Here is a 141,112-nt window from a genome sequence, read left to right on the forward strand (position 1 = left end):
TGCTTGATGTGATGTAATCCCCGCCTCCGCCCACCTGCTCTCCTCACCAGGCTGAAGCCAGTCAGACAGAGATGAAAGTGGAACACTGGTAATGACTGAGGCCTCAGTCTCTTTCATGATCAGACTCATCACCATTCCTCATTTGCATATCTCCACCCAGGGAGCCAGAATGATGACAGATTGCTAAGTGCCGGCATGCTGATGTGAAGATGGAAATTCTGAAGCGACCAAATTATATCTGAGGTAGAAAGTCTGTTTGTACGCTGAGATGTGCAGAATCTCCATGTTTTAGGAACAGTCTTGAAGATATTACATATCAGGAAAAGTACATACAGATGTGAGCAACATACATCCATTTTTCATCACACAGATGTCATAAAAATCATCCCTTTACCTGCACTCCAGATAATTTCCAGAAAAGTACATCATTAATGTAACCTATACAAATGCCTTTTTAATACCACAATAACAGCAAATGGGTGTGTGTGTGTGTGAGAGAGAGAGAGAGAGAGAGAGAGAGAGAAACATTCAACATGTGTGTTTTATGATCAGTTCTACATATCAGACTACCTCTAAATTTCTTTCAGGCTTCAACATCATGTAAAACCATTGACAGTGTCTGTGATTTGTTGCCAAGGTGAAATTTTGGCAGGGAACTTTTCAGCTCATGAAAGTACTATTTGTGTCAATACCCGCATCATAATCCAGTAGGATTTTTCAAGACACCCTGAAATGTATGAGCATACAAATATTCATAATGTACAGATATAAGAACAAATCAATGATAGTTTGATGAATGAGGCTCAAAGTGTGTTGCAAAAGAAGGCCTTCCAAAAGCATGTTTCATGTACATTGATAGTGAACTCCAAGAGGGACCGTTCAGTGAGGAATAGCCTATTCATCAGTGCATCATTCCACCCATTGGAGGTCCTGAGTAACAGGGTCCATGGGCCTCCATAGGATGAAATCCTGAAGTCCAAAGTGACTAACAAGAGCAGCACATGCACACTGTGGTACAGTAGCACAGTAGCAGTGGAAAGTATGCTAATCACATCACTGTATTCTTGATAGCATTGACATTGTTCATACCAATTGTTGAGATATTCTTACAAGGTTACCACAGAAAAATAAGTAAATGTACTGTAACTGAAATGGAAAAAATATAGAATATAGTTAAAACCACTTGTAGTATTGTGCATTGTATCAGAGGCTCACTCACACAGTCCATGCAGTGATGTAATTAGAATGGACATTAAAGGTCAAAAAAATAGTCTGTTCATCTGCAGAAGTGAACTTTTTCCTTGTGCTCTTCAGGTTAGCCAAGACTGTTTTATTTCTTTCAATATAACATTTTTTTTCCATTTCCAATGGCACATCCATTTTCTGCTACAGCCATCGGACCTGTTCCTCCTTGGGGCATGGGACTTTTTTTCCATCCCTTGTTCTCCCAGCTGAGTTCCAGATCCCTAACTACAACCATCACCTTGATGCGTGTTGGGAATTTATCAGTACAACACATCAATTTCCTCTACTAATGTTGCGCAAGGCAGTGCAGCCCTATGGTTGCTAAAGTCATCGCATCCCTTCTCATGGTAATGGTCTGAGCTCTCCATAGGTCTTGCTAATTTTTAGCTCTGTTGCCTTAATGTTTTCAGGACCCCTAGCAATCTTTGGCCAAAAATGATGGAGGCATCCTGTTTTTTTATTATTTTAAAAAATGTGATTTAATCAAATAATTGCATTTTGGATTTGCAGTACTGCCAAATTCATTTTTGTTTTCTGAGGACATGGTGTTCTTCATTCACTCTAACAAATACAGTCTCAAGAATTTTAAGAGGTTTTGTTTTTCATTTCTGTCTTGCTGGATGACATTATGATGAGAGGTTATGACATTTTTTTCTGAATCAACACAGTCCATTTTTATTATATTTAGTTTTCAAGGTTGAAGAACTATTGAGAAAATAATTCCAGTGAAATCTCTGGTGACAAAATTTTTTCACCAAATGACAAAACAGATTCCTTCAGCCATCTGCACATTCATCTGATTGTAAGCAATCAGTGCACATATGTTCACTGATTAATATAAGCCATAGTGTCAGACCAGGCTAATAACATTCCCAGCCAGGAGAGCATACTGTAGATCATCACTAAAGCACCAATGCAAGTTAACAATACTAGCCATGAACCAAAATAATGCATCTGTATATCCGAGTATCCTGCAATTGGCTACTTTGATCAGATGTTGTTATCGGCAGATACAGCTAAATGCCCAGCGGTGAGAATTATTGATTGTGGGACTGGAGCATTTGTAATGATGAAATCGGCAGGAAAAAAAGAGAAAATGCAAAATAACCCAAGTTTGGGGCTTTATTGTGTGGACATGTGAAGTTATGTGTGAATTCTTTGAGTTTTTATGAGGTCAGAACGTACAAAATGTAACGTTCTGAAGGGCTGAGAGTCCCTTCAGACTCCCTTTTTCCACAGGAAACCCTGAGCAGTGCCCAACTCTCATTGCTGTATAGGTATAGGGCATGCTCCACCAAACTATAACATAGCGGACAGTATACCTGCTATCCCAATATAAATTGGCCGAGGTTTAACTGTATAACTTGGCCATGTGGCATGTTATACTTGTGTCTTCTAAATGGGTCTGTCTGTTATTCAAGCCCAAATTTAGGAGTTGTGCTCAGACTAGTTTTAGGTCAAGGAAATACTCCTGTAGCCTGTTACATGTATTACAGTTGGTGTTTAACAAGATTTTGTAATAAAAAGAACTGAGTTGCAGTCTCCAGTACACTTTGCTGATGTAGGCCAAATTAACATTTATTGAACACTTCGATAGGCTGTCATACAGTAGTTCTTCAGAATTAATGATAATTTCAGCAGACCTAACCCCATTCCAAAGCAGTCAGCTATACAGCTATAGAATGTGGACTCATTGACTACTCAAAGTTAATCACATTCCATGATTCACAATTTGAAGGGTTTGGGGCTAATGACCTGCCTGGCTCATTTCAGGGTTATTACTACTGGACAGCAATTCAGAAATGTATTGAAGAAACAGGGCTGTGAGTCGACCGTGGTGCTTGACATCCACAATTAAAATGAGCATAATCACCTGTCAGAAATGTTTTGGGAGTGGGAATGCCAAACGTAATCTAATAAGTGGTCTTAAAAATAATTAAATTGAATAAAATCATGTGGCCATCTAATCATCTGACAGTGCAGCAGTTTTACCTAAATGGTGTCCAGGTGTTCATTCTGTCAACCAAATTTCAATTTTTTTCTTGTTAATTTATTTACGGGTAATCTGCTTACTGAAATTACCCCGCAGATTAAAACAAGGGATGTATTTTTCAATGCAGTCGTGCGGCCATCTAATCATCTGACAGTGCGGCAGTTTTGCCTAAATGGTGTCCGAGTGTTCATTATGTCGACCAAATTTCTATTTTTTTTCTTGTTAATTTATTCAAAGGTAATCTGTTTACTGAAATTGCCCCACAGATTAAAACAAGGGATGGATTTTTAAATACAGTCAGTTAGAGTGGTTAGAAATATGAAGATGGTCACAGCTGTGAAAACAGTGGGCTCTGTGTTTCTGGGCAGAGATCTGCATCCTCAGCTTCTCTTTCCCTGTAGTCCTGGAGGTCATATGGGAGAACTATCTGCCAGGCTAGATGTGGATATATTGTAGATTAGTCCCATTCCAAATGTATGCCAGTCTGCCCATGGAAAACCGATAATAGCATGGAAATTATAGCACTGATTGAAAGACATGGACACTGTACCATCTAATTCAATATAGTATATACTGACTTGGCACTGTGGTGCCTGAGATGTGAACAGTGTCTTGGGCTTGACCGTCTCCCTAATGTATACCTCTCACAAGTAATAGGAACTAAACTTACCTGGATACTGAGCCAGTTATGCTGACATAATCCCCCAGGTGGTGTATAGAAACTGCACTGCCTCGAGCGCAGCGGGAATTGATGTTTTGGCATTAGGGCTATGTCACTCACTCTGTCATGACAGATTTCCCAACAGGGCACAGATGGAGACCAAGTTCCATCCACTCTTGTTAAATGTGATTCAAGCACAAAATCCATTACCAAGCCCCCTGGCCACTAATTATTAATGAAAGCAGAAGTAATTACACTGGCTAGACTTAATCAACATCCTCCAGGTTTGGGCTCATGTGAAGTTGTGTCGAAACATTATTCAGAGCTACAGTTTGATAGAGTGACAATAAGAATTTTAAAAGGTTATTAAAGAACCTTCTTTTAAAGATCCCAACATACTATTTTGCTTTTGACCTTACTAATTATTCAATTGTCATTATGGCAGGTCAGTGTGAGCTTACATTGATCGATACCACTTAGCAAATTTAATTATTAAGGATGTATTAGAAGTTCCTTTCGTGGAGGACTAGTGCTGAGACAGTGCCTTACACACAAATTATGCAAGTGTTCCTGCCCTGAATTATTTGCCTGTCACATTTTGAAGGGCCTATTGCTTTTGTACTGTTATAAAACCACTCATGAATACAATGTTGCCTGTGAATTTAGTATGACCTATTAAATAGGCTGTAAATAGACAGTAAGCTGTTTTTCTTAGAAATAAGTGTTTAATAATGCTCCAATGTTGTATTTTGAAGACATGTGAGGTTTTACCATTGATATTTTAATGGTGGTTATCTGGGGAAGAGTTTGATTCAGCTATCACTACATTATGGAGCTGTCATTCCTGCCTTGAACGTTGCTCTTGGATTCACAGGAGCTTTTGTTTTGATACAAAGCCTTCTGTACAAGTCATAAGGTCTGGAGACACTGCGAGATGCACAGCACATCGCCCGGGATTTCATGGTTGTGTGATCTCATTTCATTGTTTTTTTTTTTTTTTTTTGCAGTTGGGTTTTTTTGCCCTTTTCTATTTCCCTTGCTCTCTTGCTTTGACAAAGCTGCCTCAGATGCCACATGCACGTCTGTGATCTTTCTGTCTTGTGTTTAAATCTAATTGAACAAATAACATTTTTTTAATTTTTTTATGAGAGGGCCTGACAAAAAAAATCATGATATAGGTTGTGTTGACATGTTCTTTGTTCATAAAAACTTAAATATATCTGTCTTTGGGAAGTCCCTTTGTCAGGTAGTGACAGTAATGGAGACAGTTAATGAAAAATCAGGTTAGATCCATCGTGCGGTGATAGCAATGAGTGTGATGTTGAAGCAACGAAGGGCATGCTCCACATAAATGATGGATACAGTCCATGAGAGTGAGACAGTGAGAGCACAAACCAATGTGTGTAAAGTGCAGACTGAACTGATATCTCTTCCCCTTTTCTGCAGAGAGGGGCCTCAAATGATTTACCTCACCACCCGCAAAGGGCATCTGCATGACAGCTACACATCAGTGAACAACTGCATCCTTCTTTGATCCCAGCAAAGATCAGATGGGTTAAAACGTTCCCCAGAGCTTATGAATAAAATCACAGCTAGCCATGTCCAGCTACTTAATCCCCTCTCTGGAAAAAAAAAACACTATCAGGCATTTGAGTGGATATTTCTCAAGGCATGACCTCCATTTGATTATTCAGCACTGAGAAATATGATTACATGTTTTAAAGTGGTGTTACAAGGATGATCAGGTTTTAAACCAAAAATACCACTGTACCCGGGCAAGGAGATCAACTAAAAAGCAAGCTCCATATTGCATAGTAAGGGAATCAATGTTGTGCAGGAACATTTCCATGTGATACCAAGCACACAGCTCATGAGCACATCTACAGTATAAAGCTGAATTTTTGTTTTTGACTGAACGCAGTCTCAGGGCTTATGAAGACGTGGCTTGACAAATATGTTCTATTTGCTTGTATTGTGCTTCCAGAGGGGAGTTCATCCTTGTGTACCAGAACTGTGCATGAGTATTCCACACAGTACCTGATGATCATTAACCATGATCACTATCTGCCCTCATGGTACACTTTGTCCCTTAAACCATTTTCTTTGCAGTATGCTATTGCTGCATTTTCTTGAATCCTCTTCCTGCCATATGAGTAATCAATTCAGGTGGCAAGTTTTTTTTTTTTTTTTTTTTTTTATACAATATAACACCCACATTGTGGAAGTGAATGCCCTTTCACTGAAATGTCCAGGTTTATCTCTTGCTAGAAACGTGAAATGAATGCTAGAAATGCATTCTCCAACCTTTTAGCAAAATGGTAGCACAGCTTTCCAGAAAACAGAAATTTGATGCAGGATAATATTAACATATATATATATATATATATATATTTTTTTACAATCCTTGGTCACGGTGTTGTGAACAAATTATAACTACAGTTTATGTTCAATGAAATAAAATGAACCTATTTACATTAATTATTTATTCTTTAATCTATTATTCTGTATAAAAAAATTTTAGTGTACAATTGCAGGTGTTTCCATTTCATGCGCTCATAGTTATTTAAAGAATACTATATTCTTTGAAATTGTTTTAACAAATGTCTTTTTAACATTTTTGAGGTTAAATCTCAAGGTCATCAGAGTGTGTTTCTCAACTTAATTTAGTGCAGCATTACCACAGAATGGAAAAATTACTTATAAATGTACAAATTATGACTGATGTGCAATCAGTGAAAGTAGTTTTCCTGTGTAGATGGCTACCCCAGCCATTGGCTTTAAGAACCCATGGTGGTGAAGCTTGGCAAGTGCAGTTTCACTGCTGGGGACCATTGACCACAGCAACAGAGAGGCTTGCCCCTGGACCTTCCATAATGATAGATTGAGGAACCTGGGGCTCTGCCTGTGACAGTTTGATGGTAGCAGCCTTTTGAGGGGTTGAGGGGGGATCTAATTGAAGCTTTAAATTCCTGGAAACAGATGAACATGGTGGTTAGTACTTCAAAGGCAGGTCCTTAAATAGCTCCTGTAGAAATCGTGGGCATAAATGGACGCTTACTAAAAGCAGATGCGGGATAAACGTAAGTTTTGTACTTTTTTTTCCTTCCTGGAAGAAGGGCAGCAAATGCTGTGTGTAATTGAAATGAAAGTGGCTGTGTGCAATCCCTGATTCTTCAGTCATTTGATACTTATTTTTGGTCTGCCTGTTGGAGAAATCGATACTCTGCTTTTGGAACCTGTAAGGCACTAGAGCCGTTTTTATAGTTTTCAGATAGGCCTACAACTAGAATTTCATTAACCGCTGAAATCACAGAACAGAACGCGACAAGCACCATATGTTTTTTTGTATATAGAAATTCTTTCCTGCTGTTGTTTAATAGTAGGTTTCATCTGTTTTGGAACCTGCTTCTTTGCCTGCTTGTGGTAGATCCATTTCTGAAGCTCTGACATTCCAGACAGGCAAGGAGACCAATTGCAATGAGGCACACCCTGAACATGTACAGGGGTATAAACAAAAGCATACACAAATGGATCATGTTGTGGTTACAAAGATGTTTAATGTCTCTTTGATCTGACAAGTCAACCCGTTAGAACTGATACTTTTCCCTCTGACAGCTAGGCACAGTCTTCGTGTAGTACATGGTTTGGGTCACAGAGGAATGCAGGGTGTGGTAGTATGTTCACTTTAATTTGCAACCATGCCTCTAATCTCATCCCCTCATGCTAATTACTCAATTAAAATGTCTGTATATTTTCTTTTCAGACTAGTCTGGGAGACCAGATACCTCTAAATCAGGCAGTTCTCCATCCAGACACTAAAAACAGCTTATGTTGAAATGTTTCTTTTTGTGATTACCAAACTGTAACCAAACTTATATTTAAAATGTCAAAAAATAACCAATTTGAACCTATTGTTTCAGAAATATTTTGAAATATTTTGTTTGCCACTGTCGTTACTTTTGATAAAATATGGTATATGTATATTTACACTCTTTATATGTAATCTTAAGGTAATCTGAATGGCAATTTGACTGACAGGCCAAAAGGGTTATTTTGTCATTTGAGATTTTTTTTTGTTCAGGCTGATATAGGCTATAATAGGAGGCTGCAGTGTCTTATTTAGATGAATGGAAGCATTTAAAGTAAAGCTGAATCTCACTGAAATGACAGAACTACCATGATGGCTGATAAAAAATTCCATTCAGGTAATCGAAGCACCCACTGTAGCATCTGCAAACTTAAATACATTTTTCAAAAATATATTTGTAATTTTTTTCCTTGTAAATCATTAAAATTGCTGCCTATGCAGTTTGTAGGTGATAACTGAATCATAATAGAACAAATTTTGTAACACCATACGTACACATGCATAAGCACTGAGCAGTAGTTGCTCTAATTAATTCATCTCATCTAATATTTTCAGTTCAGTTAAATCACTTATCTATCGCTATCTGTCATAAATTTTACATACAAATAAATATAATGATTTGTTTTTTTCGTCATAAAAACAATTTGGCAAGTTTAGAAATTATCAAAATGAACTTATGGTAGTGCTTATAAACAAAACTATTAAATGAATCCATGCCTAAGGCAGCAAAATGCACATTTCTAATCAAGAGAACATCAGATTATGATTTCATAAAATTATAAAATGCCACATTTACAATTATTCAGTATGATTAGAGTGGCTTAGCAATCAGAGGTCTAAATGGAGACAAAGTAGAATTTTAGTATTTTCTAAATTTCCTTTGATTGAACATGGCAAACTGGAACTGAGGATTTTAATATTCATGTTTTCCAGTGCTGGTGGTTGTTTTGAACCAGAGTTCCAGTACATCAAAACGATTATACAGTCTGAGGAAGGACGACTGTGAAGGGTGTATTGTTTGGGGCATTGTTTTTCCCACGGCGCGCAGAAACTGGCGCCGTGGACCATGGATGGCAAATTGTGGTCACTCACTCACTCACTCACTCATTCACGGACAATCTGAGAGGGACGTTTAGTAGGACCCATGTGCAGGTGGTGCTTCGTTTAGCAGGAGTAGGTGAAATGGGACGCATGCGCAGTTGATGCTTCGTTTAGTAGGAGTAGGCGATACACGAACATGTTAGGGTTATCTACAGTAACATTAGGCGATAAAGCTGTGCTTAAAAATGTTGTGCCGTTCGAAGTAGTGATTTCAGGAGATGCAGGCGGCTAAAGGTGTCGTGCTAACCTAGTTAGCGTGTACGGATCGCCTACTTTAGTTAACCTAGTTCACACGTACAGATGCTATCCTGCAGGCATGAGTGGGAGCTAAGGACACTCAGCTACAACCACCGATACAGATGTATGGTCACACGGAGGACAACAAATAATGTTACAGAGGTGATGACGTGCCATAGCTAGCTAGCTATATAGTACAGTAGCTAGTAGCTAGCTAGAACTTTAGAATGTCTCCAGCAGTGTATGCGCGTAAGCTCAACAACACATCTCTCATAGAAAAGGTAGTTTGTAGCCTTTTTTTAGTTAATTACAATGGTGGTACAAGTGACAAAAAGTAAGTGGTACTGTGCTGTTAGCCTTTATTGATCACCGTACAAGGTTAATGTGAAGTACCTAGCACAATCTGACAGCACTAACCCATAAAAATGTACTGTGAATGGTACTTTCTCAATCGAACGGTAAATATGAAAAACATTCCATTATAGTCAGCGGCACCGAAATTTTCTGTCATACCCACAATAAACGGCAAAAGTCCCAGTAGAAGAATTACATCTTTTAAACTTATATATTTTCTGAAACATTATCGATTCCACTTGGCCACAGTGAGTGAAACTAGGCGATCTGAGCTTATAGTTATGTAAATTACGTCTAAAGGATTCAGCCTTGTTGTTTGCTACCTAACTTTCACAGCACAGTCATATATAGTTCGCCAAGTTGTGCCGTGGGTCTGGACGGTTTCGTGCTTGTTTTGTGAAGAGCCTCACTCCTCTTCAAGGACTCTACAAGGAACTACAGACAGTGTTAGTGCAGTTAAGTGTATCACTTCAGTGTATTGGAAGTGTTTTGGTGGCCTGGATTCCTGACAGTTAGAAGTCATTCTTCCTTTCATTCAACAAGACAGAAAAGGTAAGCCAAAATGGTTTATTGTCTTCTCTCTCTCCCAGTTTACCAGTTGATAGCGATTCTAGATTGGGTGGTGATCCAGGTCAAGCCCTGAATGTAAGACAATGCAGTAATTACACTACGACCAAAGCAAACTGTGCTTCAGCAGCATTGAGTTGTTATTCTCCAGGGAAGTATTTCACTTTGTCCAGTGTTCTCTTCTGCAGCATTAGTCCCGCATAGGCAATCCTTCAGTGACAAGCCTGGACGAGAAGCAGCAGTCGATGACGGATAGCAAAAGACTGCATGGCTCATGGCCCATGTTGTACTTACTGTACTTGCACGGTGCCCTGATCTGCAGGAAAAAATGGCAGCAGTTTGTCTTGGCCACAAGTGCAGGTATTTAGAATTTTACATTCAATTCCTGTGCTTATCTTTGTTTATTTTGTTCAATATTTTTTCCTGCCCTGTAGACAGTGGGGTCACAATCTGCATCATCGGCTGTTTCCATGTTGATTTTCTTAAATTGTGAAATACATTTTTTTCTTCATTGTCTATGGCAGTTGCTGTGGCTGCATAATCATTGAAAATGTTGTTTGCCCGGTTTTGGGTGGCTTTTCCTGGGGGTGGTAGTTGACAATCACCTGTGGCATTTTCTGCCCAAATGTCAAAATTACTGTGTGTAGCATTCTGAAAAATGACAACTGTTATACATAATATTTCAGAATGTCAGCATTGTCTGCCAGCGGCAACACTGATTTGTTGGTCCTCATTTCACCCTTTTAGTTCGAACTGTCATGATGCAACACAGTGCAATACTTGTCAAATGGCAAGAGGAGAAACAAAATATCATGAATAAATCAATGTTTGATGAATCTATGTAAGCGTATGAACATATTGAAAGAACCGACCATATTCAAAAGGTCTGTTTGTGGAAAATGAAGATGTTGTTTTGAAAAGAAAACAAACAAACAAAAAACACATATGGCAGCTGCCTTGAAATGACCAAGGAAGAGAAAATAAGGTATTACTTTGGATATCAGCCTCTGTCAGAAAATCAATACAGCTCTGTCATGGCGGTGTCGCAGCCAGCTCCAGCCTCCTTGTTTTGTTTTGGTTAAGGGCATCAGCGAGACACAAATAGCCCCTCCTCATTTTCAGAAAGGCCAGTTCCTATTTCATCTACGCTCACCTGCTCTCCTGTCGGCTGATTGGGCATGGCATCTTTGATGTGAGGCAGTCCGGCGGTGCCCTGATAAAAGTTAAATACATGAAAGATAAGAGACAGCGCTGGCAGCTCTGAGCGCCCGGGCTGCTCGGTGCCAAGCGCGCTCCGCGGCTGCTCAGTCCTGACTGGAACACGCACTCTATGCTGATCGCCCAGGTTAGGCGTGAATCTACACTGATGTATAATCCCTGTCGATTATGTCTCCGGGCTACGTTTCTGTTTCTGTTAATCAAGATCGCCACCCCTCCCCTCCTCCCCCCACCCCTATTCCCAAATAGCACCGTAGAGGGCCTGTTTTGGAAAGGCTTTGGACATTAAAAACACATTTCTAGTTTCCTCTTGCTGCTTTACCTTCAACCATACTGTCCAAAAATGCCAAATATCAAAAGTACCAGATATATCCACCCACCAGATGCTTCCTGCTAAGCCATGAAACTCTTCAATTCTATAATTATTCTTACCCTTCTCTTATGGCTGTGTACTAAGGTTTACAATTTAAGTTCCTGATTTACTAAGACCTTTTGCTTGTGCAAAACCTTTTAGCACATTAGTTTTGTGTGTGCTAAAAGGTAAAAGAGTACTGCTGAGAATTTTCATCTTGAAAAAGAATCTCGAACCTATACTGTTGAACAGAGACTGTAATACTGAATCAGCACCAATGCACCAGTGCTTTGAATCTTAGACCTTGCACGTAGAAGTTTGCTTCTTTCTTTAGCCATTTTTTGTAATTATGAATAATTGTGCTATTTGTTGTACTTAAGGGCATTTGAATTGGTAATCCGTTTGTTAAATTGCACTTTTAATTGCACTGAAATGAGAAAATTTAAAGGAAAGAAGAACATGCTCAGCTGTATGGCTTTAATCCACTGCAGGAGCCCTTGATGCATACTTTCATGAGGCTGATGTTTTCACCATTAACACAAATCATAAATCTATTTGCAGATTCTCATCAATAATGCACATGGGTGGGAGCCTTGCAAAGTGGAAAAGACAGAAATGCAAAACTATAATATAAAGGAGAGTGGGTAAGGACATCCACTAAAACAAGAAAGATGGGTGGCATGACAAGTGTTTCTATGCAGCAACACTGTGTTGAAGAGTTATTGAATTATTGGAAAGGCTTGTTGTGAAGCTTACCAGCATGAATGTGGGCGGACATAATGTTCCCATTCCTTCAGCACTGAAATTTAAAGTTTTAACTGGTCTAAATGTCCTTTTCAACTTTGGTGAGTCATGAACATTGTGACATGGTGTATAAAGAGGAAAGCCAGATGTTATTCTAATAAACACTGGTTTACTCACAGTGATCACAAAATTCGCTTGATATCGGTTTGGTGGCCCTACAGTTTGATTTTGTGAGCCTTCTCGGCACTGTAGAATCACATTTTACTTTATAATGGCATCACCATATCAATCTCCTTCGCAAAGATCAAGTTCAATATCAATGGTGACACATTTTTACTTGAGGAATGCTGTTGCATTCTTATAATGGATTTGCTTGTTGAACTCAACAAGCTGATCATGCAATATTGGTACTAAGTTATGAATAAGAAAAGGCACTGAGTAGTTTGTAATAATTATGCTGTCATGTATTTTCCTGATTAAATACAACCAGGTATCAGTTAACATTGTCTCAATTGTGTTTCACAGTCAGAAGAGTTAATTGAAAGAGCTAATTACTCAGAAAATGTGAATGAAAATAGTTAGTAAAACCAATAGATAGTACCCTTAGTTGTTGTGCCACTGCACTGGCCCTCGTGAAAGCAAAGGTTAATAGACCTGCCTGGAAAGTGTTCAAACAGATTAAGGCCATTCAGGGCACTAAAGCACACCTGTGACAAACAGTTTATCATTCTTTCATGGAAGAGAGATGATACACGAATAGAGCCTTGTCACTCCATGCAATGTCTTACTTGGTTCACCTGAAGGTCGAAGACTAGAAATTATAGTGCTCCTAACATCCCATCATCTTGAGCTACATTTTAGTGCTTTCTCCTTAGCTGATCTTTTGGACCTCTTCTCAAGGTCTTGAATATTATTTTTTAACAATTCCCAAAGCTCTGTGCAGGCCAGTGACTAGGAGTCATAATTCTTCAGGCTTTGACTGAATAAGTGTTGCCACCGTGTCCTCGGTTGGGAGCAGGGCTGCAGTTGTTCAGTGTAATTTATTGTATACAGTAAAAGGAGGACAGTAAATTTAAAGGACAATACTACAGGTCATTCATCAAAGCATGTGTTCCAACACAGCAGACAGTCATGATTTAGCATTGCATGTATTACAGAATGGTTTATGATTTCAGAGCTTAACTTGCTTTGAAGGAATGAATTAAACTGTTAACTTGCATGGTTTGAAGATAAATACTGTATAATTAAGGATGAAGGCACTGCATGTATAGAAGGATTGGGAGCCTAGACCTCTAGTCATTAGGTGCAGGGAAAAATACTCAGGAGAAATGTGCTTGCTTCCAAAGCAAACTGGAAAGCTGTTTTTCATTTCTTATACAGTATTATGTCTTTGTGTCTTTGGTTGCTTCTTAAACAAAAATGCGCATTAAAAATGCAAAAATGACCTCTTTAGAATAGAAGTATGCATCTGATATCATGATGTTCAAAAATATTGGTCTTGTGGTTTTAAGTCAAAAGTCTGTTTCTAAATGGAAGTGTTATCAACAAAAAATAAATGAATTAAAAAATAAAATTATAAAAAGGGAGTTTATTACTTTGTTTTGTACAAAGAGGCAGCCAGTCAGAAATGGTATCACTGCATGAACTGGTACTCCTAGTAAGATTCAGTCATACAATGCAGCTCCTAGTTTCACATCACAATAACAAACTTTAGGAGATTTTTTTTTGACCCATGGTTTCTTTGTTAAAAATAACACAGTGAATTCTTTCTGGAAATAAAATCAAGTCTGTGAAGTCACATATGCATGCTGTTTTGACTCATGAAGCAGATGACAAACCATCCCTGCTGGACTATGCCTGCTCTGTAAAAGACACAAAACAAGATTTACTAGAATGATGCAAAGCTGGAGAGTGCTGCACCAGTTCCCCACTAAATGTATCCCAACCCACTATACTATTCCCACCACTTGTGATCTTCTGCTTTGATGGGGTGCACTTGGAAGTCCTCTGTGAGGACAATTCAGGGAAGCCTGCAAGTCCTGGGTTTTTTTTTTTTTTTTTTTCCATAATTGGGGAGGCCAGAAATATATTGTAAACGGAACACCTCAAAATCTCCCACGAACAAGCATTGTTATGACAGGCTGAAAAAAGAGATCAGACAGAAAAAGAAATTACTGATGTGGAAAATGGACTGATGTGGTCCTGTCTGCCTAACACCTATAATAAGGATATAGTTTGTCTTCATTTTGTGGTTTTCACTTCCAACTATGTGTAAAAAAAACCCATCTGATTTATTTAAAGGTTTATAATGTTTATTTCCCTCAAGGGTAAAATAATGGGTGTGTGCATTACTGTTTAATAACTGCACATCACATATGATTCATAGCAATGATACGTGATTGTTTTTCTCTTTTAACCCTATCACATTTTATTTAGGTATCAATATAATGTGTTGCTAGCTGTAAAGACTGACAGACTGAGGAGGTATAGCTCTGTGAAAGTATGTGCAATTTGTCTACAAGCCAATGAAAGGTAGCAGGGAATTAGACCTCACATAGTCTAGATACTCTATGTATAGCACTCTTTTCTGACTTAATATATGCAGTAATAACTACTTTTTCATTTTCGGGTTGACTTTTTTTCTGGATCAGTCTGACTTGATGAGCTTGAGTTGTCAGGTCAGAGATGTGCACTTGTGGCATGGTTTTATTTCAAATGGGATGTACGGTCTGTTTTACAGTTTTACGCACATTCTGACCTTGTCCTTGCATATGATTAATATTTGAACAGGCAGTGTACCTTGAAAGGTGGAGTAAGTAGTACGTAAAAATGGCAAAAACGGTACAGCTTCAGACTGGCACTCATGGCTGCAGAATTGTTAAAAGAAACGGGTTGCTCCCGCGTTCAATTTCTGAAAGTTATATTACCGTTGTTGAAATAATTAATATAGAGTGCATGTGCTCATTCATACCTAATTTAATATTCAGTCAGAAATGCATTCTAAAATTGTTCCTTTTGATACAGTTCTGTTCTCAAGATGGTTTTGTCCAAAAAGTGGTGTCTTAAACCTCACATGAATATGCATGAGAGAGCAGGTTAACTCACATTGCCTTGTTGCTTCTCTCCATTGGCTGGTAAGACCCACGGCTCTTGTTAGTCCACTAGCCACAGGTACTGATTCCAGTCAAAAGATCGAACAGAACAGCATTATTCTTACTGCACGAGAAACAAATAAGGAAGAAATCCGTTTCACATGCACTTCATTTGCTAGCTTGCTAGTGTTTTGTCCAGTTGGTTTTCTTGCTTGTTAGCTTGCTGGTTTGCTCAGTCTATCAGCCATCTACAAACTCCACCATTATAAACCTGGCTGACTTGACAATGGCCCAGTCTTATACACTGTACAAGATTAACTGTATATGCTATTCCAGATTAAGTGGTATGGCGTATACAATGAGCTCCATAATGCTGGGGACAAAAACATATTTTTCTTGATGTGGCTGTACTCCAAAATTTTAGATGCACCTGTGGTTAAAGTGCAGATTATTAAAGGGTGTTTTTATGTAAACTTTTCAAGCTGCAGAGGCTTTGCCTCCACTCACATCCACTCACAGTTTTGTGAAGCCACACTATTTGGCAAACACTGTATTGATTACACCATAGTCATTAGCAGACTCGCAGTTTCTGCCCTTTGAGAAATTAAGCATTGATTGTTGTTCTTTTCCTCCTTTGTCTCCTTTGTCAAACCGTCCAGACAAAAATCCAATTACCAGTTTGTACTCGCAAGGCTAAATAAATAGGGAGTAAATAATATAAGTATCTTTTTACATAAATAACTGAAAATGAATTCCTATACACCACATTCAAAGTATTTGCTTTTGTCATCTTTTTTACCTCATCTGTTAATATTTTGCATGCCATTCATGCATAAGTAGCAGGAGTTGTCTGTTTTCTGTTGAAGATCTTTCCCATTTTTGAGTGAAAATAAATAATTCATTTTTAAAAACACAGTTAGTATGTATGTTTCCAACCAGATGAGTTAACTGCGTCATCTAAATGGCAACCCAAAGTAAGCGGTACAGCAGTTCAGGCACCATTGAGGTTTTTTATCTGAATAAAATTACTGAACTTCCCGCAAATTCTATCACATCACTTCGACTAGTGCTACAGTTACACGTTTTTCCCTATAAGTGTTACTAGAAGTGCTAATGTATTGACATCCTCTTGATACCCAGCAGAAAAAAAAGTTTTAAGCATTTAAATTTTTTTACATAATGTCAAATGTCTTTTGACATGTTGCAGTGAAAATATTTTATTTTCTGCCATATCATTTTAAGGCCATTCTAACACTTAAATTGTGAATATGGATATTTTTATTTATTGAAAGTGTATAGAATGTGTTTGTGCTAAGTTTTGTTGTTCACAATAAATAAATAAACAAGTATTTAGTATCTTTGAAAGTGCTATTGAATTGAGTCCTGATATGTTCATGAATAGCAGAATTATTATAAATGACAAATATTTATGTGCACCACGTTTTATTTTTTGATAAATCGGATACATTCTTTTCTACTTATTTGCTGGCAAAGATGGCCTCATTGGGTATATCTGTCCAAAAAAAGTTATTAGATTACATTGCAGGCATTTACTGTAGCAGACATTCTTATCCAGAGTGACTTACACAACATTTTGACATAGCATTTACATAGCATCCATACAGCTGGATATATACTGAAGCAATGCAGGTTAAGTACCTTGCTCAAGGGTACAACAGCAGTTATAATATTAATGTATGTATGATATGTTTGCATGTATAGTTACATGTATAAAACACATTTATATTATTTATCTGAAGCTATCTGCATTGTAGTCCATGGACATTTTTTTTATTCCTGCTAATATGGTTAAATAGATCCAACCCATATTTGGCATATATCCCATTTTAAATGAATACATTCAGATTTTGTAACATTTCACCTAATTGCTTCATTTCCGCAAATCTATAACAATTATCAAAACTGAACCTTTAAATTTAGATTTCAAAACTCACTTGTAACAGCGTGACACAAAATGAGTACAGTAACCAAAGTAATTAATGAAACATTTGTTATTGTTCAAATTTCAGGAGTTTGAAATTGGTATGTAAAAACCATGATGTGGATGGACTATGTGATAGATCTTTGTGTTTCCCTGTGAAAAAAGTATTGGTTCGTAATTGCTGTTGCTGAATTGCTGTTGTGACTTATTTTGTATTCAAATCATGCAACATTTTACTATGTGAAAACCTGCAGTGCCAAATCAAAGAGAAAAAAACTGGGAAAAATCCCACTGGATTTAAAGCAATTTTTTAAAGTATAATCAGTAATGCACAAGAAATGTCCATGGCACTGCTTCAATCAGGTATAGTAGATTTACATTTACCAAGAATATTTGTCGAGATATTAGTATGCAAAACAAGATTCCCTGCATCCGAAATGAGTCAACAGTGTTCAGAAAAAAAACATTGTGTCCTGAATGCAAAATTGATAATAAAAAAAGAGCTTTCATTAAAAAAAATAATAAAATCACTATCAGTGAAGTCCATTTAATCAAATCCAGGAAAGCGCAGCAGATCAGACAATTTGCCTGAAACTAGATAATGACTGAATTAAAGTCATAGATCTCAAAGGAAGTAGCACGCCCTTAAAAATATCAGCTGTCTGCAAAGTACTGAACTCTTTTACCTGGGCACTGTCACGGCTCCAGTTCCGGACCACTAATTCCCTGTTTTGTTTTCACCCTGCATTCCATGTGTCATGTCTGCATTGGATTGTTAATTGGTTTATTGGCTTCCTACATTCCACGCTTGTCTGCTTGTTTCCTGTGATTGTCTGCACCTGTTCCACTGTGTATTTAAGTTCCGGGTTTTCCTGGTCTTTGTGTTTGCTTGTGTACTTCCTTTTTCAGTAAAGGTGTATTATTTGACTTACGTTTGTGTCCCTGTGTGATCTCTGCACTTGGGTCTTAATCTTCCTTGTGAGTCCTGGCAGGCACTTACCCTGAAAGCGTGAAACTTCCAGCCTCCATTATGGGTCCTATTTCAGTAGCATCTGGTAGACAAAATACACCCAAGTTTGTTACGTTTAACATAAGACAACTTTAAGTTCATGGTCCTGCCCACGGTGGTCCTGCCCACACAGCCACACCCGCATCTGACAGCCCACCAATAAGAATGTCAGTATGAGTGGCATCGGTATGCTGACCTGAATTTAGTCAACAAGAGACAAGAAGACGCCAATCCAGAAACTGAATTAATCAAGCCAGCCTGGCCCAGTTCTTGGAAACTAATAAGCGGGCTTGACTGCTAGTCCTGTGTGTGGAATGGTGAGAATAAAGGAGGTTTATTATGCTTCCAGGAGAGTGGAGATTGAAGTAGGGGAGCATTGGGAAACTGGGATCAATCCATTGTGTGGAGAGGAAAGCAGAGGAGAGCAATGGAATATCCACATTCCGCCGGTCGAGTGAGAGGATTAATTCGGATCCAGCGCAAATAGAAAGCACTTTGATGTCCCCATGTGGAATTCAGTTGATGCAGATCAGCTAAAAAAAAAAACTATTTATATTTAAATGTAATATCGCCATTTGGTTCTTATAGGAAATCCTTTTCTCTGAATTCTGGGAACTGTACCAAGAGAAAGACTATGTGGTTTAAAATAGTGAGTGGTAAAATAGTTTCTTTACTTCCTTCAGAATGGCAAAAACAACACTAAACAGAGATTAATTGTGTTAATATGCCAGTCCCCTATATAACCAAATTCAAATACCACATCTTCATTTAGAACAAAGCAACATTGGCCACAGTATAAATTAATGTAGGTTTTATTTGTTTTCATGGTCAGGTATAGCACTGACTAAATGACAAGGGCAAAGCCTAGCATTTGAACCCACATCTCTCTATTCACAACCCCAGTACCCCATCTTATAGGCCACACCACTGGAAAGACCAGTGTCCCTCAGACAACATTAACTGGCAGCTGCCTACTCAGAGTAAATGTCACCATGGTGATAATGAAGGACAGAGGGCACTCTGAATCCTTACTGCGGTGCCAGTAATCCTATTTTATTTGCTTGAAAAGCTCAAAGCTTTGATTTTGGATATAATAACATGTAATATATATATATATATATAATATTTAGAATTAGAATTTTAAAAGAAAAGTATCCTTACACTCTGAATTTATCATATTGGCAAATAAAGGGAAGAATGAGCTGAAAATTATCTTCTAGAGTCACGTATTTGAAATACCTAGGCAAATTTATTCTGATAAATTGGAAGCAGTGCCGTATTCTATTCTCTATTAATATGCTAATTGGATAATACTTGTTTAAAATAAATTATTGTAAAATAGAAGCAAGTCTCTCTACCAACACCCTGTGGAGGTGAAGTGCAGCTCTGCAATGCTGCACTGCATTCTATTTATTTATGTATCCATCCATCCATTATCTATACCCGTTTATTCTGGGAAGGGTCGTGGAGGGTTCTGTATTATTTATTTATTTATTTATTTATTTATTTATTTATTTAATTATTTACTTATTTGTCAGGGCTGCTAAACCCTGTTCCTCGAGATCTACTGTCATGTAGGTTTTCACTCCGACCTTTACAAAATACCCCTCTTTCAGTAGCTAGAGATGTTGTTGCGGGGCTAACTTGTAGAATCAGGTATACCTAATTAGGATTGAAATGAAAGCCAACAGGACAGTAGATCTCCAGGAACAGGACTGGGCAGCCCTGATTTAAGTATGCATTCATTTTTCTGCATTCTCTGCATTTCTCTATGTGGTGTGAAAGGTACAAAATGCATTACATTGTTATCCTTTTGCTGAGAAATACGTTCTGGAATAGTGTGTTTAAAATAATGTACCTTCATTAATTATAACACATAAGGCCCAATATTTACTCTGAATATTACTGCTGTAAGGCAACCAATAACTGAATAAAGGAAAAGCCAATTATTATGCAAATCTATATAAATATTCAATTTGATGGAGGTGCTGATTTTGTGCCATTTGTAATTTCAGCCTTTAATAAAACAAGAACAAACACCTCTACCTCATATTGGAAAGTTGCCTTTTCCAGAACAGGATTCCACCAATAAACAGCTATTCAGAGGATCATCCCTTCATTTTGACCTGCACTGTCTCGAGCACGTTTATGCGTGCGACGGAAGACAGTTATCTCGTGAACAAATCCGGCTCATGTGGGAAGCCCTTTACCCAATGCGCCACCGTGATTGATGTAACTTTTGATCTGCGGAGAGTTCGCGTGCTCCACCACTCCAGTGAAATTATGCATAAAATATCACGTTTTTTTTTTTTTTTTTCCATGGAGCGAGATGCAGGACCATGCAAGTGCCCGTCCTTTCCCAGGCAGCGTTACGCTGGCATTTAATCGCTAATCTACCAGGACAGCGCTGCTGTCCCAAAAAAAACCCTCGGGGATCTGAGGCCAGGGATTTATCATGATATTTCATAGAATATTATTGCAGACTGTCAACAATTAACCTTTCCAGTGAAGGTTTATTTCACTCATTATGTCTTGATTGAGTATTTGGGCACTAGTTACACAAACACCTGCTTTTTCAAGGTACGTCGTATGCATTGTGAGTTAGTCAGCAGCAACACAAACCCCCGTAACATAATGATAAAAAAACAGTCAATTAAAAGATGTTATGTTGAAATAATTTCAAATTGCATTCTTGACTTTCATTAGATCAAACATGTGTATAAATACCAAAACTGTAGACCAGCATTACAATAACTGGTAGGCTGATGAAGTCATAAACAACATTTAAATATTCCTGACATACAGTATAGCTTTTGGTCTGCAGGGCCACTTAGTATTTTCTCACAGCTTGACACCGACAAAGCCCTAATGTATAATCCCCATTGTTCGACGTCATTATGAGTCCTATTGAGTCTGCTGCCTCAGAAATCCTGCCATAGATTTATGGCAGAGCCCCAAGGTGTACCTGAAATGGTCAAGACTACAAAGGGAGACATGGAGCCACTGCAGAATTTTAAAACTGAAGTGCCAGTGGTAATAAAAATGGGATTCTGGCAGAGTCCTGTATGATGATGCGCTCATAAATAACATTGAAATAACATCTCAGGAAATTGAGAGCATAATAATCTGTACTGTATCTGTACTAGGACTGTATCTGTAAGCTAAGGCAGACTTGATGTAGTTTAGTTGAATATAATATAATCCTCTAATATATGCCCTTATCCTTTTAATCTGCTATATTTTCATCAGGTACATCATCAATTTGTGATAAGTCTGTTATAAACAGCTTCTCCAAAGGTATTATTATTAATATGCTTCCGAATTTAAAATCATTTTTAAGTTTAAATTCTGTGCCCTCCCCCGAGCTATTCCTTCCCAATGCCACCGAAATTACCACCAAAAGAAAGTGCAAGCTTATCATCCTTTTCTTTCGAATAGCTGATGACTCCATCCGTTCCCCCCAACCCCCATCTGCCAGGTCCAGGTGTAGGGCAGTGATAATAAATACAGAAGTAAAAAAAAAAAAAGAAGAGAAAGAAAAAAAGGCGCAAACACAATGTGTTCGGCTGCCATCCTCCCCGGGGTTTGAGGATTTATCGGAAATAAATAAATAAGTCCGAGTCTCGCACACACAGCCTCCCCCCGTGGGAATGTTATCAGCGCGACAAGGCTGGCTCTTGGCTCCCCCAGCACTGAAATGTCTGACACACTCATTGGTACGCCGGCCAGGTCTCCACGACGCCCAGCACCTATAAACCTCTTTCGTCGCATCCCAGCTATACCCCCTCTCTCTCTGCAAATTCGGCGCGCATTTGTATCGTCGCAAATTCTCGCAATTATATGTCACCGCGTCGCATGCGAAATACATGTGTGCTGTACGTTGGAGAAAAATTAAAGGAGTGAGTGATTCGTTTTCTTTCGCAATGGTTGGGGTGAAACCGTGGAGTGAAAAGCAAGTGATAAACTGAAGATTAATGGCTTGCAGGAAGACAATAGGGGATGGGTTTTGGTGTCTTGTTCTCATGCCACCGTAGCTGCAGGCGTACAGTGACATGGAATAGATTTGCAGATGTAAATGCTCATGGTCCCCTCCATATCAATTGCCACAGTACTATAGGTTCTCAGTCCTATGATAATTTTTACTTTACTTTCCTTCTGTAATACAATGTAGCACTTATTTTTCAGGTATACATGTTGCACACAAATGTGTGTTAGAACTGTTTGTCTTATTTTTTTTTGACAAAGTACTTGATGAACCTAGATGAACATCCCTTTGCTTCTAAGATCTGAACATAAGAATTCAGGGTGTAAAGTGGGACTGGCAATTTGGGTTCCTATAAAATATGGGATGAGGAAGCTGCCTGTTTGTTGAGATAGTAATGGTGGCCGCAGTCAAAGGAGGGAATCCACAAGACGGAAACGTAGGCCTTCCGGGTCTACAATTATTTCTTTTTGCCTTGAATGGAGGGCGGTCGTCTGTTCTTGCCTCTTCTGCATCGTCTTTAATCTCAGGCGATTGGACTGAGCGTCACTCATTTCATTTTACCAACTCAGAGACACCGTGACAGTTTGAGCTATTTAAAACAGCTGGACTACATTATGTCAGCGGTTCATTAAGGAAAGACCTGTAATTACAAAGTTAAGCAGGACCTTAGATCTGTAATGGGTTGTTGGGCTCTCTTGCATGTTCTTTTTTCTTTTTTTTTCTTCCTCCCCCATGCAATGTTAATGCGAATTCTCAGCTGGTGGCAGTGTAGCAGAACCGCTTCAGAAATAAACACTCCTCCCCTCCTTTTTGAAAAGCAGGGACCACAGGGATACAAAGTCTGGAGGCTGCGATTTGAGTGTACCTACACTGTGTGTGACTCGCTACATAAGATTTCACATGAAAAGGGTTACATAGCCGCATACAGTTTCAGCTCAAGTGCAGATTGCTGATTCTGCCACAGCAAATTCTGGCCTCCAGTCTGATATAAAAAATAAAAAATCTACTCCTGTCCTTGAGTCTGTGTCCAATAAAACTTGGCTGTGCAGGAAAGTAGAATCCTTTATCTGAGTATTGTCTCATTGCAATTTCGGGGAGAGAAGATGCACTTTTGTTTCAATTCAGGTTCAGCTTCCTATTGATAAGATCTAAATCCCATGCCACTGGCTACAACCCAACTAGAATGCAGGCCTACCAGCCTGTGTAAAGATTGTTTTTTAGCTTGACTAATTCTTTAGCTTCAAGCGGTAAAAAAAGTTGTGAACAATGGGCTCAATTACAACCTATGAACAACACAGAATGCGAACAAATGCTTTAAAGCCAGTGCTTCATACAGCTTCCCCAAACCAGATATATTCGACATAAATGCCGTTCTTCGTTCGCAATTTGTCTTCCTCACAAGGTGGTCTCCTGTAAAGCATGCGATTAGCTGTCTTGCGCTCACTGGCGAAGTGCGAACACAATTCCTCACCAACAGTGCTGGCTTTCCTGTGTCTAATGAGGCATCAAAATACCTCCAGAGATGTTGCACAACCCTTCCTTTCCGCTCTAACCTTTGTCTACTCTTCATTTTTCCCCCTTTCCTGTGTTATTGCTTTTGTGGCTTTGTGCCCTGTTTTCAAGTGAGGGGTAATCAACTCACTGTCATCCTTTCCACCCTTAACAAAGCCAAATACTTGTCTTCAGTTTTCCTACTTATTTTTTCCTTAAAAACACTGTTGTTTTGCTCCATCTTTCATTATAGTCAGATTAGAACATGCAAACTGGAAGCTAAATTATTCCGAGTTCAGCACCACCCCACCAAAAAAAAACATTGATGTGCTGCAAGGTCGTGTTACTTTATGTTAATCAGTTTCCATTTGATTATGATTCTCATTGGTCTGTCTCATTAGCATACAAACCATCTACTTTTGGGAACAAAACAGAAGAGGAAATGAACAGTTTGGATTAATTATACCCACACAGGGAATAATTTTCTCTTCAATATATTAGCCTCATTTTGACCTACAGTCTACAGATGAAAGGGGAACACAACATATTGACAGCTAATGCAATTTAAAGGACCGGAGAGTATAACATTTCCGAATAAAAACCATCTACGAGCATTGACGACACAGGCACGGCAGTTGACATCAGAAAAGAGGGAGCAGTTGACATGTAAAAAAAGAAAAAAGGGAAACTGAAAAATGGATGATAAAAGCAGAAATTGGGTTGTCAGTTAGCCCTGCTGTCTCTTCATCCTCCTCTTTAACGGCAGTGGTAATAAGATCTATGCGCCTCGTTAGGGGGAAACGGTGGGTTCTTTGGGCGGGAAAGAAAGGTGCTGTAGAGGCAACATGCATTGTTGTGCACACCCGGTTAAGAAAAGATATAAATAGGACTCCTTCTGCCGTCTTCAAGGAGCTCCGTTATCAGAGGACGATCCGATAAGGGAAGTTTTGTTTTCTGTTTCTTCTTTTTGCGTTTTGTGTTGTTGTTTTCATGCACACTGCTTTCTGGCTTCCGTTACACTCTTGACGTGAGTTCTCGGTGTGTTCAGGATGCTAATGAGACTCAGGAGTCTTCAAAGTGGGAACCGCTTCTGAATCCCTCTTCAGAACAGCGTGTTCCTCTGAAGACGGGCGGCATCGCGGGGTCAGACCAGTCTGTGGGACATGTGATCTGATTTGAATGAGAAGAAGCTCCCTGGTGGTTTACTGTGATGAGAGATGAGAGGTGCTGCGATGCTGCACTCTGGGTGGATATGAGAGCTGTCATCAAACACTAGCTCATAATCAAATTCCTGGTAATGGAGACTCTTCGGTTGCAGCCTGTGGTCCTGATCAAAGGTCAAAGTTCAGTGGTAGGGCCATTACCTATGCAGCGAGTGGGGGAAAACTCATGATCCATTTATCTTTTTGTTCATCAAAGCTTGTATTAGAAAGTCTGTGAACTTAATTCATTAATGCAGGTGCAGTACAAGGTCAGTGGTTGAGTAGATTTTAAATAGGGGGTTCAGTCCTTAGATGCATTTCATATTAACGTTCAGCCTTTTGCTTCTAAACTTTAGCCCACCTGATCATATATAAATACAACAAATTCACTAATGGTATGACTGTTCAAGTCCAATAAAAATTCCTTTATATTAGGGTACACCAATAACCTCACCAAAAATGTGAAAATGCATGTATCTTAACTTCAGAGCTTGTATGGTGGAAAGTCAGCATGTTCCAGTTTTAGCTGTCCTGCAATACATAAGACATTTATTTTTAGTGTTGAATTGGTTTATTTCCATTATAGCTGAAATCAAGCATTATCCTTGTACTGCTCCTGTCTGTCCCCAGAACTTCACTGCATATAACAAAAAAGCAAAAACGATAAACTAAAACATTTACAGATATGAAAATATGTGCTCATTATAATAATGAATACACTCACAATTGCAGAAGCTAGACTTACAGTTCAATTAGAAATAGCCACAGGAATTCACTGTGGTATGCAGGTAACGGTGCTTTCATAATGACAAAAACATGCTATTTAGAAGTCTGTACAACAAAAGTACAGTGCCACGCAGAGTGTCAGATAAAAGAAGAAAAAGAGAAAATCGACCGATTGTCCAAAGAGGCCCGCTCTCCACTCTTCCAAAAAGAAATCAATGGCCCTACATAGGCTTTTAGCTACAATTGCTTGGATCAGCATTCTGGTAAAAGGCCACAGCGCAGATCTTTTTTTAGTAAGTCTCAGGACATGCAATTGTGGCTTCCAATTAAGGTACTGGTATCATGTTTTCCATTACTGTGTAGGGGAAACACCTCTATGAATTGTAGAATAGTGAGGATAAATAATTAAAATGTGGTTTAACAATTCTCACAAGTAGGCAACAAGGAATGCAGGAGATCAAATGGTGCAAAAATATAATCAGTCCCGTTATTAATCAGTCTCATAGAATTACTTATTAGATCATGATTATAAATTTCAATATTAAATATTAAAATAATAACCAGTGATTTAACAACGCTCAGTTCTTTGAGGTAGTAGGGTCAAGCATTTATCCGAATAATAATCAGACCAATGAAAATAGAATTTATTAAAACAAACAAACATCTAAACTAAAATCTTTAAAGGCTAAATAAAGGAGGCTATGAAAGGGGGCTAGAGTGTTCTGTGTGTGTTCTGTGAAACGTATCAGCATATCAAATTATTTTAGCTTACGTAATGAGCATGTAACCATGCAATAAGCACTGTTGCAAATGCAGTATGATGCTTTGACATTGCTAAAGTAAGTCAGGAAGGATACACACATACATTTCAATGTATCGCAAAAGTGAGAAACCCCTCCAGAGAAAAGGACAGCAATGCATTGTGGTCTTTGTTTGGTGGTTAGGCACCCTTGAAATTGGTTATGAAACCACAGAAGGAATTATAAATAGCTTATGTTATTTGTCATTAAAATGTTTAAAAAGTATATGCACACCTTTCTAGCCTTTGGCAGGTGCAATGAAAAGAAAACAAACCATCATACAGAGAAAACCCCACAGTACTGGGGTATAACGAACAGTTGATTCCAATGGCAGGTGATTCCAACAATAAATTAAGGTATCAGCTAATGAGGCGTCATAAAAATAGACCAGTAACATTATACGGCTATGTTTACCCATTTTTATCATGAGGAGAATTTCAACACGAATCATAATCAATAGCAACTCCATTTGTCATTTATTTACATTACATTCAGCCAATGTTCACACTCTCTAGGATGATTTTTGTTGCTGTGATGAAGATCTAAACGCTTGCAGTGTTGCGTGGAGTTTCTCTATGTTCTTTCATTTGCCATGAAAATAAAATTGGCTCTCCTATATGGATACTGTCTATATAGTTAGGAAAGATATGTGAAAAGTGAAATTAATGGTGAAGTATTTCCTTAATAAAGGGATTTAAGTCACCTGGATTAATGACACATGTCATGTTAAATGGCCTACATATAAAAAATGAAATGCAAAATAAGGACACCAGACAAACAGAAGGTGTGCACGCTGTCAGCGATCACTGAAAACCTTGAAAAAGCAGACAGGGAAGAAGTGGGTGATGAACAACTATTTTTGGAAATAAATGTCGTGTACGGCACGTCTATTGCTTACATCTTCTGAGGTATCATCCCACTGCAGTATACCTAGTACTCCAAAGGATCGGTTTCAAAGGAAGAATAACCTGTCATGTTTTGAAGCACTTCAGGAAGGACTCGCAATCGAACACAAGAGAATGCTATTGCATATTGCATGAAGGAAAAAAACTGAAATTTATTCTGTTTTGCCTTTTAATAGAATATTGTGAGTTTTCTTTGTGGAAGTCATTGTTATGTTGGATTAAACCTGCACCCTCTATCTCTTTATTCTTGTGGAAAATGTGACGCTGAAATCTTTGACCTTGACTTTTTTTGAAAGAATTTTACATAGATTTCAGTCACAGTCATTAGGAAAAGGGTGATACACACTGATGGTAGAGTTGTAATGTTCAGAGTTTTTGTCTTACTTGAGATCATTGATGGAGCTACAAACATGTATAACAATTTAACTTTCCCTGTTCAAGTGGTCTTAGCTAAATTGTGATTCTGTAATCTGAGTACGTATCTCAGAGGTGAGATCAAGGGTTTCCTGTATCTGCTAAATAGGTCATGAATTGAAGATGGGGGTTGTTAGTTCTTCTCTTCCTTGTTCAATCTGAGAAATGTGCAATATTATGTACTGCATTATGAAATCTGGGTTGCATTTTTTTGCGTTTTGCTTCTTATGCAACCCACCTTGCATAGCTCTTCGCATTCATGTTTTACCACTGGCGAGGCATTTGTGTAGACTATTTATGAAGCTTCACTCTCCTGACTCACTTTCACTCTCTCACTCACTGATCTATTCTATGATTAACATACATTCATTACCATGTTCATCACAAGCATCCTTCAACCGATTTACTTGATTCATTGAATAAGTGTCCGTATAAAAATGTGTTCCTTCATTATATCACTGCTATGAATTCTCTCATATAATTGAGTCTCTGTACTTCACAAACTAGACATGGCCCATGACAAGTATGTTGACAGCTTCTCTCTAGCTGTGCTTTTCATGAACTTATCCACAACTGAAGCAGATTCCCTGGTGAGGAATCAGAGCATATCACTTCACATTCTTTCCCCCAAGTTATAGATAATTAGCTGAAATCAAAGTGTGGGAGAGACATCTGTTCTGCTCATCACTGAAGTTCGAGTATCAAGGGGAAGGTACTGGGCTCTGTTCAAAAGTTTCTAACCTCTCATCTCCCACATTTGCCCATACGCCACACTGTCTTCAGAGACTGTCAATATATTCTTCAGTAGACTCTCAGATTTGACATATGGGGATCAAAGTCAGATGCCACGAACTGAACAACAAGCTTGAACCCGACTTTAGGTCTCTGTTTTGATTGCTTCATATTTAGATTTATGGTGCTCTTTTGCTTTATTCAATCTCCGCAGTGAGCTCCTTGCTGGGAGCTGAAGTTACATTTAGAGGCCAGTTGGAAATCTGCCATGAGTTCCCGGCTGTCCTTCCATCCTACCAAGCTTACTGTAGCATTTTCTTTAGCGTCTAATAATGAAGCCGACCCATTGATTTGGTCTCACATCTGGGACCTGGTTTGTTATCAGTTCTTTGGGTCTCCCCCTAATGAGCCGATCAGTGTGAGATAAGCAGTGAAGAGACCTTACTCAATCCAGTGGTGCGGCAGGTACTTGTGATAATGACTATGAAACACAGCCAGAAAGCTGGGATTAATGTCATCACCACATATGGGAACTACAAAAGAGACCAGCATTGCTGACATTTTCACATTTGCAAATCTCAGGTACAATAGAGCACTGGTCGCCAAACTCAGTTCCAGGGGCCCACTGTAAGCAAGGTTTTGATACGACCAAATTCGTGAAAATGAAAACAATAAATTTTTTGGTTGTACTATACTTAATAATTTAACACAATGCAGGCTTGGTTTGTTGTTATTTGCTTTGTCTTTTAAATCTTAGTTTCAATTACCAGGGGGCCACACTTTCAACACTAATGACCTATATGATTTCTCTTGCCAGTCTTTTATGGACTCAGTTAAAAACATGATCTTTTTCTAAAGGGCACCATGTTCAGATGTTCAATTTCTGCCACCCACTGAGGAGAAGCAAGAGTGAGAGGGCGAAGTGCATGGTCAATGGGATTTGCATACAGTGGTCATGGGAGTTGTAGTATCATGTAGTATCACCACAAATAAACTGAATTGTTGCAGATGCTTTTTGTAAATTACAATATTTACTTTTTCATAGAAAATGCTGCCGAAAGGTCAACAGCCGAAGAGACTTGTAAGAGAGTTTAAAATCAAAACAAATTATTTATTGTCATCATTCCAAAAAGGCATAATAGTCACATTACTGTCTTCATCATCGTCATCAAAAAATTGGGCATTGACAAAGAATTTAGTCATAATTTCAGTTGACAAAAACAACACTGGTTTGTGCAAGTATGCAGCTGCAGTTGCAGATGATTGGCAATTCCAAATTCGGGTGGAAATTGGATATGCTCAGCCCCACATTGGACGACAAATAAAAAATATTTTAAAGAAAAAAAATTCCCTCATTTCATCAATCTTGTGTCCATATAGGACTTTCAATCACAGTTCCCACAGCCCTGAAAAACTGTTGAAATATTTAATTTCTGTAAAGCCGTCAAAGGCCCCACTGTCCTTGAGAAGTCAGGTAGAATTAATCAAATTAAACCTTTGAAATCAGCCTTTAACAAGTTTTTACAATGAGTGAAGTGCATCCATCTTTCTTGCTAACTCACTGGCTTGATGTCACTTGCAATCTAATCTCACAAGATCAATTGGACAGCTCATTGGTTTGTACATTTAATCAACTACCAAAGGTCACCAGAGAATGAAGAGTGATATTTTGAAAGTATTGTGCCTTGAATTTTACCTCAAAAGTATCCAGACAGCCCAAAATTGGCCCATTTAGTGGATCAAAAAAACACTCATCCTTACAATGTTATTGAAAAGTCATCTGAATTGAGTTGCAACCCTGGAAAATATGAATTCCATCAGTGATTATTTTCACATAGGCATATTATGGTAGCTGTGGCATGTTGTGGAAGCACAATTAAAATAATTATAATTAGTATGACATTGTAGCAGTACTAATTATCAAAATATCTCTATAAGGCTGTTAAGACTACAATGTATTACCCTCACCAGTGATTCATGCTATGGTAAAGTCAATGTACTTTATGAGACTAGCAGAAAATTTACACTGAGACACAGTCTAGATAAAAGTCAGGGATATTTTTGCATGTCATCCCCAAAGATAAAAGCTGTAGAAGCCGATTTTTTTTTATTTATTTTTTTTAAGATTGATGCAATCCAGATTGCTGTCAGCATGTTTGACTGCACAATGCATCTATCTTTCCCGGTCTGCTAAATGGCTCGGAAATTATGTGAACAGTAAAGATGTTTGTAGAACGAGAGCAGGAACCCGTGGCACTTCAGGTACTTAGCAGTCCAGGGTCTCCGAAGGTAGATGCTCTCTGATGGATAGCTGTCTTAAAGAGAGGGCAGGGAAGCGATCAGGCGAGCGTCTGTGGCTCCTCCGTGGCTTAAATTAAGCTTCAGCCCCTCTTATTATCGCTCGGCTTTTCCAGAGCCTGGGCCGGGGTTCTACCTCTCCACGGAGCCGACTCTAATGAGATTTCTCCGGTGGGTGATTCACCTGCTAGTCTCCTTCAATGAAGGTCCTGGAGTCAAGCACAGACAAATGCAAACAAATAGACAAACAGACTCTCACACACAGCTCTGGAGGTGGGCTGACATTTACAACTGTAAACCTGGGAGGTGATTCAAGTGAACTTGCCTTTACTTTTCCTTGTTACTTCACTCACCTCTGTTACTTCACCCACCCCTGTGATTATGCCTCACAATAGAGATAATTGAGACATTAACTTGTATCACTTTCAAGTTCTTCCATCCCAGTCACAGCAGTTATGAATAACAAGGTAGATGCATCCTTTATAGATAAAACATTTTCAGCGTAAAACAGCCAGGTATACACAAAGCATACGCTTTTACATAGATCTGTAAAAATGAATAAATACATTTTTAAAAACACTAAATTTTTAATAATCTGTCTACTTGAGATTGAATGTCTTCTAATTTTAATGCAACTTGAGATTTACAGATCCTGCTGCTGGCAGCTTCTCTCAGTGTGGTTTTGATCCAGTAGAAATGGCTGCTTCATGCCTACTGGGCCTACCAGCCCCAGGGTGATCTGGGTTGATAACAATGATAGGTTGTTGGGCTTTTGAGACGAAAATAAATGAAATGCGCATTTTAAGAGGCTATTTTAGGCTCTAGCCCAGGGGACTCAAACTACAGTCATGGAGGGTCTCTTCTGGCTTTTGGGGTTTCATTTCAATCAGTAGCCAATTTAGGCCAAGGTGTGAACACTTTACCCAATCAATGACTTAAGCACTTAAATACAGGACCACATAAAAAACCAGCAAACACAGCATCCCTCCAGAATTTGAATTTTGAATGTTCCTGCTTTGACCTATTCTAGCTTATATGTTGTTGTTTTTTATTTATTTTAATTTTTGTTTGTTTGTTTGTTTGTTTAATTTGTCAGTCAGAATGATCAGAGGTTTTACATTTCTTGGAATGTGATCATTTTGTGAAGCAAAAAACAAGATAACTGCCAATCAAGGCAAACTCTTGTAAAGATATTAGTGATGAAATAAGCCCACCAATCAAATTAGCACTTAAAATAAAATACCCAAGGCCCAAGCAGGAAACCCAGGTTGGCTTATTCTTTTCCAGCCCAAAATTGCTTACTTGTACCTTAAAAGCTGTGAACTAAGTTTTTAAAATTTTTGTTAAACCAGTTTACTGTTCTGGTCCTACTTTAATAAAAAGTACAATGCAATGTTGTATCCCAAGTATTTTTGGTCAAGGCTGTATTCTTCATACTGCATTTCCTATACGTGAAATTGCAGTCATTAAGTAGTAAACGTTCGTTAAGCTCAACCAATGTGTGCCTCACTTCAAAAAATCACAAGAGGATTTATTCTATTTCAAGGTATCCAGGTTTCAGTACTTTTGTAGGTTCATTTTTGCATAATCTGGTAAATACTCCTTACATTATAATTCTATTCCTACTTAGTTCCATACATGAATATCTTCACCTAGCATATTGTTATGGGTGGCCAGGGAAATCAAAATGAGACCAAAATCGGTGAGTGCTTTATTGTGTCTTCAGCTGAGGCTGGTGGGGTCGAGGTCACCTCCTTGTTAGTTGGAATCATTGGGCAGAGCCTGTTTGGGCCACCTGTAGATAAACAGACACAGGGTTTATAAGCTTGCTTTCTTTTCAGTCTCAGGAGGACTGAGAATGGTGTGAGGTGAGGAGCTTTGACTCCTGGGAATTTGTGATTCTCTGTCCCAAAAGTTGTTTAGTAGAAATAAAGTTTTTGGGGAAAGAACTGTGTGTTTCTGTTATGTGAGCAAAAGCCCTAAAATTGGTAATATCAATTAAAAGCTTATTAGTTATTTGTTATTTGAATTAATGAAACATTGAGGCTATGCTCATGTGAAAGAACAGCCCAAAATGACTTTTAAATGTGCCTTTGGAGGAGTAATGAGACTCCTGGGGGGTGTTTCAGCGAAGATACTCAAGTGTATCCTTTTGTTTTTTGGGTTTTTTTGGAACATGTGACATATAAATGATTGACCTATGATTCACCTCTGCTTTTCTCCCACATTTGTAATTGACATGGCTTAAAACTGAAGCTTGGCTGATATATATTGCCTTCATTCCACTGTCCTCGTATCTTTCCCTTGGGTCTTCTGTTGGGTGGAGCTAAGCAGCAAGGAAAGGACGCAAGGAAGAGATGCAAGGAAGCACTTGGAATGAGCTGGAACTCTTTGGTATTTGTTTTGTTTGTGTTAATTCCCAGTCAGGCAAACACAATGGTTAGGCGTGGGAACGTAGCATATATTATTAAACAGTTGATGCCTCTAACTCTGGCTCTGGTTCTGTTGGATTTTAATTATGCAGACACCTAAATATAGCAGGCATATTCCCAAGTGTTTATCACATTGTATTGTTTGCATAGTGTTTCAAGTCATAATTCCAAATAACCTCAGTGCTCATTATGAAACACAAGAGATGGTTGAATCTTAAATTACTAAACACTCAGCATTGTTTATTTGCTTTATTCAAGTGAAGTTAACCTTCAGAGAAATCTTGTGGCACATAATTTGGGAACAGCCATGAATGTGTCGGCTCTTTTTTCTTTTTATGTGACTATTTTAATTATAGTATATAAAAATATTAGTTGGTCAAAAGTTTTTTTTTTTCTCAATAAAAATGTACTCTTTAGAAAGTAACACCTTACTTTCACCATCTATTTTTATCAATTGTTTCCAACCCTGCTATTCTGCTATTTTTCTTTCTTCAGTTGTGTACCTCATTGGTGTATCTAAAGCTGTCCATTTTTGATGTTTGCTTGATGTTCAAACTCAAGAAATTGTATCACATGATGTGAAGAGCTAAGCTCAACCCACAAGGTCTATATAACAGAAATTCATTTTTTATTACCTGATGGGCAGCTCAGTTTGCAGATAAAAGGAAGATCGAAAACATAGCACTGCCTCCCACCTCATACTGCCATACTCGCCTGCCTCCAAGGACGAACATCCTCCACAGCTTCACTAAATGAACCCCCCCCCCCAGATGTCTTCAGGAAATCTCATTGTCCTCTCAACTGAAAAAAAAAGGAAAATAACAATACACACAACCAACACTGTCAGAAAATAATTACAGATTGTTGCATCCAATAGTGCCAAAAGTTGTCAGCAACAGATTCTTTGTCTGAGAGATAAGTGGCCTTGACCAAAAGAAACAGTGTCTCCCAAAGCATTCTGACTTTGGAACAGCCTTGTGTGCGTGTGGTTCTCCACTGTTTACAAAATAAATGTTCCCATTACCCACAAAGTTTTTAAAGAAATGGCTTTTGAATTGGCGTGGAGCACTTTTGCTCTCTCTGCCTCTTGTTCTGTCTTGTGGTAAAGCTACATGAGCACTTGTATTGGTAACAACAGCGCTGGTAAGATTGGAGGCTCAGAAAAAACACAGACTGAAAACTGGATATGATGGATTCGTATTACAGGTACAATACATACAGTAACTGTGTATTTTCACATTGAGAATGAAATCCAACCAGATGAGCAAATAGGTAAATGCAGTACGTGGGATGGAGGAGAAGGGTAACCATAGTTGAATGATGAGATGGGCATATGAAGAAAAATTGATTTTGCTCTGTTGCTTTTGAATGGAAATAGTTTAGACGTTGCTGTTATTAGTACTGCTGTTATTACAGTAGAGTTATTATGAATTCCCTTTAATAACCCTATACAGTGGAGGGGAAGAGACTCTCCTCAACCACCATAACTGTGTAACAACTGGGCGATGCACAGCTGTCATTTTCTGGTGTAAAGGGAGGTATATATTTGACTAATTCAATAGTCAGGCACAGAGAACCACATTGAGAATCTGGCCAGGACATTAATTACATTACATTACTGGCATTTAGCAGACGCTGTTATCCAGCAAACACAAGTCTAAAGATCAGGACCCCCGCTTCCATTAGCGATGTGCAATATGCTGTTCTGTATGTCATGACCACAGTCAGACATGATATTTAACACTTAACACCAGGATTTTAGCTGGGCCAGCAAAACTTCAGGATTATCCCAGTGACTGCCTTTCAATGACTGAAGAATTTTTACTTTCATTTCTTTTCTTTCTTTTTTGGTGGAAATATTGACTATTTCATAGGAGAGCACTGCATGTTCCATTACTGCATGTACACTCATTACATTTATTGTGGAACATTTCACATTCTGAGCTTCACTTTTCTGCTTCCAAACAAAATAATTGCATTTTTGCCATCCTCTGTGCTAGTTTATGACCCTCCTGGAACCATAAACCAGTCTCTGGTTTAGAGCTGTGAAACATGATACCATGTCTGCAATGAAATATAGGGAATCAACTGAATGGTAATTACTTTATTTTAAAGTCTATTGGGAAATTTTATATTTCATATGTCTTATCATGAAACATGTTACAATGCCCATTGCTGAGTCTGATGAATTTAGAATTTCTCCTGTCCCTTCTGTGACTTGCCAGTATATAAAATGTATACTTTTAGCGGTATAAACTATAATACACCCCCAAACTGCTAGATGAGAAGCCCACCCCTGTCAATATGTTACATGTGACAAGATTGTGTAACATTCAAGCAAAGTAAGACCACAATGAAATTTAAAAAAAAAAACAATAAAAAATTGATATGATTTGTAATAAATGCCTTTTATATATAACTTCAAAGCAAAGCTCTATGGACCCATCAAGCTGTCTGTTTTGGAAAGGGCGAGAGACCTGATTATTTTTGCATTATTTAGCAGTACTGTAGATCTGAGAGATGCTGAAGTAATTTCCTGACATGGGACCGATGTTTGTTTGCTTGTTTGTTTTTACTTTTTGCCATGGGTGCAACACCTGCCAAGTAAACCGGAACATTGTGCATATTCAGAGATACCTGAAAGATATAATGTGGAATGGCACCTGACGGCATAGCTGTGTGAAACCCAAAGCTAAACAAACAAAATATTTAAACAATCACAGCGTTTCACTGTGGAGAAAAAACATTGACTGGTTCATATCATACACACATGGTACATTTATGACTGTTCATGGTTTATAGCTTAAATGTCATGAAGGTTGTGGAGACCCTCACTTAACTGTTCCCGACAGAACAGTATTCTGTGAAACTATTACTTGCTCACCAGTGGAAACCTCTGAATGAATTAATAGCTCTTTCATCCTCTGCAAATTCATTATCGTATTTAAAATTTATAGCTCTGATCATTTTCCCACTTGCATTCCATTGTAGGCCTGCCATACAGTAGTTTTAATCCCACACAGACTGTAAATTACCAGTGCGCTGTTTCTCCTCAACTGACTGTGAATTTGATCTAATCCCTTCAAATCTTTACTTCTCTGTGTGTCATTTCTTCTCTCTGGCTTTTAGCTTAATAAGACTTTGAGAGGCTTAGTTATCCATGGACTATTATGGAACAATATATTATATGTTAAAAAGGTATCCTGCCCTCCTTGGGGGAGAAAAATAGTCTACTCTTGTCTCAAGGGCCTGTGTGAGCAGCAATTAAACACACTTGGAGGAGAGGCATTTTACTGCATGGTCCTAGCACTGTTTCTCTCATGGCCTCAATGTACAAGTTTATTTTCAGAACATTTTCACCAGAAAAAAATTAATGCATTTTTACAACTTTTAAAAAGCGCCGGGAACAAAAATAGCTCTTTGAGAAAGTGGCAGGCACATGCTCCTGCTGTTGCTGGCAGAAATGATGCCTATGTTTACAGGTTAATAAGAACAGCAGCACTTCAGCAAAGTATACCAACAAAAAAGAACTCATGGAGCCAGTGACAATTTAGCCTTCAAATCGGCAGTACTTGTTAGCAAAGTTAACTATCCTGTCAAACATATTCCAATAATGCATAGTTTAATATTAAATTAAAAGCAGATGTTTATGGAAAAGAGCCAGAATTATGAGAGCTTAGTGTCGGTTCTGCTGATTGTCTTATCTACTGTATATTTAATATAAAAATAATTTTTTTCAGAATTTTGCAGTGCCAGGTGTGATAGCCTATATGAGTTTACATGGGTGAGCTGAGTTCATCAGGTGAACAGGACCAAAAGCTTTCTGAAAATATGTTGATTTCAGCTTACATGAATGTAGACACACAGTTCTGAAAAGCTGGGGGGATTTTAAGGGAATATGCAGAAGTGAGACTGTTGGCTGTTTAATGCCAGGGGTTCACAGCACTGTCTTAGGCATCACACACCGAGTCTTTAGATGCATCAAGAAGCCACTGCATATTTTTAAATTCATTAGTCTTAATTCTAAAGTGAATCACGTTAGCAATGATGGTGGCAAGTGGAATCTGTATAAATCTTCGACATTTTCTACCATTCTGTTTCTTTACTTCCTTCTGACTTCCTTCTCACATCCTTGCATTTTTTTCTAGTTTCTTGAAAATAAAAAAATATTTTGAAATATTAACATTCACAGAGAGATGCTGTCCACGGAGGCAGTAATCCCCAGTAGCATTGAAGTCTGTTTTTATTCTGTTGACCACATTCTCTGAGACCAAAAGCAAAGCGCCAAAGGATTCAAAATTAAGTGCAAAAAATGCAAAACAAAATTATAATTCCATAATATTTTAACAAATCCAGTAATGGACGAACCAGGCACATCAATTCTTTGAGCCATTGCACTCACTTAGTAACATGCAGTGTCAGCAAAGTTTTGGAACAAGCACAGGATTTATAGGTTTGTTCCGAGGAGGGCCACCCCAATCCCCCCCCATCCTGACAGCTTCCAATTTAAAGCAGTAGGCCTTCTATTCTTGAGAACCAGTATTAAGACGTAACTGCCGTCTGATCATTGAAAAGGGGAGATTCTTAACTACATACAGTATGGTTATGCTTATATAATGTAGCAAATTGGTTCACGCATTATGTTAACTAACTTTACAATACTTTTCTAATACCCCCATGACAGCTTAATTATGTGTAGTATGACAATTTCATATTGGACGTACAAATTCACATGAACACAAGCTGCAGCCATCATTCTAGATCATGCCCTTTTATCATGCCAAGGTTTTATGTATGCTTTATGAAGTCATGCTTATTGTTTTGTGTATCGATAAACTGCAGTGTGTCTATGGTTGTAGAATTTTGCACTCAGTCACTCTGCTGTGTAGCACTACACGTGATGCTTCTGCCTCGGTGGTTGGGAGAGGGCGGTGGTTCAGGCGAACTGATACCCTGGATTTGATGTGTTCAGAAGTCACCCTGACTTTCGTGACCTTTGAAGTGGAAATTGGCCACTTGTTCCTACTCTCTTGCAACTTTCCCCCCGTGCATCTGACAAAGTGCTGAAGCACAAATGGCATTATACTTGCAGATGAGATGCCTGGGCTCGCTTGCTCACAGCCATGTGTTAAATGAAATGAAACGATGTACCTGCGCTTCTCTTCTAAAAGAGGCCTGCCCTCTGTCGCCATTGGGGAAGACATGCAAAGCTCACAAGAAGTGTGGATCATGTAGGTGATCATTCCAATCATAAGGATTTTATACTGCTGGTTATGGCAATATCAAAATATGCTGCTAGAAAAGTCTGCTAAATATCTGAAAAGCGTAGCCCTATATCTGTAGCGCAAATCTGCCTCCTGAGAGCATAAAACGGCATTGTTACGGTAGGGTCCCTTGCAAACATAGAGAGTATTGTCTGTGTTCACCTTTGTGTGTTGTCTGAATCTTTTATCCTTCTTTCACTGGCCTGTAACAGGGAGGAATTGACTGTTGGCCTGAAACAGAGAGCACACACTGCATCTGTCTATGTCCTCTAATGCACTGTTAACTCAGTGGCGAACGGCAGCACTGACCTACATTCTCTGGACATTGATTCCCCTCGGACCCGCTGGCCTTATTGAGCGTGCAGCTCTGACCCGCGTGAAGTCCTTATGGAGGCGCAGTGCCACCATGAGAGAGTTTTCTAATCGATCACCGCCTTCCCAAAAATAAGACGGGGAGCCCAGTGCTGAAACATAAACAACAAGAAGCAAGCCCTCGGATCAATTGTGACCTAGAAGGCTCTGTTCAGATCAATAAGCCAAACTTTCTTTCATGATCTAATGATCTGTGCAACACGTCTCATTTTTTTTCTTCCGGTCTCAGATGTAATGTGAGGAAAGATGGAAGACTGACACAAATCTCCATAAATAAATACACGTCCTTAGAGTGCGTCGTTGCCGGGTGACTTATTTTGGGGCGTACTTTATTGCGTGACTAAACCCTGGACAAACACATTAAGACATTTTGATGTGTTTGCTTGATCGTGAGTGACAGTGTTAATGGGTTAATGGCGATGAATGCTTGGAACAGAGGCATCAGCGAAACGTAAGGAGAGTTAAGGCTGTTGTACTAGCGGCACTGTGGACCGACTAGAGAACTCCCTGTTGATTCAACCAAAAAGAAAACACACATTTATTTGACACTTATTAACTGCAGAAACAAGAAAATAAGTTCTTCTATGCAAAAAACATTATTGCCCAATTTTTTGTCATCCTTTCACACTTATTGAAATTTCCCACCCAGCTTCATGTGCTGTGAATGTCTCATAAAACAACAAATAATAAAGCTGGTTCAAAACCCCCTTGTGAATTTCTGAAATATAAATGGATAAAATAAACTGTCTTTGTTCCTGAGAATTGCATTTTTTTTTTTTTTAAAGGAATGAGGCATTGGTGTAAATGCATGTGAGAACAGCATTAGCAAGGGTTGTGGCACAGAAGAGCAAGCAGCACATCAGGAAAAACAGCCTCAGGCAGAAAAGCAGTGCAGTCAAAACTGTTATAAAAAATATGCGTACGTAGCATGTGCTCTTCTTGCTAATTGCTGACAAGGAACAATCGATTACCTTGTTAAACTAGCTGAAAGGAGCCAAGTTTTATGGACAAGCAGCCGTGAGAAGAAAGGTCAACCATTTCAAGCGGAGTACGAAAACAGCCAAAAAAAGAGGAAGGGGTATTGTTGAAGGGGACCACAAGGGACCATGGGAGATATGCTTGTTGTTTTGATCCTCTCCTCTTTCCTCTACTTGAAGATAATGGCAGCATTACGCCTAGACAAAAAATAATGGTTTGAAAATAGATAATGGATAAAATTAATCTGAAATAAAGGAAACAATTTAACAGCACATATTGCATTGATATTTCAAAGATCCTCAGGTTTTTGACCTTCATTGCAGAACTGTTTCCAAAGAACAAGCAGCAACTATTTTTTTTATTTTTTAAAAACTCTGCTATTAGATATATTATTCTACACTTGGTTCAGAAGTTATCGGTGTTTAGTTTGGAACAAAGAATGTATCTTAAAAATACCAACATATATTTCACTTGATGCATCATATACATTAATTAGCACATTTAAGTGAATAAACATTGAACAGTGGCAGCTTGCTTATTTTATCACCCTACTATTTCAGTTAGCTTACTCAGTAAAATGTTTATTTGTTTATTTTTTTAATTTTTGTAAAATGTGTCGTTCTTTTATCTGCCTTTCTGTTTATTTATTGGGATATACTTTCCATTCCATAAAACGGCTGTCAAAATTTGGGATTTTCCTTTGTCAAAGCTAAGTAAAATGACTAGTGGGTATCTATGGAGCATATTTAAATCACAGAGTAAGTAGCCTCACTCACCATAGATGTCAGTCACCAGGGTGATGGACTGGGGCCATTTTCGTTCATAAGTTATGACATCCATTGCAATTGAGAGGCAAATTTAATTAGTTCTCTGGATGGCAAAAATTAGGGTCTCAATGGGAATATTACAGAGACAGGTTCCAAATGCTTAGTCTTTATGATGGGTGCCATGGGAAATTTATTGATCAAAAGGAGTCAGCACTTTGATTTAAAATTCATACAGCAGATCATGAACCATGAAAACAAATCAGGATTAAGCCATTTAAATATTGAATTCAATCTTGGCAGCAAAATCATTTAGTTGTTTACTACAAATGAGTACTTAAATATAGCTATCAAGCAACTACTGCATGCATGCAATTAAAGAGTTGTTAAAAAGGTTTTTTAATATAATTTCTACTTAAGTAAAATTGTAAGCACAGCATTTTTAAGTCTTCTTGTTAATCTGTTGTTGTTTGATACTGATATAATGTAGTTGCATTGTATTTTGATTACATTAATATACCTTCCCTTTTGGATTAAGAAAGTGTGCTGTAATCTATTTCCAGAAAAGGTATTATTAGACAGCACTGCCAGACATTATTTAATGGCGGATTAGGGTGTAAGGGTTGGTGGTTGGGGCTCTGAAATGGTTATCTTCTGTTTTGAGTGACACTGTCACTGTCACTCAAATACTGTAAATGTCTCCTTCAACACAGTGATGGTTACTGGGTTTAAATAATACAGGTTCAATTAATCGCCATTCAGCTTTTTCCTTTGGACAATCAATGTTTTTAAAACCTTAAAGTATGTATGACATATGGTGGTCACACCACAGATTGCATTCCAGGGTTCAAATGCAATCAAGGACTCAACTCCAGTCCCAAATACATTTAAATGCATGGCAAGTTGGATTAAGTTAAAGTGCAGGTTTTACTAACGATTGTTATTAAAGTATGCACAACGTGTCACTTCAACTCGAATAAAAATGGAGGAACCTAAAGTTTGCAAATGGGAATATGTGTTGTGTAAGCCATCTGTCTTATGCAGCAGAGTGCAAATTAAAATGTCAAAAATAAGGCATTTTTGTTCATCAAATTATCCATGTGATGTGTTTCCCACCATTGCTCATACAATTTATTTGTTTATAAACAGCTAATTCACTTAATATTTCAATCTTTCTTTATTGTACGAGCAATGTTCTTATGTGAACTGTGCCCTTTATCTGCAGCAAAGTAAAAGTTCGTAGAAGGGACTCTTCTTGCTTGGGGCTATAAGCAGTTTTCAGTCATTGTTTTTCCTTTTATCTTGCACTTCAAATGTATCATTATTGTATAGCAACATTGCCTAAGGCCTGCAGCCATTTTGCCCAGAGACCATACTTTTCTCTGTACAGGGTTTGTATTTAAAGAGATAATTGTGCCTGAGCAGATGTTCCAAGAAAGGTTTTGATCAGGATATGCAAATTGCACTTATTAACTCTTTATAAGAAGGAATTAACACAGGATTGAAGGAGGGTCATTATCCAGCAATGATGATGAGTAACCATATGCTTGCCCATTGGTTAATGCTAAGACTTGCAGATAGTCAGTATTGATGGATTGGTTAAATTATTTGTCATTGCACACTGAGTGAGTTTAATTTTTCAGCCAGACTATTGCTTTGCTCTTGAACAGTGACAAGACGCCATCCCTGGCTGCATGGGTGGTCCCAGTGACGGTGATTTGAGCTGACAGAAATTTCATGCCCGAGGACTCCTGTCCGTCCACCTCAGACGAGCCAGATTAGGGCATAAATATTAATCTCCTTGTTTGCATGCAGCTGACTTGATGCACTTTAGCTGTGTTTAGCAAATGATAGAAAATTTTGTCAATTTCAAAGGTTGCTGGCAACACAGGGTGTAATTGCCTGTTGAGAACAGGCTGAGAACAGTATTATGAAATAAATGGCAAATGGCTTCAAAGACAGCTCTCAGAGTGGTGCATAAATCAAAATTCACAAGCGCATTCTTGAACCAATCCATTTGTTTATTTGGAAATGTATAATTAGTTTGATGTATCCTCCATGAAATTACTTTCTGAGCACTATAAACCCAATGATAAACTTTCGAAGCCATGTGTTATTTCAGCTCTCCAGTGGGGGCATGACCACATCTCTTGAGATATCTGTCACATCTGTCCTTGTGCATGCATAATGTCAATCAAAACATTTTTCTCAAGGAAATCATGAGACTGAGGTCCTGAGGTATTTAAAAAGTAGTGTCAACACAAGATGGCAATTGGTGCCCTAGAACAGGTGCTTGAAGTTCAGATCCAAATCCGTTACATATAGCTAGGATTGCCAGAACTAGAATTTGTAAAAATCAGACAGCATGTACAACTGAAAGTGTAATCATTAAGTGGTGGAGCTTTGGAACCGATAGTGGAGGAGCTTTGGAACCGATGGAGGACACAGGAAGGGGGGGGGTGGTCACAACTGGAACCTTTTGTGGGCCAGTCAATAGTTTAGATGCAAATTCATTACAAACTAACACACTTTTTCAGGATGGAAGGATGTAACCGTGGCAGAATACTTATTTGGAATTTACGACTTCTAAAAAAAATTTAGTTTTTTACATTTTTGTTGCCATTTGGCAATTGAGTTCCAAAAAAAAAATTTTATTGACATTCTGAAATTGTGACTACAGAAAAGACTGACACTCTGACAGTTGTTGTATTATTGAATTGAGAGCCATAAAGAAATTTGACCATACTGGCATCTACCAGTTTTAATATTGCAGAATGAAATTACATGTTGTGTCACATTGCTGACACTAACACTGTGGTGAAGGCCTGCCCCAAACATTGTTCTGTGAAGTATTATACATAGGTATCTTCCAGTTCTGGTCTTGATAATCTGTTCCGTTACTATCACTATCTCTGGGAGTTTCAGCCTGGAACGAACTGATGCTGACAGCTCCTCTTGAGAACGTAAGGGGTTAGTGGCAGCTGGTTTCCCCAAAGATGGCTGTCTCATGACAGTCATCACACACTGATGGGGATGGGACGAGATTGTGGTGGTGGTGGGGGGAAGGGGGGGGGGGGTTAATCTTGAGATAGAGGTGGACACAGAGACTGATTCTGACAGGTAAGGTGGAGGTGGGGAGCAGCAAATATGAGAAAAGGAGGCGTAAAATTCAACAATGTTAGGTCAGTCCCAGGAGTGGGGGAAACTTCAGGCAAGGCAACTTCATGAAAGTCAAGTTTTTTGCTTTTGTAATAAAACATGACTTCTGCTACTACACAACGAAGTAAATAATAGAAGCGCTCACCATCAGGTTCAGCACCATTCCAGAAATAAAGATACCAGTGACCTGACAGTTTTCAGGTTGGGAAGTGAAGCAGCATCAGCTATAGTTTTTGATGAGCCTGGCAGCGCCACCTCAAGGCACAAATATGTGAGACCAGATGGTCTTGGGTACTGCTGTTGCTCCCAAACAATGTATTAATGAACAATCAGAAGGACAACACACAATGGTCTATCTCAAACCCTAGCCTCACAATAAGCTGTTACTCCCAGTTGCAGGTTAGTTAAGCTGTCAACCTGCAGTGTCACCCTTACTTGGACTAGTCCATTTAACTAAGTAGTTTTTCTTTCCAAGAAACTGAACAAAATATTACAGTTCAAATATCATTGAGACATTTCTTCAACAGCAATGTGAAAATAATATTATCCTTATGGCTAGCATGATAAAACAGTTGAAAAAACAAACATAATTCAAATTCTGTTTTAATGCTACACTACAAACTCCCTTTCAATATTCATATCAGGGTACAAATATGCTTCCTAATCAAATCTCACCTTGCAAAGAATGCATAACTTTTAAGCAGCAGAAAAGACCAGTTCCTTCTGCCCACTGGACCAGGAGCACGACTTACACTGGTGACAGTACTTGCTACTTTTCTAGTACAAATAACAAGTAGATTTGTACAGATTTTTTGTTTTGTTCTCGATTAAAAGTTTAAAATATTTTTTTTTTTTTATTACATTTCCATGTATAACTGTTGTAGCCATACAGGCCTACAGCAATCTACTTGAGCAAACCAGCATAATGTCCCGGGAATTCAGTTCAGGGGGTTCAAAAGTCCAAACCATACTGAAAAACTTATCATTGGACGAATGTTTCCGTCTCTGGTGCACTGTAAAGCAATACAGAGTATTCATTGGCAGAGGATTGTAACTTCATCTTTATTATTTCATAAAGGTAAAAAAAAGTAACATGCCTTACAACACATTATGGTATGGTAAAAGCACTGACATTTGTACTTGTTGATGTACCGATTGACTGTAGATACCCATAGTAGGGTAAAATAATAACTTCATGCAGTTACTTGTGTCTCTTTTGATAGGTCTTTCCTGGGGCACAATGGGATGGAATAATTATTGCTTCTTTCTGACAAAATTGCTTCACATCTGAGAAGGTCACTAGCTAGCGCTGATGGACTGCCATCCTTACATCTCACAAAGAAAATTTTCCTCTCACACAGGTTCTGTTTTGCACCATCCATGTTCCCTCCCCTCCATTAAAAATGGCCTCTGAAATTGTTACTATTATGGAAAAAAGACTGCATGGTGTATTCATGATTCTTCCCTCCATAAAACTAGAATCTTGCCGATTAACTTTTTTTCACTTGGATCAATCTGACAGACAATACTGCGTGATGTTGGAGAAAGTCTAACTTGCCCTCACATATAAATAACAGTGAATAGAGAAAAACCCTGGTGCAGCAAAGGAAAGTCAATAGTTAGATAGCTGATAGTCCAGCATTCAGCGAGCAGTATTTTCAGCCAATTATCATGTTCAGACAAGGATTGGGTACAATCCCAATATAAAACAGACTGCTTCACCTCAGTCAAAGAATGTAAATTTTCAGGGTGAATGACAGTCAATAGCACTCAGTCAGGAAGAAAGCAGCCATTCTTGTTGCCAGCTTGAAATGTAATGTACAATTCTGGAATGTGACCACTGAAAATACCGGCACACAAACTATGGCAGAAGTATTTTTGTGTAACTTCAATAGCTAACAATCGATTAATCCTTTCCGCGTTGGATGTTGCGGTTTCAAATTTGTGGAAAGAGCCTTCTGTGCCATTGCTAGCAATTCCAAAAGTAGAAATGGGTTTTAAAAAAATGTCCATGACAAGCTTGGAAAAAAGTTTTTGAACCTTGGGAATGGCTAGGATTATGTTTGATTATGTGAGACCACTGATTTCCCCTGGGGCACAAGCATGCCTCAGTTAATATCTGTCAGCTTAGGACAACATTTTCAAATTCATTAATGCAGGTGTCGGGATTAATCTGTGCTGTCTGTATGCCTGATGACAGTATTGTTTATTGTGGAAGCCTCACCACACAAAATCAACAATAGACTGATGTGGAATAGCACTCTAATGGCACTAATGACTGCAAATGACAATGCAATGACATGGCAGATAAGTTGTGTATTGAATGAGCTGCCAGTATGCAAAACAGTTCTGATTCTTAAGGAAGAGAAAGGGGGGAAATAAGCTTTGTTGTAACCAAGAAAAGCCAGGCTTTCCAGTTTTCTAATTACTGGCAAATAATTTTAAAACAAAAAGTACATTTTTGTTCCATCCATTTCCATTGAGATTCCCTGATTAACCTTTACTTTTGCCTCCTGCTTGAGAGCATACAAATTTACTGTTTTGACACCAGTGTAATTCAGAACATTGTACAGTTTTTAATCTTTATCTTTGTCAACACTCATTTCCAGAACTGTTTCAACAGGGAATCAACAATATCACAGCCACTGTTGATCAGATATTTTCATACTTCCATATACAGTATGTCATCAATGAAATAACAGGAAAGGTTATTACCCTGTCGCTATATAGCTAGAACAGAAACATACAAAGGAATTCATAAACGTCTTCCATAATGCCAGTAATATACGTCTAATTAAATAAGCACAGGCATGCTTTCAGCTGGTTATATGGCTATCTTTCTGCACGTTAAATAATAAATGTTACAGATGTTGAATAATGCCCGCTAAGTTAAAAGGCATATCGGATTGACAGCTAGCAAACCTATGCCCAAATAAATAATGTGATCATTTATTGTAATCAATATGAAAAGGGAAACATGCACATTTTATGAGCATTGGCAGCTGTGTAAGAATCCCACTGCCCAACTGCACATAAAAGTGTACATCACTCTGAGGTGCACCAGCAGTCCCTCTTGTTCTTTTTATAGATCTTGCCCTACTTTGTCACAAAGGAGGCCCACGGACGCCTCCCAGATTTTGGATTCGTCACAGCACTTCCATCATCTGCGAGTGAGAGGACTGAATAATGGCCTACAGATGTTCCAATTAGAATATTTGGCTATTTCTTCTGCCCAACTCCCTGTTAATGAAAATATATGGATGAGAGGCCAGGGAGGGATGTCCACTCCTTCCATTAAACGTGTGGAAGAGCATTTCCACCAAAGCTTAATCATACTGCTTCGTAATGTTGCCTTTATTGATTGCCTACCATCTGAGCTCAGTGAGGTAGAGGGCCTTGCTATTTCAAATGCAAATTGCATCTGGAAAAGGTGAAAGGGTTGAAATATTGTGGATTATGCTAAGAGAAAAACAAAACAAGTCTGAAAGTGTCTGCCTTACATATGTCATTATAGTTGAGGGGGTTCAAAATATAACGGCATGTCAGTGGAAAGCCAATAATAATGCACAGCCTGAAATAAGGTGAAGACATACAGCTTAAACTGGAGGACGGTTATGGAAGTTTACATTGTGTATTTATTTGTGTGTAAATACATTATGTATTCATGTCAAAATTTCCATGTATATTGACCGACTGCAGTCTCTGTGGAACTGCACTAATGGTGGCTGCTATAGTGACAGACCGTTAGCTCTCTTCCACAGACTCGGCACCAGTCACCACACCATGGGGGTGAATGTTATTTGAACTGCAGAGCTGAGATTATTTCTGTACTTGCTAATTACTCTGGAATAACGCTGCCTAACTGTAATTATTTACATTTGTCCCAAGAAGCCAAACAACACTGACTCACCTGAATGGAAATTTGCAGGGGCTTGTTTGTTTCATCTGGTGTCAGACAGTCTTCGCCTTGGGTGGAATTGCGGTGGGGAAAAGGGGCAATTTAATTTTTTGATAAGCATTCATAAGGTCGGACTCGATTCAGGGGAGATACGGTTGTCTAGTTGAATTGTAGAGCTGACATTTGAGATTCAGCCAATTTTTTTTGCTTTATGGGTGAGGCAGGCTTTACGATCAATGGAACTGAAAGGAGAAAAAATGAAGACCGAAACCTTTACGAAATGGAAATGCAAGCTTTTGCACACAAGCAGGTACTTTCCGCTAGGGTTATTTGATGTGTCATTTACGATGAAGTGAATAATGTTTTTGCTGTTTACATTTCTTGGTCCTTCTCAAGGCTTATGACCAATTCAGTTGCTCCAGCACAAATTCATCTCTGAAATTCACTGGGGGGAAAAGACATAAGTGAATAAGTACATATTTGAAAATGGTGTTACAAGTGCAATATTGTTATCTTAATCATGCACATGACTTGTGCTACAAAAGCTTGTTTTTAAATACAAACAGGGAGGGGAGACATGACTTCAATTTTAGGAGCATGATTATGCCAGGTCTTCTTTACTAGTATTGAATACAATGTCTGACTGATGTGTATGTTTGCACATGGTAGATATTGTAGACCATATATAGTAATTAAATCATCCTTACTGGATAACTGCAAAACTGTGTATAAACAAGCTGTTTTGGATGCTTTTGTGGCTAGTGTGTCCTGTAAAAGGGGGCATTTTTTGAGATGTTGATGGACAGGTTTGGGGTGTCAGTTGGTCACCTAGCATGATCAATTTTATAATTTGACTTTATTTTTTAGCTTTTTTACTATACGGTCTATTTAAAGGAAACATTATTGACACAAAAGTGCATGCAGACTAAATGGCTACCCAGAATGCAGAGGGATGTTATCTGGTGTGAAGGAACAGCTATTATACAACGTTTATAATAGATAAATAATAAGTAGTCATTGACCAATAAGAATTGACTATACTGCTAATGCAAAAAAGCATGTTTTGGTTTTATAAATCACCCAAATAACACTGAAATATAAAAGTTAAGGCAGTTAACTTTGGTAGTTCGGATGGTCAAGATAACCAGCTCCGGTAAAAAAAAAAAAAGTGTTCATGTTCTAGAATACTGTCTAATAGCATGGTGTGACATGAACAGGGGGAAAAGAGAATAATATCAGAGTGTGACTTCTGGTGTGTATCTTTTCTGCTAGATTTTTGTAAGGACACAGACAAATAGGAAGTGGGAAGCCTATGTTGTATTCCACCAACTTGCATAGTTAATCTTTGGTTGTGAAATAGTCACTCCAGCCACAGGTTTCTTTATAAATGGGAGAATTGTTTCTTTTTATGGGGAAGCCATTCTTAAATTCTTTACTGTTGGAAGGCAATCTCTAGAGCTGAACTTGTTATTGTTTATATAATGCTTCAGAATAGTACAAAACAAAAAGCAATACAAAATTTGCCCTTTGACTATAAATGTGAAACTTGCTATTACTAGGAAGACAACCAAATATGTTTTAGTTTGTTCAATAAACTATTTAAATTATGTAACCTAAAAGAAAATATGGCTATGTACCCTCTGTAAGAGGGAATTTGAAAAAATAAATAGAAATGGAACTATTCCATTCAGATTTATGGTACATTTATTTTGTAAAAACTATTTTAAAAGCAAAAATGCTTCATTAGCCTTTAAATTCTTTACAAAAACATTCTACAGTGCAGACATTTCGATCAAAAACATTGCTGTGCTAAGATAGCCATCATTGCTGCAACATTCTGTAGGTTGTTTCTGGATTAGCAGGAATATCTCTGATGGAATCTCTGTAAAATGATCAGTAAGATTTACCTGGTAAGGAATACAATCTGTAAGCTTAACTCTGGGAAGAAATACTCTGTTCACTCGCAAAGAAAAACATCTCAGATAACAGGGAAGACTGTATGCCTATCAACTGCTTGACAGCTCTGAATCAACTAAAATTAAATTAGACATCTGGAATTTGTTCATTCATCCATTTGCTAAAATATGGGGACATAATTAGCGTATTATTGCTCTGTAAAAGCCATTACGAGTACATTATGAGTATAAGGCTTTGTGAGTACCAATTTATAGAGCACTCACAAAGCCTTTTTTATGGAGCTCTTTTATATAATGTAGCCCATGTCATATGTGTACAGATGTATTTGCAGTAAAAAGATTTTCTTCAAAGCAAGTCTAAAATGAGCATTTCAAGAAATAAGGATATGCTGGAGAAAAACATAATACCGTGCCATCACGAAGCACACATTTTCCAATTAATTTTGCCCAATTCCATTTTTGATGGATGAAATTCCAATCTGTTTTGTGTGTGTGTAACGGTGACCTGCGTAAGTGTGTATGTGTTGAGATGTGTGCTAAATAAGAACAGACTTTAAGAAATCTGCAGAGATCTGCTCTACTGTGAGTATGGAAATGATGGTCAGACAGCTGGAACACTGGCAGGAGCAGTCACCCATGGTCATCTCTCCATTATGTAAAATTAGGTTTTTTTGACAGCTTAGGATTCATTTTTCACTCAGTAAATCGGTTTTCTGAAAGAGCAGCTGCAACACTAAACTGGCTTAAACATTTTCTGTTAGCGTCATAAGCTTTCATTAAATTAAAAGGGAGCTTTAATAGTTGGCCTCTTACGGTTGGTGGTTGAGGACACTGCGGGTAAGTTTAATCAGAGAGAGATCTTCTCTCAAAACTGCAGCTGTAAGGAATCACTGACTTTCTAAGATCAGAAAAAGAAGAGCATTTTTGTGTTTGTGCAATGAATAGTGATTGGATAATTAAAAGAATTACATGGTCACACTTTTTTTACTATCTTTTTTTTTTTTAGCAATTTACAGTAAATACAATACTTTAAAGTGGTTCTTTAGAAAACTAGGAATGTGTACAGCACTTCTGTCATAAGTCTTGCCAGTCCAAATAAACAATGGTTAACTAAGAAAGTTTGCTGAATCCTACCTTGCGCACTGCAGCTGTGATGGAGAGCAGGATGAACTCCAGAATAAGGCTGTCTAATTGTGAAAAGAAAGACAAATGGCCCAGGCAAAGGAGATTGGGTGGAAGAATAAATCAACGGCTGAGCTGATTGTAATGTGCACTTTTATTGTGAATTAATTTGGTTTCTCCCGCTGAGCGATTACCGAACAGACATCCCAGCTCCATATTAATCATCTCAGACATATAAATCATCTTTCCATTTCCATGAATAATATGGTGCGATACACCAAACCAGTGGCTCTTCAGACAGAAAATAAACAACCACAGGCATCTGAAATGACAGAATTGCATTACCTGCCCCATAACGGAAGCAAGAGTCATGCCCCTTTCATAAATGATGGCCAGATTCCTTCTTACATTTTTGCAACAAGCAACAAGGTAACTTTGTTCATGCGATTTCTGTCAGTAAATAGACAGTAAATTGTGAGTCGAGCTGCAGAAAATGTGATATTCTCATAAACCTTTTCCGTGTTTCACAGTTCTGTGCCTTTGTCTCTTTTACTTACACCCTTGGGCATGGGTCAGTGAAGTGGTCGGAATATAAGAGCCAATGGCATTTGTCTTGAAGGAGGAAGAAACATGAAACTTATTGACGGTGGCAGGCTATTTCATACTTGAAGAATCAATTTCTTTGTGTACTCCTGTAGGCAATTCACCTTATTTCCAGTGTCTTCCACAAAGGCTTTTGCTTAAGGTATAAATAGATGATGATCTGTCCTGGTCTCCCAACAGGTATAAAAAAATGTGTTCCACTGCACTGTTGTCACATTACATGTATTCTGCTTCCTGTTGATTGATACAAACATCCAGGCAGACAATTTACAAGCAGGAATGGTAACTCCTCATTGGAGACAGTGACAAATGTAACCGGTAACTAAGCATGATTGTTTTGGCGGGGAGGGGCTGCTCATCCAGGACCTTGCGATTCCAGTTGGGCTCACGTTGCGCAGCCTCTCTGCTGGGACATATTAAAGGACTCAGCCACACAGCACACACAGAGCGCCTTTCACCTCTCGTTCTGCTAAAAAAGAAAGAAAGAAAGAAATAAAGAAAACAGGATGTGCTCTTCCCACGTAACTGCAGGGCCCACCAAGGAAATATCCTCAGGCTTGTATTTATGTGCTAGAATGACCACCAAGGCGAGTGCCCAAAAGAGCATTGGGCTCAGCCTTATGTTCCAACTGGTGGCAGGACTCACTAGGTGGCTCTTCGTGAGTGGAAAAGTGGGCGGGAAGTGGCTATTGCCAACGTGGCTGTTAAAAACACAAGTACAAATGTGCTGCGGTACCTACAGTATTCATATCCTCTGGGTTAAATCTTCACACCGGAAAAAATGTTCTTCTGAGCTTCCAGGCAGATTTAATGAAAAACTGTAGTGGGGGGGAGGGGAGACCTAGTTGTGGGAAACCATCAAATCCTTCATCTATAAATGTCCAGTTGTGGTCCCCAGTGATAATTTAACTTTAGTATGGCTGAAGACAGCAGAAGCCAAGCCAGCACAAACCACTCCACATGCTCAACCATTTCTACCCAAGACTGGTCAGAGCACATGGATTCCAAACAGCTTATGCATCATCAGTATTTGAGCATATCTGAGGAGATAATCTGGGTATTAACAGGTGGATGAACTGTAATTGTAGCTGAACCGTTTCTATATTCTGACCTTTCACATCTATCTACTCATCCTAATTTTCTTCCCTGTGTACCTATCAATGCAATCTCTCATAATCTGGAAACAATGCCATCTCAGAATGGCAATCACGACTCAAGAAATGGTTTCTTTTCAAAGGGTTGCCATGTCCAATTAAAAAGCTCTTCAAATGGAACATCTCTTATCACACATTATATGGAGCTAAGTGCACTGCATTGCGCACATAGTCTAGTGCCTGATTACCCAAGGATGCTTCAACAGAGTGAAGCTCCAAATTACTGAGAAATAGAAGTGACAATTTTGATGTCACATTTTCATGAACAATGCCAGAGAAGAGATAAGGTCACGTCCCCCTAGTTGTTTACAGCTTTCCTTTCCATGGTTTCGGCAATACGACATGATATGAGCAGCTCCATAATGAACTGAATAGCTGAACCTTACCAGCAGAAAAATTAGAGGGAGGCACACGAACAGAAGCATGTTTTTTTTCTAGTTTAAAATTCCATGTGTCACATGTCAACCATGCCAGATGTTTCTGAACTTTGTACGCATCTTGAGCTTGTGCTTATGGCATACTGTGGACTGATTAAGGGCGTAAAAGACTGATCGGGGAGATGCAAGCATGCGCTGGAACACGCACGGGTGCATGTGCCCTCAGCCATCCGTGCCAGCACTGATGTGAGATGAAAGGGTCTTGAGACTCGCAGTTCACCAGAGTGTGTTTCTATCAGAGGTGGGTAACCCGGCTTCAAAGAGTAGAAGTACTAACCATGTATTTCCTCCGCCAACATGCAATAAACCAGCTGATTCTAATTAGCACAACTCTAATTAGCCAGGTAGGAGAACTAATCAGTGTAATCAGCTGGTTTAGTGCATGCTGGTGGAGCAAATACATGGTTAGTACTTCTACTCTTCGAAGCCACCTCTGGTTTCTATGCAGCCATACATTGAGGTTAGGCAGATCCGGCAGAATTTATTTGCTACTACCCTCCTCACTGCTATTTAGCAAAAGGCAAGGATTCATGGCACCTTAAACTGCCCAGCGTATTAAACCCTGTGGCTTATGGGCAGTATATGCCGAGGAGGAATGAGCTGATAAGCACTCAGCCTAGAGTGCATGCAAGCTTGTGCGTGAGAGTGCGGCAGCTTAAATCCAGCCAGCAGAATCCGTAATACTTTTATGTGTGCTTATCCACATATAATGAAATATCTGGGTCCCTGAGCCATGAAAGCTGTTTTTTTTTTTTTTTTCAAACAATCAGGCTGTCGGCCCAAAAATAGCCCTCAGCGACGACTATACACGTGTCACCATCCTCAGGGGCGAACACGCCAGGTAAGTCATCCTGAGCAGTCGAGGGAAAAATGTCATTTCCCAAATGATCTGAAATGGGAACGCCAAGCTGGAACCCTCTGCTGTTAACTGTTAGTCATCACAGTGTGTAACGTCGCAATGCAAGTTAACGTCTTATCCCCTCATTTCATAAATGATCAGGAAAGAGGAAACCTGCACAGTGTGCCTCTGCGGTGAACGGTTAGACACCCTGGTGTATTAAGTTATGTTTAAGAGGTATTTGATTCACCCTTTAGTCATAAGGTTGTAATTTGTGGATACATGCAATTTGGGAATATATTTTTATGTCCTCGCTGTGCTATTTATTTAGGTAATCCCTGAACTGCTGCACCTCCAAAGTCTGTCAAAAAAAATCTTAAACGCTTGACAGGAAAAGCAGTTCATAAACACTATGCCTTCCTCTTGCATGATGATAATTCTGTGCTTATTTTGTGCACTTTTGGTAAATTATAATTGCTTTCCTATATATCTTTACACTGTGCACAAAGTAAAAAGTTGGAGAAACATAAGTGTGGCAAGTGGACAGGCTAAAATGTATTCCATATATTTGAGCAGAGAAGTGCATCAGTGAACCATTAAAGTTCCACATCCACACGAGGTGTGTGTGTGTGTGTCTGTGTGTAATTCTGAATTTAAAAAGCTGGTGAAGGGCCAGCTTAGACTCTTAGAAAAGGAGGTAGGAGGATGGCTCAAGGCCAGAGGATCCCATCACCTGAGACTTGTAACTATTGTGGCAGAAAATAAACCGAGGGTATTGGCACACACTTAATCTGGCTCCACTAAGCATTGGATTGGAGCACTTCGGGACGTGTTTGGAAAGAATATTGTTGTGGCTAAATGCTGACAAACAAGCATGTGTTGTGTCTCGAATACATACGGAAGCAATAACAAGAAACAATGCAAGACAAAATGATGCTTTTACTCATATTTCAGAGGGACTTTGAAAAGAAAAGAAAGCACTCTGACATGGTATAACTATTTCTGCTGAACATTAATCTGGGTATAACACTCTCATCATTTCCTGTTATCAAGGCATTTCACTCAACTTAACCATTTCAGTTATATTCAAATAAATATATGCCTGGTGGGTTGCTGGATGACTTATCCTGTTAAGGTATTGTTCTAGTGTATGGATGTGCCTCACCATCTGGTTGTGAATCTGGACCATACCAGTTCTAACTATGGCCACAGCCCTGCAGGGGCCGTGGTTCTAGCATTGGGCAGAGACAGTGGCATCTCAGTGTGCATTAGATTAGATCGATAGTGGAGGCTGTAGCAATAAGCAGCCATAACTATAATTGGCCATTCTGGGGCAATAAGGGGGTAGACCTTAAAACGGTTATTCCTGGCGGAAGAAAATGCAAGATACACAGGACTAACAGTCAGGACGAACCTTACAGGGTCCTGGAATAATGCCTGCAGTCCTGCTAGACAACACCAGGGAATATTGTTGATTGGGTCATGAAGTAGTAAACGCCGGAAAAGCTAACATCCGGAGAATCCGCCCCTTTCTCACCACCTACTCAACCCAGCTCCTGGTCCAAGCAATGGTACTATCCTGCCTGGACTACTGCAACTCTCTTCTGGCTGGACTACCGGCATCTGCCATCAGACCCCTGCAACTCATTCAGAATGCTGCAGCTCGTCTGGTCTTCAACCTCCCCAGACACTCCCACGTCACTCCCCAGCTCACTACCCTCCACTGGCTGCCTGTTATGGCTCGCATCAAATTTAAAACATTGGTCCTAGCATACCAGGCAGTCAAGGGATCAGCCCCAGCATACCTCCACAAGATCTTCAAACCCTATATGCCAGCCAGACCGCTCCGTTCCGCTACCTCAGGACGCCTGGCACCTCCCCCTCTTCGCACCTGCGCTTCCCGAACATGTCTCCTGTTTGTTCTGGCCCCACGATGGTGGAATGACCTCCCCGTGGAGGTCAGAACAGCTGAGACACTGACCCACTTCAAGCGACAACTGAAGACTCACCTCTTCAGGCTGCACCTCTCCCCATCCCTCCCTACCTCCCTGTAATCTCTAAATTGACTGTAAGCTTAGGGTTATAACTAGGTAGCGGTTTCGTAGCTGACTTAGTTAATGCACCCATCTTAACTACTGCTTGTATTTTTGCATAGACTGCATTGTTGCTGTTCTCGTTTGTGTTAGTGTTAATCAGTTTAACCTACAGGGTCCAAGTTGAACTATGCAGTGTTCCCTGTACTTGGAACGGTACTTTTCTCTAGGGTTTTCGACACACTTGTTCCTGGTTATGGTTATACACTTTGTTGTACGTCGCTCTGGATAAGAGCGTTTGCCAAATGCCTGCAATGTAATGTAATGCCCATTATTTACATACATATTCCAATGGGTGGCATTTTATGCTATCATAAATGGGCATTCCTGTGTGAGCCATATTTGGAGGAGTGCTCTGGCAGCAAGTTTTGTGACTTGATGAGCCTGGTTGTCGTACTTGACCTGCACTAGAAATTTATTCAAGTTACAACACCGCATACACCAGATCAGCCATACGGGCTTATTGTAATTGAGCTGAGCCTACAGCTACATTTATTCAGTTAATTAATTTTGAGGATAAAGAAAGGTCCAGCTCTGTCGCCCTGTTCTCAGGGCTGTCTGGACACTAACTTCGGGATAGGTACTGGCTAAGCTGAAGCATCTTCAGACAAGCTTAGGAGACATACAAACAGCAGTTAGTAAATATGAAACTATCTGTGGATCATTATTAATAATATTGTACCGGAGTAGGTGTCTGGCAAGCCCGTCTAGAGAAAGAAACTAAGGGTATTGTCTCTATGAACTCTTTCTCTTGTCTCATCCTTTTTGAAAGCACGCAATTCTTCCATTGCTCTTCAGGGTCACACACTACTCAGGACAATTAAATCAGTACTTTCTGACTCAGTGTGGAGACAAAGAAAAGCATGCTACCAAATTATAACAGATGTACATTTTCGTAGCAGCACACTGGCCCTTGTGGTTTTACCCACAAAATAATTATATGCGAAAACCTCAGCCATCGCTGTCAGCAGTGGGATGTGAATTGGTTTCCATGGCAAGTCTGCTGACTGACCACAACAACAATTTTGTCATTTTAGTAACAGCACAGGATAGGCAAAAAGCATTGTAACAAGTGCAGCCCTTTGACAACAACCCACTAAATTCTGGCTTTGTGTTATAACTGCGCATTTCACATTTTACATAGACGAATTTCTTGCAACATGCAAACCCCTGCTACATCCAATTTTTATAACTGGCAATGTCTCCACTTTAATGTGGGCCTTAGCTCACAAATGAACATTTGTACCTTGGGCAGGACTAGGAATAAAGAAAAGCAAAATATACTGTATGTATATGGGGTGGAGCCTTGCTCCTCCTTACCCATGACACCCAGGTAAATCCCACAGGTGTAAAAAAAAAAAAAAAAAGAAAAGTCATTTCCTCAAATCCTGCCCGTAGAAATCCTTACATATGATTATTTTTGTCCTGAGTTCAATTAATTTGGTTCGGTAGAGCTTTGATTGAATATTGACCTTGATTTAGCATCAAGTTCTCCGTAAAAAAAATGTTGTCAATTTTTTTTAAGGAGCTTCTTGAACACTTATCTCAATTAATTATGCTTCATTAGTAGCTGAATTATTCCCATTATCCAACATAAGTAATTTTTTACCTTTAATTATCTTGAAAGTACTTCACTACTAAATGGAGAGACTAGCTAAATAACAACACATACCTTTCCTTTTAGCTTTTCATTAACATAATTGCTTTCCCCCAAAAGAAAATTATGGGAAATTTTACTTAAACTGCTACAAATTAATGCATGTATTCTGGAAATATGTGTAAGTTCTCGATTTAGCAAGGTACTTCATGAAGGTAGAAATGTAAATGACTGTGGAAACTTATAGTTTCGGGGTGAGGAGAATGTTCCAAGAGGGTTTTGTCATGTTTTAAACCCATGCTATTTCTACCTGGCACTAATTACTGAAGCCATGCCAATGCTCTTATGCCAGTTCCAGTTATGCACTGTTTTTGCCAGGCAGTAAAAGCATGTGATTAACTTTCATAAAATTGTGGCCAGCCTTGATAAATAGCACAATTTACTCCACATGAAATTATCTGTATGCTTTCTCTGGTATTTGTGTTCTCACATCAGAACTCCCAAAACAGCACAAAATGGCACGCCAGATTAGTATATATGGACAATCAAACTTAACTGTTGCAAAATCAGTGTATAATGCATACACTGTCCCTGAACAAAAGTCCTGGCAGGTCAAAGAAAGGGAGTGAAAAAGTGAGCATGTCTAATGTGTCAAAGTAATTAAAATGCTTAGTTGTGTATGCTTTGTTTAAAACAATCCCATTAATATTATAGAGCCAATTCTACTGAGATCACTTGTATTTCAACCAAAGTGTGTCTCACTTAAACTTACGTAAAACTAGCTTTCCTATTTAACTTACCTGGTAAAAGAAAAAATCTACCAGGTAATCTGTAGACAAGAAAAATACCGCAAGCTTACCAGACATAACTACCTTACCCGAAACATCTTATAACAATGCAACTCGCAAATGCATAATGGTGCAAGTGTTTACACACACAGTTTTTTTTAACTTCCTGCAAGTTTGAAGGTTACAGTCAATTGTACGTTTTTGGCAGAGTGATTCTTATTTTAAATCAAAGGAATTAGTACATGAAGCAAATTACATTTACTTGGTATTCATCTGTCCCTATGTTAATAATGTTCCAAGCTAATTTAGCCCGTTCATGATTCTTCTTCATTTACCATACAATAAGATTCATTTGCACATAGATGAGCTAAATGAGCTATAAATTACCTTTTACATGCTGTAACAAATGTCTCTTTGCCATGAAAGGTTCCTAAAAGAGATGTAACAATAGCATTTCATTTTGTACAGTAATTCATCTGTAAAATTACTTTGCAAGGAAATTGGGCATATTCATGCATCGGTCTCTTTTCTCAGAACTGAAAAAAACCCATTGGTTCATCGGCATTACATGGAAAACCAGCTTTCCCTCCATTAACATGGAGCTGACATTTTTGTAAGTGTGTCAAAAACAAATTTCAGCTTTAAATCGTCAATTTTTACCATATTTCCAAAGCTTACCATTCACTCTGATTAATCTCTGGGAAAAAAAATTATGATGAATTTCATGATCAACAAAAAAGAACTGCAGTTTCTCTGAGCGAAATGTATCTGTGGTAGTCACCTTCCTGACTAAACAGGAAATTCTTGCCATTATCACCCAGGCCCGTTGGAAAGCAGTGCAAACAAGAAGTTGCCAAGTTGTTTAAATTCATCAGCGTATCCAAAGTTCCAACTCTGTTTCTCTTGTCTTTTTCAATCCTAAAGGTCAGATGGAGACATTCAAGGCACTGGACACTAAAGACCTGACATGCCTACGGTGAAACCAAATAAACTGAAAGGAAATAAAACGCTTACCGCTCAATAAATTTGTTACAGTGGAAAAGTCTATTTTTTTTTCTTTCCGTAGGGACAGAGAGAGGGTAGGAGAGTAAAAGCGAGAGAGAGAAGTCAGCAAAAACGAGAGATAAGGAAAGGGTGAAAATATGCTGAGGAGAGGATGTCAAGAGGAAAAATATTAGCCTGCTGTTTGCTGGACAAATTGGTGTAAGTAACAGGGCAAAGAGGCTTTATTTCAAACCCAGAATAAACTGTGCCAATCTTTTTCAGACTGAAAAGTAGGTTTGCCTTGTTCAGAATGCAAGGGTTTCACAGTTGGACATCGGTATTCATCATTTTGAAACTGCAAACACTATGCGGTAGTTCAGAGACTAACAGTCTTAATCCAAAAAACCCTTCATTATGCAAGGATCATGAAATGAGATTCAGAAAACCAGCAACCATAAGACATATTTGTGCAATATATTTATTGCAATGTGCTTGCTATTTTCCTTTTCATTTTTTATAAAGTAGTTACTTATTAAATAACCTAGAACTCAAACTTGTATGCAGCCACTTGGACTTGGAATTCAGTGCATTTTGTAACCTGGGAAAAGTTGCTTCATTTGTTTTATATTTGTTTAGCTTCCTCAGACTTCTTGGGTTGGTCCTCATAACCTGGAACCCCTGTACATTACAGCAGAAACCATTAGCAGACACGGTACTAAAACCTCATAAAACAAGTCAGTTTCCTTACTCTAACTGGCCGCCTCTGTATTTATAAGTATTTGTTTGATTGATTGGTCTCCAAGGAAAATAAATAGAACATAGTTCCTGCATGGGTGACTTAACACAATATTCAACTAGACCTAACTGACAAAAATAATAATAAAAAATAATAAAATAAATAAAAATACAATTGTATGCAAAAGAATGGTCAATGTGTGGACCTGGGCAACAGCGATGACAGATGAAGTTGGCCTTCACACAATAACCGTTTTCACAAGGTGTCGGTATATCGTAATCACAACCCGCGTCCTCCGCCAGAGAATGCTTCAGTTTCCATGGGGACAATAAAAGTATCAACTCAGCAAGACCCCGATGGAAAAAAATCTGACATTCTGTAACAAAGAGTTTCATTAATCAAAGGTGAAGCACTTAGACACCGCTGCTTGGAATAAATTGTGTGATCTGGGACCTTCACTAGCTGCAATGATTTCCAATGGAAATTTCAACAAAGACCCACAGATCACAGTGAAGTACAACCAGGAACAAGTTCCTCAGAAAGAGTCCTACTCTTTCCTAAAGCCAAATCTTGCTTATTTTTTTGAGGCTTCATATCACCTCTTTCCCACCCCTCAGATCTCCACACTCCCATGAGGTGGGAGCCAGATCAGCCCTGACTGGCCAATTATATTACCGTTCCAAAATAAAAGTTTAGAAAACGTAACAATTAAAAAGGTAAACCAAACAAAATCTTGTTTTTTGCAGGGTGGGGTGTTGGGGAACAGACTACAAGGAGGGGGAGGGGGGAAAAAGCACTGATATTTTGAAGTACTGTTACTGAATGTAAGCCTGTTCTAATAGCAAATTCCTGCGTTAATCCACTTTCTTTTCGGCACTGCTCTTCTCCTCCTGCTCCTCCTCTCCCTCCGCGTCGTCCCCCGGGCCTTCGAGCTCCATGGGCCGTGTCTGGCCTTCGTCGTCCTCCTCTTCGTCGGTGAGGCCCTCCCTCTTGAGCGGCTCCAGGTCTTCGGCGCCGTCGTCTGTCTCGGCGGTGCAGATGCCGTAGCACATGAGGCTGATCACGCCCAGGGGCAGGCCGAACAGGAAGCAGCCCAGCAGCGGGGAGCTCTGGAACACCGACTGCGGGGGCGAGAGGGGAGACCGATGGGCGCTCCGGTCCTGGCGCGCCCGTAACCCGAAAGTAAACACAATCTGGGCGCCTGCGCCCCCCAATCACTTTTTGTTCCTGTCAAAGTTATCATAAGTTCTGGTGGTGCTCTGAAGCACCCCGTAGAGACACTATTTGATGATGCTTTGCTTCAGAAGTATTTATTTATTTATTCATTATTATAGACTATATTAATTTCTCATCATGTTTTAAGAAGCCAACAACAGCCTGTGAAGTTAATGTTGGGCAGTGTGATGTACGATATGTAAATCCTTTTTCTAGCCGCAATGTGATCAGATACGTAAGTTTAGTTTTTTCCATGCACTTCTGCATAGTGACATGATAAATAAAGGCAGGTGTTGGCAATTCTGCTGTTAAGGGGTGTCTCGAAGGTGCACATTTTCCAAGTCAGTCCAAATAGTAAATCACAGCACAGGTTAAAAAAAAAAAAAACTGAATTTTTACCACACCTGCATTTATACATCAGAATGACTTATCTAATCACGTTCAGACAGAGCAACAATCAGACTCATCTCTGGAACTGCAGCCCACGTGATTATGTGGAAGGGATTTCTTTTTTGATATAGACAATGCCCTTTTCCTTACAAAACTCATAATGAAGGTAATTTCCCCAAGATTTTACCCATCCAGGTGCCTTTACTTAAATCTCTCACACTGCTCTATTCATTTCAAGTTTTTATTCACACCATCTGTAACCAGCTCATCCTTTATCACTGAAACTTTCTGCTCTGTACCTTATCCTAAACTCACACTCGTGAATTAGGAAATGGATGGTCGGCTGTGAAATAAAAGGCAGGAGTAGGCGAGAAGAAAAAAGTAATTAGCATACGGCTAGTCCAGGTCTCCTGTGGCTCCTTTCTTGTTGGCTGGAAACGGTGGTCTCTAGTGGCTCGCTAGGAGCATTTGGACAGACTTGCATCAATCACAAAGGGCTATTTTGCTGGTAATGTGTGACCCTGTTTACCTCCTTATCGTGAAGCAAACGCATCTGACGCCGCTTGCAGTGATTACATTTGCAGGCGTCTTCAGTAATGTGCTGTTGCTAACTACGCTAGCAACCGCGCGGATGCTTTCTGCCTTTTCGCGTGTGACTGAATTTTAACATTTTTGGTCTAGCGCATTTTCCTGAAGAATAATAAGAGCGGCTTTATTCCCTGGTGTTTAAGGAGGGTGTGAAAGGAGGACGCGAGCAGCCTCTCAGCTGGAGTGACGTGGACTCCTCCAGAATTCCACTGGGTGTTCGGGAGGCTTTGAGAAATGAGAAAGCAGCTTTTGTCTCCATGCGTCTTGTAGAATCAAGAATAATCAAACTGTTTTTCACAGATTTTTTTATTTTTTAAATGGGGGGGGGGGGGGTTATTGTCCCATTGGGCAAGAATTCATGTTAGGCTGTCCTCTGTTCAATGAGGTCACAGTAACCTCACCACTGTTGCATATGCATTATATCAGAGTCCGGAGGTTACTTCCCGCTACCCACGTTGTACGTGCTACAGAGCAGCTCCGACAAACTGCAAGCCGCTGAAATATGCAGCCAGTTCGGTCAGCCGCGCGGCTGCATTTGCAGTCAGCGAGGGAACAGAGAATGAGGGGGAGCGGGGGAGATAGCTCCTGCCCTCCAGACGACGGCTGAGAATGATGGTGATTGCAGGCCTGGTTTGTGGGATCAGGTAAGGACGGGCCAGCTCGGGTAACACTTTCACCAGTCTCGTGCGCTAACGTAGCGTAGCCGCTTCGTTGTTATGTCGGACGCGAGTTCGGGCTCCGCGGCGCAAGGTCGCGGAGAACAACGGCGAAGGCGCCGCTCCGGCTGGGGGCATCCTCCCTTCATCACGTTCCCTGAAAGTCGGCCGTTCCGAATCGCCGTCCCGACTGCGAGTTTTACAAATGAAAAGCGACCAGCTGTGACGCTGGAACCAAACCAGCGGTTTTCGTTTATATATGAACGAGGAGTAACAGAAGACCCGAGACGACTCGCTGGCGGTTACGGCCGCGGCCTCGAAGTCGCAGCGCTCACTCACCATCACTGTGGATTTTGCGTCGTAAGCCACTCGCTTGACACGCTGGAGGAAGCTGTCCCCTCCCTGGGCCTGCTCGCAACAGGAGAAAGCGGGGTTAGCTTTTCTGAAAAGAAGCCACGTCCTCTCTCCATTCACTCGGGGACACGGCTCTCAAACCCAAATCCATTTATACACCGACAGGCAAACTGTTTACTGGCAGTGACGTTCGCAGCATGGTCAATATTGTTTATTTGGTGCGAGCATTTTATTTTTGGAAAGCTAAAACAACCAATTCTTTGGATCTGAGGGATGCTTGTTTTGAATATGGTTTGGATGTTTTGGATTTGCCCGACAGTAAACTGAGCATATGCACACACATACACATACACATACACAAACACTGCACAGCTGTCATTGAATTCAATTTTAGCTATTGCTGCAGAAGCACAAAGGGCCTTTCTCAAACTCTCCAAAAACATGTCAGAAGGTTTCCTTCATTTTTTTTTTTTTTTTTAAACACATGCAAATCGGCAAATACCTCAAGAAGTCAAAGCTTAGCTTAACTTTATGTGGAAAAACTGCATACAGAAGAAGGCTGCTTTCTGACCTGAGCGGTTCCATCCAGCACGCTATTGATGAAGTGGAGCAGCTGATCCATAGTCTCCACCGGTCCGCTGGGCAGGAAATACTGCTCATTGGACGTGTTCAAAATGATGATGGAGGGAACCGCAACTTCACTGGGAAATGAGAATGTACCCGTTATCCATACAGTACTTGTATTTTGCTTATTTTATTCAATATAAAATTTGACATTATTTCAAACAAGCACTGCTTAGACACGACCACAAGTTACCACTTCCATTGACATGTTGCAGAACCTACATACATGAAACTTGTGAGCTGCATAGACCTATTCCTGCCTCATCACCACATAGCAGTTCATCACTCTCCTAATGGTGAAGTCTCCTTCATTAATGTAATCTATTATACAAATTGTCATTAGGGATTCAGTTGGATCCAATAAAGGCAGAATATATTTGGAACTGCTGCACCCAAATTACTTACCTGGACACTTTTCCTAGGCCAGGTTCCAATTCATTGAATGAAGCAGTACTGACTGTTCAGGGTAACCATGGAGATGGTATATACATGTGAAGAAAACTGAATTTTGAGCAAGCAATCACGCTTTTGTGTACATGATGAGGGTAAATAACTTAACGCTATTCATTGCGTATAGTGAAACATCACTGTACGCAAAAATGTACGAAATCAGCATACCAATAGCTTGTGCATTTTATTACATCAAAAATGTATCTAATGTACCTGGCAGGTTTATTTAATTTCATTGAACTTAAATTGTGTGTTGCTAATTTTGTGTGAATTTGTTGTAAATCTATTCTTCAGAATTTGCAATAAAAATGAGTATTTCAATCTTCCCATTTAGTTAGCCAGGTAAAATGGCCATTTCCATACAATTCCCCAGCTGTAGGAAGTTAAACCAGAAGCTGCAGCTAGTCATTTCAGTCCACACTTCAATAAAATCATCACCAGGATTCATTTAACAGATTTTTCATATGCAGGTAAATTTGATCATAAGTTGAATATAGGTTAGAAATGAGTAAAACAGGCAAGGTAGCGAGCAAGCTAAAATGCATTTTCACAGATATGAAATCTACACCTGCACTTATTGTATTTATTCAATATTATTCAACAAAACAGACAGACTCTAGCTATTTTGTAAACTGGTTTTCTACCATTTTTGTCAATGCTATTAAGGTTGGCTTTGTGTAACTCCATCAGAAGGAACAAAAGCAAAAATTAGAGGAGTCTTAACCCTCTCTTCATTCAATTGACATGGATTACAATGACACTCCAGATAGCAATGAATTTATATGGATGGGATTCCCCCATCGCTGAATATCAATGGCGCCCTGGATTGCCACAGCATTGTTGGCTGTGCATCTCTTGACAATTAAGTTTGGTGGCTTGCATCAATTCAACATTTCATCCAATTTTATCATTAAAGAACTGAATGCTTTACAACCACATCGACAACTAAAACTGTTCAGACTGCATTAAAATGCCTGTAGCATTCAGCTCCTCCAGCATCATCACCCACCCTACCTCGCCCTTGCATTCTCCATTTGCTCTCAAGACCATACAGGCATTTATCTTTTCAAGATAGCCTTGTTATTCACTCCGGACAACAGCCGCCCGTCAAATGGATAAAAAATAATAAACAGCACCCCTGGTGCTATAGGTCCCTCCCCCTGCTGCAAGGTCAGGTCATTATATATAATCACCACTGCAATAGTACAATAGTTATCATATTACATTTAACTAAAATCGTGCAGATCCATTTTTGTCTCAGGGCCTATAGAATACCTAATGCAGTAGTTAATATATTGTTTCGACAATCAAACTGAACAATAGCAGTAACTTCAGGGAATTATCTAATCAGTCCATCACCCAATTTCTTTCTTGCAAGTAGATGTTCAAGGCATCCCAGAGGAACAGACCAAGATGGTCTTTCAGATCATAACCTCTATCTTTATGCAAACAGTGCTCCGCAGTCATATTTGAGCAGGGAATTGAAGCGCCATTCTGTTAACATTTCAGGAGACCTTTACAAATTACTGCTATCAACTAGCAGACAGAGTCCGGTAAGTTCCACCGAACTGCTCCGTCAAAGACCGCAATCTGCTGATAATGGGCCATTTGGCCGTTAATATACATCAAGATATCTGGCCAAACAAAGAATAGCTTAAATAAGAATGAGAGCCATTTTAAAGCAGGAGATGTATTTAAGTCCATGTTCCAAGATTATGTTTTCGATTTAAAACGGCTTCATCCACCACGTCAGCAGTTAGTGTTCACAAGTTCAATCTTCATAAACATATTTTGAATGACAACATATTAATAGTTGTAGTACATAAATTGTTTTAAGCCTTCATATTATCATTTTAGCATTGTGCTAAGTATACGTATTTTTAATGCAAAGCTCCGCAGGAGTTATTTTTTTTAAAATTAAAATTCATACTCCTGCCAAATATGTAGTTCTCTTTTAATCTACTAGCTATGCAAATGTGCTCCCAATAAAATATGTCAACATGTTTCGTAACTTGCTTTGCATTTTACAATCTATGAAATATGAGTCTAAGTGACTGTGCACGCTAACTGCTACTTCTACATTAAATGAATAGTAACACTTTCCCTTTACACACGTTATAATGGCTATTCTATTCATATCATTCTATATTTTGTGCACAGATTCATCGTGGTTAACATTTACCTTTGCTATTTATACTATTGTGTTTGTGATGATATATTGTCTATGGAAATGAAAACACCCAGTGGAGGTGTGCTTGTTCTAAATGCACAGATATTTATGCTTTTGAATTAGGTTACTCTTTTTTTAAGGTTTGTCTTTAGATTCAACAATACAAAAGGCTACAAGCTACAAGGCAGAGATGCCCCCACCACAGAGTGAATAATCTCCATGATAAAATGGGTTGAGGAAAAAAGCTTCAGTTTTATTTTCACCTCCCGAGGGACAGAATTAACAGAGGACACTGACAAGCATGGAGTTGCTCTCTGTAGAGGGCAATTTATTCTCAGCAGTTTGACCAGACCTGGTCCAGAAAGCCCACACCGCAACACAAATATCACATGCACACAGACACACGCACACACATGCACACACACACACACATACAGACACACAGACACACGCACACACGTGCGCACGCACACACACATACAGACACACAGACACACGCACACACATGCACACGCACACACACACATACATTACATTACATTATAGGCATTTAGCAGACGCTCTTATCCAGAGCGACGTACAACAAGTGCATAGGTTTCATGATGTAGAGGCGCAAAAGAAACACTAGAGTGAAGTAAGGATCGTAGTGCCAGAAGTGACCACATTGATCAGGACTCCAACCCTGTAGAGTAAGCTTGTTCAGCAAGCAAGAATCCTACCAAGTACAAACTAGCACTGGAATCACACCTAATCATACAAAAACAATCCTGCCAGATACACTAACATAATCAAATTATCCTAGCTAGGTACAGTACAGACACAGAGACACATGCACACGCACATATGCACACACGCACACACACATACAGACACACAAGCACACAGACACTGACACACACAGACAACAGCCACACACACACACACACACAGACAACAAACACAAACATTCAGACACACAGACACAGGCACACAGACCCACACAGACAACAGAGACACAAATTCAGACAGAGACACAGGCACTCACACACACACACACACACACACACACACACACACACACGTACACACACACACGCGCAGGCAAGCTTGCCTTCAGGGACCGAGGGTTGCGCTCTTGCCGCCTTGCGAGGTTACAAGGCCCGGGGACACTTCTAATTAAAAAGCATGGGTCCAAACACGGGGGCTGCCATGCGTGCAAGCAGAACAGCCTGACACCAGCCTTTCACTGGATAAGCAGATCATTAGGGAGATGGCTCCCCTGTTCATTTCAAAAGCTGCAGGAAGATTTCACACCAAGGCCATTAGCCCCTTTTTGAGAACACGCGCAATGAAGTTCAAGTGTGTTCGTCTTTTCAGACGCCACAAGCTACAGCTGTTAGCTGCGACAAGGCTACCAAAAACATAGGCGGCGTCCAGCTGGCTGGAGAATCTACAGAACTGCATCCTAATGGTTAGCGCCAATGGTGTTTTGTTTCTCCCCCCCACAAGGCCAACAGAAAGCAAACCTTGGTTTTCTGCGACTGCTGTTCATGCTATAGCCAGGGGAAGCGGTGAGACAAATGGCAGCTGGAGAGAATCCGGACACACTCACCCCATAATGAGGCCGTTGATGTAGTCGTTACCATCTATGTGGCCAAACTGAATATCCCTGGAGAGACAGAACCAAAACCTCAGCTCAGACAGTGCATCATGCGGCATGACCGTGGTACAAATGCAAAAAACAAATGGAAAAATTAGTCATGAAAGCACATAAAAGCCATTAATCAACTGTGTAAAGTATGGAACGATCATTAAAAAAGGTTAAAAGAGAATGTTGATCCAGTAAGTCATGTGATATAGATACTACAACATGATGTTCATCAGTCAGTTGGGTCATTTTATCTCTATCAATATTTATGTGCAGCAAAATTAACATATTAAAGGGTTGGATGGTGCTTCACAAAGAAGGAAGAGGCAGAGCAGGTAACCATTGCACTGGAAATTTGTTTCTTGTTGGATCTCCACTTTTAATTACATAATTGGTTCTATTGTAAGGCTTTTTTGCTGCACATTCCCATGAGTTCAAGGCAGTATTTCACTACTCAAAGGCATTTTTCCCAGGGCACTTTTGGAGAACTAGGTTTAATACCTTTTTGGTTATGTGTATTTGGATCTCTTAGGCTAAAACAAGCTAAACTAACTTGACGTTGTGCAAGGAGTTGTCAAAATCCAGCTCTGTGAAATGTCAGGTACACAACCCAAGAATGTGTTGCAGTTCCTTGTTCACTTCAGCTTTGGCAATTCAGAGGGCCAGCAAGTGAAGCAGGACAGGGTCGTGACGGCTCTGCAGTCTGCCCTGGATGAACTGCCAATCGGACCATCCTTTGGTTTCGGCTGGCGCAGTAACAGCTGCCTCTTTTTCTTCACACTTCAAAGTAAGAATATTACTTAATTGTCCCCGTCTTTCCCCCTTCGGTGTCTGAGACAAAGCTGTTGCTGTCATTGTGTTTCCAGCTCCCATAGCTTACTGGCAGCCCTCACAGAAACGCTCCTTTTCTTCCCGTTCTGAAAAATGCCAGGAGATTTCCCCACGCGATAAGGCCGAGAAGAAATTCAATTTTAGCCTCATTGTATTGCATTGTGTCGGGGCAGAATAGCAGGAGCCGCGGTGCACTGTGGGAAATTCGAAGGACCGAGAACGGGCCGGGGACCGTCCCTGAGAAGCGGCGTCTTCCGATGGCACGGGATCGAGCCGGCGAGGCCCCTTCGCGCATTACCATTCCGTCCACGCCCGCTCGGAGTCAAAGGCGCGAACGAACGTCAGCCGCAATCAACTTCAGCGGCTTCGGATATTATCTGAGCTCTTTGCGCGGTTATGAAGGTGTTTGATTATAGGCCTTCCAGGGCCGACGCTGCGCTCGCAGGTAAACATTCATCAAAGCGGGAACATTTTTCCCATCCCAGAGTCGCCCGTGACGTATTCGATTTTGGACCGCGCCATTTTATATTCAGTAAATATAGAACGCATTAAGCCCCCTCCGAGCCCGGTGACTATCTGGCCGCAGCGGAAGTCGGCGCGTGCCGTCGTGAGCCCAAGCGTAGTTTACGAGACGGCCCGAGGCGCTTTTTCAAATGAAAAGGCATTATTGTCCGGGCTCCTAAACCCTGCCTCATTCTGGGGCTGACGCGCGGAATAAAGACCGAGAGCGAGCGCTGACCTGGTGCCGCTGTTGACTAATAAGGCTTGTTTAAATAGACGCGCGCCGTTGTCTGGGTGAGGAGTGATGAAGAGCTGGCCTCGAGGCTCTCTCATTGGTAAAGTCACCCTGAGAGGCACGCGCTTTGTGTGTGTGCGTGTGTGAGAGAGAGAGAGAGATGGATTGTCTGTGTGCGGTCATTACTCTCTTTACATTACCTCTCTTTCTCTCTCTCTCCCTCCTTCCTATCACCATCTCACTTTATAAAAGTGCTAAATTACAAAGGATGATCAAAATCTACGATACCCAGGATGGCTTTGAGAGATACCATGAGACTGTGTCCCAGAGTGAAAGTAATGTTAAAAAACACTAACCAGTGAACCATACATCTACAAAAATTGTAAACACAACAATTTTCCAACATTGAAGGGTTCTGGTGGTTTTATAATAGTGTGCGATGCACATACCTGATATGGTTATTAAATGTCAATATTTATGGTACCTAGTGATTACCTCCATCCCATACTAGAGCATTTATTTTCTGTTTCCTTTTAACTTGACACAGTAACATTTAGCTTTCCCATCCTTTCACAAATCAGCTTTACATTTTGAGCAATAAAGTGCCTCCATGTACTACTGTATGTGCGATAAAACCGGTGTGTCATGAAATACGCAGCAACATTAGCCGGTAATGTACTGTGGCTGGTAAAAATCAGTGTGGCATGTACTGTTTAGCAACATTAACCTGCAATGTACAGCGTGTGGTAAAATTGGCAAAACCTTAACTCACCTGCTAAAATGGTCTCTGTACTCAGCTGCCACTTTCTGAACCAGAGTCTTTAACCTTCGGGGACAGGAGAGACCATCGGCGATAAGTTAAATACACAGCCTTAGGGGACAGAGGCCTGGAAGAACAACTCATCGCATACATCCAGAGCCTAAATAAAGACTGAATTATTCAACTGAAGTTGACCAGATTGTGCAATCAATGTAAATCACTCGGCTCTCGAAGTCTGAAAATGAGCCGCAGCTGCAGGCTGTGAGAAGTCCTGAAAGCGCGAACAATCGCTTCCCGCGAGCCACTCTCGCTTCTAATTTGTCTAAGAGACGAGCTGCGATTTTTTTTTTTTTAAACGTTCTTTGTACCTGATGCTTTCTTCCGTCAGGTTCTTCTCATCAACGACTGCCATTGCCACCAATTTGCCTGTTGTAAGGGAAATACATTACAAAGCCTTTCCCTTTATAACTGGCACAAGGAGAGAAGAGAAAGAGCAAAAGAGATAAATGGCTTCAAGGAGCATGTCGCCTATCAAGAGAAAATAAGCCTCAGAGGGGAATTACGGCACAATGAATTAATCACACTTCCCTTCTAACTACATCAGCTGTTTTCTGGGGGGGGAAAAAAAAAAGCAAAAAGCAGACAGCAAATTCAGTTCAGACTCTCTGGGAGGTTTAAATGCCCGCTGTGTAACAAACTTATGTGGACAGAATAACTTTTAAATAAATCTGCCCAAATCTCTTCGGGGTGCCTAAGGCTGGGATCCAGGCAGCGATCTTAAACGTTCCCAGCCCGTGCAAAAAACTTTGTGTGGCACATTGCGCCTCCTAGTGGTAGAAATATCACACTTCGTTTCAAACGCTACGGACTGCGCAATGTCCATCCCTGCCTCGATGCGTTTGGCTCGTTTTGCTCGACGGCGCTTTGATCGTGATAGCAGGGCGAGAAGGGCGTTGCTTGTTAAACGTATCCCGAGAGCAGCGAGTACACATTCATTTACGCTAACATCATTTTGCTCTTAGGCCACGCTAACCTCCCCTCCTCTCGTGAGCTGCGATGCACTCCAAGAAATTTATTTCTGCCATAAATTAGAAGTAGAGCATATGTTCCAATATATAACTAAGAGAAAATATAGATATGGTTCATGCACACTCTGCTCCGTCATTGTGACAGGAAGCAGACTATGAATTTCTCCGTAACTGGTTAAAACACAGACGCTCAGAAACTGCAGGTGCATTAAAATGGACTCTGGAAGGTTCCATGCAGTTTCCCTTCAGCCACAACTTATACACACAGAGATTTAGAATTATAGACAACATTATGTTATTGAGGAACTAGAAGGTAGGGAAAAAAAACAACCATCAAAGCACAGGCTCTACAAAATTACGTAGATAAACAAGAAAGCGCTCAACCGATGACATCATTTCCATAAAACTGCCCTGAGCCTACCACGGAAGAGGAAGACTGTAGCCAGAGCCACGTTTCCATGGCTCTGGTTGACTGGGTCCTTTGCTAAACCATTTTTGTGAAGAGGCTGAGAGTAGGAGTATGTGAAATTTCCAGGCTTGCTTAAACCACGTTTGCAGTGGTGCCTCCATGATTATAATGATAGTTCTGTTCAGTGCCAAGAGAAACACAGTATTACAGAGCTCTCAGGTAGGTACTGCAATTGTGCATGGCTCCACTGTTCATTTGCACCACAACCCAAACCTACCAATTTCCTCCCAGTCTAGCCGTGGCTATGGTTACCAAGGCACTTTACTGGACAGTAAAACCTTAGACTTGATGTGGCACATACCTGGTAGCGTGTGCAAATGCAACACGGATGTACACCTTATTTAGCTCCTATATCACCAAAGTAAAAATGCATAACTGGCACCAAAGTTGCCCAGGGAGGTAGTGTTTGAGCCAGGCGGGGAGATAATGTCTCATCGCGCAACAGCGACCCCTGCTGGCCGACCGCGCGCTCCAGGTTTGCCCGTTGCGCTGCGCATTGCCTGTCTTCCTGCGGCTAATTTCCGAGCAAGCCAGAGTTGGTGACCACGGAGTGAAAAAGTAGCGGGACTGTTTCAGAGGTGAGCACAGTGCCAATGACAGCGGGGCGCTTAAAAAAGGCTTGCTTGGAATGCCAATACAGTAAAGATAATTAACACTCTACTGAGATCTGAATTACTGCCAGGTTTATTACCGGCTATTATCTTTAAGCATTATAGCCACAAACTGAGAGCATCCTATTTGAAATAAGGCTACAATTCTAATTAATTAATGTTCTGAAAACCGGTGTGCTTTCTCATCACTTTCAAAGTTATGATAATTTCCAAACGACCTTCGTTGCTGATGCCCTTGTCACTCAGAAGTTCCCTGCTCGTGATTCCGCATTGCCTGATCCATTAAAAGGCAGCGCTGAGATCACGTGCTTTTCGAGTCTGATGAGCCGCACTGTACCTGTCTCTCCGAGCTCGTACAGAACGAACCCATCGATCTGGAGATAGCCGAGGAAGCGCTCCTTATTTACCCAGGTGGAGAGAGAGGCTTCCTGGTATTCTGAAAGACAAAATAAAGAAGTGGCATGTGATGCAAATGCATTTCTTTTTATAGTGTCAGTAAAAAGTGAAAATCCGAAAAATGCCCATTGCAAGTATCTATGTATATGTGTGTGTGTATGTCTATGAATATTTATGTGTATATATTGGAGTCAAAAGCCTTCACAACTCCGCCCGTGTAGTTGTGGCATTCCTACAACTAAGCATGTATGCATAATTTAAAAAATGTACATTCAATTCAATGTGTAGCTTATCTTAGCTTAATATTTTGCTCTTAAATATCTGCAAATTAATATCAACCCGACAAATGTATTCAAAAGTTCCTCGCAAATGGCTCCCTTTGGGAGAAGCATGAAAAATTACTGAACCAGAATAACCACCGATACAGGATGAACAGGCTGCTAAAGATGAGAGAAATTCATACAAATGTTTATAGTTCCTTTGGGGTCAGAAAGTGAAATCAGGGTATTAAGGCTATGCATGACAAGCAAAATGAAAAACCATGCTTTCTAGCCTTGAAACACACAAGCCTTTTTTTTCTTTATGAAAAGCATTCTTCGGGGGCCTCATATGACTTAAGTGAAACCGAAGCTCGGTATGCTACGGAATTCATGAGATGCTGAGGAATTAGCGAAACCACTCAAGGTTACCTGGACTAATTGACACCAAGAGACAAACAGCAAAAGGTGTTTAGTTTTCAAAAAGTTCAATTAGCCTTTTTAAAAAACGCTCGACACCTGTACCGAAACCACTCCTCTATACCACTCCACCTGAGACACAGAAAATCTTAAATGCAAGTGGTGTGGAGATCAGGCCGGTATCTGGAATGGGTGGGCATGCAGGTCCTAACTTCACATCAGAACACCCCCTCTCACACTCGTATATTTCTGAAGACAGAGTATGGATGTGAACGCCGGGCCGCTTCTGACTGGGTTCGCGCGGAATGTGGCGGCGCTGCGGTCGGCGGTCTGTGAGTAACGCGCGGGGAACCAGGCCGCCGGCTCGCCCGGCTGTTTGATCTCCGTCCTCTCCGTCTCCGCCAGCTCCGAAGCCCGCAGCCCCGGCTCTGCGGCGAGCTCGCTGTCAGAAAGAAGCTTGGCGCAGAGACGGGGAGAGAACGCTCGTTCCTCTCCCTCCGGAGTCGAGCAGTGGGGGGGGGGGGGGGGGAGGGGCCCACCCACTCGCAAAGAGAGCCCTGGAGGGGACTCTGCTAAACAGACGATGCCCCCCCGTCTTGGAGCCCTCATCTTCCTCGCCCAGCGATCTGCCCGCGGGGGGCATGTTCTTGCATTAATTTGAGAGAAGAGGTGCACCTGCTAAGCAGGCAGAACCTGGAGAAGGATCACCGGTTTGCGCTGGCCTCTTGGTAACTGCTCAGCAGGCACTGTTTATCAAGCTAAGTTGTCCTTGCAGCACACCTGCGAAAAGGCATAAATTTTCTGCCCAACGTGGGGCCGAACATGTCCTCTGCCGGTTCGGGAGAGTGAAGACGTTTGCGCAAAGCGTGCGGTGTCACGGACGGCTTCTTTTCACACCACGGCCCGCAGCCGCGCTCGCACAAAAGAAAACGTTTCCTACACGGCTTCAGCATGCAGCCCACAGGCACCCGCCCGGCCAGCAGGGGTTGCCAGAGAGCGATGAAACACAGACAAATCAACTAAAGTCTCCCGTACACCGGGAAACGCAACTTCCTATTGGCCTAACGTCGGCCTATGGCGCTAATGACCAGTCGCGCACTGGCACAGTCCAGATTCGATCTGAGACCGTAGGACTCATCCGTGCAACACAGAGCTGTGCCTTTACGGAATGAGCCACCCAGCAGCCCAGGAAGTCACTTTTAATTCAATATATGCAGAAAATGATGCTTAATCACTCATCTGAAATGAGTATGCAGGGATCGCAAAACCATTATATGCAAGGAGTGGAAAAAATGGGACTTAATCTATTCATTTTTTTTTACAGCAGATGAAAGATGCTTCTTGTGTGCTCAACAGTCACGTCTTTCTGTTCAATCAACAAGTTATGTTGGAGGAAGTACATTAAGAGCAATTATGTTCAGTTATCCTCCGCCACTGCAGTTTCTAATGGTTGAGATATGCAAATTTTGAGCGCTGCTAAATGCTCTCCTCGCTGCGTTGGGGTTCAATTAGGAGCTACCGAAACTCATTTAGCCTTGCTGCGGGCTGCGATATCATTCACAGTAATTCTGCGAAACAATGAAACATTGAAATCAGAGAGCTCAGCAAACAAGGCCCGAGCAGATAGGAAGGTAGTGACCTTCCAAATGCTTCTGGCGCTCTGAAAATAATGAGCAAGATGGGAGAGGATGGTGCTATAATGCTGACAAATCTACCACTTAAAAGTAGGGAGCTAAATTTAAAATGGCAGGAACGGAATGTGTGATGAGTCTAAGCAGACGGTGTACGCTGGAACTGGAAAACGATCAAAAGCAGCTATTCATGATTTAGAATGATGTGCGTGTGTGTGTTTGTCTGTGCGCCTGCGGCTGTGTGTCAGAATGTGTGTGTCTGTTTTCTGTGTGCTTGTGTGTCTGTATCTGTGTGTGTGTGTGTGTGAGAGAGAGAGTGTGTGTGTGTGTGTGTGTGTGTGTGTGCATGTATGTACTGTATGTATGTACAGTATGCATGCATTGTCGGCCTACTTCTTGTCCATTAGTAACATGATGAACAGAAAATTGTCTTATACAATATACAAGGACATCTCCTTGAACATTTACCCAGTCAAATTACTCTCCTGCATGACATTCCACTTATACCCAAAGCCTTCCAATACAGAGCTAGTGACTAGGAGACATAACATTTGTATTCTGCAGAAGGAAACAATTACACCTTACAACAGAAAAAAAAGGAACAGACTGGATTTCAATGTCTACAACATATTTCACAATGTATATTCATGCTTGCAGGCTTTCCTTTGGTGAGGTGCGAATAACAGCGCAGGACACCTGGGTGAGCAAGCGGGGTGGATGCCATAAAACCAAATTAGACCTGGCGCTATCTTATTACCTTTTAATCCACCCCATGCGGTTCCACATTCTGCCTTAGCAGGGCGGGATGCAAAAATGTCACACAGCAGTAGAGCGCTGAATTCACCTTGTGAAATTTAAAGTGGAAGGAAACATTGATCGGGTTCCGGGGGGGGGGGGGGTTCGGTCCCCAACTCAAACACCACCGTGGTGAAATAACTCCCGACAGCAGGTACTGCAGTTCATTTGATCAATCAACAGCCCTACTGGTTGTGCTTTTAAGGAATAATACCCTTCAAGGAGCCAACGTTAAAAGGTAGCATGCCTAAAATGACTTAAATAAAGCCCGTGCATAACCACACATTTCCACAATGCCAGAGGAATTTCTCCCTTTATAGGGCTTTCCTTCCGTTTGTCAGGATGGAATCGTTTCTCTCTGTGTGGGTGAAGTTTGAGATTCGAGCGCGTTACGCATTGCCCAGTGTCGTAAGTATTCAGGGCAAAGGGGTAAGGTAGCTTCTGAAGAAGCTAACAACACACTGCTGACTCACTGTCCCCTGGCCTATTGTCCTTACAATGTTGCAGAGTTCAGTGTGATCTTCAAAACGACAGTACCGATCTTTTGAATTTGATCCACAAAGACTGAGCGGAAAATCAAAAATATAGCCAGTCTTCTTGAGCCTTCATCTTTTGCCGCCCGCTACAAAAAACACTAGGGATGTGCGCACAATTAATTGACTAGCAGATGAGCCAACAAAACTGGCAAAGCCTATATTTGCTTACTGGCATAGTAGACTAAGTATTTCATATGGCTCATACTGCGCAATCTTTTTTTGAGCATGCTAGGCCTAAGAGATTTATAAATGTTGCCAATTGACTGTTTTCTCGAGCATTTCTAGTTTCAGACTAGTCGGTTAGCCGTTTACAAACCTTAAGTCTAAACGTCATGAAGCTAGTGGAAAAGCCCGTCGCTAGAAAACACGCAGTATCACAAATCACATCACAAATAATCTGACCACATATCAGTTTAAAAACTCAAAGTAGTGGTTTCCTGTGAGGAGATTAAAATGGCGAAGGATATACTGAGGCCATATTCACACCTCCCTTTATGTTTGCTATCCATTTGTTTTTCACCATGCTGGGAGCAGTGAGCCGCAAATGGAACACAATCGAAAGCAGGCATTTTGAGTCTCTCAAATGCGAATTTTAATCTGGGAAACCCATTACCTTTTACAAATCTGCAATAGATGAAATTCAAGGGTCAAGTCGGCGTAATTTTCACAAACCACTTTAATCCCCAAGAAGGTTTCGCCGGAATGTACTTTGCATCTTTTTGCAACGGGTTGCAAAAACAATCAAAGCCTGACAGGATTGTGTCACGTTGAATTTACACCAGCTGGGTTACTCTATTTCGATAGAAAGCCAGACTCACAGGTATATAATATTAAATTTAAAAAAGCTTTAATACAAGATGGGAAAACACAACAACCTTCTAATCCATGTACATCAGACAGATGAGCGTATGTTCTGCATATTTTTCATGACTTACAGGTGAGTTCACAAAAAATATTCTGCACTATTTTTACTAAGGCAAACACCAGTTATAAATTTCACAAACTGATATTGGCTCTACGACTGAACGCAGCACTACAGCCATTAAACAGGCTGAAGAAGTAAATTCAAAGCTTACCGGCAATTGCATAACCTGAATAAGGAAAGTCATCAAATACAACGTAAAAGAATGGTTTCAAATATGAAAGCAATTCTTGGTATTATTATCTGAAAGTCAAGTGATGAGATACTATACTAGAGGAGCATGCGGTGTTATTCGTTTACTGTACCAACCCAAGACTTGAACCTGTGGAACCACCTGGAATGTTAACCTGCGTCATCTCGATTACGAGTCCGCTTCCCCATCCACTAGGCCACGCTAGTGTCTACTACAATGCCTGAGCTCTGCTGGGGCAGCAAGGGGTTCAGGCCCGAGTGCAGAGATGCGTTATGGGAACGGGAGCAACAGGAAGTCTCAGCACTTATATCAAGCTGCCTTTTCACTCTCCTCTCCATTTAATGAGCTTTTTATGACTCTGTTCCCTCCGGGCGAATACCGCATGCAAATGCCAGGCTCGTATTCGTCTTTCCACGGACGTTTAGCCTGATTCAGTGGCTCTCGCAGTTCCGAGCAGGACACGAGACAGCCCTGGGATTACTACAGGCCAATCTCTCTGCTAACCGACATCTTCAGCTGCACACAGGTACAGTAATCATGCAATGCTCTGGGCAGTGTGACAGCCAGTTAGACTTGATACTGCATCGCATAAACAAAACTTGTTTGTAAATTGCCTTTTATTAATTAGTTTTGCCCACACAGCTCTGTTGCTGTTGGGCACTTGGAAATTAGGTTGGTATATTGCAAGTTCAAAAGTAAAACTAGTTTTACACATGCCTGGCCGTGTATTTATCAAGTGGCTCTTTGAGGACTGCAATACGAAAGAACAAAAATTCTTAAAGGCGTAGTCCACATCACCGTTTGTTATTTGACAGGCAACTTCCTTTGAATATTGTTTACAGTAACTGTACATGGGATGCAGACCTGGGTCAAATACGTATTTGTTTTGGATTCAAATACTTTTCTAAGCTTTACTGATCTTGCCTGGTGCACTGAAACCAATGAAATACTTTCAAAAAGTGCAAACCCCGCCTTCTGGTCATATTGGCAGGCTCAATTACACCAGGCAAAATCAACAGAGCACAGAAAAGTATTTGAATCCAAAACAAATAGGTATTTGACCCAGGTCAGATGAGATGTTATTCTGTTACTTTTTGGATTATAAACTTGTTTCATTTGTTTAAAGAAGCTTAACTTATGCAATCACTCTTCTGTTTTCCATTATAGGAGAGCTATAAACAAGATGCGTTCTGCAGTTAATTCCTTCTTGGACAACATAACACTAGCGGTGCCAAGCGAGTGGAGAAATAAATTACCCCGCTTTGCTTCACTGCCGCTTGAGTGAACTGCCTTGCGATCAGCCCCAGCTCAGGCCCTCCCCTACACTCTGCCCATTCTCCAATCACAAGCCCTCGTCCTCACTCTCCTCCCCCCCGGTCGCCATGGCGGCGGCAGGAGGGCGGGACACGCTGCGCATCCGGGTTCTGGAGGACTCGGCGGTGAGCGCCGTGTTCGTGGTGCGGGTCTGCTGCCGCGACCCATCCCTGGTGGGCTTCTGGCAGAGCAAGGCCCTGTTCAGCAACGGGCAGGTGGAGCAGGCCGCCGCGCCTCGGATGGCGGAGGACGGCGCCCTGGAGTTCGTGCTGCGCGCGCTGCGCCGCTCCCCGCGCCTCTCTAACGCCCACTACTGGAGCCCCTTCGCCGTGGCACTCTGCTTGGACGCCATGTTTTTCCGCTATCGCCTGGCTCCCAGACGGGCCTGGATCGGCGACGGTCAGGACGACGTGAGGGAGGACACGCTGGTGCTCGAGCGCTAGAGGCAGCCAGACTACTGCTCGCGAACATGTACTGTTGAATAAAGAGTGTTGATTCTATGTTGCTTGGCTGCTCAAACAGGGCGGTGTGATAGACCAGGACCGTTAATGGTGATCCACGAGTTCAAATCCATGCCTGAACTGGTGTATATGGTTCTTGTGCTGAGGGACTGTAGAGGTGCTTGTGGGAACTTCCTCTTGGTAACCGTGGCCATCCAAGTATTACCTCTGGGTATGGATTGACCTTCCAGCAAAACATCTTATCACAAGCTTGCACAAAAAACAACTTCTATATTTTATCAATGCTTCCATGCCATCCAAGAATGTCAAGAAGCTACGACTATGAATGTCATTCACCTGTGAATTCCCGGCTATAATGAAGTCACTTCTATTTTAGGACCAGAGTACTTCGGTTTTTTTCCCCACAAAAGAAGCAGTTTGGTTTACATCCCCGCATCACACAGACAGACACTGCCTGCTGCTCACATGATTTTTCATGCATCATTCTGCACCTCACACCAGAGTTTGTAGGTAACTAAGGCTTACTACAGCACCCGTGTTCCGGTGTGGTCAAGCCAGAGGTCAGGTCTTTATTGGGGTTACATATGAGCGCTGAATCTAAGGAGTTCTAGTGATGAATTCTTGACAATTCCACTGTTGCGTGAATAGACTCACAAGGTTTGGACATTACGTTGTTGTCAGAGCATTCACAAATGCTCTCCAAAAAAACACCACAGAATCCAACTCTGAACTTGACCAATCAGTCACCTCAGGAAAGAATGCCACCACATCAGCACGGCTGGGATCATGACATGGCTTCTCTGGAGCATGTGATGTTCTGAAGGCCAGCCTGCTGAAACCACATCAACACAATTGCTTCTGCGTGCAATGCTGCTCAGCCCACATATCCATGAAGAGATGCCACTGCAATGGCCCCAGGCCACAGGCCAAGCATTTCCAAACACACTCATGGCACTGGATAACAACACTAAAACAGCATGTGGTAAGCCGTGAGAGAAAACTGTTATTCTGGTTTGGGGGTTAAAAAAAGAAACGTACACAACAAAAGAGGGACAGAAGAAATTACATGCTCTTCAAGTCATTAAATTAACATGTCCACTTTGCGGAATGCACTCTACAGAGAAGAAGTCGGATAAGGAAACATGAAGGGCGGACTCTCCAAACTGGGAAAACCCTGCAAGAAAGTTTAACGGACTTATTCTTCCACTGATTGTCATTTATTGAAGTGTCAGAAAGGTCACAAATGCAATTTTGCCTCTTGAGAGGTGTCAGCATTCTTCAGCAACATCAACAAGAATAGAAAGGACAAAAAAGTACAAATTCATGTGCAGGCACACTCTTTTCTGCAACTGTACCACACCAGGAATAAATGTGCACAATTAAACAACCGGGATACAATAAACTCTGTGCCTATGGCAAGACTTCCTACAATATTTTAGCCTTCAGAACTCCATTAACACAAAGAATAGCCCACCAAGTACAAGCAATCACCGCAGCACAAGTTACCCAACAGTAAGAGATGAAATCAACCCATTCACTCACCATCATAAGTAAAGTGGGTACCATCCTTGAAGACGACAACTGCTGGAAGCTCAGGTATCGTAAATTCCTGAAAGCACATACATCATTCGATAAATACATGTTACGCTTTAGTTTGAATAAACCTTTGCCCTGCCAACTTGTCAAAATGACCAAGCTGGAAACATTTTCGGCTGAAACACTGCTGGTTCTGCCCTTAAATGAACCATCAATAACCAGCTGCATCGGTCTGGCTTTCTGCCGGCACAGGGACGGCACAGATTGGCTGGTGTGCTGGAGGGTGAGAAATGGTGGCTGGCGACTCCCACTTCAGAGGAAGCATCCAATATCCCCCCCCCCCGAATGAATGTAGGACTGAGCCTGCTGCGGCTGCAGGTTGGGCCTAGAAAAATGCACTTAGCCATTCAAAACTGGGAAAAAAGCTTCTATAAATATGTCTTCAAAATATGAAAACATCAGATTGGATATCTGGCTCACCAGGAGAAATAATAAAAATCCAAGTTGAATTATCTTCCACAGAAAACTTCAGGCGAGGTGATCTTAATACTTCAGCTATTTTTAGAAAGTCCAGAAAAAACAGACAGATGTTCTGCTTTGGGAGGTTGGCTAGAACAACACTTCATTTGAGGCAATTCCAACAAGGCTCAAACAAGTGTTTTTTGTTTGTTTGTTTGTTTGTTCTTTTTTGTTTAAACTTATTGTATAGCAACTTATTGTCATAGACAATACTGCTGTGAAAGTAAAATGGTGTGACAAAGGAACAAGCGGCAGAGGGGCAAATTTTAAGTGGCAGAGCACCTTGCTGAGGCCTCTGGTTCATTCCCCTTAGCCCCTTCAAACCCCAGCCTCCCCCCCCCCCCAACCCATGGGTTCCTGCCACGCGTGAACATCTTGAACCTCATCATTACGACCTGTTCCGTTAATTCTGGACCATCGCGCAATCACTGGACTTACAGTAGTTCAATCAGACTGCGGCTGACTGAACTGCGAGTTCAAAATTACAGCCATCAGTGTCTGGGCACAATCAAGTTGTGCGGGTTCCAAGTCTGAGAAGGAGCATCCATTTATTTTTTTTCCCCCCAAGCAATCAGTAAAAGACGATTCTGGCCCAAAAAGATGAGTTACCTGCGCGGTATCGGAGAACGAATTGAGCACGTTACTGATTGGAAGGGGATGATAAAGCATTCAGCTCCTTCCACTGCTGATGACATTTTAGATGCTATACAGTGAGTCCTTATCAATGACCTTTAAATGAATCAGCGATAATATCACATACCACAATGTTTCATTTTGAACCGCCTAATTCTCAGCTGCATTTTCCTGACTCTGCCCATGCTGATAGCCTGTACGGTGAAGTATTGATCAATGACAGCAGGCGAGCTTTTACAACAAGTGCAAGTTCCTGACCTTAAATAGGAACTAATATATTTGTGGGAGAAACCCGCTATTTTATCAAAGGTACACACTTTCAATAGAGCTTGCCTTAGTCAATAGTACTCAACTTTGTGAAAAATTCTGCCTACATTACCAAGAACCCTTGCTGTTAATACATTCTTTTCTGACATTTTTGGCTGTTAAAAGTAAAAAGAAAGAAAAAAAGAATAGAACTTCATAAAGGAAAAAATAACAGACACATGACCTTGACAAAGCATATTACTGGATTTCTTACCCTTTGAAAAACTGAGCCCAGTTATGCGACTAAAAGAACACAAAAACTAAACGAATGCTTCTAAACACTGACACTTACATTACCAGGAGGGTATAAACAGATTTTACAATATTCTTGTCAGTAACCCATAATGATTTGTTCGCCATTAAGCCTACCTTAATGTCTTTTTTACCATCCGCTCAATGACTCCAAACGTCAAACTGAACTCGAAAATGTTGTTTTCAAAACTGTCGTTTTCTTTTCCCTTCCCAGAAGAGGAAAGTCAGTTATGAAAAGAAATGTTAAGAGGATGAAGACACTGCTTTCCTCTCCGGGGTCGCGTTAGGGGAAAACTCTCCAGCTGCACACTCTAAAGTAATGAATTCAGAGCGCTTAACCTCACCTTCGGCAAGACATCCTCCGAGGCAGCAAAGAAGTAGGTGTAGACGATGAGCTCGGAGGCCACCTCCGCGTACTTCTCCTGAAAGGGTGAGAGGGAGGGAGATCTCAGCAGAGGCTGCAGAGGTGGGGTCTCAGCGGGGCGATTCCTCGCTCCACGCCTCTCAAATTCAGACAGGTGGGTCAGAACGAAGGGACAAATAATCCAAAACCGCGCTTATTTTGCGGTTTACTTTCCTTCTTCACACTCGGAAATTTGTGAACACTCTGCACCTGGGCTGCCCAACCCTGTTCCTGGAGATCTACCGTCCTGTCGGTTTTCATTTCAACCTGAATTTGTTACACCTGAGCCTACTGATTAGCAGATCAAAGAGATCTCTAGCTTCTGAATGAGGTGTGCTTTGTTAGGGTTGGACAGAAAACCCTACAGGACGGTAGATCTCCAGGACCAGGGTTGGGCAGCCCTGCTCTACACCATGAACACTCACAGCAGAGCAAAGCAAAACTGGTGAACATTAAGCTAATAATAATAATAATAAGCTAATAAGATGCTCTCACACCATTACTGTTATGTTACATTCACATTAAGCTGATATCAATCCCTGAAATATCCAAGCCAAAAAAAAAAAAGAACACGGCATCCTCACACACAGGCCAGTCAGAATTAGTCTGTGATCAGTTGAGAAATAGATTTGATTCCAGCACAGAACAGCCCCAGGGAGAGGGTAACGATTTTTCCACTTTCAAACTCTGCATTAGACTCACAACCAAATGCTGAATGGCAAAAGAGGCCCTCAGGCCTTAGGTGATCCCAAAAGCAGGTATTTAAAATTTGAAAAAGATTTTACACAATCGCACGCCTCTACACACCATTTCCTCCCTTGACTGTGAAACGCTGTCTATAACACAATGTAATAAACTCTAAAAATGGCCATAATCTAATCTTGAAAAAGTTCACCCGGCACATGGACCATATGGCTAATGTTTGCTAAACTATCAGAGATCACAAATTATCTCATTTTTTAGTGCCCAACTGCAAATACGTGTATTGCACAAGTACAAGAGTAAACGAGCCCTGTATTTTCGCTCTTCCGTCTATAGGTCATTCCTTGACAGATAGTCAAAACTCACATCGTGCTATAACCAACACCTCATTGGTAGAGAAGCACTGCAGCACAAGAGACTTACTGGACTGTTTCCACATGAGCCCTTGATAATAGGTAAAGCAGGACGTGGGAAAGCGTGGTCAAACAGTGTATTGTAATCTCCTAACAAGGGTGTACATATCAAGTGTACTTCAGCTGATTCCCGGAATGTTCCAGAAGCCGCAGCCGCAGCCACATACCTTGAGTGGCGAGTCCCCGCCAATGTAGACGAAGAGCACGTCGTGCCGTCTCATGACGTGGTCGAACATCTGTTTACTTGGGAGAGACCGGACCGCTGGTCTATAAAGAACACACACACAAAAAACGTTCCATTCTGTTTCTACGGGAGCAATACACAGGTACACTTACAGGTGCTGGAGATGCAGTGCAATAACTCTGGGGTCAAAAATGTCAGTGTCCCCTATATATGAAATATGTGTACCTCCTTTTGTTGATACAGCTGACTTATTGTGCATGGCCTGAGACCGTTTCGTATATAAAGAATGACCAACCGAACCCTCGTGAGCTCAGGAAGAGTGAAAACTGGAAGACATAATGACCGTCAAGTACTTGAGGTGCCTCTGCCTGGAGACGGGCATTGCAGAGCGATCTGTACAAACCTAGCACCATCTAGTGGAGACTTTGAGAACATCGAGGCAAACTGAACGTTTTCGGCCACCAGTTCGAGAAAAATTGAAGCCTGGCTGAGTAATAAATCTTATATATTTCCCAGGTAGAAATGGCATTTCAGAGAGCAAGATTGCTGTGAAGTGGACTGTTACTGGGCTGGAAGTGCTCTGCAGGGGAAAGGGTTGCCTTTGTTGAGAGCCTCAAGGACAGCAAGGATTTCCATAGGATTTATGTTCACTCCATCCCATCTAATCCTACTTTACCCTCATCGGCAATCATCTTTTCAGTGTCAACACCGGAACCTGGTGGAGCCGTCGGAGTGATATACTGAACTGCTGGCAGGTGATGCAGAGCGTGCGTTTGTGTACTCAAAGTGCACTTGTATTTGTACGTGTCAAAACACAGGGATCCGATACCCACACATCTAAACAGCGACATAACTCGAGGGACAAAGGTTAAAAATAAAGACAGAAAATGTACATGAGAAAGCTGTGTATCTAATTACTGACATTACGGTAAACAGAGTAACGAGCTCAGAGAAGCAGCAAATATTGATGCACGCTAATGACCTGATTAGTATGGGGAAACGTAAAATTAAAGGGGGGGGTGGGGGGTTAGTAGCAGGGTGTGTGGTAATGAAAAAGCAAAGAACAAGATTAAACTGTGATAAAGCTGTGTCATTATTCCTGTATCACCATCATCGTCATCATCTGTACACTCCATAGCCCCGCCCATTCTCGTTCAGTCAACGCCCTGCTGAAACCGACCCTGGCCGGGGCTCAAAGCCGGGGGGGACGGATTCAGTGAATAAGCCGTCTAATTCCCGACCGCTTCCTGGCGTAAGCCGGAGGCAGGGTGAGGCCGAATTAGCCGCCTGCGAATGGACTCTCTGGAAAGTGCTGGTCCACACAACCGGGCGGAGCACAGAGCTCACCTATTCCATGTCTGGCAGTGACCCGCATTCACCTGGAGGAAATGTTACCTTTTTAAATGAAAGGGGTCAATTAAAGGGTAACTTCATCAAAACTCCCAAATATTGCATTAATCGGTTTTCAGTTTTTGATATGCAAATTAAAAAGGAACTAGTTTCACAGTTCAGAAATCTCGATTTCTTTCCGGTATTTGCTTATAATCAGTGCATTCATCTGAACATGGCATTTCCTTGGCCTAATGCAAGAGCAATGAGTCTATAATTGTCAGTTATTTACTACATTCAGAAATGAAAATTCTGATCATCATTCAAAATATCGACATTTGGCTGTGCAGATAATATAAGACAATTTTCTACTGAAATACGTGGAAGTGACTGTACTACAATTCACATAATACTTGCTTGCCAGTTCCCAGAATACAAAATGAAGCTATTTGCACCTGAAGTGTTTTTACCACACAGAAATCTCAAAGGAAAAGGGATTTAAACTCCGATTCAACACAAAAAGACAGCGTAGCTTACAGACCATTCCTAAAGCCTGGCTGAGTAGTTAAGGGATTAAGAGCTGCTTTTAAGGAATAAGTAACAAATCTATTAGCAAATTAAATTCAGAGAGGAGGAGAGGAGTAGCAGTGCATTCTGGGAAAAGTATAAGGGTAAGCCTATGAGGTCTTGTGGGCACAAAAGGTTTCACATTAGCCAGTCTATTTCATTCAAACAAATTAAGAGGATTTATATGGCTACAACAATAGGTACATTATTTTACACAGAAAATAAAAACCTTTGAAATCAAACCATCATGACTAATTATTTATTCATTAAAAACTGCCCTATTGCTGGACCTGTTAAAATTAAGAGGGCTTGCACCAAACAGAAGGCTCCACTGAAGGAAAGTGACACAGTCATGAAAATGAAATCAATGGCATGCTCTATTCTTCCTATACAGAATTGTTTTTTGAAACTATTTTTGAATACACAGGAGGCAACATCTTAGCAACTGTGAACAGCCCTTTATTAACACTCAATTTCATGTCTTGTCTGAAAACCGCCTTAGCAAACAGCTATTTAAGAAAAACAACTTGGAGACTCTATTGTTGGAAATTATTGATCCATTCAAATCTCCTTTTTCAACAAAATTAAGTTATTTCTGAAACAGTTAAATGACTCCTTTCTCAGTGCAAACAATATTTCTAAGAACCTGAAGTCTGGCTTTCATGATAATTGCACTGGTTAAACTGCTTTAGTTGACACCAATGCTGATTTGCACTTTCGACATTCATACTAGAAAGGCACTCAAAGCAGCATTTTAAGAAACACAGAGACTTCCTTTCACAAGCTTATGCAGAGAGCTTAAGACATACTTTCACTACCACAATAGTAGACTTGACAAATGTAATGCCCTGCTTGGGTGGGTTCTCAAAACAAACAAAAAAATATGATGAACTGTACGGTAATTAGTCCAAAATGCCACTTTCTAGCTGAACTACAGAGCCTATACCTCTCCTAAACACCCTCTCTGCACTGGCTCTTGTTGAGTTTTATAACTGATATTTATAACTGATATTGTAATATTTCATATCACTCATTGTGATATTTCATATCACTAAGTACAAGGGCAAAAATGCTACAGGCCTATATGGTTTATAATATGTTTGTTACGGGAAATTTTTTTTAGAAAAAACTGCTATAGCACCACCATGAGGTCAAATGATGAAGATTTCTGTTTGTTTTTCTGTTGGCAGAAAGGAAAAGAAAACTTCAGCTGTTACTGGGCTGCAGAGCACTTTCAGCCCAGTAACAGTCCACTTCATAGCAATCTTGCTCTCTGAAATGCCGTTTCTACAGTACCTGGGAAATACATAAGATGTATTACTCAGCCAGATTGTTTTTCTCAAGCTGGTGGCCCAGGAAATGTAGGCTATATCTATTTACATAAAACATTTCAGACAGGAGTTTGGACTAATACGCAAAGTTTAAAATGTAAACATTCAAAATTTCAAAATGTTCCTTTGGATTTAAATGGATTCAAAAATGGTTCTTTGAAACTGCAAGGAGAGTGGCTATTAATAGTGCACAACACAGTAGAATCCAAATCCACATAGGCCTAATAAGTATTCATCTTATGAACAAATTATGAATATACATGAAAAGAAGTCATCAAAAGAACTGCTTGTGCTAGCCATATTTCACCAGCAATGATAGGTTTGAAGGACATGCAATTGCTTGGATGAATTTCATTAGGAATGCAATTTAATGCATGATTTTGAGGAGACTACTCGAAGGACACTCATTTTGAGGACACTTAATTTCAAGCCCAACCAAGTACACCAACGAGGAAGTATGAAAGGCAGCAACAACCTTAGCCTCTTCATCAGCCTCTTCAGGTATCAGTACTTAACACTACACAATGCCATTTTAGAAACTTTCTTCTCCAGTGTAAGAATCAATTGAAAGAACAGCAAGGCCAAAGTGGACAAGAAGAGCAGCCTTATTACAAGTAAGCAACAGCTGGATAATGTTATGTAGTTGATAGCCAGCTGGTCAAACTAGTGTTTAGGCAGCAGGTGGCAGGCTCACAGTAGATGTCTTGATATTCTTTATATAGCCCGGATAGCAAGCAAACCAGTAGTCTATCAATCAATCACACCAGCCACATTCTTAATTTACACAGGTCTTCAGTAGCTAGCTCTTTGTCTAAATGGTTTAGTTAAAGTAATTTTATTAACATTCCCTATCATCCACTGTGGCAAGAGCCATGTTTATGATGCAGAATGCAGCAAGTTATCTGAAGACCACACAAAAACATTTGTTTTTTTAACCTGAGGGATCAATTGAGGGATTTTATTGAAGATCAATAAAATACAATAACAATTTATTAGGGCAAAGTTCTCTTTTCAATTGCTTTTATACTGCACAAACATATCCATAGTTTGATTCACGACTGTTATCTGTGTGCAACAAAGTTGTACTGTTCTCAAAATTCAAAGGTAAACCAAATGTCCCAAGGTAAAGGGATCCAGAGAAAGACTGATGGTGTAATAGAAGAAAGAGAAGCCCGTAACAACCGCTTGGAAAAAGGAGATGTAGAACAACCTCCCTTACCCTGCAACTCGGCTGGCAAACTCGATGATGTCATCCTTGGTCCTGGGCCCTTTGTAGTTGTAGGTCAGATCCCCCTTTAATCTACGGCGGCAAAGGGAGAGATACGGAAGGGAAAAGAAGCAAAACTGGAATTAGAATCAAAGGGAGAGTACCACGGCACATTTCTAATTGCACAACTGGAAACTGAAGGCCTCCTACTCGACCAAAATCCTAAAAACATACCTGGACACAAGTTTTCCTAACTACTCATTTGCCACGAAATGTGGTCCCACACCACATGGTGCAAAATTGGTAGTCTTGATCTGACAGTGCCGGTTATAAAACGCTAACCGCGAGGCATAAGAGGCCTCCATGCGGTTTCACATTCCCCAATTAGCGGGGCAGGGTGGTGTTTTCCATCTGGTCAAGGCCTTGGTGGAACTACATGCAGCACAAATACACTCGGGTGCCTGTTTTTTTCCTCCCCATTCAACACAGAGAGAATGAAGAGATGATTCGGGTCAGTGGTTCTCTAAGGGAAGGGGAGCGCTGGGCTGCTGTGGCCGTTGCTGTTGTTACAGGTAGACCCTCGTGGTTCACAAATACATCAAGGACTGTTCGCCAGGGTTACAGCGGTACACAAGCAGCCTATTTTAATGAACCAGGATGAAAATGGAAGCCTTTCTCAAAGGCTTTATTACACAGTAACCTCATGACAATACTTCATCAACCAAACCAGTATTATTCAACACCTGTCAAGTGTTGAGCTTAGTGATGCAAAAATGATCCTGTTACAGCTACCGAATGAGGCCATAACAACTAATGACTTTGCGAGCAGAACACCGTGTTCTATCTGTTCATGAATACTTGCTCAGGGCTAACAGTAAATCACCGGACATGAGAACCTTTTCTGAGGAAACGTGTACAGTTTTCATGAAATTCAATGCTTGCGGGATCCAGTGCCGTTTTGTTTCGTGCTGCTTATTTGTGATTTTTATTGTTCAGAGATTTATCATGCTTCAAGTTGTTCTGTGATAATAATAAATATAGTAAATGAAATTATGCCTCTATTACACTTCCCATTTGCTTTATTCTAAATAGATAACTTTAACACTTAAATCTCAGAGCTGCAAGGTGCAAGCTTCCACACAGACCAAGTCGTTAAACCACATAGGTGCAGGGCACTGGGTAATCCTCCGGTTAAACAAAGCTTAATATCATCAACAGAACAGCAACAAATAACTGGCAGCAAATTATGTAGCATAATTATGCTATTAGAGAATCATTCAGGTGGCATATCAGTGATGTTAGTTTTAATTTATTCACATTAGTCAAAAACAAATTAATATAACAATAAGTCAGCACGAGCCAGATAAACCTTGGGGTCATTTTAAAGTAAAACACCACCGGTGATTATACCCCTACTACAGTAAAGGGTCACATGCTTGTGATTATGCTACTTATTGATTATGCTACAAATTAAAATAATGTTATATTCTTACAGTTAACTTATGAACACTTACAGCTTTATTGTTGGGTAGCCTCTCACTCCAAACTCTGAGGCAATACCTAGAAAACAGTAAAAGTACAATTTGACACAGTTATTGAATATTAAAAACAGAATATATTGATGATTAAAAACAGAAGTATTGATGCTTCCCTTCATGCTTAGAAATCCTAGCATCTGTAACAATCTACATATACCTCCTATTTGCAGATTAAAGGGAATAATCCAATACAACTGAGGAATAACACAGCATGATATTTTGGTTGCCCCTGAAGGATTGTTACTCCCAGGTTTAACATTACACATTTTGTATACTTAGCTCTCACGCTCTTGGGGGCTGTATACCAATTGCTTAGCCTACCGCCTGACAGTTCAGCTGCAATAAAGTGAAATTATCTTGGAATGAAACGAACAGCCCAAAAATCATGAGTCAAGCACTGGAACTCAACGGGCTATAAAGGGGATCCCTAATACTAGGCAAATAACCATGGTAACCCTTTTCCTTTGTGTTCCATTTGACCATTGTCTGTCTCTTAGGATGACTTGAGAGGATTCATGACTACAGAAGATAAAAACCAGGATGATCCATTGCATTGCAGTCCAAGACAGAATGAACCTTGTTATCTCATAGGAATTACCACAATTAAAGGATTTGCATAGAAAATTATCCCACAAGCAAAACTCCCTAACCAAACCCTAAGCCAATTCCCTATTACCTATCACAGAGAATTATACCAATTTAAGAAACACAGTAATCCTGTCAGTGAACAGCTGTGGCAGTCTTGACTGGGCACCTTAAGATGTCCATGGTCTTATAAGTTCTGGCCAGTAATGTACTTCTTAAAACAACCAAGAATATTTACAGATACTCCTGCAAGCCTTAAGAGTCCACTATTCCATTGCAAACACTAAGGTTTTCTGGCCTATGAAGATCCAGTTTTACCAAAACTGCAGGTTCACATCCTTAGAAGTACATACTTAACATTTGTTCATCTGAGCTGTCCATCTTAAGGAGTTCAAAATGTATTGGATTCACCTAAACACGTTTATTCAAGGTTGGCATAGTTAATGTCACTGTGCATTTCAAACATAAATGTTAATGTCCGCCAAGCCTACAAAAAACAAAATTATTTGATCAAATCTGGAAAAAGGGATCAAGTCACTTAACCCCTAATGTTACTTAGCATATCTGGAAGAACAAAAATGTTGCCATTGTGTGTATTTACCAGAGAAAGCAGTAGCGTCGACCTTGCCCACACGAACAGGTGATCCAGAGCTCTTCAGCTCTGCCCCCACTTCCTGCCACACAGGCTCCAGTTTCTTGCAATATCCGCACCAGGGTGCATAGAACTGCAAAACACAACCCACACGTACTGAATAAAAGCAGCCTCTACTGTGGTCACAACTGTCAGTCTTGCCTGTTTTTGTTGCTGTAGGAGACCATTTCCGTGCGTCTATATGATCCTTCAGTAAACGTCCAGGCCACTGCACCACATGCAAGTACACTCCAAAAAAATAAATAAAAAACGAGCCATGCTGTTTTAGTCATTAATGTCTTCTGAATTAACGCAAGTGTAATATAAATACCCACGTTATGTTAAAACAGCTTTCTGATCTTCCTGAGCCTGTTTATCAATATTCATCATCAAAATGGATTTATATGATTTATTCTGAATAATCTGAAAATACTGAAATGTCTGCCTTCTCAGCTTTTTGCTTACATATTCATTATCTCAGATAGGCTAAATCGCAAAAGTAAATCATGTTCTTATCTAAAATTTCAAAATTAATATATCCTGGGTTGTAAAATATAAAAAATGAACAGATTGGAGCATTTATTGTTTAAAAAGTAGAGCCCTAAAGGTCTGTATCATTGTTAATAGCTGCTGGTCTCTATGAAGCAATGCCTAATTTTCCTAAACATGAGTTGTGAAATAAGTCTGAACAACGCTTCTTATATTTCCTCTGAAGGATGTGGCTGTCAAGAATCGACTAGCTGGTCTTCATCAAGCCCGCAAGCTTTATTACGAAATCTACAAAATTCTAAAGGCTGAGGAAATACATATGTCTTTATCAACAATCAAGAAAATAGGCCTGAAGTTTGAGAAATTTGGTTCCACAGAAAGGAGGAAAGGCTCTGGAAGGGCCGACAACCACCGACAAAAATTTTTAGTTCCTTAGGAAACAAAGAAAAACGCACGGAAACTGGCAGATGAATTTAAAACTACTGATAACAAGACTGTTTCCAGAAGAACAATTTTAAGAAGGCTGACTGATGCTGGTTTTGTCTCAACAAGATGCACTAAAAAGCCACTGCGCTCTCTCAGAAAAACATTTGTGGGAGAATGCACTTTGCAGCCAAAGATGGGAAGTGCGAGTCAGACTTGTTCCATGAAGTCCCATGGAGTGATGAGTCAAAATTCCAGCTATGGAATGCCTCCAGACAGCTGCCTTCATAGATCAGGGAAAACACTGAACACTGAATGCATCTCAAAGACAGTTAAGCACAGAGGAGGTGGAATCATGGTGTGGGGGGCATTTTCATCTGATGGTGTCTGTGAGCTGGTGTGGTGTGACAAGTCAATCAATGCAAAGGAGTACGAGAAAGTCTTAGAGAACGGATGGCTTCCTAGCATCCACACGTTATTTTCTCAACAGGAAAGATCAGAAGTCATTTTTCAGCAAGACCATGCTCCTGCCCTTACAGCCAAAGCAACCAAAAAGTTGCTACAGAGAAAGTCCCTGAAACTCAAGTTTTGGCCAGGTCAGAGTCCAGACTTGAACTCTCTTGAAAATATCCCAAATTCAGCATAAGTAAGACAAAAAGTTTCTAGTTCTCATCAGCTGTGGGAAGCTATTAAACATCATTGATATTTCATTGTGCAAGAGACTTTCTGAACATTTGCCCAAAAGACTAAGTAATCAAAGGAAATCTAATGGAAAAGCTATCCCATACTAATTAATTATTTGTTTTCCAGTTCTATTATTGCCCTTGAATTTATGATTAAATAACAGCAGGAAGAAAATATTTCAATATGGCATGGCTCATTTTTTTGCCCAGGAATGTACATGCACTACATGGCCAAAAGTATGTGGAGACCTGACATCCAACAGCTCATACAAAATTATTGGCATTATTATGAATATGGTCCACCCTTTGCTGCTAATAACAACCTCCACTTTTCTGGAAAGGCTTCATACTAGATGCTGGCCTTCCCATTTTACAAAGGTGCTGAATGAGGTTGAAGTCAGAGCTCTGGGCAGCTCAGTCAAGTTCTTCCAGACCGTTCTTGACAAAACCATTTCTATATGGACCTCGCTGTATGCCCGGGGGGCACTGTCATACCAAAAGGGCTTTCCCCAAATTGTTTGGGAAGCACAGAATCATCTAAAATGAGATTGTGTGCTGCAGCATTAAGATTTGCCTTCACTGGAAATAAACGGTCTAGCCCAAACCGTGAAAAACAGCACCAGACCAAGGGGTGTCCAGATATTTTTGGCCATATAGTGTATCTATTGTTTCCTGCACACTTTGATCCTTCAGTGTCCATTTTGCCATCTGTCTATCAATTCATGCCTTCCTGTTTACCTGCCAGCCTACTCCATTGTGTTGGTCAGGCAAGCTCTACCAGACATTAGACTAAGCTGTTATCAGTGCCAACTGGACAGCTGGCTTTGCAAAGGGCCTAGTCTATGAGAGGGAATAAACTCTGCATGCATGACTTCACTTATCCTAAACACACAATGCAGCCGACAGTCACTTCCGTTTGGGATGAACTGAAATGCAGCACTGGAGTAAACTCGTTGGTGTGCTCATCAAGATAGCTGGGTCATGAATAAGTAGACAGTACTTACATCCACCAGCCACACATCATCCATTCTGCTATCCTTAAACCTGCACCAGAAACAATATGTTTAATAATGGCTTACAATTGGAAATATAAAATGAGAAGAAAACATTGTATTATTGCTCATGCAGAGCAAATGTAACATTTGCTGATTATTGCCTAGTTTCTATGAGTCAAAGCATTAAATTGAAAAGGCTTTTTAATGAAACATCTCAAGCCACAGTTTACAGACAAGTCTAACGATATTAAAATAAAAACCAACTCGGCACCTGTTATTTCATAATATGTTATAATGATGAAAGACAACTGAGAAAACAGAAAATCCAATCCATCAGTCACACAAAACATGAAAAGCATAGAAAATGTGCAAACCAACGACATCATATCTCTTCTGAACATAAAGAATTGGTCTTTGAAATGCATGAACAAAGAGGGTTTCAAAGTTTTAATGGAGTTATCACTTCCCTATATCAGATCAAAAACTGACAACTTATCAATTAGCAAATCAAAATCAGTTATGCAACGGTCTGCACAGACGTCTTAGGTTGTAACACCACAGCCTAAGACGTCTGTGGTGCTGTGACACCACAGCTACACAGGCTTCCGTTTAAATCTGTAGCCTGTATTTGTGAGAATGCATTAACACATGGAACGTCAATTTCTGAATTCCAGCTCAAGGTTACAAATAAATTTTAGTGACAAGCAGGCTGAAGGACATGCAGGTGCCCCCACTAAAGTTGCCGTAGAAAAGGCAATACTTTAACATAGCCCGCTTGTATTCGATACAGAAAGCAAAATGCATGGGGTCCACACTAGTATAATCTCAAAATAGTACAGAAGCCACGAACTGATACAGACAATTAAATAATGAACGTTATTACCAATAAATGTTACATTAACAAGCCAGTATTGTTCACTTACGTGTCATCGAGATCTTCAACAAATGCAAAGACCGCTGAGCTTAACAAAACCACTGCAGTAAAAGAAAGGCGTATGATAAATACTCTAGTTGCTTACACTGTCATTTAAGATAGAACACATTTGCTTGCTAGCTAGCTAGCTACGTTCTGTAATTACTGGCTAGCTCCCGAGCTAGGTAGGATTCAACCTCGTGAAATACCAGCTAAGCACAAAAGGCAAAACAATGTATTAACAGAAGATAAATACTGTAAATAATGTACAGACACGTTACAGTCGGCACAGTTAATGGCACAGGTGTAAACCGACAGAAAGAAAAATAATAAAAATCTCAGGAAAGCTACCTGCACAAACCAATGTGGATCTCACTTCTGCCATCTTTACGAGTGGAAACACCAAGCAGGAAATACAGAAAGTAAAAGCAACTGTCGTGAGCATGCGCTGAAAAACGTTTAACAGGAAGACAATTTTGAATTCAGAAAAGAGGCTACTCAACTAAGCAGCCAAATATAAGTCATCGACTGGATAAAAATTCATTCAGTTTCAAATACAGTTTATAAGAAATTATAAAAGTGACGCTTCAGCAACCCCCCATAATGCCATTAATTGGCGCCAAAGTTAATCCATTTAACGGTAACTTGTAAGGAAACAATGTTGTTGCTAATCGTGTTGTTTTCGCTGTTGCTCTTCCTCTGTTAATGTATTATATGTAGTACTAGTAGTAGTATCGTTATAATTAGTATTATAAGACTGTAGGCTATACCCCACTGTGTGTTCAAGATCACCTGCTGTGTACTTATCGGCTGTGTAATCTGTAGTTGTAGTACTAAAGGCGCGTAGCCGTACGCAGTCGCTGTTTTTGTATTTTTATTATTGCCGAATTCCTAAACCTTCAATTTTACTTGGTTTAAATTATCCAGGTTAAATGTTGTATGGCACTATTTAACGTTCAAAAAACTCTGAATACAGTTTTGAATTCGATATATGCACATCATTTACAGGGGTGTTACATTCTTATGCAGGATTTCCCTTGTCCTGGAAAGGCACAGGGTCTACTGGTTTCCGTTTTTATAAAGAGACCAGGTAAACGAGTTAACTGTATATTAAACTGCTCTAAATTATTAGTCTGAGTAACGGGGGGGGGGGGGGGGGGACAAGACGGCCCCAGGGCTAGGATTGGGGACCCCTATACAGTAAAATGTTCAGCGTTAAATCAATTCTTACAGAGGTAGTTACATATGGTCCCTACTGGACACATATGTTGCCTACTCTGTTAGAGTCGAACGAAAACTGGGCATTTCTGTGTACCTAATAACTTAATACCATAGTTTCCTGGATTCCTATAGCAAAGGAAATGGAACTGAATGTGATTCACCTTGGAAAATGTTGTGTCATGAGGTACAGTGGTCTCTGTATGTCTTTACAGAGCTCTGTTTTCAAATCCTGTTAGTAATTTTCACTAGTGAAATTGGTGAGATGAAGTCATTTTAAATAATATGTGAAATTATTGCCTTTTAATTCTGTGGTTTCCTGTCACTGCTTTTTATACGGATGTGAAATTCCAAAGTTAAAGGAAAAAGACATTTGAAAAGGAAGAAATACAGCATAGACGTAGCATTGAAAATACAGCATAGAGGCATTGATGCAATGCAAAAGCAATCTCCAGCTGAATCTCTGAACCAGGTGGAGTTTACATGAGCTTTTAATGTTGTTAGTTCTTAAATGTCATTGCTTAATTGCATAATTGATTACCCTAATTCCTATGATGCCTGTGTATCAGTCAAAACCTACATAAAAGAAACTGCTGTCTCTGTGTAACGGCGTACTAAGGCACAGTATAGTAATAGACATACGGGCTGGTTTTAAAAAGCTGTTATTTCATGCAGTTTTCTTCAATACATTTTACATTTTGTTCAATACATCATGAGTTTTAGTTAAAAAAATGACAAGGCATACTGACAGAATATTTTTCTGTTGAAATCTTTATACTGTGGGCCTGTTGAGAAACACTCCTTTGCATCTTTGTGAATCGTAAAAGATTATTAAATTAACGTTTTGTGTATATGATTTTATGCCATCATAACTATTAGTAACGTAAATCTGTTACTTTCTTGCTAAAAATGACTAAAAGATAAAAGGACAATGAATGCTGTCATTTTTTGAAGTTAATTGTGTATTTCCTGTCTTGTACATGGGATTGTGCTTATGTGTGTGTGCGTAAGATCCTCAATGGGGAAAAATGCTCACAATAAGGCAGTTTTAGTTAAAGTGACTGTACGGGTAAATCTGTTTCAGCAACAGTAAGATAAATCAGTTGCATTGCAATATCGACCTATATCAGTCTAAACGTTTCCATCAGTTCATGTGCAGATTGAATGGGTGGAGTTCAGTTTGTTGCTGGGCTCTGAGCTGTTGGGTCCAGGTCGTTCATGAGGTCATGAGGACATGACGTAATAGCCAATAAATATCTCATACTACTTACAGCCATATATCTCTCAAGGCTAATGAAGAAAGAAAAGTTGAGACATTAACATCAATCATCTTACTTTAAAAATGAAACTATTTAACGGTCTCAACGTGTCAAACGGTCCTGAATGGCTGCAGCATCTGCTGGTTTTCGGGGTGCTCATTTAAGTCATTGATCGACTAATGAAACTACACACCTTGTTCTCAAGGCCTTAACTGGCAGCTGACAGAAGGGAAGTCACAAAAGCCCATAGACACACTGCAGCCTCCTGGGAATTTAGTTTGACACCCCTTGTAACCTGTTGCAAAATAAGAAGTGCAGGAAATGTGCAGGATGTAAACCATCTCTCAGTTTTACAGAATAGAATTAACCACAAGGTGGCAGTATTACATAAATAGGACTATGTTGCTCTGAACAATATTGAACTGTTAAATGGAACCTGAATGCATTTTGTCTGTAACTTCTTTTTTTATTGAAATTACGGTAGGTGTCTGTGCGTGTGCATGAGTACGTGTTTTTTTTTTTTTTTTTTAATCTGTTATAGCTTGAATCTAATTAAAAACCTTTCATTTGCCCTCTGGATAATTAATGGAACAGTTCGACAATAGCTCCAATTGCATTATGAGTTTTTTTTCTGATTCTAAATTAGAGTGATTGTAGCAAAAATAAATTATAAACAAAAATTGGAGGAATCTAAAACCATGTCCCAGCTGCTAGTTCCTGAAATGCGTGTGTTTTCCTGGAATCCATTTGAAATTGTTCAAATGTTTAGAATACTGTGACATATCTGGGCAATTATGGGAGGATTCAATGATACTACAACAAGAATTTGTTTTATTAGAATTGATTTTTAATAGATATGTTACACACTATTGGTTCACAAAATCATTGAGCAGTTGTATTAAGCAATTTATACAAGTAATAATACTGAACTGAAATGTCTGTCACACGGTATGCTAAAATGATATGTGTAAAGTCAAAGTCCATTTTATGTACACACAGGTATCCATTCAATAACCAAACATTGCACCAAGCTTGCAATGCTGTGCTTCAGGTGCAGAAACAGCGATTCTAGACTGCCAGTCATCTTAGACGATAGAGAAAGGCTTTTTGTTTTAAAGTGATCAGTAACTACAAAAATAAATATTTTTCACATTATATTAAATTACAATTTTAGTATAAAATCTCATTTCAGTTCATTTATTCTATTAATCTACTATTAACTGTACGTTTGTGTGGTCCAGGGCATCTAACATCTAAGTCCATTGTACTGGATTTCAGCTTGATAAAGTCACACCAATATAGCAGATGTCAGGTGGGACTTTGATTATATTGTGTTTGAAAATCATAGTCATACCTGAAAACTTGTGTGTCTGTGTGAACTTTGGTATGACTAGCTGACATCAACAAAAAGTGGATAGAGAACCTCTGAAATTCTCCAATCAGAATTTAGCAGCATGTTTAAGGATCCTCAGGAATAGAAATTATCTCCACTGGGGTATCACCCTCAACCGGAGAACATGAAGACAATGGACAGTATTCAATTTCATTTCAACACAAGTTTCCCAAATAGGTTTTTTCAAACAACATGTAAACTTTACAAATCCTGGGAACCTCTTGATTCTCTTCTCAGTTGACGACCAAAAAGGAAGAAGAAATCCATGGGAAAAAACAGGAATGTTTTCACATGGAAAGAGAACAGCTATTTTTCATGAGTGAGTAGTAGACATGACTGCTTTACTAAACAGACTAAGCGAGGATAGGCAAGGGGCTCCAGTGCCAAGTTTCTGAGTGTACATTGCCGTGATAGAAGCGGTTTCTTCAGTAGAGAGCCCCCTCAGCAGAGTAACTACACAAATGCAGAAAAAACAGCAGTTGGGGAACAGACTCTGAGCAGACGAGACAGACGCTTTGTGTAGGCCTCAACCACCAACATCCTTTCAATGAATAACAAGTCACAACAGTCCAGTAAGAACTTGCTTGACCCAACTGCAAACTGCAATGAGAGATGGACCACACGACCTTCCAACGAATACTTACGTCATCTTTTAATCTCTTGTACTAATCAGAAGGGCTATATTCAATCTACCCATATTGTGCTTTATCCTTAACTCTGTAAGCCTATTCTAGGCCTTATTTTTTGTTTATTCAGTACACTTCCATACTATCAATACATTGCATTGCTGAATCCATAATGTTCTGTAAGAAAAAACATTACACTAGTTGCAAATGTACTGTCGAGGGACAAGGACAAACCGAAAAAAAACTGAATAGCCCAATCACACTCAAAATTGTACTTGAATTGGCACTGTTCCAGTTATTATTACATTCACATACACATCATAAAAGCTCTCTTTTTTTGTAAATAAAACAATTTACCTATGTACTTACTGTATTTTCCACCCAAAACGGACATGTGCTTACCACAGATAAAGAAGCAGCTTATCCTTCTAGCTTTGGAGCATGGGTAACAACCCTACACTGGCACTGCAGACGGCTTTCTTGGCCAGAGCCTTAAAGGAAGCTTTTGCATAATCAGCCTGCTCTCACAAAAGCTAAATTCCCATTCAGCTCCCACTATAGACATAGAAGAAGCAGGGCTTTCACAAGAAAACAAAAATCTCACGTAATACTTATCAGAATAAGGCAGCACATTATTTTGGCTTTAAATTACGCATTCCAAATCAAGTTTTTTTTTCTACGTGTGAATTAGTCTTGACTGTTTGTAAGACAACAAAGGAGAACAGCACCATCTTGATTCACCTGACAGACAGGAGCCCAAGCAATCTCTCTTAATGGCACTCTTGTGAGGTGAATTCCCAGACTGGACAGTTTTTGTGTGCAGCAAGCGAAAACAGGACTGAAAGGCGATTAGTGTGAGAAGCCAGACTGTATCCCAAGGCTTTTCTGATCGTTCACTCCATTTTTGTGGTGCTTGCCTCTAGTGGATACAGGTTTGCGGATTTTGTCCCTCTGGAGGACCGACTTCCCCAACCCCCCACACTCCCTTAGCGTTTGAAATCCCACACACTCCCCCAGAAACACTGCATCCTTTCTACCTTGAAAATCCAGATGAAGACAGTGTTGCTACAAGGCAGGATCACTTAATGTGCTTAATTTCTTACAATACCTTTCCCATTTTGCACTGCAAAGCATTTTGTGAAAGTCACTGTAGGAGGCATCGTGTTAAATAAAATGTGAAAGATAATTCATGTACGGATTACAAACCAAGGTTTTTTAACATTTAAGCCCATTTTTTGATTTTCGTTGAAACACAACAGGTGAGTGCTATCCTGATGAATCAGCCCATCCATGTCTAAACTGATAAGATGTCAGATTCACTGGAAGAGCAGAAGAACAGAAATGCAGACTGGAGTCATGATGCGTTGAAGAGTTACGGGGGTATATCCTGCTCCTTCATATGCCCAAATGTATTTGACGAGAAGGCAGTGATTGGTCCAGGGGTAATGTGAGGCCCCTGGTTGTGCTCCAAATGAGAACATTGCCACCGCTCTCTGTACATGTGTGTGCAAGTGTACGTTTGTTTGCTTATGTCGATGAAAATATGAGGCACGTTGGTGATGGAGAGAAAGATGTTGGGGACTCGTCCGTACTACTGATCGGATTGACTGAGCTTAGTGACTCTGAGAGTTTGATGTCACGGATCACAATCTCCACACAGCCATGGGTGTCCAGAATGCCTCTCCACCCTCCAGCTACAACCCCCAAATGGCAAGCGACGCGATGGCAGCACGGTTGGCACACTAATGCAGCCGGGATTGGCAGCTGGACTGAGCGTCTGCACAGCTGGACCGTTTCTATGCAGGTGTGGGTGCGGCCTGCGTCACTCCAAGATGTCTGTCTCAAAGGGTACCAAGTGGTAATAAGACAAGTTGGTTACGTAGGCCTCTGGGTCATCGTCACTGTTGTTTGGCTCAGTTAGAAACTCTTCGCCATTGTCAAACCTGTAGAGAAACAAATCAATGACTACAGCGGGCACAGAAATCTTAGCCTTGTCTAAAATGGCATTTATTATCTGACTTATGAACTAAAAACAAGTGAAAAAATCAAGACACTCAGAATTACACAATTCAACTCTGACAGGTGTAAACGACAAACTTAGTGCGCTGCCATAAAACTGTACTAAAATATATTTTCAGAGTACGCAATCTGATCGCTTCGGTTTTGTTTGAGACGTCCCTGATATTGACATCAGGGATTTCTGGTGAGAGTGCACTGAGAGTGCTCCCCCTGGCTTCCTGTTCACACCCAGGGAAGGAAATGCAGCTCTGAGCCACTTCCTGCAAACGAGGGGACCCTGGGTTCAGACTGCATTCCAGGAACCCCAACCACACACGACATGCAATTTTACGTTCTATCCCCAAAGTATTAAGTGTAATTAGGATTTTGAGGAAATCCTGCATGTTAGATTTGTCACAAAACACTGCATCAATGCATTATAATGAAAGTAACAGAAAAAAAACACATGAAACAGACTGGATGAGCAGCATGGCAGTGTTGACACAGCTAGAACGCGAGATTTGCACATTCAAACACCCAGTTGGAAACTGTGGATGAATTTTTGAGCAAAGTCAAGCACCTATTGCTCTTCCCCAGAAATTGTTTGAGTGAAATGTAAATTATTGAAGGTCGTGTAAAATTTTAACCCGCAAGAGATGTCCAGGATAAATGCGTGCATTTAGCAAATCGTTTAGGCCCTATATTCATGAACAGCTATCAGCGGATGTAGTTTATCATTAATTAATAATGATGAAAAGTTAATAACTTACACATGTTCTGCTGAGTCTGTAGATGAGGGTCTCTCCTTTTCATGTGACAGACTGTCGTCATATACAATGGTCTCAGTGTTAGCCAGGCAAAACCCGTTAGATCTCATGATCTCTGCAAAAACACATTACGTGAAATTCACTTCAAATCTGCAGATTTGGCCGATATCTACTTATGATGTGATCATTCATCATTTAGTATAAAAAACTGATATCTAATATATGGTGAGCTCCATAATTTATTGGACAAAGACATTTCTTCTTGATTGGTCTCTGTACTACGCAATTTTAGATTTGTAATAAAACAGTTCATGTGTGGCTAAAATGTACAGCTTTTATTACAGGGTATTTTTATACATTTTTGGTTCCACCATGTAAAATTACAGCATTTTACATTACACATCTTCACTTTAAGATCTAAAAATCTAAAATTGTGGAGTAAAGACCCAAATCAAGAAAAATGTGTCATATTATAAGGAGTTCAGTGCATATAATATTTAAAGCTGAAAACATACTTAAATGTAAACATACAGCAGTGTTCCTTGAGTAAAAACTGTTATTCTATATAGAATTCATGATAAGTGAATGCTAATGCAAACCATACTGAATGCTAACATGAAAAATAACATTCAGACTCATTCAGTATTTATATAAATAACACACTGCATTTATATTCTAGAGAGAAAACAAACTGACCTTTTGTTAGTTCCCTAGGCTTACCTTCTCCCCACAGTGCTAGTACATACTTATGCTGTTTATTTATTCTGATGTGGCTTGATATTTTTGAGAGAATACAACTGAAACATAGTTACTTTTACATAGATTAAACAGTGAATCAATCAATTTTGTGAAATGGATGCAATATTAAAAAAAATTATACATCCAAATTCCCACAAATATTCATTTTACATAGAATATGTCACCTTGTCGTGCAATTGTTATTTCTGTAACAAGTTAACAAAACTAACATTTTTACAGATGTAAAACAGAAAACCCCAAATATTTTGAATGATAATGTCAAGACCGTGGCAAACAGGACATACCTGATATCTTCACTGGACTCTGGAAGCACGGTTGGATCTTGTGAACATCGTCATTTTTTAGCACCTGGTCCAACGGTGATCTCTCAAAAAACGTCAGCACCACCTCTGACCTGGAAAACTGAGCACAAGAGGATATCACACACAGTATTGTGATGCTTGTAATGGAGACATTAATGTTTATGATTTGAAACTTTATTGTTCCCTTTATTGTTTTTTTTTTTTAATTAGTAAGAACAGGTCAAAACCTAGTATATGGCTGGACCTAACACACGTGATCCGGCCGAACAATAGTGTAACTTCATCACTCAGTCACTCAGTCACTCACTCGCGTTTGTAGGGCTGGCCCCGCTGTTTCGGTCCAGCCAAACAGATAAACAACAGACCTTTTCGTTCAATGAGTATAAAACCACTTAAAGGGTATGTAGACACAGCAGGTACTCAGTGTGTCCATTCTGGACTGTTACCAAATTTCTTATTATTTATATTATAGAATAATATAATATAAAATAATCTGTGCGAGCGCACTTATATTTATGAATGTGTGTGAGTATACCCATGTGTGAGCATGTGCAGGTGTGTCTGTATGTGAGAGTGCATGTATGGGTACACCTCTGTGTTTGTATCTGTGTGCAAATACAAGTACTGTAGCAGAGGCACCCACCTTCCAGGGCATGTTGATAGCATTCTTCAGCAGTCTCTCCACCTCATTCAGCCTGACTTCAGTGTCATTGGCTTCTTTAATCTTCACCAATCCTGTTGAACCATATGTGCACAGACCAGAAATCAATCTATTCTTGCTGTTTGCCTACTTCACTTTATTTAACATTGAACAGTCCTTAGCTTATACAAGGACAAATCCATCTTCCTGATACATTTTGCACACTAGCCCATAGTTCATAGCCTTCGAAACAAAGTCTTTTTTATGTCAACATCAAAAGCATTGAGGCCATTCAAAAAGGCCATAAATATCAAGACTTCAAATACTTAGTGACACAAAGCCTTTGTTCCAAATGCAGGCTACGAGCCCATGAACATATCTGTGTGCTTAACACACTTAAATGTAGTCACCATTCATATCTGAATTATACACTCTAAAATATTGTGTATGGCCATTAATGTTGTTTCTATCTGGGTCCAGAGGTCTCCCGCAAAGGTCAAAGTAATGGCGCTATATTCGTGGCAGGAAATAATTGGGGGGAAAAATGTTGCAAGAACAACATTTTTACTGGGCAGCAGTGTAGCACAGTGGGTAAGGAACTGGGCTTGTGACCGAAAGGTCATAGGTTCGATTACTGGGTAGGACACTGCCGTTGTACCCTTGAGCAAGGTACTTAACCTGAATTGCTTCAGTATATATCCAGCTGTATAAATGGATACAATGTAAAATGCTATGAAAAAAGTTGTGTAAGTCGCTCTGGGTAAGAGCGTCTGCTAAATGCCTGTAATGTAATGTAATGTAAAAAAAGAGGGAATAGCAGGAAGGTCTGCAACAAAACAACCAATGTGTCCTGACCTTTCTTCTGTTCAGTTCTGTGTAAAAAGCATTAATGATTTGGCTGATATAATAACATCTTGGAGAAAGAAAGAGAGAGCTAATATAGTCCGACTGATTTCAAATGATAAAATGTACTCACACCACTCTACCATTATCATTTTTCATTTCCTGTTTTTTTTTTCTTCAGGAAAGCAGATCACAGACCATGGACTCAAAATGGCCAGCTGCTTGTCTTAATACAGAGCTCAATTTAACTTGGCCTAACACACTGGCATTGTCTAAATTTTATAAAAATCCTGCATAGTAATGCACTTTTCCTCAGTAGCAGGTTACATTTGGTTGTATTGGTAACAGCTCTTCAGTATGTACACAAAAAGGAATAAACCATTTTCATGTATGCAACACATTTGCATTCAATATAATTACAAGACTTGCATTTTCATTATCTCTGGAAAAATTATACCCATAGCTTGGTTATGTGTTCGTCTGGCAGTCATTGAATATACTGTACTTTAAAAATTGTACTGAACTTCCAGAGTAAGTTTGCTATATTTGTCTTTCCACTGAAGGAGAAGCAGAAGCAACTGAAGCTATGGTTGAGCAATAAAACCACACCATTTAAGAAAACAACCATTCAAAAATAACAGCTAAATATATGCATTTCTGTTGCAGTGGTGAGGTCATGTTTTCTCATGCAACCAAAGCCCACACATTTTTTAACCTGCCATTTTTTACAGTAGTGACATCACCTGCAGAGTTATGAGGAAAAATTTAATTATTTAATGACTAAAAAAAATGTAAATCTCATCCAGCATGTTTAAGGAAACGTGTTTCATCCAGTAGGATTGTTTCTAATTTAATTGGGTTTCCTTACGTGAATATATATTTTGTTGAATGAATAACAATAGAAAATTGTCAACTCAAACACTATTATTGGTATACAATTTTGTTGTATACTTTTTATATAAGGACATTATTTCTAGTAAAGCATGGCACATGGAGTTGAACAGGGATACTGTGTTTCTACATTACGACATTAAAGTTCCGAGACAGAGCATTCACATAATGTTTTTGGAATATGTAATACTGAAATGTGACAAAGCTCCAAACCGACACTGCTGTTTTCCTCAACCTCAAAAAATATGAATTGTTAACTTTTGGTCCATGATAGAAGCTTGAGATTCTAACCCACGACCTTCTTGCTGTGAGGCGACAGTGCTACCCACTGCACCACCATGCCACCCTTTTTACCTATATGGTTGCTTTAAATATAATGAGAATGTCAGTTCAGACCAATAAATATCAATAATCTACTGCATGATTTACTACTGCACGTATTTAATTTTAGGTCTTTATCACGAAAAATGAATGACACTTTCATTGTTAAATGCAATCTAGCAGAGGTAAAAAATAATATACATTGAGCATTTTTACATAAATCTATTTCTGCATTGCTATAAAATCCCAATAATGTCCTGGGCACTGTTAATTCTTGAGAGATACCACGTCTGGCGATGAGAGACAATTTAAACCTTAAGCTTATAAGTCATTAATTGGTCAGCTAGACGTTTCAGTGTAGTAAGTAAACAGAACACGTGGGTTAATAATTTCGTAATTGAAAAATATAAATAAATATATATGAAAATATAGTGTACATTTAAATTCACAGAAATATGAAATATGTATCACTCACAAGTAAGTTTTTGTTTGTTAAATGTGCATTAAAAAAACACTCAAGTTAGAACAGACTGATCTGTATAGGCCAGAATAGGCCCCTTAAAGAACCTTCATTTCAAAATTGCATGGTTTCTCATAAAACCTGCACCAAAATTAGGGCCTAACCCGTTGCCTCATCCTCTGTTATTCAAGTGTCCCTCTGTGAACATAAAAGGAGTGCTCTGCAAGGAAGGAAACAAGAGTGGTGCATGCTGGGAACTCTATCTGTCTTTCTTCCCACTCACAGAATTGTCAGGATGTCTGTCTCTTTAAAAATGGTGTTCCCATTCTCCCATTGAATAGTGTTATTGGTCCCAATGATGTTATTTTACAGACATGCCAGCAAAATACAAATGAATGGACACTTTATCAGGGACGGACAACAGGCATTAATACATATCTGTTCTTTGCCAGCGAGAATGTTTTGATGACATCATTTCACTTAGGTCAAATTTAATTTAATTCAAATTCTACGTGAAATAGTCTGATCTTTTGACAAAGATTTCAATCAGGCTTTGATTATATGTTAGTACAGATTTGTATTTTTCATCTTTTTGTCATATCTTCCCAGTTTCTTTAGGGTGAAAGACTTATATAAACAGGACCAGCAGAACAAGACGAACATTCACAAAAGTAAAAAAATGAAGGCAAATTCAAAGTAGTTATGGGCAAAATGCAAGAATTAGCATTTAAGACTTAATGGGCATGACTCTGACTGTTGCACAGATTCAAAAATATGCAGATTGATCCTCTGGTGTAATTATAACATTCATTGATTATGTGCCAGCCCAGAGAATAAATAGATAATTTGTTGTGTAAGAAACTCCTCAGATACACCAAACAGTGCGTAGAGGTCACCAACAGCAAGAAATCAAAACTTTTCACATCGAGGTCACAACTGTAAGAAACCCCTCTGCAAACTATCTAACTTGGTCCAAGCAAACATGTCTCTGTCATAGATGAAATTGTTTATCCTGCTACGACACTAGTGTACAGGCGAGTGACTACGGGGTGCAGAGTTCTATGTGTATGTTAGGACCTTAAAACTGTTAGGTGTGCAGTGGTAAGAGTCAAAGAGAAATGGCAGGTTAAAATGAATGCAGTTTATTGTTCAGTGTGTTCAGTGATATTCAATGTTGCAAAAGTGTGTGTGCACTTCTCTCTTTATATACAAGGAAAAACCCCAAATAAAGACATAACTATGACAAAACAGTACAACAAGGAAACCTGCTTGCACTGTCTCTGCAAGCATATCACACTGGGTTAACCATTGTAGCTGAGACTCCAACTTGTTCCCCATGATATCGGTTTTAAATCAATACAAAACATGATTACACTGTATTACAGAAGCACCTAAGTTTTACAATGCTGATCCAATCAGATGTTTTGCAACTGAGCACTGTCTCTTAATCACACTTGCTGACTCCCTGTCAGCAGTGAACAGTCTGTTTTCTGTTTGGGTCTGATAAGAGGCAGGCTTCTGTGAACTGTCCTACAGTTGTGTGTTGCTAATGTGTTAGAATACCAAAGATTATTTGAGGTTTGTTCTTACTAGGCTGGCTGAATAAACTTCCTGAGGGTACTTCCTGTGGGTATTGGGCCTCATTGAGAAAACCTTGAAAAGTATCTTTATACTAACTGGCCTCTTCACACTCACAATGTTGCTCAGGTTTTTAAGATTAATCTGCCACTGAACTGATAGGTTTGCCAAAGCCCTTGCTTTATAGTAATATTTATAAAATATTATTTAATTGTTTCATATGTTGGCCACATTAATACCATTACTTTGGGAAAATACTACCATGTGGTATTGTTGCAAATGGGTGTTTCCTAGCCAGTTCCTTATTTCCTCAATGGCTTTCTCTTAAAAGCATTTACAGAGTCAGTGGCTGGGAATCTCTTCCAATGACCGACCCTTTTCAACATGATTATTGAGACATATTGTTGTCAAATATGTAGACAATTGAACAAAGTCTACATTGTTTTAAAATAAATTTCTAAATGTATTTCCTAAACAAGGCAAAGTTGTTATAACCACTTTCATACAGAACATTTCCATATTAGCCTAACTTTTCCAGCAATCTATAGTGACATTTCTTGTTCATACAATCAAACATTATCTGTTAAGTAGTTTGCTAATGAAGACAAAATGAATAGAAAAAGCTTAATTTCCAAAACCTATGAGAACTTTAGGAACTTTGACAGCGTACTGAATACTGTGCATCCAGTTAGTTAGGTAGTTCATTTATTAGGTAATTTATTTTGTACATGTGCTGTGTTTTGGGTATGTGTTGCTTACTTATTTTTTGCAGTAAGAAACAACATCCTGGGATTCATTTTTTGGAAAAAAAAGTGGAGTTTTGCATGTTTTATCCAGCAACGCTACGGCTTTGTTCACACTAATATCAAAATAGAACATTTCCATAAATGTTATTCGTTCCCACAACCTTCATTATCAATTCCCCTGAACCATATGACGTCTGCTACCACTTATCGCACTGCAGATTGCAAGTTGGGCTCACACAGACATGAGTCAGAGGCTCATTGACAGCTTAACACGTGGACTTGGAGGTGCCCAGTCAAGCCCAATACTATCATACCAGCCAACTGAAAATCTCGCATCCCAGGGCAACACTATAGCCAGCACTGCTCCACCCTATGGGGCTCCCACTCCCAGACTATAGATGAGGCCTATCATGAACGTTGCTGTAATTTGTTGCGGAAAACAAATCGTAATCGCAGGGTGGGGCACAGCTGGGGCACTGTATGCAATCATACAGTATGTGGCTAACAGAGATCCAAGTGACAGTGCAAGAAAATACTCGTCACCAAATGAGATAGGAACTAGGTCAATCCCCTGCTATCGCCACAGCACGTATCTCAAGGGTCATCTCTGCTAATGGGTCAGACCGCTCCATGTCACAGTGCACATTGGCCAGATTGTGCACATGGTTGATGATTGATGTGAACTAATATCAAGTCAATGTTTAGCCAAGGCTGAGTCTCGTCACCTACATGACAAATGTGAAGAATGGACACATCATCATGTGAGCATGAGCTGTTCATGGTATCCAACAGAAGGGCACAGTTCAACTGGCACTGAAGATAAACAACTGCACAAGCTATACACACACAAAATGACGTAATCAAAGCACACACACACACACACACAATATCATGTTTACAAATACACAAAAATGGTTTGTAAATGTACAAAGCCTGATACACATAAAGGCAAGAAACACACAACAAATGCACATTGCTTTCATGTGCAAGTTTTTGGTGTGGATACAGGAAAACACAAATATTTTCTTTTCTCATAAAGGCCACCACCCACTGCCGTAAAACTTGAGGATAGCCTCTTCAGCTTGCCAAACTGCCTTGTGGTGTCACTCTCACATCATCTTCCAATATCATATCCACAAGTATCCTGCCTTAAATGATTGAATTCTAACATAATACTGCAAAGGAATATATAGTCTTAAAGAATAATACAAAATAATATTACACCATTATGTTCAGTGAACATCGGTATTTGAAGATGTCGAAAACAATTTTGAAAATTTCTAAACCAGAGTTCCACCTACAGGTGCAGTTATTAATATTTAATGTTGTGGATATTGTTCTCTACACTTTTATAAACATTTGATTCTACTGTCCCACGTGACAAAATACAGCACCATCGTTCACATGCTGTTCCTGACATTTTCATTGATTTAAGAAGGCATTTAGGGTGTGGGTAAATGTAGGCTACATCATATCAGACCAGGAAAGAACCACCTGAGCATATTCTCAGATTTGAGCATATGCATGTTAATATGCACATGGATTTACACACATTATAGTGGTACTTCATTTCTCTGATGTCTGGTATTTCATTAACACATTTGTGCTGAAGTCCCAGGCTCCAGTGACTCAGATCATGTGAGCTGAATTTCAAGTGCTGCCCTGTGTATTTCCTTACCATGACAGAAATTCCTTCATCACTGATTACTTTCTGCTGGGCCTTCGTGAATCGGTTTCAAATCAGTCCTACCTTTTACTTGTATTTAGAGTAAAACCATTTATCTAAGAGGAAATGCCTGACATTCCCAGTCCCTGGCGTAATTAGTTCAGAAGCAATTAAGCAATGCCACAAACAAGTTTCCAAGGACCATGGCACCACGCCCACCTCATCAGTTGTTAGATACTGAGTTCCTCCAACTGGTTACTCTCCCTGTACGCGGTGGAGAGCTGGGTAGCAACAAACTTTGTGTTGGCCAGTGAATTTGTTAATTGCAATTTGGTGCATTGTGGGAAAAAGCCATTGAAATGCTTAAAAGCTAAAATAACATTTGCATACATTAAATCAGCGTAGCTTCATTTTCCACTGAATCACATTCTGCCCATGAAAGCCTTTGCGCAGGTTTGCAATACGGCTCAACAGAATTTATCTCACAAGGAATTTCCTGTAGCAATACATACTAATTGCTCAATGATACATCATCTAAGGGGTTTTAACTCAGATTTTTCAGGTGAAATTCAGGACAGTAACCATAATATCATTTTGACCTCCTGCTATCCTAAAGAGGTCTCTTTTTCCTGATAACGATTGAACTTAAGGCTGAACAAACGATTTATTCAGCTGTAGTGCATCCAACTTTCACATTTCCAAAAACACCATCAGTAGATCCCTACAAACCATCATAAATTCCAAGCATTGTTCTGTCCTTTGATACTGCAAACGAGGCAATCAAAAAAATGTAACCTAAATTATTCATACATCATGCTATTAAAACCCATTTTGTTCTACCTTTCAGTGATTGTGAGTTTGTATTAGTAAATCAACTCTATATACAAAGAACCTTGAATTATTAATTCATGAACCTTGGCATTAGAGGAGCGCCAATAGACAACTTATAGGCCAGTTCTGATGTCCGATATTTTCTCCTTGGTATTTGTCAATACCAATGTTGTTTCCATATTTAAATGGATTTATTTCAAATGCCAAAGGTTCAGTCACATCGATAGGCCTCATGTTATTTGTGGTACCTTCTGACTACAAGCAAACTGATCAAATCCTATGCTAATGTCTTAACATAGCATTTAACCCATATAGTTGAACAGTAATAGTAAAAGTATCAGAATTGCATTGACCATGTTTAGAACATGATCATTGAACACACTGTATTACTAATAGACTTGTTTTCAAACAGATCTAGTTTACTTTTGTATCCCCAGTGATGGTGCAGTACAGTAAAATCCTACATCCTTGTTTAAAAAAAAAAAAATCCTACATCCAACACCATATTGGTGTCAATGCATTCTCCCATCTATACAATAACAATTCATTTGGCAATGCCTAGACACTGACAATGAAGATTGCTGCTTAAAATTGTCCTTGCTGTTTAAAAAATCTAAATAAGTGGGAAAATACTCATTTTATCAATACTGTCATTCACAGTCCAAAAACCCCAGGACTAAAGGAGATACAGTACCAAAAATCTTGTAAGTTAAAACTGGGTTGTTCTCTCACTGAATATGAAGAGTCATAAATTGTTTCTATTTTGGAGAAATAGCCCTGGATTCACCATAGAATATGGCACTGGTACTGTTTAAGAACTAGGCTACGCATTTGATTTTCATTCATACAATATAAAATAAATCAGGAGGTGTCCCTGAATGCCACTCGATACTTGTCAATGGGCACTGTTGAATGTGAGGGAAAATAATTTTTTGCTTTACTTTACATTTTCTTCACATTCTGTGTCTGTGTCTTGTTCAAGTTCAGATTGTACAATAAAATGTCGTAACAACCTATGGGGCTGATTCCAGTGATAATATGATCGATCGGTGCATCCCTAAATGATATGATATCATATGCATTGGGTCGTATTGGATTCACATCAATCAACTGCACAGATGGCACCAAGGAATGTTTTTCAATGCTAGTACAATGAATACCAAACATGTTCCTGCCATTAGTCATCTCACTCTAACAGCACATACTGTCACTACAAACCCTTTCACATCAAATGACACAAACAAGGCAGCAATTTTCTACCTTCAGCCAGGCCCCATGTCGAACTCCCTGGTGTACACTGATCATTTACCCAAGTAAAAGGTGCTGTATTACAATTTTTCTGTATGAAACCCAGTTGTATAAATGGGACAGGGTATCTGCTATGAAAATAGCTCATCAAAATCACTTCAGCCTTTCCTATCTGTCTGCACATAAAATTTCCAGGAGTCAAAAATCTAGTGTTAGACAAAAAAAAGTGCGTACGTGTTAGATTTATGAGTTCATTTGCAGACATGTGCTCCAGCTTGTGTTCATGGCTCATTCTTTGCAGTGAATTAATTTGGGAGGATAGCATTATTGACTCCAGAGTCCAGACCAACAACAAGTTGAGGGGGCATGAGGCCTGGTGGCATGGTGGTGCAGTGGAAAGCACTGCCGCCTCTCAGCACAAAGGTCCTAGAATCCTGACCAGGGCCTTTCTGTGTGGCATCTCCATGTTCTCCCTGTGTCTGCACGGGATTCCTCCAGGTACTCCGGTTTCTCCACATGGTCTAAAAACATGCAGGTTAGGTGAATTGGAAACTCTAAAACTGCCTGTAGATATGAGTGTGTGAGGAAGGTCAGTATGGAAGTAATGTTTTAACTCCCACAAGAGTTCAGAAAAGAGTTAGTTTAACTCTGAGTCTATTCGATGGTCAGTCATATACGCTCAAATTGAGTTGATTCTAACTCCCAGGGAGTTTAAACCAAAGACCAGAAATTGTTTTTTAGACCAGAAATTATTTTGTGTCTCATAGTTATGTTCAAGGCTCAAAGCCTGTTAGCATTAAGCTCAGCTGTAACACCACTCAGTTAAAGTTTGGCTCCTGTCCATTCTCAACTTGCCTGCCAAGTGGGTATGCGACTGAGGAGGGAAGGGAGCTAAATTTATTTCAGGTCTTTAATCCAACCTGATTTGTCACCCTCACAAAATGACATCAGTTCCGAACCGTCCCGTTTCCTTGGTACCATACAGAAACAGGAAAAATAAGCTGCCCCGAAAAGCGGAGGCGAGGGAAAGGCAGCGCTCCAGCCGCTAACTTTTTTCATCACCGCTGAAACTGGATGTAAATTAAATATTGAATCCTTGAGGGAAAAAAAACCGACAACAGGAACATATGTAATCTATTGTCACCCTGGTCCAAGTAGAAGCAGGAACTAAATCCATGTTTCAATCAGTACCTTAAGCTATTAAACAGACCGTCGTGGCACAACCCTCATGACAGATGAGGGGAATCGAGAGAGCAGACAAGCAGAGAGAGACGTCTGCTACTTGCTTGCTCACTCCATTCCCATTGGCTATGTTTAGCTGCATAGAAACAGCTTTGACTGTATGGCTTGGAGCACAAAAAGGAAGCCAGGCAATGAAAACATGAAGCTGTGGCGTTTGTTACAAAGACACGTCAAGATATGTGATCCATGCCAGTCAACAGCTATGCCAACATTGAGAGCAAAATGTGGGAAAAAGGTTAGCGCATGTAACCCTGAACTTAGCATCATGCTGCCCTTTTACCCCAAAAATAGTGCCTTATATATTGAAAACAAATCTGGACCTCAGCACATGCCACGGTGACTAGGTATGAGTCTGGCGGGTCTCCATGATATTCATGTTGACATTAACAGTAAAAACCTGGACAAACCCAGCTGCAATTCACTGCCTACCAAATTAAGCCATAGCTACAGAATACAATGTATTAATTTAACTGTAACAGAGTCAAAGTGGGATCAAATGTGTAATCTAACAAAAGCTGATGTATTTTTTACTGTGTGGTTAACAAGTACCTACATTATTTTCTCTCTTTAGTCAGATAAAGTATAAGTATGATGTTACTAAACATTCAAAGCTATATTTGTTGTAATTTTGGCTTCAGTAAAATTTTACCAAGCATCGCTGAATCAATAAATAAAATAAACTTGATGCAGCAGTTTGTGGGGACACTCTGAAACGCTATGGTGCACAAAAGATTATCGCGTTGTGTATTATTTTCATGAATTTGAACACGAAGAATTAAGGAGCAGCCGCTCTTGTATATAATGTTTATGGTTCTTTTTTCTTTCTTTCTTTCTTTCTTTTTTGAGGTGGTAACAAAGAAAGTTTGTTATTCAAACGCTTCAATAATGTACTCGAAATGGACCGGGATGCTAGACTGTTCTCCGATGATAACATAATGAATTACTTCAGGCATAGGCCCATTCTGCTGCAAAACAGCAATTCATGCGAGCTGTAATACTTCAGATCAACAAACCAGTGCCATAGTGTGATAAGAACCGGAGGCGTTTTCTTTTTCCTTTTGTTGTTTTAAAGTATACCCAATGTGCGTTATCCGGCATAAAGAACTAGATTCAATTAGAATGCTGTCTTAAACCGAGCATTATCATACGATCAGAGCGTTTTTGACTGATAAAATAGAAATTAAAACAGCACTTCACGTTCAGAGCTCAGAAGTTACAGCATAATGCGACAGAGGGCGACATACCGTCCTTCAGTACAGAAGTGCTATCAACTTTTGACTGGAACTCTCCAAACTGTAAATATAGCCTACTCCAGAGCGACGAAGGCTAGTGTTAGAAGTTTTGCGGTTCCAAGAAAAAGTAAAGCAGCCATATCGTTTAATGAAAACTACAACGGGCAGCTGAATAGCCATCGTGTTAATGGCCTTGACGAAGAACTCATGATTATGAAAATAATTAGTCTTGGTTCTATCCTAAAAGTAAAAATATGGCTAAATACATTTTTAAAATAGGATGTGGCTCGCAGTTCACAAATTTATTTATACTTCTACAATCAGTTTCAATTCTTAATTCACAAAATTAATAATACAATTAATAAAAAATAATTTATGATATTAGACTGTGTTAAAAATCATGTGAAAATATTGCATCTTGTGTCCTTTTGTGATCTGAATTAGGCTAGGCCTACGTTTGATGGGGGACTATGATCTGTAATATTTAACCAAAATTGACATAATAAAATAATAGCGTGAATGCAAATTCTACTTTTAATAATGAAACACACAGCAATTACACTAATAAGATGATCATATTTCTAAACCTCAAGCCTGGTTTATCAATTAATGAGTTCCAAGTTGGGGACTTCGGTTGCATTTGCCATCATGCACTGACCACAAAACATATTAAATATTCTGAACATGGATAAATATTGTAGGAAATGCAGACTAACCTTCAATTAGGGGCGACTTCGTGAGGTCTCTTCTGTCCTCGGGGAATGATTCCACTAGCCTCTTAAACAACCTCCCCAAATCAGAATAACTCCGGTGCAGGTATAAAATGTTTCTGTCCGACCATTCGGTCCTGATCTCAAAGAACTCCTCTTCTTCGCCTCGCTGACTGATAATCAGTCGCCGGATCCCGTTCACCCAACAATCTTTGACAAACATGTTCACCAGCGACGTGCCCTCGAAAACCGCCGATGCCATTCCTTATCATTCAGTCCAGCATTCTGGGGCGAGGAGCTTGGCCGCTCCTGTCAAGTTTTCTCGGAGAACTAAAAAGCCGTGCCCACCAAGAACGATAAATGCCCTGGTTATTGACTTATTTATTACAAATGCACATCACAAACGCTCGTGAACTGCGCTGTTTCCTGTAGTCTATTATACTTCTGATATTGCTCTGTTATAGATGTTCTGAAATGAAGCATAACAGTTCAAATCGGTGTCTTCTGTTCAGTCCAGCGCATACGCAATTCTAAACGTGGCACTGACAGCCTGCAGTTTGGGAAAGGGCTGGAACAAGAAAATAACAAAACAAGCCGCACTCAACGATTGGAGAGGACTTGACCGTTAGTCACGGACTTTTTTATGAATAGGCTGTAGAAATTTAACACTAATAAGAATGCATGTTAAATTGTAACAATCGTGTAACACTGGGAGAATAGTGAAATATAATCTTAAGTGTCCAGATCGCTTTCGCTTTTTTAACTTGCCATATTTACCCTAAATTGTCTCCGATCTTAATCCGCAGTATTACTTCTCGGCGAACTCCTGCATATCATGAAAAGCAATTATCTAGCCAAATAACAAGATATCGAGTTTTCCTAAGCCACTGGACGTGCATCCCGTTTCCGTCGACAATTTATAAGTGTAGGCTACGTGTCCTCTTGCTTAGCCTTCAGCTTTCACTGTGTAGGCTACAGAAGTTGTCCCATTCCCCTCCCTCTTCCTCAGCGCGACTGGACGCTACGCAAGGAATGCTACTTTCTTTAATGTAGGCTAGCTATCATTTGACGGTGCTTGTGCCTATGTGTCGGTCATGTCTAAAATCAAATTTGGTATCAATGGAAATATTCATTTCCTTTCATAAATCGCCACATCCACAGCGTTATAAAATAAACAACGTAAGAGGTTCATTATAAATCTAGTTTGCCCAAACCCGCTCAGTGTTTCTATTTCTCTCTTTCATGCTTACACGCAAATGTGGTTCCCTCTTTTAATTTTCCTGAACATCACAACACCCAAAAAGGGAAATGAGCTAGCGTGTCTGCTCTTGACATCAGCCTCCTCAGGAATTTCGTAGCTCCTTTTTGTGGATACTGGCTCATGCAGTGAGGTCTTCCTGTAGGATTTGCTGAACAAAAGTAATACCGTAAAGCAGTTAGCCTACTGACAAGTTTGTCAGTGAAAAATTGTGTTATGAAATATAGTTTTGTTGTTCTCATCACTACCCTTCTGTGCTCCAGATAGCCTGCCATCAAACTTTTAAAAGAAATATCTATTGACTGTTTTACTTTTTCTCATCATTTTGAAAAAGTAAGCCGTATATGGTCCAGCCGCGTCAGCATTGACACAGCAGGATTTGATACCAAGCTGTTTGCTAAATCTTTACGCTCAGAATGAGTGAGTGCTTTAAAGGGATTTGTTTTCCAACAGCCCCTGATCCAACTAGTTCATGTTGTTTGTTGTAATGTTATTAAATTGCCTGAATAAAATAACACACTACTCTTGTCATGAGGCCAAATTGATTCAGTTACAATTTATTTGCCGGATAGGGCTTGCCGCAAACTACCATAAAACAAAATATACCCCTGCTGGCATGGCTTAAATAGGACCTCAAGAGTACACAAGACATCCAAGCATGTCAAGTTCCAGGTCTCATGTGGCTGAAAGTTCTCATTTCTGTGCTGTGTTTTAAATGAGACATGAAATTCAACTAGTATTTTAAAACTCATGTGTTTAATGAAAATAATCCTAATTAGAATTTACTATGAAGATGCTTCATTAGTCTAAAGACCAAGAAGTGTCAGGATGCCCAATAAGAAAAATCCCTTCCCTTTTTGTAAATATCATCTATTGATATGTATCGTTTCCTTAAAGCAGTACATATCATCACAACTCCATGTCAGTGATGTATTGGTATGTTCTTTTCTGTGACATGCAGTGTTTTATCATGCATTCCAAGCTACCTACCACATTCATTTTCATTTTCACTTTCACTTTTCCCAACATCTTTGCTACTGCATGTACCTCTTTATTACTTCTTAATTCAAACTGTAACTATTGGCATTACAAATACAAATGTTGCTCCTAAGCCTTCACAGACAAGTATATACACAGTATGGATGTTGTTCTAGAAATCAATCTGACAATATAAGTCTTGCTTTTGTCTCCTATGTTTTGTTTATTTTCAATCCCGTCCCTGTACAGTACCTTGTAATATAGTGTATACTTGTTCTGCATCTGATGTTTTACGGAACGGCTTTCTATGTGACATTTTTTTTTCAGCTGGGATTTTACAAGCCCAATTCACAATGGGCATAGTGCTGTACCATGCCCATGGGTGCAATACCGGTGCTCAGCCCCTGAACCTCATAACTAGCAGTTATGTGCATAGAGCTGGTTCCAGTCCTGACTCTGACAGTGTTGTGTGGTATGTGAGCCTGGTAAGTTTTCATTAAATCACTGGGGAGTAGTTAGGTCATCCTAGTTGGTTCAGAAGACATGTAAAATTCCCTTCAGCCGAAGGCTCTGTTACACAAACATTATGGACTGTGCTTCATCGGGTACTGGCTTCCTTGTGGCTACACTTGGGCATTTCTTTGTGTCAGTGCTGTGTCTGGGGGTATAGTCTCTATTGACCATATATTTCCAGCCTAAGTAATAAGAAGCAAAGCACACCCTTGTGACAGCGACCCTTCTATATTGCCATGCTCCTCAAGGTTGAAGGAATGATGTGAATTGTTTTGCGAATGGAACATCTGTGTCACTGCTTCAGTTTGCGGCACACAGTGTCAATCAGAGGATGTTCATCTTTTTCTAAATGAGTCTATTTGAAAAATCTCTGGCCCCTGACATTCAGGAGTAATAGGACTCGCCAGTCGAGCAAATAATTAGTCCAATTAAATACTGACGAGCAGAAGCAGAAAGAGGCACAGTGGCTGTCCAGATTTTATCAGTCATCTGAAATTTAAACTGGATGTGAAGATTTGGGGGCATATGATATGGGTGTATGACTGTCTGCCTGACTGCACTCAAATCTGGCTGGTCAATTAGAGACAATAGACCTAGTGCCAGTAGCTGAGAACTTGATAGTTTAAAACCCATTCACACATGATTCAATTTGCAATTTAATCAAGCACACCACTTTGGCACACACAGGAAGTTATTTTGGTCATTTTTTCTGACTTTATGTTTCATTTTGTTTTTTCCATAGACATATTTTCGGAAGTTCTTTTTCACCATATCGACAATAACCAAGCATTCATGCCCAGAAGTTACCGCCTTCACTTTGCAATGATAAGCTCGCTATGTCCCCTCATAAACAAATCACATTCCTAAGTATTTTTCCTACATATTATGTAGACAGTGGAAGTTATGTGACCTGGGGAAATAAAGGAAGCAATGGCAAATTGGATTTGCTACCAGATCTACACAAGGCCTCAGATACAGCTGCATATTTTGCTTGCTCACTCTCTTCATCTCTCTCTCTTTCAGACACACACATGCACTCATGCACACACGTTCACATATTTAGGAATAGGTCTCTCTGAGGATCCAGTCCAAAGGATGCCAAGCCGTGTCTCCACAAAGTATTCATCCTTCCGTTTGTATTTGTGAGGAGAGAGGAGCCAAGTTTTTTTGCGTGTAATGACCCATAGACAATTACACTGCTGTAATGCCTCACCCATGACATTATAAGTACCCTTCAAGTCATCACAGCAAGGTCCTGCCCAATGATTTTATGGGAAAGCCATAACCTTTTAATAGAATAATATATCATAATGAACTGTAATGGACCGTAACTCTCATGACTTCAATGAAGAAAGTGTTAATTATTGTTTTAAAAAAAACATTTTCAGTAATAAATATCTCTGCTCCTTGGTCTGACTTGTGGTGCTGCTAAGAGGAAAATCAAAGTTGTAAGTACAAACAGAAAAATAAACTCAGACACACAGAAACATATGCTCACACACACACACACCCACACACACACACACACACACACACACAGGGAACACCTAACAAGGGCAGTCAGTCAATTGCCATTTACTTGAGCTAACTGTCCATGTGTAGTAATGCATACCATAACAACATGGACTAGAGTAGGTCAATACAGTATTGGCATATGAATTAAATAAACAGCAAACACCTCCCTTTAAAGAATGCCTGACAAGTAGTTTATTAAGCACACAAAGCCTTTAATATTTTAAAAGGAGCAGAAATGTTGTCCTAAAGGTCAATGCACCATAACTATTGTGTGGCCAGCAGGTTAGCCCTCTTCTGCAATATCTCTTCATTAAGGGACATGTTTGTTATCAGAGAAGAAACATTTCTGTTACAAGGGTGCAAAAGAAGTACCCAGGAAACATGAAGGAAATTAAAATACTGACTTTGCTCTGTGTTTCTGGACCAGAATTTGTAAGTGATATGTAAACCATGACATGCCTCGCATGTATATATTAACAAAAAAACTCATCATTGAGCTCATATAAATGATCGTGAGGACAGCCTGTCGCTTTGCATCAAGTAGCTCGAGCTTTCTCTGAAAATAGTCTGGCTATGCCGACGCATTTCGAGGCGGCGAAGTTCTCATTCTGGTTGCGGCACGCGCTCACGTTGATGATTCACTCGCATCTTCTCTGTCATTTCATCCCCATCGTTTTGATTTCGAGGCACAGGGGACCAGGAAATGTGTCCACTCAGGTGCTTATAATGCAGCTGTGCACAGACTGGAACATAAAAATCTCTGCTTTAATAGCCTCATTATTCCAGGTTATCAGAGGAGGCGCCTGCTGCATAAAGAATCTTGGGAGGGAATTTTTTTTGAACAGCTTCTCTTCATTAGGTTTAATAGATGAATGGAGAAAAGATAATTCATATAATGTTTGTTATGGATTCATACATTGTTAAAGGGAAACGTTTGAAATCTTAAAATTGATGGTAACTGGGTAGCCATCAATTAATAGGATATAACACATTTAAGCAGTGGATTGAAACTTCAGTAGCTGAATTCTAAAATATTCCCCAGCATGCACCTGTGAGGAAATTCTCATTTTTGGCACTTCTTTATTTTTGTGAAAGTCCCTTTATATCTGTACCAATAGTACATGTGACAGGAGAGGGGCGAGCGAAGGATGTTAGTTCCATTGCATATTTAGCCTATAGAAAATCTATGTTCTATGAGGCACCAGTAAATGAGGTATTCTCCTTTTTCTAATTGCATTACAGTGCTTAATGTAAAGTCATTTTATAAGTAAATATTATTGTTGTACTTTTTTGTAATAGGTTATATAATTGGTTATATTTTGGAATGTACTTACAGGGTTAAGTTAACTGTGTTGAGAAGAATATTTCTAACCTCATTCGAGGTATATAGGTATATTCCCTTTAATTCCCCAGCCCTTTAAAATAGTCCGAATTTCTCCCATACACCCTGAAGAACCCACTAGCCGATTCTGAAATGTGTTCTCCGCTTGAAACAGGCCAAGAAGCTTCTGTACCACATTGGACAATTCACACCCAGCTGTGGGTGACATGTCTGTGCCACTGCACTGACTCACAAGATCCATCGAATGTACCCACCCACCCCCCCCCCCCCCTCTCTCTCTCTCTCTCTCTCTCTCTGTCTCTATCTTCCTTAAGAGTTAATCAATTAAGAATAAATGGATTCTTCCAGGATTGTTGTTATACCCTATATATTTAAAAACAAATTGTAACTATTTGTTTCATCAGTTACCAAAAACATTGTCATTGTTGTTTATAATTCTATCTGGAATGTCTCAAATTCATTCCATGGGATCATTTATAATATGTCCAAAGTGTCTACCAAATCACAGTAAAGAACAATGGCAGCTAGTCCCATGCTATATTGTCACACTGGCAGAAATGTGTTCCAAAGTGACACTGACCTATTGTTAATACAATTGCATTTGGCATGAAAGTGGGGCAATAAATCATCATTGCTTCACCTTCTCATGTTAACACAGAAAATGTCTACTTCATTCGTTAAACACTATTTTAATGTCACGGAATAGCAATGAGTGGCAATAAAAATCCCATTTTCCCTCAAGCACAAGTTAAATCTCTTCGCTGTCTCTAAGCGCTCTCTCTTTTTTTTTGACAGAGAACATGCCAAAATCTCTCCTGGGAGCATAGTAAATTATGCCTGGAAAAAGCGCAATAAAGGAAACATGAATTATAATTCCTCAATTTGGGTTTACACACATTATAAATTACATGCTCAGTTGCACATTGAAGGAATATTAAACACACGGTTGGGGATGATTCTTACCTGCAGGATAATGGAATGTCCTTTTAAACAGAATTGAAGAGCAGTTGTTGGTGTGACTGATGACTCTTGGTGGAAAGCTCCGGAAAACAAAGAAACTGGGAATAACCTTTTGTTCTTAGTGGCCATTTTACCTGTGTTATTACATTGATACTAATGCGTAACTAATGCATTACTGTTAATTGACGGAGGATCGTTTTTACTCCTAAAGGAACTTTTCAATAAGTCACACAACAAATGTGAATTGTTCTTTTCTCAGAACCTAACGAATATAGTGCATGCATATTAAAGACTCACTTTCTTGCTACAGTCTTCAGCAGTAACTGAGGAGGAACACATTCAGGGTTTACGTTTTGTATTTGTTATGTTCATTGTGTCTCTTATAGGGCTTTTATTTAAAAAGCGTGATTCAGTCATGTGTCAGTAAAAGAACTGACCGACATCCTTTTCAGTTTTCAAGGCAGGTTAGATGGTGTATGCCATGTTTTTGAGGCAACTTTTTGACCATTTTACTCTTGCAACTCGCCCTTCACTAGCAACATATTAAATCAGCACAATCAACTGGTAATAACTTTTAAATGACAGCGATAACAGGGTTCATTCATGGATCATTTTAAGGAATGAGGAGCTCATTTACAAAACAAAGTCAATGCAAATTGTGTTCTAATTGCAATGACTTCCCCTTGCATTTAATTATTACATATTTAAAACAATTTTGTATTTTTTTTTTTAGATATGCATTCCAGGGGACCTGAAAAAGACTTGTCCAAAGTCTGCCCAGAGAGCCCAAGGGACTGATTTATGTGGCAGTCATTTGGATATCGCTCCTGCTCTCTGTGCTAGGCTGGATGAATAGTTTTATGGGAGCTGCTGCAGGATCAGTGATTTGAATACAAATAGCATCTGGGAGCTCATCCTTGGCATCTCAGAGTTTACCACCTGGCCTCATCACCCTGAAGTGTTCTCATCCTACTGATTTCATAACGCGCATGGGCATTGTCCAGACTTAAACGACCTATGATTCTATGCTACCGCCCCTTTAACAAAAGCAGCGCAAATCACGGACTTTGCTTATGTCCCTATAATTCAGAACTGTGCTGTGAAAGAGAATGGAAACAATGGCTTGACGATGCTATGAGACATCAGCTGCAGACTCCTGAATATGTCTTGTTTACTGCTGGCCAATTGATTGAACCTGTTATCGTCTTCCTTTTAAATGCAGGCAAAGATGCTCACCCTATACCAAAAGGATGATATTTGACTTAAGGCAAATTCAAAAGATGAATGACTTCATGGACTATGGGTACAATAACCACTCGGCCAGCTCCTCATATAGAAATGACCAAATACTGTTTCTCACAATATGATGCAATGTTTGAAACAGCAGACTATTGTGTGTAACTGTTTTGGTGCTTTGGCTATGTTCCTTGCTAACAATGATATTGATATTATGAATGGATGAGTGGTCAAAAGTACCCAATTAAAAGCGTAGTTTCTTACGTGACTGTCTCAGCTGCCAGGTTAGGCTGCTCATGTATATCAAATCACTGACATTAACTGACCAGCATAACATAAAATCATGTAAACCTAGTAGGCCAGATCCAGAAACCTGTGTTTCATTCTAAAATCACAACAGAAAGTGACAGAACACCACATCTTGAGTTGAGACAAAGCTAGTTTGTGCAAAAATGTGCCTGAAACTGAGGGATTTGCTGTGCAGCTGAGCAGACAAGGCCTAAGAGGGGCTTGTCTGGGATTTGGGTGCCTCACATTGATTTAAAAATATCACTCAAACGCAATGCCTTTAACCCCAACTAAATCCACATAAATAAGACGGTACATTTCCTCAGACAGTCACCCATGGGTAAACAGAAATGAAATGTCATCCATAAACAATTATTATTACCAATTCAAACCACAATCAAAGAGATATTCTAAGAGTCCCTTCTAACTCACAATTTAAAGAAAATGAGTTTATGAAATAGAAGTGCCAAAAAAATTCATTATTTCTGGGTCCATTTCTGTGATTTATTGCTAATTGTCACTAAAATGTATTATATTTTTCACATGCTGAAATCATAGCTCTATTGGTATAACTATCTCTGTTGGTGCCTAGCAGAGCTGGGTGGTTATAGAAAAGAATATCTGTTCTTGTGTGGCAGTCATTTTCATACCCAGAAGCTTATATGGAATGTTCAAGCGTGAAATCCTGGGTTTTGAATACCATTGGTATTCCATTGCTGTGCACTAAAATGCAGAAGACACTATGCACAAGAAGACATTTTTATTATTACATTCAGCATTCAGATACTGTATTATATGTGTCAAAACATGTACTTTGGATGTATGTGTCAAAATTTTACTTTAATTCCTTTATCTCATTTTAAAGTCAAAATCAGAACTGCAAAATGAGGTATTGTGCTGAGACTGAATAAATTGTTGTGTAAATATGTGTACTATGAAGTAGCAGGATTACAACAGTTCTGTCCACAGTAATGTGTCATGTCAGTCTGATCTGCTGGAAACCAGCGTCCTTCTAGTGTTAGACAAGTTGGAGTCTGCATCATTTTAAGAAACACAACTGCTTAACGCAATTTCTCTGTTTGGTGATTCATGTGGTTGCACAAACATAGCCCAGTCAGGAGGATACTGCCACTCTGTTCCGGTCTCTGCCAGAGAGGTTTATAAACATCTCCTCAAAAATAGAACACCAGAGGTCCACGACTCATCAAGCCTCGGCAATTTTCATATTTAAAATCCATTTGTCTGTCATTATTATGGGCCTAGAGTCAGATTGGTGTGACGGATGGAGGAGGGTGGGAGGGACATTTGTTATACCACAGAAAAAAATGGGAGGTTGGGAAATGCCTTCCGATACACAAATGATGACAGTACCACGGCACACCCAAACCACAAAGTTCCACCAGTCTGTGTGTCTGCCCAGCATTACGTATTACCATGGCTTTGCAAGCATTAGTTACAACACTAAGCCAAACACCACATAGTGCCACATAATTTGGATCACAGTTATGTCAAAGAACTTCACCTCCACTTTGCCTACAAATTACGGATTATTTCCCTTAAGGGAACTTGCTAGTGTACTCTCAAGGAATGTATATTCAGTATATCACTATAATAAATCTGTACAATGCACCACACAAATACAGTTTCAGCATATTATAGAACACAGCTTATACACATTTACAGCATGCATTGCTGGAAGTGCAGTGCCACACCTTACATGTGGCCATGACTCTTTCCCAAACAGCAACTCTGGTAATACCCTACTTACTGTAACAAAAGTAATTTTCTCACAGTGGCTATAACACTAATAAAGGCCTAGTTACTGAACTAGTTACTGGCTACTGAACTTTCAGCAACATTTTACAAAAACTAGCTCAAAGAAAGAATGGCATGGTGCCAACAGGCGAATGAAAAATGATGAGATCCAGGACAAGCAGAAACAGGTGTGGAAGATTATCTGGGGATGATCCACTGTCAGAGCAGCAGATACTGCTGTTGCATCCTAAGGGCAGAGCAGATGATAGGAGCGGATGGCATGTCAATGTCAATGGCAGAGGCTGGTATGTTTAACAATTAGTTTTTACTGTCAGTTGGAAAAGAACATTTTTCATTCAACATTTTCCCTCTTGGCCTGATTAGTTGATGATGTCCTTTTTGTCACTATTAGCATCATGTAATTATATTTACATGGCAATAATATTTGTGAATTATCTGGAGTACTTCATGAGTCTCCCTGTTTTTCACATTTGTTCAGTTTGACAATGATGTGTTTCAACATAGAGGTACTCGTAACACTGTATAAGTGGAGAGTAACTGTAGTCACCCATTGCAATCACGTAATACATTTCCTGGGTGTATGATAACTTCAAAAAATTTGTCCTTTACATATATATCTCAAATTCATTCACTTTGGGGATTGATAGACCTCTTAACTAAGAGTTACATCTCTAATAAAACATGCTTTTTGTCTTCCTCAGTAGAGGACAAAAATATAAGAGATTGAACCTCCCAAGACTACCCATATTCTAAACTTATGTAGCTTGTGTAATGTAGCAGACTTGGGGGTATTGGTGGTAGGTGTTTGTGTCAAGGTGGAAGAACAGAGGTTCTGCCACTGGTTCTTTGAGTTTGAGGGAAATAACTATGATTCCACACAGGTGTGTCAATACTACTCTTTTTTTCTTGCTATCACATATACAATTCCCGATCTCGAGGCTCTATCCTAACATACATGGAAAAGCAAATATAGCGCAACGTTAGCTCTGAGTTTGAGAAGAGTTGGAACAACGTGCAGGTAGTTCATAGTAACATGGCCACTCTTCAATAGTGTCACCTTCCAGCTCCAGCACTGTCCAACTAGTAAGTTAATAGCAAGAACAGCACATAAGAGGGGGGAGCTCATGAATATGCTAATTACAAACAGCAATTGATTGAACGGTACAGAGTTACAAATCGATTGTTATGCTTGATGTTATTCCATTAGTTAATGTCCCATCCTCAGCTTAAATTAGCCTGTGCATGAGATTAGTTAACAATAGACAGAGAAATGCTTTATAAATTCATAAACATAATCTACAGTCTATGAGCATAATACAGACTGCTCGGTTGTTACACAGTGGTTATGTAGCATTTAAAATCCCCTCTGCTCAGAGACATCCCGTATGTGTCACAGATGCGGCTTGATATGACTGATCATCGTCTCGTAAAAAGGCCGCGCTGCTCATTATTTCCAGAATGTTCCTTGTTCATCAATACATGGTATGCTGTGAGACTATTAATCAAATCCAAAAGCAGATTTATTCAGCACAGGGGTGTAATGCAGGCAATACAATAAGCAGTCCAATTTCCCCTGTATTGAAAATGCAAGTCACAAGCTGTTACATATGTATGCCCTCAAGGGAGCAATGAGAAACTCGCATAGAATGGAAAATCTCCTGTAATTTTGCCTCAGTCTATTTCAATAAATTTGACTACACCAGAGTACTTGTGGGGGCCATACAAGCTGAAATAGAATGAGATGTGACACTTTTATTTGATAGGTTACATGAATTTAGCCGGAAAAAGTATTGTTCCGTGTAAACTCACTAATGGATGATTATATTGCATTGAACGCTTGAGAAAGTGTTGTTATTCATTTCAACAATGTTTTTCATTGATTGATTAATTCATATTTTCATATATTTATCACATAAGAAAAATCCTTGTTGTTTTTGGAGCAATTATAAGAAAATTTGGATAGCTTGACAAATAATGACGATGTGAACTAGATGAGAATGATTGGAGATTCTTCATTTCCAGAAAATAATCGTGGACTCTTTCATCTCATTGAATTTAAAACACAATCTCAGAAATCTGTAAAAAGCACCCATTCCTGAGCTGCAACGAAACAGAAACAAACTCTCAAAATTAAGTGAAAGTGTAATATCATCCTGCTTAAATTGAATGTTATTTTCTTTAGTTCGATAAAGGATTGCGCAAGGGGAACAGCGTGAATTCAAGAAACATTCAAATCATTCTTTAAGGGAACATGGGAGTCCCAGCATGCTTTGCTGCATATCAAATCTTTGACGTGAACTCCTTAGACCTTTGAATAGAACCGAAGTGCAATTTGTTTGGCCACTACCCTACTGTGTGTAGTTTGATTATAAAGTCCCGTATGTGTCCGTGTCCTTTACCCTTTGTACTGGTCCCCAGTTGCTCTTTCACACAGGGTGATTGTCAGCTCATTGCCCTGTGGTTCAAAGCAGGCAAATGTATCAGGGCTTGAGGTAAAGTTCCTGGTGATCTGAAAATTCAATTTTCTGGAGATGTGAAGCAGGCAGCGAGGAAAAACTGCATCAATACAGTTTGAGCCATTTTATGAGACCTGTAAAAGTCCCAGCCCTTGCATGCTGCAGTAAACAAGAGGGAAGTGAAGGCATCTGTCCAAGGTTTGCGCTGATATCCCTCACCTACCTGCTGGCCTTTTAAAATGGCTCCACCAGAGAGGACTGGGATTGATGTCTGAACCCTGCCAACTCCATTCTGTGCTTGTCAGCCAGTGGATTTTTTCGCTCAACTCACCTTTTGTTGTTTAAATATACTGGAGTCTGATCCACAGGAGCCATCGTTTCTAAGCATTCCTTGCTTTAAAAAAAAGCTTTTAAAAACACCAAGAGGTTCCTCCATCCTACAATCCAGCCATTTCTCTCATAAACAATAGTGTAAATCTTACCTTTGGTTTTGTCAAAGGTGTGCTGCAATTCAATGGCTTGGAAATAATATTCATGCACATTTCTATGTATTGCCGAATGCACCTTCATCTTCTTGTGGTTCAGCAAAAAATAATGGCTGAATGTGCAAGCAGAGGTTTCATGCATCACCTTGTTCTTTTTTTTGGCTTGTAATCCAAAGACAAGCACAAATATTAATGATGATGTGCTTTCTCTGTGTCCTTCCAAAATCCCGCCCTGCTCTTGGGAGGGTGCCATACCCCTTCCTCGTTTCCACAATGACACATTCATGCATCTGTGAAACACGGTCAAGTCAGCCCAATTTTTTATTTTGCAATGATTATGCCACATTTGATGTGGATGTACTGCAGACACCATTGCATGGACAGCCTGCCACTTTCCTGTCCTGGCATGAAAACGTGGCAGTGAATCTCTCTCAGGTCCGAGCCGCTTGACCGTAAAACATCAGGCGGGTTTGCTGCCGTTCCCCTGTTTAATCAAACTGTATTTCACTTCCACTGAGATCAGACAGTGGTCTAGGAAATGTTGTAACTCTTCGAGAAGGACACAGGCACACTCAGATGCATGTACATGCCACCACTCCACCTCCCCTACCCTCTGAATTATGCATTTAACTCATTTATTTGTTCTGTACTATGCTGCAGGGATGCTGGAAACATTTTCCTATTTTCTTCTCGCCAAACAGCAATTCACCCAATATTCAATATCCAGGTGAACAACGATGCCTATGAGACAGATAATCCTATCCATTTTTCCTAATAGAAACTACTAATCACGTCCATATTGATCTTGGGCATCATTAGAGTAGCCATTTTATGTTGAAACAAATGGTAAATATCTGGATTGGAAGGATTTGTTTCAAGTACATCTAAAACCCTGGTAAGGTCTTGTCTGAAATTACACACATTTCAAAACTGGCTTTGCTGCTAACATTTCTTTACTATTTAATAAAAGCAGTTTATGCTCATTGTAAGCAAAGCAGTGCTTTTGTGTTCCAGCACAAAACCACAGGCTATATGTGAAGCAGGATTCCTGGAGGCTCAGATTTTTCTTTGGCAGTTTACCATTTGTCCCCCTGAACCTGGGCCCATGATTTCGCCCCATCCAGCAGGACACACAAAATGAAGATGGGACACTATAGGAATAAATCTGCCAGATCCTCACACCATAGTCCCAGTGTCCAAATAAATCCCTCGTCTTGGACGAGGCCATATGCTTGGGGCGTATTTCCCAAACTGCCGCCTTCTCCTCGCGGAATCCTTCGCAGGCTCCTGCCACGCTCGCGGTCCACACAGCGGAACACCATAAAAATAAAAAGAAGAAAGGGGAGCAAAAGAAAGGACAAAGGAAGCATCTGTCAGAGAACAAAGAACATCTGCCTTTAGCCCAGGCGATGGTTTCTCTGGCTCAGTCGGAGGAGCGGCCATCCCGGGCCATTACTCCCATAGTCTGTGACGCAAACAAAGTCGACCGAAACCATAACTCTGCCCGGGCCCGTGAAGACAAAGCCCTTCCTGGATGTCCGCAGACGAGGGGGCGCCTGCCTTTTCGGAGGCCTTCTCAGGAACGGGAATGACCGCGGCAACGGGCGCTGCCCTCTACACGCGTGAGGGGCGGGAAGGCGGGGCGGGAAGGCAAGCTGGCGGCCGACTGTTGTCTGTTCATCACTGACCCTGTAATAGAGTGCGGCGGTGATCCGAGCATCTGCTGGGCCGCTTGCTTTATGGCTCATTGATTGTTACGCTGCCTTGGCCTGAGGCTTTTTAACACCCATTCCCACACAAGCAACATGCTCCATTCCACAGCAAACAGTTGTTGGGCTGAAGGACATCAGCTGCTAGTCTTCTCAATGCCTCCAGTACCTTTACTCAGGAACTATGGGACACGGAACTGAGAGCTTTGCATACTCTAAATTGGCGGTATGGTACCTTGGTAAGAGGCAATAATTGCACAGGAAAAGAGCAGTAAGTTCACCTATAGGTGTTCCGTTTGACATTCGAAGAACACACAAAGGCAACAAACCTTCGGAGGCAGATTCATAAATGCCTGTTACATCCCACCAGACACATTCCCTGGATTTAATTATCTCATAGAGCAAACTGAGAATCCTGAAGTCATTCATTTTTACCACATTATTGAAAAGCCTTTCTGGCACATTTTCTTGGTTTTGGAGTGTTCTCAGTCTCAGATTACTGTCTATTTTCGCAGCTTTTATAACAGCAGGATTCCAGCTCCTGTGCGGATAAACTTCAGAGAACATTTGTAGCAATTTACGGAATGTAAGCCAAAGAAAAAAAGTCTTTCTCAGTACTGTGTGTTCTTGGTCAGCACCTGAAGAACCGGTATCTAAAGAGGGTACAGTGTGAAGATTGTGTCTTGTGGCCTGAGGGGAAGGAGTATAACTGTTCTTAAAGGTTATGAAGACTACAAGCTAATCACTTGAGAGGAATCAGGGCATGTACCTTAATTACACATAAAAAATGCCTCACAGTGATACCTTTTTAGGGTGATTGCTCACTCCTCTGTCCCCACAACGCATCACATGACAGTAAGTTGAAGGATGACTGTACTGAAAGAACAACTTAGGCTGCACCTCAACATGATTAACTTAGAAGCATAACCTTTCTAAGTTCTTTAAAGGACTTGTTTGCCCTAGTGTTTCCATTTCACATACCTATCTCAAACCAAAGACGTTTCAATCATACCTCCATTGTTCATTTCTATGCCCCCACAGCATAGCACATACCATATAGTATTAAGTGAGATGATTGAAAATTACTTTGTCTGCACCTGAGCATGATTAATGATAAGATCTATAACCTTTTTGATGGTTTTAAAGGGCACACATAGTATACATTTCTATTACCGTGCAACACACCTATGAAAATGAACTTTGAACTTAATTTCAGTTTTTAAAAAAGCATTTATAAATCATGCTTAGAGAAAGTGTTCACACATTTGTCCGTACATTTTGAGTAAATGTGCTCCAATTAAAAGATCTGCAAATGCTTTCTAGGTGTAACCAGAACCTTTATATTTCTGTTGAATTTCTTATGAAACAACTGTCAATAAATTAAAAATAGAGACTATTTCCATTTGTTACAAAGAACATAAAGGACATAATGTGCAGGCATTTGTTATGTAATACATGATATGCATGATTTCACATGCTTCTAAATCCAAAATGTAAGAAGCCTTGTGTAATATGTGCAACTCCTTGGAATGTATACCTTCCCTTTTCAGCATAATCAATATTGATTTTAAGGAGAAGCACCTTGTGTCAAATCGTAAGGTATGTTGAAGTTCCTAAAGTAATTTCAAATGAACCTTTGGCAGAGTACCATTAATCTGTGTCCTTGTTTATTTACAAGGAAGAGTGGCCTCCATCTCAAAAAAACTGCGTGCCTATAAGTATGGCTTCAGCTACACATAAAATGTCAATGTTATAGCACGCCTCCAGGTGCAATGTGGCCTGTGTCAGAGCCAGCTTATTTTGTCATTTTAAACTCAACATGGGGGAAAGCAGATGACTGGAAGCAGGCATGCTTATTGTTAGGCTATGTAATTAGGAATCAGGATGTTTTTGTTTATATAGGCTCACTATATATAGACACAAAGACAGCAAGGAAATGTTTGTAATTATGTCATTGGCACAAACACTACAAAAAAAGGAGAAATGTATGTATTCAGTAACTGTAGTACAGTAATAAATGTTTCTCTGATTGACAGTCTACATAATTGCTTCTTGTGTCCACAGGCCATGAATAGAGTTACAGTATACAGTGTGTTTGGAAGCTAAATATATATATCATATAAACAGTGTATTGATGTTGAAGATCTTCTAATCTCACATAATCAGCAGTCATATATACATTTTAAATAAACCCTCTATTGTTAAAGTATGTGAGTACTTATTAAGTATTGTTTAATTACAAGTCAAGTAGGATTCACTTGACAGTGAGTGTGGCAGCAGTGCTGTAATTACTAAAAACAAAACACTCATTAGGCTCATTGACAAAATAAAAATACTTGCAGTACCATTAGCACATTTCAACTTTTAGCAGATGTCGTTATACAGAGCAAATGACACAAATCACATATATATAACTCATTTATATATGGAGAGTTTAATTGAATAAATTCAGGTTAAGCACTTTGCTTAAGTGTATTGTAGCAGTGTCCAACAGAGAGCCATATGCTACCTACACTTAATGTATGCAAGTAATTAAATCTAACTTATATGACATCAGCAACATTCATGAGCAACATTTTTGAAGACAAAAGGATGTCTTTTTTTCAGTTTTCTTCTGTCAAGTTACATCATATGTTAATCAAGCATATGTTGTAACAAGCTGAAGAAGTCTTTCTGACTTGATGTTGATAGAGGCATTTGGATTGAATTATCCTTCCTTAGAGCAGCATTAAACCAACAATGGCATATGTCACATGGCAGAGTGAAGAGTACAATCTAACCAAAAACCAAAATTCACCAAATTTGTCTAGAAATGAATCAAGTAAACCCTCGATACTGCTTTGGGAGGGTATGTAATGTGCTCTTTTCATCTCTGTGGGATTTGAGGACTGCTTCGTTTGAATACTGGCTATGTCATTTAGTGAGTCATCTAGCTTCTCTCCAGACAGACTTAGGATTTTCATAAGATGATACTGTTCCGAAAAAAATATTTTCTAAATCCGAAATAACTGACCAAAAGTAGAAAGGTGATGCTCTTGTATTGTAAGTGTGTCTGAATTGAAATATAATATCTTCAAGTGTGAATTCATGAGTGTCATTTAAAAAGTACAGGGGCGTGTTTTAAATTAAAACTTTACGTAACTATGTACAGTGTTGGGGAGTAGTTAAACTACATGTGGTTAAACTAGAAGTTTAAGTACTTTTTGCAGCAGTTTACTGGGAGTTCAGCGACTTTTGTGTCGTGATTGTAGTAGTTAATTATTTTTGAGGTGTAGTTAACTATAAGAACTACCAACTACTTTTGGCCCTAAATTGTTTTCCAAAGCCCTTAGACCAAATACCACTTCCTCTTTTTCTTCCCTCTCACTGCCCTCTAATCCTGATTGGAGAGAAGCACTACACTCCACCATAGTTGCCAATGGTCAACTGCCAATCGCCACACATTGTTGGTTCTCCCAACTGAGCTGTATAGTGGTTCTCCCCGTGTCCGTCATGTCTGGGGAACATGACAATGATCACTTTTGAATCTTTTTTTAAAAAGCTGAAATCAGCTATTAAAAATGAAAACTAAGTAAACTTTAAATGTGTCATGCTTCAAGGAGACTGCACAATAATGGCAAATAGAACAGTTTGAAAGCTGCAAGTTTTTGCATTTCAATGTAATTTTCAATGTAATTCAAAGTAAGCGTTTGAAATACAGTCTATTCAAAACAGACAAAAAAATAATAATAACCCAAAGTGTTCATAATAGACAACAGACAAGATGCCCAAACTGGTTCATACTGAGACAAAAGCTGATCCCACCCCCCACCCCATCTGACGATTGAAAATTACCACCCAAGGCCAACAACACTGTCTCTTCAAATGAAATAAAGCACCATATGTCTACTAAGCCATGATTTGCTGTTTGTTTGTTGATCAAGGTTTTTAATCAGGGAGGCTGGCAAATATTCCTAATGTGCAAGAGCTCTCAGGGGGTTTTAGCAAGTAGTTGTACTGTTCAAATAAGGATTAATTTTTTTTTCTGGGAAATAAATAAGTGGCAGTGTCTGTCCAAACACGAAGACAAAATGAGAGATCAATGGATATGGAAACCCATCAAATGAGCCAATCGTGATTAAAAGGGATGAGGCATTTCAGCTGTGTCATAAGTAGTCAGCGAGGCTGTCATCTATTATATACAATCATCTACCCATGTAAGTCTTCCTTTTTTGGGACTGGATCATTTTTGTATCATCATTGACCAACTGTTTCAAGCCCTAACAGCCAGCATCCCCCCAACTGTACAGTATATCTCAGTGTGGTGCTTTACTGTAATATTAGGAGGTGTCTTCTCTTCCTCTCCTTTGGCAAAGACTCCTGATCATAACTCAGAGCTCTCCGGTCCCATATGCACTCTGCATTTCTGATTTATAAAGTGAACATGCTATGGCGCTCATGCGAGATTAAAGTCTGGGCTTCACTGATACCAGACGTTCCATTAATACAGGGCCTCTTTCGTAATGTCTAATAAATCACATGCTTTTTACTCTGTGTGGGTCCGTCTGTGTGATCACCCTCACAGCTAACATGTAGCGTTCTCGCAGTGCTGCCCAAATGATCACTCTGCCAGATAAGATATACCATTCTTGCGACTACGTGATCACCCTCTCTGCTCACATGCAATGTTCTTGCAGAATTGCTCCAGAGTGCACCACTGTGAGGTTACGAGAAAGCCGTTCTGAAGTTTTAAAATCAAATGGGATTTATTTAGATTTTACAAACATTTTACAAAACATTTGTCACAATATACTGTATGTCAAAGCATACCTTGACCTAAAGCCCCAAGGAAAAACTGTCTGGGGGGGGGGGCAAATAGGAGGAAACTTCAGAATCAGCCTAAATCAGTACAAGACTGGTTCCATGGAGGCAAGAGATCAGCAGTTTCAGGGGGTGGCTGCTCTGTTTCATCCAAATACACACTTTGGATAAAACATTCACAAGTAGGGCATTATTTGTGTGTGTGCATGTGTGCATGCATGAGTGCATGTGTGCATGTGTTTGGCAGCATAATTGTATACTGGGACCTGAGGCCACAGCACCATAAGGGCCAGTGGGGACCTCCCACTGAGCCCTGTCCTGGGAGAAGGACTGCAGTTCCACAGCAAGGGCGTGTGGCTGAGTCTAACGGGGGAGTGGCCTGATTGCAGCAGCGCACGTTTCTTGTCATAGAGGGTGGGAACCTGCCCTTGAAGATGTAAATTTCCCAGCGTCTTTATTTATTCATTATCCCACATGACAGCGTGATCACTGTGGGGAGGTGGAGCTGATTTGCTGATTTTCTCAACTTTAAGAGTTTGTTGGCGATTTTCTCCACGCGTCATGCACCTTCCACAGCATTCTTTGCATTTTTGCGTAAACCTTTTGTCTAGACTGTACAATACCATCTCTATAATACCATAACCTTTCTTCTTTTTCGTAACAAGTGCTTTATACATTTGACGCATCTTCAAAGTTACATATCGAGTTCCCCAACCGTTAGACTACCCTACCAACTATCCCTACATCTTTCTGAGGAGCCTCTGTGGAACCCCCAAGATGAAAGAACTCTTGGTGTTGCACTGTCTTATAGCATTGACATTAAATAATACAGAGCAACCCTCTTGTTAGCACACTGGATGTGTACATAACCCAGATGTATTGATGAAAACTGGAGGAGGGAACTGCTCCTATTCAAATGCTGTTTAAATATGCTGCATGTAGTAATGCACTCCATTTCAAAGAATGATTTTCGACACAGTCGAAATATGAAATATTCATGAAATGCACAATCTTTTAAAGGAGAAGCATTGCCATAATTCAATGTTATTGCATTTTATTGATCTCTCCACTGTTGGAGGTTCTGGCCACATCCTGCATCCAGAACACACCTCTTTGACTCAGCTATGGGTCATTATTATACTGAGAGTGGGTGTGGCTGCCCCAAGGACATGGAGGACATTACTCCGGTAGATTGGCTCAGGATGGAAGCAGATTGATATGCTAAATACATTTTTTTGGCCCGATTATCATGAGACATATTGATTTACCACCGAAAATGTAATTTAGGGCTAAATCCCTGTTGAATGTCACAAAATTATTTCCATGATTTATTTTTCCTTTACTTTTCAGCATAATAATGGTACTCATGTATTTTAGTTATACATATTTTGTATCCTTTTTCATATCCAGTAGTATCTAGCAGCATCATATAAGAAATATGCAGTAATTTGAGCATCCTAGAAAATTAATAAAAAACAAGAACTTCCCATGGGTAATCAGGCAGGATCATCCCAGAAACAGGTATATCTAGGTTCTTGTGAACGTCGTAAGACTTCATGAAATCCAAGCTGTTTAATTAATGTTTTATGATGGCAGCTCTCATACCAAGGAACAGATCAACTACAATGGATCAGACAAAAGATCAAGTACTGGGAAATCCATTGTGTCTGGAAAAAAATAATTCCCTCAAGACATCCAATGCGTATGTACACCAAAAGGGCACCTTATTATTGTTATTTTCTCATAGAACTATGAGTGGTATCTTTTTAAGATCTGTTCATTAAGAGTTTGGAACCCATCGGAAATAATCACTCACAATAAATAGCTGCTATGAAGAAAGAAAATACCAGAATACTGGTGGCATTGTGAACTTTCATATAGTAGTACTAATCAGCACCAGTTTATCATGTCATGATATAAAAGTTTTGATATAAAAAAGTTATTTTTAAAAAATTATATGAAAGTTATATGAAAGTTTGTGCCTTGTGATATTGTCAACCAGTACACATAAGTTCCTGAAGACCCTGACATTTCTGCCCTCAGTATTACAGCATGCATTTTTTATCTATATTGTGGTAATCCTGAAATTTCTGTTTCTGTTATAATTACCTCCTGTTCACCAGGCATTGAGTTACCATGGCCAAAGGGGTGGAAACATGCCAGAATTGCCATGATTGTGTCCACATTTGCAGAGCAGAAAACGTTTTACTTTTACCTTATACTGTGTTTGAAATAAGCAGCCCCTTATAAATGCAATTGGAATGCAAGGGGAAATCTTAAGTGCGTACTTCTCGTTTTATTTAGCTAATTATATAAATGGAGGAAAACCACCAAAGAGAGAATAAAGTGGTCCCCAAAGCAGTGGGAAGTCCCAATGAACGTGAAAGAATGCTGCATGCTACACAAGTGCCGTTTTTCGATCTGTCTTCCATTAAGAAAATTAGAAGCGTTCCTCTGAGGAACTTTTTCTTTTCCCCAAGACGCAGCTTGTTGTCGTCTCTTACACATGCATGCTGTTAGGATTTCAAGCTGTCGCTGCAGCGGCATCCTGTTGCAGGGCGACGTCTGCGTTTAGCCTGGGCTTCTCCCGCCAGGAGCCCCGACGAGACAAGCATTTATAGGGGCCCACAAACCCGGCGAGCGCTGAGATCAATTTTAGAAACCGCTTACTGCCGCAGCCTGCCCTGAAATCCAACAGCCTGGGACGTCTGTGTAACTGCACATTTCAAACAGTGTTTTGGTATTAGCCATTAAACTGATGCCAGGTGTTTACAGCCACGTTCAACAACAAGTGCCTTTTGCAACATGAAGGCTTATTTCATTGATTCTGTTGTTGTTAGTCTCCTTCCAAATTCATTTTCAAGTATCTCTTTTCCATATTTTTCAGCAAATGTTGTACTGATGTTAAATAAGAATAAATCTCTTTGGATTAATGTCTTAACCTCTCACACAATAGACTTAAGGACTAAATGATTTATGTAATTAAAATCAATCTGAGGATGCTTTTGCTGATAACAGATTAAACTGTGGTAGAATTTAGCTTGTTAACAGTTATCGCCCACTGACTAAATTATAGACATGAATCACTAAACTATCCTTTTAACCTTAACCATCTTCCTCACACATGCAAATTCCATCCCCCCGCCACCCAACCTCTCTCTCTTTTCTGTATTTATTTTATTTCAATCTCTCTCTCTCTCTCTCTCTCTCTCTCTCTCTCTTTCTTTCTCTCATCGAACAAACTCACAAACATACACACACACACACACACACATAACAAAATACACAAAGAGTTCAGAATCCATTCTCACGTGTGGGTTGAGAGAGGGATCCCCGCGCTCACTCCCACTGCTCCGAGGGAAAACAGGCGGATTTACCCCACACGCCGCCAGGTGTGAGCCCGCTGATGTGTGAAAAGGCGCTTTATCACTCCGAACCCCCCGGCCTCGCAGCAGCTGAAGGCAGGGCCAGCAAAGAGGTCCTCTCCCACTGGGAGATTTACAACTGGGCCCACAGAGAGAGTGAAAAAGAGCTTGTTGCCATTCACACAGGAAGACAATGGCAAATCAGCACCAAGCCTGGATTTCTTGTGCAAGTGTATGTGTATGGGCCTCTTGGTACTGTCCTCATGCACTAAAAAGTGTTTCTTATCCTGATGGCTATGAGTGTGCCTTTTAGCACACCTATCACTACTTATCTGATTCATCTGAACTTCTCAATGAGCAGCAGGAAAGAAAGTGAGCACCTTTCAGCGTTGGTTGGTTACCTTCGACTCACATTCCAAGCTTTAAATGTCTACAGGACAGCTTTAAATCCATGCATCTTACATGCTTCATTCAAACGAACAAAAGGTATTATGCGCGCATTGTTATTATTATGACAAATAAGGATGCCCTATTTACAGTCAAATATCTGAAAAGAGGTTTTGTTTTGGTAGCTTTCCCCATTTTAACGACATTAACTATTGCCTGCTTGAGTCATATGCTGGGTGGATGAGATAAACCAACACTGCTAAAACAATGAAGTTGGTTTATTTACATATGCAGATTTCAGGAGGAGCAGACTGTGGAATCCGTCTGTGAGAATGACCTGCCTGTCTATTACACACTGAAAAGGGAAAGGGGGTAGGGGGGCAGGTTTTGTAATTTGGGAGCCTTTTAAAGCTGGAGCTGGAATGAGAGAAGCTTGGGGCTTGACAGGGAGGGGAGGGGCAGGCTGGGGGGAAAACAGATTTAATGAAAGTAAAGAGTGCTGTGGGCCCCCAGGGCACCATGGGGGTTCCTCTTAACGAGCATCATTTGAGAGTTTGATTGAGAGCGCAATCCGGTGATTGGCTGAGCTCGGTGACGTAGCGGGAGCAAGGCTGAATGTTTTTCCCTCTATCCTTCGCTCTCACCTCTGACTCCGCTCCACATAAATGTGAAATCCGTGACGGATTCTCCGCAGCCTACATCGCCCCTGCCTGTCTTGGCGCTGGGCTTTGCTCCTGATTGGCTGCGTCCCCGAAATCCAGCACTTGACGCCCTCCCAGTGTCACAGGGGGGTCCCCCTCTCCTAAGAAAAGCTATTTTCTCCTTGCCCGCCAGGAGAGAAGACAAACAGACATCTTTCTCTCGGTTTGACACTGTAAATAGCGAGAGGCAGACATACAAATGCATCATGCGCTGAACCTCTCTTTCCAACACAAACATTAGCGTTGGCCCAGGAGGAGAACACCACAGCTAACAGCGTGTGGAAGGACCGGGGCAAAACAACCCCGCAGACTCAGCAGCCACAGCGACTGCCATTAAATTTAAAGGATGATGGTTCATTTATTACACAGACTTATACAGCATACTAAAAGGCTGATGATTCTTTTTATAAAGGGTGCTGCAGTTAGATGAATGTGTGTCTGAGTATGCACTCAGAAATGGAATGGCATTTGTAGGAACTGATTTCTCTTCACCTGATTATGCTGTATTTATACTGCTGCGTTATGCACTTGATGACTCTCATCTGTATGAATACAGAGCACTGTAAGTTGGCCAGAGAATGAGAGAGTGATAAGCATATCAATAACAGTAAATATGCAAGTCAGACAAAGCATTATTTTCTATCACACTTTCAGAATAACAATATTTTAAGCGGCAGCCTCAGGAACCAAAAGTTATAAGAGGTGTTAGTTAATCAGTTTCTCCTGCACCATGGAGATGGCATCCTGGCTGTAAACTTAACAAGGCCTGTGAGCCTAATTGTGATTGCTGAGATGGGCTTGGCAGCAGTGCTTAGACAGCATTAGGCTTCAAAGGCAATATCAAGGCTGTAAAACCTTGAATAAATACTGCATGTTCTACTGTCACCCATATTGTACAACTGGCTTTTAATGTGGAGATTTTAACTTAAGAAGTTGACCATATAAAATGTAGGAAATATGCCAGGGAAAATGTGAATCTGGCCGTTCTCAAACAGAAAATAGAGCAGCGATGCCACTTATCAATGATGTATTACAGAACTGCAATATTGTGCTTTTATAGTTTTATATAAAAAAAGTAATCTAAATAAACATTTTTCACAATTTAGCACACACTGCACATCAGAGCCAACCAAATATGGTAGCAAACAAAAAATAGTACACTAAGACAGGAGACATGCAATTGCAAATTAAACCGCAGTTCTCATCACACATATGGTAAGGGAAAAACCACCATCCACATCCTTGTACACATTGACACAAACACAGACCCATGAGATATAAACTCATATTATGTGTAACTGCAGCTCTGCCCTGCTTGGGTGGGAGTTGATGTCATACAGCTGGTAGGCTACTTCAGTGGCCAGCCCTAAAAACCTCACAGCGAGCCACATGTAGGTGATTCAAATCTGAACCAATCAGGGAGTTGAGAATGCATCTTGAGGATCATTTGAGTGTCCTTGTGATGTGTA

At 39.9% G+C, this 141,112-nt stretch overlaps 2 protein-coding genes across 2 annotated transcripts; both read right to left on the reverse strand.

Annotated features, from left to right (window-relative positions):
* Nucleotides 1–59,559: 59,559 nt before the first annotated feature.
* Nucleotides 59,560–95,635, reverse strand: LOC135252647 (protein disulfide-isomerase TMX3-like). The gene is made up of 16 exons (XM_064330967.1): nucleotides 95,496–95,635; nucleotides 95,155–95,206; nucleotides 94,241–94,280; nucleotides 91,612–91,735; nucleotides 90,402–90,447; nucleotides 88,900–88,980; nucleotides 84,437–84,536; nucleotides 83,096–83,173; nucleotides 81,048–81,114; nucleotides 72,918–73,016; nucleotides 70,841–70,898; nucleotides 70,485–70,538; nucleotides 68,110–68,166; nucleotides 63,846–63,975; nucleotides 63,260–63,328; nucleotides 59,560–61,192 (listed from the first exon to the last, which is right to left on the reverse strand). The coding sequence occupies exons 1-16, from the start codon at nucleotides 95,587–95,589 to the stop codon at nucleotides 60,926–60,928; spliced, it is 1,416 nt and encodes a 471-aa protein (XP_064187037.1). The 5' UTR covers nucleotides 95,590–95,635; the 3' UTR covers nucleotides 59,560–60,925.
* Nucleotides 95,636–98,446: 2,811 nt separating this feature from the next.
* LOC135252648 (PX domain-containing protein 1-like) lies at nucleotides 98,447–117,252 on the reverse strand. Its single transcript, XM_064330968.1, has 6 exons — nucleotides 116,652–117,252; nucleotides 115,881–116,204; nucleotides 104,110–104,201; nucleotides 103,449–103,566; nucleotides 102,409–102,520; nucleotides 98,447–101,583 (listed from the first exon to the last, which is right to left on the reverse strand). Exons 2-6 carry the CDS (start codon nucleotides 116,134–116,136, stop codon nucleotides 101,463–101,465), a joined length of 699 nt encoding a protein of 232 aa, XP_064187038.1. The 5' UTR covers nucleotides 116,137–116,204; nucleotides 116,652–117,252; the 3' UTR covers nucleotides 98,447–101,462.
* Between the last annotated feature and the right edge of the window lie 23,860 nt (nucleotides 117,253–141,112).

This window comes from Anguilla rostrata, chromosome 4 (assembly GCF_018555375.3).
Source record: "Anguilla rostrata isolate EN2019 chromosome 4, ASM1855537v3, whole genome shotgun sequence".
Classification (NCBI taxonomy): domain Eukaryota; kingdom Metazoa; phylum Chordata; class Actinopteri; order Anguilliformes; family Anguillidae; genus Anguilla; species Anguilla rostrata.

What these genes read in the sequence shown, in the direction of transcription:
- LOC135252648 (XM_064330968.1), bottom strand. Translation starts at nt 116,136, where the DNA reads ATGGCATCGGCGGTTTTCGAGGGCACGTCGCTGGTGAACATGTTTGTC. An exon ending in CTATCAACATGCCCTGGAAG is followed by an intron (nt 103,567 to 104,109) that starts GTGGGTGCCTCT and finishes TCTTGTGCTCAG; the next exon opens with TTTTCCAGGTCAGAGGTGGT. An exon ending in ACAGACTCAGCAGAACATGT is followed by an intron (nt 101,584 to 102,408) that starts GTAAGTTATTAA and finishes GTTTCTCTACAG; the next exon opens with GTTTGACAATGGCGAAGAGT.
- LOC135252647 (XM_064330967.1), bottom strand. Translation starts at nt 95,589, where the DNA reads ATGCTCACGACAGTTGCTTTTACTTTCTGTATTTCCTGCTTGGTGTTT. An exon ending in CGACGCTACTGCTTTCTCTG is followed by an intron (nt 90,448 to 91,611) that starts GTAAATACACAC and finishes ACTGTTTTCTAG; the next exon opens with GTATTGCCTCAGAGTTTGGA. An exon ending in CGGAGGATGTCTTGCCGAAG is followed by an intron (nt 81,115 to 83,095) that starts GTGAGGTTAAGC and finishes ATGTGCTTTCAG; the next exon opens with GAATTTACGATACCTGAGCT.